At 40.0% G+C, this 144,179-nt stretch overlaps 3 protein-coding genes across 5 annotated transcripts; all 3 read left to right on the forward strand.

Moving 5' to 3' along the window:
* Positions 1 to 13,136: 13,136 nt before the first annotated feature.
* On the forward strand, positions 13,137 to 62,180 carry LOC139462309 (serine-rich adhesin for platelets-like). Its single transcript, XM_071243939.1, has 11 exons — positions 13,137 to 13,444; positions 41,791 to 46,275; positions 46,457 to 46,548; positions 47,305 to 47,451; positions 47,720 to 52,034; positions 53,061 to 53,161; positions 54,852 to 55,004; positions 56,514 to 56,708; positions 57,255 to 58,120; positions 59,185 to 59,323; positions 60,344 to 62,180. Exons 1-11 carry the CDS (start codon positions 13,354 to 13,356, stop codon positions 61,298 to 61,300), a joined length of 11,541 nt encoding a protein of 3,846 aa, XP_071100040.1. The 5' UTR covers positions 13,137 to 13,353; the 3' UTR covers positions 61,301 to 62,180.
* Positions 62,181 to 67,199: 5,019 nt separating this feature from the next.
* On the forward strand, positions 67,200 to 85,156 carry LOC139462310 (uncharacterized). 2 transcript variants are annotated; one of them, XM_071243940.1, is made up of 6 exons: positions 67,200 to 67,287; positions 78,206 to 78,266; positions 80,383 to 80,511; positions 81,010 to 81,099; positions 81,494 to 81,532; positions 82,992 to 85,156. In XM_071243940.1, exons 2-6 carry the CDS (start codon positions 78,252 to 78,254, stop codon positions 83,307 to 83,309), a joined length of 591 nt encoding a protein of 196 aa, XP_071100041.1. In that variant the 5' UTR covers positions 67,200 to 67,287; positions 78,206 to 78,251; the 3' UTR covers positions 83,310 to 85,156. The 2 variants fall into 2 exon arrangements, with proteins under 2 accessions (XP_071100041.1, XP_071100042.1); XM_071243941.1 differs by lacking the exon at positions 81,494 to 81,532.
* Positions 85,157 to 95,747: 10,591 nt separating this feature from the next.
* On the forward strand, positions 95,748 to 131,659 carry LOC139461852 (uncharacterized). Of its 2 annotated transcripts, none has more exons than XM_071243331.1 (6): positions 95,748 to 95,840; positions 122,389 to 122,483; positions 122,699 to 122,842; positions 125,415 to 125,495; positions 126,490 to 126,555; positions 127,622 to 131,659. In XM_071243331.1, the coding sequence occupies exons 2-6, from the start codon at positions 122,469 to 122,471 to the stop codon at positions 127,736 to 127,738; spliced, it is 423 nt and encodes a 140-aa protein (XP_071099432.1). In that variant the 5' UTR covers positions 95,748 to 95,840; positions 122,389 to 122,468; the 3' UTR covers positions 127,739 to 131,659. The 2 variants fall into 2 exon arrangements, with proteins under 2 accessions (XP_071099432.1, XP_071099431.1); XM_071243330.1 differs by lacking the exon at positions 95,748 to 95,840 and adding an exon at positions 102,866 to 102,919.
* The last annotated feature ends 12,520 nt before the right edge of the window (positions 131,660 to 144,179 follow it).

The raw sequence follows: 144,179 nt of genomic DNA on the forward strand, positions 1-144,179 counted from the left end.
GGACTTGAACCCGGGTCTCTGGCGTGACGAGCGAACACTGTAACCACTAGGCTTCCCCGCCGCTAACATTTCGAAGGAGGAATAGATGGATCAAATTAATTTGCTTGAGGAATATGGTGATGCTTTTTCAAGGTTTTGTCAATTTGTCTCTTATAAACGCTGATGAAACACCGACAAAAGCTGCGTTTTATAGTAATAATAGTGACCTACAGCTCTAAGATAATATCGGTGTTAACATGATCTGCATTAAAACTTACTACTATAAGTCGTCGCCTAGAAACGAGGAGAATGTTCTTTAAAGTCGTAGTCAGCACTATTCCTGTTATGTCACGGCTGCTATTGAGTTGGCTGCTATTCATTTTTCCGATGTCCACACACTTGCGCCAACGATGTTGCGGTGCCTGGATCCCACGGGTGCAGAATGATTACGTCACTTCTGCTGTGATGTCAAGGACTATATATACCGCTAGAAATTGGTGTGTAAAGTCCTTCACATCACATTTGCATAATGCTTGCCGGACAGTTCATTCTTCAAGTTTGGGAAGAGGTGGAAAGGTGACGGTGCCAAATCTGGTGAATACGTGGGATGTAAAGTGAGTTCAAAGCCACAGTCACGCATTGCAGTCATGGTGACCACAGACTTGTGCAGAGGTACATTGTCCTAGTGAAGTAAGATTACGTAAAGTGGCTTTTCCACTTGATATTCACCGACAGTTTCCAAAACAGATTACCAAAATATTGGTCATTAATGTGTGACCGTTCGGGATGTAGTGGTGAAAGTGAGTGAGTGAGTGAGTTGGGTTTTAACGCCGCTTTTAACAGTATTCCAGTTATATCACGGCGTGTCAGCTTAATGTGGGAGGAAAGCCCGAAGTGATGCAGGTCTAAGACGTTTACCACTTCGGTGAAACCCACGAGCACGGGTATGGTTCTGACAAACCTAGAAACATAATCGGGGCGAACCGGGATTCGAAACCACAATCATAGGTTTCTGGCGTGCCGAAGGGACGCAACTCTGCACAGCGAATTGCGGCGCCTTAGACTACTGGGCCCCCCGTGGCCCCCTGTATGACATGTGGTGAGTCGCCGATCATCCATAATCATGTCATGTAATTATCATCATTATCCTCAGTGAAGGCAGTTGAATTGGATATTGGATCATCTTCGGGGCTATCTCTTCTCCCTTGATCTCCCCTGCCCACCTCATAACAGTGGCAATAGAAGGAGCATCCTCCTCTAAAGTTGACACCAGTACCGCATGGATGTCTGCCTTTCAGTTGGAGATACTTGATGACAGTGATAACGAGGATTGTCTTAAAGAATACCTAGTCGCTTTGCTGCCTACGAAAAGATGCTGCCTGGTTGTCTAGCCCAAATGGAGCCTGTCAGGAGGAAAGTATTGTACATATATTTAATACATGAAAACTGTCAAGCATGCTCCATGCATCCTTCGCTGTTAGGCTAAAGACTTTCAGCCAAGCCTCGCACAGCGACAATTCTATAGTTCACTTATCCAAGTCCTAAATGAGGGTTGCTGTTTTCAAAGCCAAGATGGGTGAGTGAATGTTGTTTAACGACGCAGTCAGTATATTCCGACTTCGTCACGGTGACCTGTCAAGTATTATCATTTCAAAACCAATTTACTTTTAGAAATTATGACAGTGGACTCGTGGTGAAAGACATTCCTGAGAGGTAGCATTGTATGCGATGGTGTACGGGTGTTTTGGCCCTTGCGTTTGCTGTGTGGCGGCGACTGTTTTCAGCTTATTAATGTTTTGGTCAAATCCAGTTTTAAAGTGTATACTTTATATGGGTTCGAATCCCTGTGCACCTCGACTATTTCCAGGTTTGTCAGGACAATATTACCCATGCTTGTGGGTTTCACCAAAGTGATGTACGTCTGAGATCTACATCACTTCAGGCTTTTAAGCTGATACTCCCCGATGTAACTGGAATAATATTCAAAGCTGCGTTTCCTGACTGAATCACTTAATCACTCCTTTTTTTGTGATTAAACTGCTTAATATTGACGTTAACTTGTGCATTAACGAGTGACTGAGCATGGCTTTTACCCTGCATTTTACATTTTACTGTTACTATCACACCATAGGACACCAGCAATGGACCCCACACATTGTAACCATGTGGGGAATCGAACCTGGGACTTCGGCGAGACGAGAGAAGACTTTACCACAAGTCCGCATGTGAATGGGTGCGTGAATAATTCTTTTACGGCAGAGTCAACAATATTCCAACTACATGTATATTACTGCGGCATGTAAATAATCGTGTCGAGATTAAGCAAACTATTGGTTGCCTGGCTACGGTGACACACATTGTGGTCACCTAATCATCATCAGGCGATTCTTGCAATATGGATGAAGCGCGGGGACCTTCCCCGGAAATCTCCCGTGTGCCAGCATAGAAAGAAGGTCACTGACACAGTCCATGGGCATGTCACCAAAAGCACACGAATGTATCTTTACTATGTAGAGAGTGAACCCATGCTTGCCTTACTCCAACTTCTAAATGCCTTTCAAAGAAGATACAAGATAGCCATTCTCCTGGGCCCCATATATTAATCATGTTGATAGTTCAAGACCTGTCCTGTGTTGGTGGGTTTCATGAAAGGGATAAATGCTTATGACTAGCATTACTTTGGGACCCGTGAATTACGGGATAGATCTATGCTTCTAGTAAAAGGCGACTAACGGGATCGGATGGATAGGCTCGCTGACTAGGTTGAGGCATGTCATATCCAAATTGCATGGATCGAAGCTCACGATATCAACCACTGGATTGTCTGATCCAAACTCGAATATTTACAGACCCCCGTCATATAGCTGGAATATTGCTGAGTGCGGCGTTAAACAACAAACAAACAAAACAAAAGAGAGTGAGTTAGTGAGTTGGGATTTACGCCGCTTTTAGAAATGTGTCGGCAATAACACGGCGGGGGACCCCAGAAAATTGGCTTCACACACTGTACCATGGGGGGAATCCAACCCGGGATTAGGGACACCAGGAATGGGCTTCACATGTTGTACAAAGTTGGGATATTGAACCTGGGTTTTCGGCGTGATGAGCCAACGCTTAAACTTTTAGGTTATCCCACCATCCCGTATATGAATAACGGTACACATACATATATACGCTGTAGGTGTACGCCATCATGTTATCAAAGACAATTTGGGTTTTCGCTGGTCAATTTTCTGAAAATTAAGTAACTTTCAGTTCGCTCAATTTTCCATGTGGATGTTTGCCTTTTAGTCGTCCAGCCATTCCAGCTCGCTCCAACACACATATGACTTACTCATTCACGCGTTCACTGGTTCCTCTCTCACGCAGTCACTCACTCACCCAATTACCCACTCACTCACTCACTCTCGCACTCACCCGTAACCTTTATTCTAAGTAACACCATCTCATAGCATGTGTATAAACCTTAAGTACAAATCAACTCCACATGAACTGTTTTTTCCTGCAAACAGCGTTGGAGATATTTGATATCATAACTGGAAGACATGGCTTTCTTTGTGGACAGAGAAACATTTGGCTCATGTCCGAAGAATTCAATGGGACAACATAAAGATGGTGTAAAAAATGTGATTCGTGTGAAACAATTTTGAAATCAATAGAACTGAGCACCTCTTGACATTTTGAACATGTGAAGCCACTGTAAACGAATTAAAGACAGCTCTACGCCGCTTCTAGAATGGATTACATGTCAGTTCAAAAACGTTTTAAGTGCTGTTAATAATTGAACACAAAAAACTAGTGCAGATGACACAGCGTAATTTTCACCTTTTCTCAGTGTGCGAATGATTCGAAATTGTTTTCGTTGACGAGGCTTTCTTGAAACGTTTCCCGAAATGTAGGCTTGTTTTTGTCTTAGAATTGTTCTGAAAGAGCAACCTAGCCTTTACAAATAAACTGTTTGTGTAACGCTAAAGAACGTTTAGTGTAAAGTTTAATGTAATTTGGCAACACTTCGTCCAGAGTGAGCTGAGCAACCCGAGAATAGGAGGTAATCATGTGTACTCGGACACACTGTAATAAAAACACGCACGTACATTTTAATTGTAACCGCTCAATTTCTACTTACACAACTTTCCTGTTATTACTCCAAAATCATCATGCGAAATAGGTCATCAAAAGCGTAAAAATAAACCTCTCAGGAATGTATTTTCAGCATCACCTAATGCAATCACTACAGTAAACAAGAATGTTTCGCCACTTAATATGACCCATTGGCGAATGTACCAAGAGACTAAGTTGAAAGTTGCACCATGTAGAAATGGATTGATGCCCCAATGAACTTCAACCGCCCAGCGAATTCAGAAACCTATATACGACATCAAAGGAATTACAGTATGGAACAAGACACGGTTGAGGGATGACTCCTCATACTTGTATAAAAAACGGCGGAAGAGTGTGTGCACAGTCTAGTTTTTATGACATGGAGTCACATATTACCGTGCAGGTCGACGTTTAATAAGCCAATACGGCACTTGGAACTTCCTACTTGGTGTAGAATAATGACCTCACTGAGAGAGCTTAACTCAAGTACGAACCTACATGCTAGAAAGGATAGGCCTTCTCGGTTTCATTTTCATTGTCCGACATTACATATGCATTAAGTCAAGTATTTCGATAAGGCAGTGCAATGTTTTCTAATACTGGTTAAAGTGCATAGGAGTGTGTGTCTGTACTGTGTTTTCTTACTACACTCTTGCTTGTCAACGGTATAAGGATCTTTACCGAAACGACTCATCATGATGCACAAAGAAGCTGGCATTCATAATATATTTGTCATAATTGATTAATGTGATTAACAATTCGCAGAGATTCCTCACAGCCTTGCCTTGTGCTACGCAAGCTTATTCGAAGTCCCATTAATAAACCAGTGCTTAACGCCGCATCAGCAATCTTTCCGTTGTTCGCGGCAACAATAACCCAGTAGTTGGTTACAGTTGCCATGGTGATTCAGTTCAATATGCATGGATTGTTCTTCATACTATCGACCACTGGTTTATCTCGATTATTTACTGATTTGCGTGCCATATCTTACAAAACTTTGAAAAACGTCATAACAATCGTGCTTTAATATACCTTGTACTTTAGGCAACGTATGCAATATATTGTCAAGGTATGATTTGAGTGTGCGTGTTGACAAGGTCTAATTAGTGTGCGTGTTGACAAGGTCTAATTAGTGTGCGTGTTGACAAGGTCTAATTAGTGTGCGTGTTGACAAGGTCTAATTAGTGTGCGTGTTGACAAGGTCTAATTAGTATGCGTGTTGACAAGGTCTAACTAGTGTGCGTGTTGACAAGGTCTAATTAGTGTGCGTGATGACAAGGTCTAATCTGAGGATATGTGTGTCCCACATGACAAACTTAAGGAAACATTTCATTCCTTGCTCCATGGGTTTTTGTGAAAAAAAAGTGGTGACCACAAATACAGTTCCACTGATTTTCCAATCTGAATTAGAAATACAGGAGACCAGTGAGACCGCTTCGTCTATTTCATATTTAGATCTATGCATAAAGATTCAGAGTGACAAAACATATCCACAAGACTGTATGACAAGATGGATGATTTTAACTTTCCAATAGACAATTTCCCAAGTCGAGCACTATTCCATCAGCTCCAGCCGTTTTCATTTCAAAACGTTTAAGACACAATTGAGCATGCTCTTCCTACGAAGATTTCAAAGAGCCTCATACGACTCTTTCTTAGAAGTTGTTTTATCAAGATTACAACTTTTAAGGCATCATTAATGCTTTCAAAAAGTTTTATGGTAGGCATGTAGAGGACATTTGTAAATTTGACGCATCAGTGACAAAAATGATGTTCGATGCAATTCGCTATTTTGACTTGTATCATATATACCCGTGTATTTTTCAGTGGAACAATTGTCATACCTGTGCATGTGTTTGTGACAGGTACCGGTGGGGCAGGATACTCTGACCTTTGCGCGAACACCTCGTACCATTGCTATTTGATAGTGATTCATAAACACATGCTCGTGATATAGTCGATATCGTACAATCGATTTCTATTTGATATGGAATGGAGATTTCTTTTAGATATGGAAAACAATTTATGGTTTTGTCGCTTTTTTGGCAATGTCTGTTTTGATGATGTGTGTGTTGTCAAGGTCTGATTTTGGTGATGCGTGTGTTGTCAAGGTCTGATTTGATGATGTGTGTGTGGTGAAGGTCTGATTTCATGATGTGTGTGTTGTCAAGGTCTGATGTGATGATATGTGTGTTGTCAAGGTCTAATTTGATGATGTGTGTGTTGTCAAGGTCTGATTTGTTGATGTGTGTGTCGTCAAGGTCTGATTTGGTGATGTGTGTTGTCAAGGTCTGATTCGGTGATGCGTGTGTTGTCAAGGTCTGATTTGATGATGTGTGCGTTGCCGTGGTCTGATTCGATGATGTGTGTGTGTTGTCCAGGTCTGATTTGATGATGTGTGTGTCGTCAAGGTCTGATTTGATGATGTGTGTGTGTTGTCAAGATGTGATTTGATGATGTGTGTGTGTTCCCGTGGTCTGATTTGATGATGTGTGTATGTTGTCCAGGTCTGATTTGATGATGATGTGTGTTGTCAAGGTCTGATTTGATGATGTGTGTGTGGTCAAGGTCTGATTTGATGATGTGTGTGTTGTCAAGGTCTGATCTGATGATGTGTGTGTTGTTCAGGTCTGATTTGATGATGTGTGTGTTGTCAATGTCTGATTTGATGATGTGTGTGTTGTCAAGGTCTGATTTGATGATGTGTGTGTTGTCAAGGTCTGATGTGATGATATGTGTGTTGTCAAGGTCTAATTTGATGATGTGTGTGTTGTCAAGGTCTGATTTGATGATGTGTTTGTTGTCAAGGTCTGATTTGATGATGTGTGTCTTGTCCAGGTCTGATTTGATTATGTGTGTGTGGTCAAGGTCTGATTTGATGATGTGTGTGTTGTCAAGGTCTGATTTGATGATGTGTGTGTTGTCAATTTCTGATTTGATGATGTGTGTGTTGTCAAGGTCTGATTTGATGATGTGTGTGTTGTCAAGGTCTGATGTGATGATGTGTGTGTTGTCAAGGTCTAATTTGATGATGTGTTTGTTGTTCAGGTCTGATTTGATGATGTGTTGTCAAGGTCTGATCTGATGATGTGTGTGTTGTTCAGGTCTGATTTGATGATGTGTGTGTTGTCAAGGTTTGATGTGATGATATGTGTGTTGTCAAGGTCTAATTTGATGATGTGTGTGTTGTCAAGGTCTGATTTGATGATGTATTTGTTGTCCAGGTCTGATTTGATGATGTGTGTGTTGCCGGGGTCTGATTTGATGATGTGTGTGTTGTCAAGGTCTGATTTGATGATGTGTGTGTTGTCAAGGTCTGATTTGATGATATGTGTGTTGTCAATGTCAGATTTGATGATGATGTGTTGTCAAGGTCTGATTTGATGATGTGTGTTGTCAAGGTCTGATTTGATGATGTGTGTTGTCAAGGTCAGATTTGATGATGTGTGTGTTGTCATGGTCTGATTTGATGATGTGTGTGTTGTCAAGGTCTGATTTGATGATGTCTGTCTTGTCCAGGTCTGATTTGATGATGTGTGTGTTGCCGGGGTCTGATTTGATGATGTGTGTGTTGTCAAGGTCTGATTTGATGATGTGTGTGTTGTCAAGGTCTGATTTGATGATATGTGTGTTGTCAATGTCAGATTTGATGATGATGTGTTGTCAAGGTCTGATTTGATGATGTGTGTTGTCAAGGTCTGATTTGATGATGTGTGTTGTCAAGGTCAGATTTGATGATGTGTGTGTTGTCATGGTCTGATTTGATGATGTGTGTGTTGTCAAGGTTTGATTTGATGATGTGTGTGTTGTCAAGGTCTGATTTGATGATGTATTTGTTGTCAAGGTCTGATTTGATGATGTGTGTGTTGCCGTGGATTGATTTGATGATGTGTTTCTTGTCTGGTCTGACCAGATCCCTTTTTAGGACTGCGGACATGGCAACTGTCCTAATTTGGGGACTATGTTTTGCATGAGGAATTATGGGAAATTTATATGTGTGATGGTCTGGTGTGAAAATTCTTCCGGGACGAAATACTAGTATTTAGTGGGAGGATGAGGTTCAAGATAAAGGATGTCAGGGATGATGACGAACTCTGAAGTGAAGAGTTCTGAAATGAATGAAAAACATGTGATTGATTTTTGATACGCAAGTGGCATGTAAACAGAAAATACCTTTTACTCCTTAATTTTAACGCCTCGCTAAGCATTATTCCAGACATGCGTTTGGCAGGAAATAATCAAATCTAGTCCAGACACACCGGTTATCGAACCTGACGACCCTATACATTAAGTCCCCTCTTACGACGTGCATGCGTTACGAAGACCTATTCTAACCCGGAATATTCTAACCCGGGTGGGGGGCAAGGGTGGCCCAGTCGTCTAAGGCGCCGTGATTCGCTGTGCAGAGTTGCGTCCCTTTGGCACGCCGGAAACGTATGATTGTTGGTTCGAATGCCGGTTCGCCCCGATTATGTTTCTAGGTTTGTCAGCACCATACCCGTGCGCGTTGCATCACTTCGGGCTTTCCTCCCACATTAAGCTGATACGCCGCTATATACCTGGAATACTTTTTATACCCACTCAGTATATTATATACTTATCACCACCAAATGCACCAAAACACTATAAAGGCCACAATACAACCATTGTGTATATAATTAATTAACTGCCTATTTATATACAAAATGACGTACAGTTAAAAACCAAAGGAACTCGATGATAGTGTGTATAACATAATGTATTCGTATAGAAATAAATCACACACTTCTATATACATATAGTCTATATGTATAGTCTATATGTATATAGAGGGGTGTGATGTTTTCTATACGAAGATATCATGCTATACACGCTATCACCGAGTTCCTGTGTTAAAAACAGTTGTTTCAATAACGTCTCAAATAGGTCATTCCGACACTAAACAGGCAATCAATCAGAACAAATCGATAAACTCCGTGCAGGTCAACTGCTTTTTCATGTCATACAAACACATCTCGGTTGCATGCCTTTTAATAATACATGTTTCGTTATTACCTTGAGATTGTACGATGGGACTAGACATATGCCATTGTTGTTAACAGCTGAATGACTGAAATATTTATACAGATATCACACCCGCCCCAGTGCAGCCGACCGGGTCTTATCCAGTGAACAGTGACTGTTGGCGAAGCCAGTAGTAGACGCTGTCGTGGTTGCCGAAGTGTAAGACAGAGCCGTAACTGCTGCAATAGCAGCAGATGGTATTTTGTATATAAGAATTACTTTCAGACAATAAAAAAATTAGATTCACATTCAATGATCTAATTTTTCACTATTATCCAGGTTAAAGTTAAAAACAAACTTTTAGTAGGTTGAACGCCGTTTTGAACAGTATTACAGTTATAAGACGGCGCGTCAGATTGGGTAGAAAGTGACACATACTTTTGGCAGAGATTTCTTGTTGCTATAGAAAGGACGTTGTAGCTATATGTAGACGTTTACCACTTGTGAAACCACGGTATGGTTTTGACAAACATAGAAACAAACTTCGGGATTCGAACACATGATCATAGATTCCTGGCACGACTAAGGTGGGGGGGTGGGGTGGGGGGGGGGGCAACTCTGCCAAGCAAATTGCCGCGGCTTAGAAGGGTGAGCCCCAACATGACATTGTTTTATTACAGTTCTGTTAAGGGAGACGCCTATATACTTGTGCGATAGAGCAATGTTTCTAATACGTGAGGGATTATTTCCGTGAAGATACATGATGATAATATTTTAGTACAATGTAGATTGTTGAAATTTTGCCTCGTAATAATTATTTCCCATAAAATCTCGAATATCCAGGTTGATATTGATATGCATGTGAAATGAAGGAAAATTGATAAAGCGCATTAAAAGGAGAGGCCGTAGCGTCAACATATTGCAGCCATTAATCACGTGATGATACATCGATATCCTGGCGAGATGTGATAGCTGAACGAGATCCCGTGCGTAAGCAACATCGATGCATCGAACAAATCGCTTTTGGTCGATGTATATAACTCAATCAAAGTCGATTGAAGCATGTGGAATGTCGAATTTGATTCTTAAATACGAAAAAATAAACCTTGTTATACAAGGGTCTCTTTGAAGGTTTTCAAGGATGTAAAACCCGAAATTATTTTGTTTTTGCTGTCACCTCTGTAAGAGATTAGAGAGTATTTCGTCCCCCTAACATACGTACAATTTGCATCATTCATAGGTCTGTGAAACATACACATTGCGTGTGGGAGTTATAACCTAGGTTCATATAAGCAGGTAATGAAGATGTTTCTTACAATATTTAAAACTCGTGCCCAATATAAAATGTGGGAATATATTATGAAATTATTTATTTAATTTCTTTCATTGGGTCAAATTTGATTTTCATCACTGTAATCACATTACTATCACAAATTAAAAGTAGCCATGTTTCTGCAGTGAGCCCGTTTGGTGACTTTTAATGATGTTAAATATAGTTTTCTGTGCATTCTGAGTGGTATATTATGGGTACTCTACTGTATAACATAGTATTATTTTAATGAATTTAGTGTCTCATAGGCCTGAAGGCCGGATATTGCATGTATTTTTTTACATCAAGCTTTTTTCTACTCTATACAGCCCTTGGTAAAACTTAAATAAACTAATCATCAACATCATCATCATCTTCTACTTCTATGGTAGAAAAAAGCTCACTTGTAGAGCTCCGGATTTGCAATAAAACACGGGACTTAATAACCTATTACCCTTAACAGTAGACTTGCACAAGTCTCCAAACAATTATTGTTAGTTTAAATCATAATTCCTAGATTATTTAAATAAGAATGAACCTTCTCAAGGGAATTTAGCGTTTAAAAAAAAATTACCCAATTTAAAGCGAAATTCGTTATTGTCTCCCCTCAGTATGAAACACTTTAGAATCGATGGCCTAAAGAACCACAAGGACTTCGTCACAACCAGATCAAAATACATTCAATTTGCCAAAGTTTGAAAAACTGCTGACAGTGGTTTGAAATGCCCCAACTGCATGCACAAAAGAGCCTAGCTGATTATCTCATCGCCATTGTTCTCGCACCTTGTTCTCCGAAAAACAAATAAACAACAAATCAGACCAATTGCAAATTATTTTCCCAAAAGTAAAAAACCTTTAAGACATTTCACCAGCTCTGTTAACACTTTCAAGCAAAACACCTGAACAGGGACGAATGATCTTCTGAAATGTCACTTTCAGTTGTCTCGCTGAGTAAGACGTGGACAATGTGTTTATATTGATGCAACGTGTTTGTCACCTATCCGCTTGTCAACAGGGTTCCACAGGTCCAAGCCGATGTATAGATTATTACCCAGTCATCTCACATACCCTGGTCGTTTACGCAGCTGTATGCAAAATGTAAATGGACGAAAAATATTCTACGAGTATGGAGATTTAATTTCTGTCAGAACGCTACGTCCGCGATTCATTTACGTCATAGCAAAGGATGTTACACATTTTACTTGAGATCAATCTCTTTGAGGGATATTTTGGCTTCGTATTCCCGTATTCTGTATCTGGTTCCGTACCGTTTGTGATCGAAATGTCAGATATATTTGCTCGTCATTATATAACAAAATACATTGGTCGTGTTTCTGAGTACTTAATAGACCCGTGAAGATCCGGATTAGAATAGGTCTTCAGCAACCCACGCTTGCCGTAAAAGGCGACTAACGGGATCGAGTAGTCAGGCTCGCTGACTTGGTTGATGCATGTCATTGTGTCCAAATTGCGAGGATCGATGCTCATGATATCAATCACTGGATTGTCTGGTCCAGACTCTATTATTGTTGAGTCCGGCGTGAAACAACAATTAAAACAAACAAACAGACGAATACTTAATACTTACATACATTATTTAATAATCATTCACTGTTGTTTGATAACGAATTCATCTCAATGTTTTCTTTATAAAATATCTTATAAGGGCATTATAATAATATAATTCGCAAACAAGACTACTCCAAGTAGATGCTCTTTTGAATTTTTTTATGTAGAACGTCAGTGGAGCCTAACAAACTTGAAACAATGACTGTTACCTTTCCTTTCAATTATATGTGCGGTTGCAGGATAATTTTGCATTCAGGTTACTAATATTTTATTTTAGTAACGTGTGCATTATGAACAGAGCTGAAAATATATATTGCCACAATATAGCGGAAATACTTCAATAAATACAACTTTCATATGATAATACTGTACTTGCAGGACTTTCACTTGTGTTTAGAAGGAAAAACAACGATGTTGACATGAAATTCCATATTTTCCATGACAATATTGATTACCATTGTAACACTTGAATATCAAATATGTCGCATACCTGTAAATCTTCTGAAGCGTTAAACACGTCAGCAGGTGAAGGCATCCATTGTGTGAGACTTCCTTGTATCAAGTAAACTTATTACCTTGAACTTAATTGAGCTCAGACAATAACAATTTGATTAATCCGCAAAGTAATCAGTTAATTGCTAATGACAACGTTGACATGTTTATCGAGAAGAACGACTAACTATCCAGTTAAGCCAAAAGTAATCATGCTCACTGACTACCTCTATGTTCATTTTATAGCGGCCTTCAAGAGCGAGGCACAAATAAAAACTGCAAATATCAAAATGTAATTATCACACCAAAGCAAATGGCAAACTTGTTGCATCTGTCACATCAGTAAACATAAAGCATCGACCATGTAAGGCTCCTCTTCAAGTTGTGTTTGAAATATCGTCAATATTGACTGGGCGGTAAAGAGCAGACGACAACTGTTGCTTGTGCTTGTGACGTCAGCATCGTCTGTTCGCTTCAGCAGACGACACTGGATGGCCTGAGTGCAGAGGAAACTGATTTCACATACAGTTTCAGGGCTCCGTTCGATAACGACATGCCCAAAACCTGAATAAATTATATACGCTGACGAGCGGTAGACACGCTACGCTTACAGCAGCCGGCGCCGTTCTGATTGGTTGGCCGAGGACCTCAAACAAAAAGGAACATCCTCGGCGTATAGATATGTCGACCCTCTGGCATGGTGTTGACTTCTGCTGCATGTGTGTACAACGATCTGGGCGCTATGAACGAATAACCACCTGACCGAGCGTGCTTTAATGGAGCGGTGTCGACATTTAAATCACGTTTACCTCTTTCTAAGTTCATTGTCAGTTAAACAATGAAAAAGATGGTACCTGGAAGTTGGAAAGTGGTGTGTGCTGCCTCTTGTGCATAGCTGCAGTTTACGGGACATTGTGATCATGGATTTTATTCTCCTTTCCGTGTATATCCTCACCAACATCTGCATCTCCCTGGGAGGGATGACACCCAAGACTATCATTATTGCATCAGGTAAGGCCAGCCGTTTCTCTATCACACCCTACAGTTCATGTAACATTAATTGATGGGGAACTGTTATGCACGTAGGATTAAAATGAATAGTGATCGTTCAACTTATAACAAATCTGCAACGCCCATGGAACTCGAGGTTGCATGTCCACTATTTCCAAAATGCTGTATTGTTTATTTTTATATTCAGAACTTGCCCCAACGCGAAGCTATATTCTGTTCTAAATCAAGTTTCTGTTAATTAAATGTTAATGGAACGGTATGATTTTGAATTTGAAATCATTGATGGCATTTTTGGAGCACCCGTTGCTTTCTAATCATGTAAGTTATTTTCACTGTTCAGGAATATTCGAATCGTCCAGTATGTTCAGAATACCCTAGAAGAGTTCAAAAATGACAACTTCATTTTTTTATTAATGACTGGTAAGGTATGCCTATATCGTATATATATACTAATTACCAAAGGTACAATAACATGTATACGCTGCCATATACTGTAGATGCATTTTATAGCAGTATATTACAACAGGTCATGACCTGGTTCGTTGAGTGCCGGTAGTTTGGAATTACTGCGTACGTAGTTACCAGCATTCATTCGATCTTCAAATACAGGTTCCGTTTTGTTAAAAAAACATACGACACGCTGTATAATTGACACTGTTGTGTTGAACCATGCAGCGAAACACAAACTATTTAAAACTCTATGAAAAAAACAAGCTTCAAACACTATTATATTGAAATCTTCTCTTTTGCTCGATTATTCGATACTGTTTGTATGAATATGACATGTGGTTCTTCAGCACGTTGGATATCAGTAAACATTCTACACAGGAATTTGGGGGATAGTTTGCTAAACAGACATCTCCGCTCACGTTAATAAAAACCCTCATTGATTGCTTCTATACTGTAGTGTCAAGGGCCTGTTAGTGATATTTCGCACTGGTTCATTGACAGTCTTCTCAAGGTAAACCAGTGGTCGTTACATGCTCAAGACCTTGTAAACACTTAACACTTATAAATACTTGTGCTCCTGATCATAGCAGCAACACATTGTGACATTGACACCAGATAATGACTTGATACAATGTCTATGTACTGGGCTCGACAGCCTGGTGCCCATGACTAAGGTTAGACACGGTCATCATACATGTGTAGGTAGTGTTCCTGTGTATTTAAAGTAATCCGTAATTGTAAAATGGAACTGGGTTTACTTACAAGCAGCAAGATCTGAAAGTACCAGTGTATGTACCGACACAATGTACTAAAAGAATTAAAAAGTGGAAATCCATGTAAACCGTGTATCTATTGATACAAAAGCTTCGAAATTCGTACCAATTTGAGATGTAGTAAAGTGTTGCTTTAAGACCAGATGAAATGCCTGAATATGCACTGCCTTTTTATAGTAAGGTAATACTTGCCTGATCATATATCACCTCTTTAATACGCACCTGAGCATATACCACCTCTTTAAGGTAACCATTAAGCACTGATAACTGGATGGGCTCCAAATAAAGGAAATGATAATTGCTGTCAAAGTAAAATCCGAATACTGGAAAGTCATATCTGAGTGACTGTTTGTCATAACCGACTTCGTTAAAACCAGAGTTTACAATTTGACCCAGTTGTCAGTTAATGGTTTGCTTAAAGACATATGCATACTTATTTACCGTTAATTACGATTATGTCATTCGAGAAGTTAACCACCACACCCACCACAAACCCGGACAAACCCCGACCCCCCCCCCCCCCCACCCCCATCCACATCCCACACCAACAGTCATAATGTTGATGTTAATAATTTTTCAATGAGTAATAACAATAAGCTGCTCGCATGAACTTTCCTCATTGTTAAACCTTTATCATATTAATTCTTCCCTTTTGAAGATTTCAATTTGAAAAATTCATTTTATGAAAATCCCACAAATCTTTGTTTGGTGGGCCTGGCAGATAACGTCATACAGTGCAAAGGAGGAAGCCAAAAGTTCCACGCAAAGCTCTTTAAACATTTGTGAAACTATCACGCTCGTGTGTTCTGAAAGTTAAATAGCGTGAAGCGTCATTGATTATTTAAAAATCTGAAACCTTTAAAACAGACTGGACATCATCGTAATATGAATTCTCTAAAATTGAAATTATTTTGTTCTTTTGAAATGAAAAGTATCTAAAAACAAAACAGGATATGTAAATATGTTTCAAATCTGTACAATAGGAATGGGACACGTTTTCAAGAAAAGCTGTCAATGCATCCGGTTTCAACATTTAAAGTTAATTTTCAGAACAACAGAGGAAGGGGTTATTTATGAACATGATATTAGCAATATAATCTTCAACACCACGCCCCTCAACGGTCACATTAACACGAAACAAGGATATACATTGTTCGGTTACCCGCACGGGTTCCTTCCGTTTGTCAGATTCAGGAAAATATCAGTTCAGACAAGTACGATACTGTTATTGAACACTTTCATATCCCTGACGTTTCTGCTTTCTATTTTATGTATAAGTCTATTCAGCGTATACATATGTATGTAAATGAACTGTTTAATTACATTGAAGTATGACGCGACATAATGAGAAATGTCATTTTAGTTTATATATAAATTAATTGAAATATTAATACTTTCGACAGGGCTGGCATAGTGCTGAATTAAAAGGGGAAATTAAAATATTGAAATTATGTATGCATTTAGACAATCTCATCCGAGTGACTTTTGATATTAAATGTATCAACACCAGTCGATAAAAGTTTAAAACGCCGAGGAATGCTTGATATCAAAAGCCACGCGGATGGAATTCGATTTATCATCAAAATTCATTCTCCCACTTTTTCAGTTTGTGTAAACAGTAATAACCAGTGTCTTGGGTGTATACAGCTAACCGGCTTCTGTGCTGAGATTAGTGGTGTCATTTTATCAGGTTTTTGTGGAATTGTGAATGTCAATACAAGAACTGAATTGATTGTTTTAGAGGCGTTCGAGTACTTCCTTTGCACTGCAAGCGAATTGGTTAATGCTGGAAAATCGAAGTATTCGTGTGGCATGTAACATTTATTCTATACCAGTTTTAAAAATGCACAAAACATGTAAGTAGGTAGATATGAATAAATGAACGCGACGTCAAGCCCGATTTCCTCTCACGCCACCTCACCGACTGTCATATCTTGTTAAATCACTATCAAATAATGATGACGCCAGGTGTTTGCGAAAAGATAAGCGTATCCTGCTCCACCTTTGGCACCAGTCACAAACACACGCGAAGGCAAGTCAAATGGTCAAATTCTATATATCCGGCAGCCACATAATGAACAGTTGTCCTACTTTTCTCATGTCTGTAACCGCGATGCTGAACACCAATGAGTGTCACGAATGACAGAGTCGTCTACAACGCCACAATTTGCTGTGCAGAGTTTCGTCCCTTAGGTGTGTCATGATCCTATGATCGTGGGTTCGAGTCCAAATTTAGCCCTAATTATGATCATCAGCATCAGGCCATTACCGCCATATCCGAACGCGTGAATTTCAGTAAGTGCACCACTTCTGACTTTCCTCTCACACCAAACTGACACGCCCGCCGTGATATATCCGCAGTACTCTACTCAGGGCATAACTCCCTCACTCACGCACTCACACTTGACATCGCAACTCCACCATTGCAGCGTAGCGCATCTGTGATGGTGCACTTGTTATAGAATGGTTAAACAACATATCAGTTTGAGTTCAGCTTATTAAATGTTAACTGCAACACTGTAAAACGATTACAACAGAGATTAAAAAGTGTTAATTGAAATATGTGAACTTTCTTATTAAAAATAGACCGTATACAGAAACTTTACATGTTATGTAAGGTAAATTCCTTATGTGTTCTCCGAAATTTCCTGCCCTCACAGGAGCGGTGGAGTAGCCTAGTGGTTAAAGCGTTCGCACGTCTCCCCGAAGACCCGGGTTCGATTCCCAATATGGGTATGATGTATGAACCTATTTCTAGTGTCCCCCACTGTGGTATTACTGGAATATTGCTAAAAGCGACGAAGACTCCTGCTAACTCACTTCTTCATTCGGGGCGGTCCCGACATGGGTACAATGTGTGAAGCCCATTTGTGATGTCCCCCGCCGTGAAAAGCGGCGTAAAACCATACTCACTCACTCACTCACTCACTCACTTCTTCATTCGCAAACGAACTGATCCCATTGTTCCCCTGTGGGTAATCAGGGTCAGGATATGTAACATATGCTTGTCCATAGAGACGATTAAATGGACATGGTGATCGTGCTGGGCGGCCTGGAACGTTGATCACAAAAATCAATCTCTGGATGTCTGGTTCAAACTTTATTATTGACAGGTCGACGTGATATCGATGGAATGTTGCTCATTTCGGCGTTAAACGTCAATTCAATAAAATAAACAATAGTATGAACTTTCATGGTACTGTCAGTAACTGTATTCGTAGCTAAGTAAAACTCGTCGAGTGAGTGAGTGAGTGAGTGAGTGAGTGAGTGAGTGAGTGAGTGAGTCGGAACCGAACCTTCATGCGACGAAGGGAAAGCTTTATCATCCAGACCATTCAGCGGGCCCGAAATGTTATTAACCTCGTGAGATCCAGCGGGAATGCTTTAGATAGCATCAGTTGCAAATTGCACCAAGAGCAAAAGTTAATACAATCATATATAATGCGGAAGTATCACAAATGCACACGGCTTGAAGTGGGGTCGAAATACCAGTCATATGTGAACAGGGTGTACAGATCGGAAATAACAAGAGGTTTCAGATTATATTACTTTCCGCCATTGACATCTAGGTTTTTTATCCCTACAGTTTCGTAAACTATGTAGAAACAGAGGTGAAGCTTGTTGACTGGGTTCTGTGTCAGAAATTGGAAATGATGGTACGAAGGCAGGATATGCCATGTTCACTGATACATCAAGTAGAAAATGTTTTCAAAACCCTTTCCATAATCATAATATATCTCTGCTGAAAAAATCTATTGTACGATCCCTACTAAAAAGGATGTGTTTATGAAGTACTGTGTGTATTGTTGCCACATGACGGTTATTCAATGTTTTATTCTATCCAAAATGAGATTTTTAATTATTCACGTAGTCACCTCATCTCACCTCTCAACACGTACAAATATTACTTTTTCTAATGCCAAAGCAAGAATTATGTGGATCTTAGCTCACATTGCTATGAGGTATCCCCATGTTTCTTGACATGGTAATGTTGAACTGGCTTGACGAATGCACTTTAAGGTATACGAATCATGTCAAATTATGTTTGCTCAAACACAGCTCCGCTCCGCTCAGTGCTCCCTTAACCCCGATTCCCGCTCAAGGAAAAATACGTCATGTTTCCCATGCATATTATGAACGTGACTGCATCCGGTTAACCCTTGAAAGCTATGATACTTTATTGATGAGTTCACATTCAAGCCAAAATCCCATATGTCTACAAATGATGTCATAATCCTTTGACTCTCTAATCGCAAAATGCTCACCAAAGAACGTCTTGAAATATTTCCATTCCAATCGACATTACTCTATGTTTTACAAAGTGCTCTACATGTTTCACCTATGTGTGCTTCCCTCTTCCTCTCTGCTGACACAGTTTCCGAAAACATCATATTGATCAGAGTAAGATGATGTTGTCTACTATCTATGGTTGTTGAAGCAACAAATATTTAGATACACTTCCCTTTTTTAGTATTACGGGAAAAATAAACACTATTTGCCAATCTCTTTGTGTCAGTTTCAGACACGATATCTGCAACGTGTAATGTTTTCATATCAAAACAGAAAACAATGTATGTAATTCAATTTCCGTTTCCTGTAATAGAAACAGCTTAAGCTTAAATCTCATGCTATTTGTATTTAGTATTGTCACAGGAAATTTCTAACTTCCTATTTGAATCCTTAAAGATAAACAATGCTTTTTTCACCCCCGTGACAATAACGTCTGGGACTTCTTCATTCTTACCCCCATCCCCACCCCACAGATTTCCCCAACAGTGACCCCGGGGCTGTGTGAACAATGATGGGGGAGGGGTCGATGGCAGGAAGGTGGCTGGGGGAAACAGTCCTGATATTGGGATGTACAACAAGGATTTCTTCACACCCACATGCCAAGGTCTGCGTGGAATTTGAGTTCCCGTTGATAGGCGTGAAAGCTAATTTAGATGAGACCGTTAAGCAAAACAATGTTGTAACTACCGTTTCGACTGTTTAAGTATTTTCTGGAATGGCTGAGTTTATTTGATCAATTTCGTTACGGGTTGTTTAATTGGTCCGTGTCAACTGGTTGGGATAATGACTAGCACCGGTACGAAAATAGTGGAAATGGGAAACGAAACGAGCAACGTTGACCGATTTTTAAACGTTTTGTCATGTATATATCAACGATCCTTCATCAGTTCATATCGAACACAAGTCAGTTGCGTATAACACCTTCCTGCCTCAACTATCTTTCAATGAAGTCCAAATAGAACACTAATTAATTGCGTATAAACACTTCCATAGACTTGTCTTTAACATCTTTTACGACACAATATACGACAAAATGGCTCTTAATGGTGATTCTATACTACTCAAAAGAAGTTAAAGAACACCCAATTCTTTCATATTACTATAGTTAATCTGTCTTGGCATGTGAGATTAACTATAGTAATATGAAAGAATTTGGGTGTTCTTTGACTTCTTTTGAGTAGTGTATATACAGCTAGCCCGTTTTTATCATTTAAATGGTTTGTTATCACTTTAAGTGCAGATATCCCAGCCTCTCTGTGTTTGACTAATCACTTCGACTCCTGTGTGTTTCTGTGGATCTTGCGTGTGAATTGCAGTGTTAGGAAAGTTAGGATTTCAGTCATGTTCAGAATTGGGGGTACGGTGTGAATCTGGAAAGAGAACCACATTGGCTTCATCACACACATAACTGAGAGCGCCCAGGTCCTTTCAAATACACCTGATGCTGGCATGCCAAGATTTTACCTCTTTGACATCGACGATAATCTTCTCTTTGCACCTTGGATCATTTTGTATAGTTTCCTCGTGATGTTTTTCTTAACCGTACATGCACGGTTTGTAGATGAAACAATACAATTTGTAACATGTATATATTAATTATACTCAAAGTAAAATGTTACTGTGATCATTTTCTGATTGATCATATATATATATATTTATTTTTTTCAAATAGTATAAGTGTACTATGTTTAATTTGGATTGTTGGTGGACAATAAGTCTTTTAACGCTTTAAGCGCTTTTACTTTTACAAAACTCAAACAAATTCCAAATGCTACTTTCAGACGGTGTCTTGCATCTAATGTCGGTGCTGTAAGCATGAAACTATAATCATTGACTTTCTAAGGCAAATGAGTTTTTGAAAGATCCTTTCAAAGTCGAGTTGAGCAATATGATTGGATTAACTAATCCTAAGATTACCATAACTATTTCTGGCCATTCCAGTAACTCTATAATCCTAACATCTGCTAACATCACCTTAGCCTTAACCTTGACTCTTAAGCTATTGTTTGAGATTTTATGGTAATTTCCCTTATGTGTTTTTTGGATTTGGTCAAACAATGACACTTTTTCCCCGACCTTCCCAGCTTCACTAAGAATGTAATTAGTGAGTTTGTCAAAAGCGCTCAGCTGTTTATAACTGGTATGCAACTAGTAAGTCTGCTTCGGAATATCACACACGGGCAAACAGTTTGTTTGGCTCAACTGCCGTCGAGTGCCCAGGGGCCCATTAACCATTTGTTCAAATATCAACAAATGCTTTGTTTAAGACGGTGTTTTGTTATTGTCCAATTTACAGAGGGGTTTAGATGTTGGGATCCTTGAAAGTTTCGTCCTGGTTCCTCATTGTTCGCAGTTGTTCGTATATATTGTGTTTGCATGTTTGGGGCTAAGGTGAGGAAAAGGAAATGCATATTGCACCAAGAGTCGCATAGAAAATGTATTCAAGCCTGCCGACTTTTATCTAATCCTTGTATGGGAATTACACGTAATTTTTTAATTAATCCTACTTTTATTGTTATTATATCATTAAATTATTATTGCAGTGATCTTTTCATTTTAATACGGTGTGGTAATATCGCAGAGATTAAACCCACACTGTTCTTTTTTAAAAAAAAACCCAGATCGTTCTATATATTCCTCTCTCAGTCCTGTGATGATTTCACATAAAATATTAGCACGGCCACAAAGGGTCGCCCTGATCTGTCTGTAAACATATCGCATTATGGCAAAGAAGCTCACTGCATCTAAAATAATCCAAGTCGATACGACTTAAGAGCTTCACCATGGCCTTTACAGAGACGCGTTACCTAACATAATGCACAGCCGAAATCCTCTTAGTGTTTGGACAGATGCGTGTACTTTGTCGGAAATAAAAACATATCATCAATTTAGGGCTATTTTGACACAGCAAATAAGCTGATGACAATGGTTGTATTATTCAACTGACAACTTTAACTGATTTGCAAACAACTAAATCGGAACGTAATAATATTTCATCCGGGTGATTAGCCAGATCAAATTGTCATGAAAGTCGCGTTATCTGGACATCATATGTTTCAGGACAATATAGGATGACATGCTTTGATAATTTCTTAGCAAACCTCTATCTAACTTACACCACGTCATGAATCTTGATCTCCTTTCAGTACATGGCAAATATGGGGAGGAGAGGATATTTAACATGATTTCAATAATTCAGACGAATATGACGATGTATACTAGACTAATATGATACTTACATGCATTGTTTTAAGTAAAGCCATGTAGCTCGTTAAAGCTTGGTATTTGTACATTCATGTCGATATAGAGGTCATGTAGCTCTTTAAAGCTTGATATTTGTACATTCATGTCGTTATAGATGTCATGTAGCTCTTTAAAGCTTGATATTTGTACATGCATGTCGATATAGAGGTCATGTAGCTCTTTAAAGCTTGATATTCGTACATTCATGTCGTTATAGAGGTCATGTAGCTCTTTAAAGCTTGATATTTGTACATGCATGTTGTTATAAAGGTCATGTAGGTCTTTAAAGCTTGATATTTGTACATTCATGTCGTTATAGAGGTCATGTAGGTCTTAAAAGCTTGATATTTGTACATGCATGTTGTAATAGAGGTCATGTAGGTCTTTAAAGCTTGATATTTGTACATGCATGTTGTTATAGAGGTCATGTAGGTCTTTAAAGCTTGATATTTGTACATTCATGTCGTTATAAAGGTCATGTAGCTCTTTAAAGCTTGATATTTGTACATTTATGTCGTTATAGAGGTCATGTAGCTTTTTAAAGCTTGATATTCGTACAGTCATGTCGATATAGAGGTCATGTAGCTCTTTAAAGCTTGATATTTGTACAGTCATGTCGTTATAGAGGTCATGTAGCTCTTTAAAGCTTGATATTCGTACAGTCATGTCGATATAGAGGTCATGTAGCTCTTTAAAGTTTGATATTTGTACATTCATATCATTATAGAGGTCATGCAGCTCTTTAAAGCTTGATATTCGTACATTCATGTTGTTATAGAGGTCATGTAGGTCTTTAAAGATTGATATTCGTACAGTCATGTCGATATAGAGGTCATGTAGCTCTTTAAAGCTTGATATTCGTACAGTCATGTCGATATAGAGGTCATGTAGCTCTTTAAAGCTTGATATTCGTACAGTCATGTCGATATAGAGGTCATGTAGCTCTTTAAAGCTTGATATTCGTACAGTCATGTCGATATAGAGGTCATGTAGCTCTTTAAAGCTTGATATTCGTACAGTCATGTCGATATAGAGGTCATGTAGCTCTTTAAAGCTTGATATTCGTACAGTCATGTCGATATGGAGGTCATGTAGCTCTTTAAAGCTTGATATTCGTACAGTCATGTCGATATAGAGGTCATGTAGCTCTTTAAAGCTTGATATTTGTACATTCATATCGTTATAGAGGTCATGTAGCTCTTTAAAGCTTGATATTCGTACATGCATGTTGTTATAGAGGTCATGAAGCTCTTTAAAGTTTGATATTTGTACATTCATGTTGTTATAGAGGTCACGTAGCTCTTTAAAGCTCGATATTCGTAGATTCATGTCGTTTTAGAGGTCACGTAGCTCTTTCAAGCTTGATATTCGTACATTCATGTCGTTATAGAGGTCATGTAGCTCTTTAAGTAGTAGAGGTCTAGTAGTAGAGCGTCTGCGTGTGGAAGGTCCGGTGTTCGATCCCGGCCGGCCGCCGCGTCATACCAAAAGACGTAAAAAGAAGTAACTTGTTGTTACCCTGTCTGGCGCTCGGTATACTGTGTCTGAGTGGGGTATCCATGTTAAACTGCAGCACGGTATCTCAGTGAGTGCAATAATTGGACGTTAAAACCCATTTTTCCTCACCTTGTCGTACGTTGTCTTTTTCTGAAACAAACGTTTTCCTGAACTAATAGCTGTGCCATTTTGGGCAATAATAGTTCCTAAACATGGCGAGAATGTGGTACTTGCTCTACTTTTTAATTAACAAGTACTTGACAAGCAGGACCTCCAATTGTTGAATGTTAAAACTCTCTATATCGGGTCTACGGCAAGGAGATCGTTTTGTCCGGTCATTTCACTTGACAACGAGAAATTACTCAAGCACGTTTCAGTGAGGCAAAGGAGTTTAGGAATGCCTACTCACAGCCTTTCAATGTAATCGAAACTGCAAAATAAGAAGAGCAAGTAACATGAGGCAGTATCATTAAGCCCATTCTGCACGATGCTTATATTTGATCTTTCGTGTGTTTATAGGTTTCCATAATATTATTATTTTATTATTAATTACAAATTCCGTACATACGGAGTAGTGTGTGAAGCCCATTTCTTGTGCAACCCCCCCCCCCCCCCCACACACACACACACACACACCCACACCCAAACTGATATCACTGGAATAATTGGAACAGCGGCATAAACCATACTCATTCACTCAAGTGAATGATACGTAGAATTATCATTATTCTTGCAAAAATGATTAAAGATAAAGCGACAAAACAGTTTTCATATCCAAAAGACATTCATAAGACAGAGTCTATTGTACGATTCCGACTATATAATGAGCATGTGTTAATGAATCACTATCAAATAGTGATGTTACCAGGTGTTCGCAAAATAATAAGCATATCCTACCCCACTGGTGACACCCGTCACAAACACATGCAAAGGTAAGTCAATTGTTCACTTTGAAAAAAAAGGGAACATATATATCGTACAAGTCAAAATAGGAAATTGCAAAGGACAACCCTTTTTTTTTGTCTCTGATGGGTCAAATATGGAAATGTCCTCGACATGTCCACCACAAAAACCCTTTGGAAAGCTTTACTTAGGCCTTGAATGTTTTAACCTTGATCAAACAACTTCTTAGCAAGAGTCGTATGCCGCTCTTTGAAAGACACATGTGTTATATGTAAGACATGAAATGTGTGTAAGGAACGGTGGTTCTGGAGGTTACATGAAAACAAAATGCACACTGATGCAATGTCAGTTATAGCAATACTTATCATCCACAAAATGGCACAATTTATTGCGTTACGTAATGAACTTCCCCTTTCCAGGAATTTCGTTTCATCCGAAGACTCTTATAAGATTAAAATAATCTTATCAATTTCCTCATTTACATTCAAGTACAAACACTTGGTTCACGATGGAGAGCCCATAGCAGAAATATATTGGGCAGGGCGGTATGTCTGAAACTACTTGAGAGAGAGAGGTGTATTTGTCAGGAGCATGTAACGGCACATATGCACAATAAGACTCCTGTGTGAATTACCCGCTGTGCAAATACAAGATGGACGTCTTTGAAATGTTTGAAATAGTTTGCTGCAAAGGGACGAGGCTTTCCTTGAGAGATGATGATGAAAATACAGGAAACGATGACAGCCATTGTTTTTAAGAACCTGCCTGGTGTTTGTTAATCCACATATATGATGGAGACATTGCACGGACGGAACTCAAAGATAATCGTGTATGAATGCCAATTGTTAAGTTTTTGTACTCCACATTTGCCGTGCCATAACGAGATAATACCCTCTCCAAGACATCTACAATTCCACTGCTGTGCTTCGAGAGTAAGCCGTTCATTTTTTTTTAAAGTTTAGGGCAAACACAGCGCGAGGAGGAAATAGAAGATAAATTTTGTTTCTCACAAAGCATAGTGCTTATATTTGTTTCGACACCTTATGCTTGTTTTGCTCTGAAGGAAGTGGTTTTTGCTCTTCAATAAGTCCAATTTGTTACGCTTCCATCTCCTTCCACGTCTCGTCTAGCCACGCGAGCGGTGCCGATACTTCACGGTGCTTCCTCAATAGTGCAGCTAGTGTTTCCTTTATTTCTTCAATAAAAGCCCTCTTGTAATGCCGTGAGAACTACAATAGATGTGTATCGCTGTTTCCGTGGGAGAAATAGAGCTAGGTTAATTAGTGGCTCAGAGGAAATTACCAGGTTCTCCACCACGTGCATAAGTATCGGGGAATACAGTCAGCATAATATCTAAACTTTGCTGCCGATAATAAGTTAATTTGAAGAAATCTTTACGCAATGCTGTATAAGGGTCGTAGTTGGTGAGCGCGTTGTGTTAACGTCACTTTGAACAATACATTTCTTTTCTGTCATACCATAAGGGACGGTCGGGTAGCCCAGTGGTTAAAGCGTTAGCTCGTCACGCCGAAGACCCGGGTTCGATTCCCGACATGGGTACAATGTGTGAAGCCCATTTCTGGTGTCCCCCGCCGTGATATTGCTGGAATATTGCTAAGAGCGGTGTAAAACCATACTCACTCACTCACTCACTCACTGGAGGAAACATCAGTTCGTACACATTTAACATTTTTTGAAATCAGTTGGTGTGGTGCTGACTTATCAAGGTTATAAAAAGGGGCACATATGACATTCGAACCATCGGAAACTGACAGGAGTAACTCCGGGCAGGGAGTTACGCCAATAGAAGTGAATGAGTTACAATTTAACATAGCATCGGCCTTATTTGAGCCATCTTGCGACACGTCCATATCATAGAGGTAATCTTTCATTTGTCATTACATGAAATGCACGTGTACAATCAGGCACATGCTGATGAATTATTACTGTTTTGGCATTATGTTGCTTGACACAAAAGTCTGCACACTATTCCCTTAATATTAATCCCACGCCGTCGGTGTAAGTTGACACGCAAGTCACTCTGCTCTGATCCTGTGCTCTAACGTCACGCATTAGTTACTGGGGGCCTATTTAAACGCCGGAATCTCCGCGGGGTGAGGGGGTGGGAGGGGGATGGTATTGACGGATTTGGGAATTGAATCTGATGATCTGATGATCTGATGATCCTCTTAATTGAAAGGGGGATGGCGGTGATATTGACGAATTTGTTATTCGAATCTGATGATCTGATGTTCTGTTAGCTGAGAGAGGGTGTGTGTGTGTGTGTCTGGGGGGGGGGGGGGGGGGGGACTCTGCACGCAGACCAACGGGTCCGGGTGTCCTTGGGTAGTAGCATCCTGAGATAACAAAACTTCCATATTCTTGAAGTGTGATCAGTCAGTTTAATGATATTGTACCCAACTTTATTAATAAAGAACCTGCGATCGCCTCCGTGGTGTAATAGATAGAATGCCTTCGCTGAGAGCGGAAGGTCGGTGGTTCGATCACTAGCCGTGTCATGGCAAACGACGTCAGAAGATGGTACTTGTTACCCTGTCTGGTGCTCGGCATTAAGGGGCTAAAACTAAGGACTTGTCGGCTAGGAGTCAGTATTCTGCGTCTGAGTGGGTTATCCATGTTAGCCTTCGGCGTGGTATCTGAGTGCGGTAGCTCTATAAAACCGATATAAGTCGATACAAGTACAAGAAGCCGCACAAACACGTGAATGCCCGTCGATATATCGGCGAAATGCTATTTGCTATACGTTGAACGTCATTTCACCTGACCACATCTTTAAGGAACCTGCAGTTCTTTTCTTCTATGGAGAACTCCCCGAGTCACTGCCGAGTGGGCGTGTATGGTATTGATGTGCGTGGTACTGGGAATGTTGATATGAGAATGAAATTGATTTTTTCAAAAGGCGATCAATTACTTCCTTTGCATTGCTAACGAATTGGTTAATGCTCGAAAATCCATATGCCCATGTGTCATGTAACATTTGTTCGATTCTTGTCCTCGGTTTTAGCACAAAACATAAATACATATATAAAAATGCAAAATAAACAAGTATTAAGTACACATATATCGACTTCTTCTGAATTACGCAAATAACATACACAATGTCCTTCAAAAATTAAAATTCGCCGATTTATGTCTGACTAAAGTTTGGAGATTTAACATGGATAATGGATAACAAGTGTTTAATAACATGAGCTGTAGTCGAACTATAGACCCACGAGTAAACAATTAGCCAGGTCCAAACCATGTTAACTACCCCATCACGGAGACACTAGGGACAGAAACGGTTGAGATACTCAACGTCAATTACTCACCGATGTAACAAATCTACATCTTTCTGTGACAATTTGTTTTGGTGATTTGACACATTTCAGAGCTTTATTTTCTTTCTGCCACTGTGACCACACCCACAGACAATTACAAAATGTCCACACAGTAGGGCGTAAAACCCCTCCAACCGGCCGACTGGAATTGTTAGATATAGTTCAACACTTCTCGTCATCATATTGTGCACAAACTAAATCAATATTCATCACAAAATACACGTGTACATAAAAAAACCGTTGCGTTTATATACTGTTTCAGTATATATGCAATTTAAGAGTTAAAAACCTAGGGTTAAATTGGGGTGGTCGTTTAACAATTCTCGTTATCAGATTGTGCATAAACTAAATCAATATTCTTTAAATAATGCACATGCATATAACGAATCAAAACCGTTGCGTTTATAAACTGTCTCAGTATGTACACAATTTAAGAGTTACAAACCCCGGGTTAAATTGGCTGGTCGGAGCATGTTTGCTAAGTTGCTCAAACATGTTTTGTTTGTCTCCAACACAAATTGTATGATGAATATTCCACCAACAGATACAGTTTACACTAATTACACAGACAATGTCTCACATCAACACGCATGGCATAGCCGAGTGACGTCGGCTAAAATGTAGGAAACGCCGACAGTCATTTTCGGGTCTTGCTGTGTTGACAGTTGTATGTACCTGCATGTGAACATCTGTTCCCATGAATTCCCTTCTCCCGCATTCTATAGTGTGGTGTACGTTTAGGGAAAGTGGAAATCAATGGCAGCATATATTTCATGTTGTAGGCGGCATGTGGTAGAGATTATTGATGTCTGAGAGATCGATGTCACAGCTTTAATGACAGCATGTTTACGCCTTTGATAAAGAAATCACAGCTCCACCCAACGACTCGATAAATGTGAATAGTGTCTATATGCATTCTGGGTGTGAATTTAATATAATTTTTTTTATGTAGATTTGAAATTAAGCAACCCCCTATTAAAGTGCACTTGCAAAAAAGAACCCTGTTAATTTTAAGGTTTTCATAACATTGTCTGAAGAAAGTTTTTTTTTATAGAACATTCACCACCAAGATTTCATAATTGTCATAACTCCAAACATTACATTTGTGACTGTTGTTAGACTTTTGCGTTAGTATGTAACCGATAATGTTTAAGTTTATGGTTCATTTTTCGATAATCATTGAGCTGAGATGAAATGTTCCTGTGCCCAACATTGAAATAGATATCCAGCTTTTGCTTGAACTTCATCCTTTAAAGGTAAAGTCCAACTATATGTGCATGCTTTGAGGATTTCCGTCTGAGGTCGACGGCTCCCCACATCCTATAAAACCCCAAGCCAAATCCCTAATGTGAAAAAGCTTTGAGATTTGTACTAAGCTATCCCCAGGAAGGATTTCTCATAATCTTTATTTTCTGATTTAATAAAGACTATTTGATTTACTATGTGACAAAAGAACACACGCAGCACGTTTTTGCAAGGAGAAGAGAAAGACAATCACTCCTGACACATACTTAATTGAAAATTTGAACTTGATGTACAGTGTACAACTAAAGTCTTTTTAAAATGTAGACGATCACCTTTGAGACATTCCCCTGCCAGTCTTTAGTCCCCAGACATCCGCACAAAAGGATTATCCTAACAACAAGTTACTTTTTAGCGCCTTGGCCCTAATTCCACTATTTGACATTGGCTTATTAAGGGTTTTCGGTGCTGTGCGGCTCGCGGTGACAATGCACTGTCAACAAGGGGAGATAACTCTCAATTTGGCTTGGGTCATTTCCGTATGGTTGACCTTTCCCTGCGCACGTCAAAGAGCTTCAGCGTTATGGAAGTTGTAGGAACAAGTGGCGACTTCCCCATGTTAATTGATTGTTGGAGAATTTGTGGTGTTAAATCGAGGGACAATCGGAACAAGTGTTAAATGGCCGGACGATGGCCTGTGACAAATATAGAAGCGTTTTGTTCCCTTTTTGACAACAAACACTTTACGAAGGCGCCTAGCCGTCTCGTGTCGACGTGGGTGCGTAAATGTAAGCCTGGACAAACAGCTGTAGGCAGATTCGTGAAATATATCACACTGATCGTCAGGCTTCAGTACGTGACGGTCAATGTTTCATGGGAAAACACATAACACATGCTTGAGCCATGGCATGATGCATCAGCAGTGTCTGAAACCAGGCTATATGATACCATGCAACAGCTCTTATGCAGGCATGCGAATCCTTCTCCTTTTAATCTTATCAAAACCCGTTGACACCGTGACCTTTCAGGGGATTTAGAGACGGACCATTTGAGAGAGGGGTTGTTGGGAGTAGGGGCTGGGATATTTTCGAATAAAACTAATTTGTTTCAGAAAATGCTCGAAAAAACCTTAATCTAAAGATTGTTGACACTAATGAAATTGTCATTGACTCAAGGTATGTGTTTTTTGGAAATATTTCGGCTCACTGTTTTAATTAAACAAAGATATGGGTTTGCAGCTGTACCTGAAAAGCCCATTTTTTCTTTAAAAAAGATCCCAGCTCCGCCGTTTCGGCGACCGGTGTGAGCCAAGTAGTGAGTGAGTATGTTTTTTCGCCGCTTTTAGCAATATTCCAGCAATATCACAGCGGGGGACACCAGAAATGGGCTTCACACATTGTAGCCATGTGGGGAATCGAACCCGGGTCTTCGGCGTGACGAGCGAACGCTTAAACCACTAGGCTACTCGACCGCACCTGAGCCAAGTAACGTTTTGAGAACATTGGTAAGTTTTTGGTGAAATCAAATTTTCAAGTCTTTTTTTCCTTTTACTTTCCGGGTTGACCAATTCTCCCGTGTAGCCAGATCGTGAACGTTATTCTTCATAAGGCAAACCATACTCACTCACTCTATGATAAGGCAAAAGCAAACGTTACTGGCAGCCCTGCTAATCACATAAGGACGTTGTTTCCGATGGGCTCGAACTATGTTTAATCTTGTCGTGTGGGTTTCGGTGACTTAATTACCAGTTGTAGTCATCTTGATGGTTATTGGGGAGGGAATTTCATTCCGGTTATTTTCGCTCGTTCTATCAGGGGACGCTGGGGCTTGTGGTTAAAACGTCGTTTCGTCACGACGAAGACCAAGGTTTGACTCTCCACTTGGGTGCAATGTGTCGAGCCCATTTTATTCTTTTCCAAGCCTTTATTTTGCTGGAAAATATTGCTAAAAGCAACGTTCAATCATACTCACTGGTTCTATTAGACTGATGTTTAGTCTCTGTAACTAAATAATATTGATAGAAACAAATAAAATTTAAATTGAAAAGTAGCCCCAGTGAGATTCAGAGGGAAATCTAGACTTGCTTCTTTTAGAGCTTTTGCATTACAGCAAGTGCTGGGCGGAAGGGACAATAATATGGTTCAGGGACTGTGAGAAAGACTATCGTTCTATCAGTGTTCCTCCCATATCAGTCTGGCTTGTTGTGCAAAAACTGAAATCTGCTAAATGAGGCGTTCAACTGAAACGCCCAAGCAAGCATGGAGGTGTTGATATGAACACACTGTTGTATAAACCCATTTCTGGATCAAAATATCAAAGACGCTGGTAATCTGTTTCATGTCATTCGGACATAAAGTTCTTATAATACAGAGCACTATGTATACAAAGTTTCAGCAGTTCTACCGCCTCCATGGTGTAGGGGATAGTGCGTCCCCCCTGTGAGCAGAAGGTCGGGGGTTCGATTTCCTGTCCGAGGCATACCAACAGATCTTACAGTATGGTACTTGTTGTTACATGCCTTGGTCTTGGCATTAATGGGTTAAGCCAAGCACTGGTCAGCTCGGAGTAAGTATACTGTGGTTGCGTAAAACCGGCGTTAGTCGGCGTACATGCAACCACACACACGCGTAACACGTCGACATGTCAGTGAAATAGTGTACTGAACGCCACGGTGAATCCCATTTAACCTCTCCTTTAGAGTTTCAGAACAAGAGATTAACCGTCATCCTCAATAACCACGGAACAACGGTTTATAGGAACAGATAATCACAAGTGGTGTTTGGTGGACTTGACTCAAATTTGCTGGGACTGACATTTGGCTCGAACGTGGATGATCTCCTTGAAGTGTGCTGACTGATGGCTAACTTCATGGTGTTATGTTTTTCAATCGCTTCCTCCACCAATATTTTTGGACAGTATGTGAAATCTACAGGTTCGTCTGATTTGTCGTCAAACAGTATCACCAGTACAATCCTCGGTCACAAAGAAGCCTGTTGCAGCAGCAATGTGTTGACACTCTATAGCCCCCGGTGTTAGGTGCGTTTGGTTAGGCTGAGAGTGTGTGTCGGTGTATATTCCACTTCCTGTAAGAATACACTATCTGTGTAGAGAGGAAGGGTAGTGACTGCACCGTGTCGTGTTTTCACTGACCACAGAACTTATCCCGACCTGGACATGTTGATATTTGGCCGGATTGGGTGGGACTGACCATCGTTAAGTAAGTTGTGTACTCCACGCTCCCCCTCCCATGATGGACAGGTGTAGATAATGTAGTTTTGACCGATCTTTTCGCAGTTTCGTCAGGATGTATAAAATGATAGAACGAATGGGTGATATGACGACGGTCTGTAAAGACGAGTCTGGAAGAGACAATCCAGTGATTGGCATCATGAGCATCAATCTACGCAACTGGGGTACGATGACATGCATCAACAAAATCAACGATCCTGACCCCACGATCCCGTTAGTCGCCTCATACGACAAACATGGGTTTTTGAAGACCATTTCTAAACCTGATTTTCTGACCACTGTCTATAAAGACAAAAAAATGGTATAAAATATTTAGGAGAGTAACATATACATGCTGTTAAAGCACTTTATTTCTGACCCAGATCTTCACGAGGAAATGAGTGTGCAAGTGAATTAGTGTTGTTTAACGATACTTTGATCAGTTGCAGATATATCGCGGCGTGACAGCTAATTGTGGGAAGAAACGAGATGCAGATCTTTATAGACGTGTAGCACTTATACACGCTAAACCCATGAGCACAGGTATGGTGTCGACAAACCAAGAACCATAATCAACGGGAATCCAGGATTAGAACCCATGATAATGGGATTTGGCATGCCTAAGGGACTATACTATGTACTCATGTCTCTTTACCAGGTGCTACATGGATTGTTTGCGCACAAGATCAGCTTAGATCGGGTGGTCGGTGTCGATGGCTAAGTTGATTGCATGTCATCGTAATAATAAAAATAATAATGACGATGATGATGATGATGATGATGATGATGATGATGATGATGATGATAAGCACCAAGTTGTCAGACTCCCCATTGTCCTCGGTGCCTTAGGTTTGGTACCTCCAAATCTGTTGGCTGACATTGGTAGAGTAGCCAGGTTTGCTGCCAGGAATACAGCCCTTCTGACAATATCGGTAATGCAGAAGGTTGCAGTGTTGGGGAGTCTCCACTTTCTCCGAAAACTTCTGGGTGGGCGCTTCCTTGGAGAAATCCCATGCGCTGTCTGGGGTGCGCATAGAGGGGGCAAGGGCCCTGAGCAAATGATGAACCTTACCATCCTGACTGTGCCAGGATAACCCAAAACCCCTTTGCTGCATTTATGTATTTTAATATCTCTCTCTCTCTCTCTCTCTCTCTCTCTCTCTCTCTCTCTCTCTCTCTCTCTCTCTCTCTCTCTCTCTCCCTCTGTATATATATATATATATATATATATGAAACAAGCATTTGGGAGACCGTATGTAAAATCCAGCTTTAGGGAGACCAGGTTTATATTTTGTTGCACATATACTTCTAATAAGTTTAATGATGTATTTTAACTCTAAATCGTCCTGACAATCGATAGCTAAAAGAGAAAAAAATATATTAAAAAATACAAAATATACATGATTTTGGGACTCCTTAATTTTCATACATACAGATTCAGCCTCCAAGGGATGTCAGTATAAAATGTTCATTCATTCATTTTCGGTAAGGATTCAAAATACGATCAGTTTTGCAACTGTACCAGTAACGGCGACAGCTTACTGGCTGTCTGTTACATTTGCTCCCAAATTAATCCAACTAGTAAACAGCTGTAAACAAACGTTTTCACGCTGGTCACATCAATGAAATGTCCCTTTAATCTTTTCCGTGCTTGGTATCGTTATTGTTTCGATTGTACTTGCTTTATAAAGCACTTTCCAAACTTAGTTCATCTGCTTTGATAAATTAGGTTCTGTGATTAAATCAGGATTAACAACGATCAATCGTAAACTAGTTTAATTCATCCAATGTCTAAGATACGGGAAATCCCCATAAGTCGCGACAACTCCGAGCTTGGAACGAGTTACTCTCCCTACAGGATATGGCCATTTCGTTGTATTTACAGTCTACAAAATTCCTCTTTTTTTAAAGGAGGCTGTGTTATTTTAACGACGATTTATTTTTTACTCGTAATTATATCCGTGCATGCTTTCCTTTATATCGCGCACATATAAACGCCCTTCTTTAAGGAAAGATAAGACTTTTATTAAAATTCCTTTGAGCATAATGACATATGATGTACTATCTTAAAGAACATCAGTATATGTGTATGATAGCCTAGGAAATCAACTTACACTCTCTTCAGACGATCTTGTGTTCCCTGTGTTATGTTTAATGACTGGTTCGTGCTTCCATGAGAAAGTAGAGCCGGCTGTCTGTGTATACGCTAAGATTAATGCTCAGCTTTTTCTCGTGTAGAATTTCAGCGCAAAAAGATGTTGTGTGCTTTTGGAGATTGTGTGGGAAAGGTAGAGATAATGACTGCACAATGTTAATACGCCTAACTGCCTTGTGTTTCGTTAGTTTACGAAGCACAGCGATAAACCTAGCTGACATAACACATTGCTGCCGTTGGAATATTTTCTGGGATTGTAGTTTCTAGAAGGTCATTTTTTATAATGCCTAGGAAGAAGCATATTCCTGAGAAACAAGTAGGTTTTATCCTCGTACATGGGAATTAGCATTGGAGTCGGACAGACCAAGTTTTTAAAGGGTTGGTACAGTTGGACTTTCGCCATTGTCATTATCAATACGTTAACTGTAGAACTTGTTTTTATTTGGCTTCTAAAAATAATTTATGTTACAAGAAATGAAAACTTCAACAGAAAAGATAGAATTATATTTAGGCAGAGAGTTACTCTGAAGAAACACACACGTGATATTTTAACCTCTTTTCATCCCATACCACGTTGTATCATTATCTTCCACCACATTCCCCTCCCGTAATAACACCCTTACGTCGTGTCATTATCTACCACCTCATAACCCTCCTGTAATAACACCCTTACGTTGTATCATTATCTACCACCTCATACCCCTCCCGTAATAACACCCTTACATTGTGTCATTATCTACCACCTCATACCCCTCCTTTTATAACACCCTTACGTTGTGTCATTATCTACCACCTCATACCCCTCCTTTTATAACGCCCTTACGTTGTGTCATTATCTACCACGTTATGCCAGTCCGGTAATAACATCTTCACGTTGTATTATTATCTACCACCTCATACCCCTCCCGTAATAACATCCTTACGTTGTGTCATTATCTACCACGTTATGCCAGTACGGGAATAACATATCCACTTTGCATCATCATCTACCACGTTTTACCAGTCAGGATATAACATGTCCACGTTGTATCCCCGTCCCATAATAAGAGCACCACGTTGTATCATCATCTATCACGTGTTAAATGTCCACTCATAGCATCATCATGTAATTATCAAACATGTGTAACTGGTCCTGCCAACACGTCCACCTCCTGACACCTCCTCTGGCCATACAAACTGACATATTATGCCATATACATATAGATGCCATATGCCCAGTGGCACGCAGAGATCAGATCATCCATCATATTTGAGAAGAAACAACGTTAACTTCATCCAGTGCATTACAGCTCTGCAAAATGACCTCTTGGCGTTACCAAGTAGAAACCGTTCAATGATGAGATGCATCAGCTGAAACATCACGTCTTGTTGCAAAATAAAGCGAGGAACATGCATATTGTCCTTCCCGATTATTTAAAAAATACACATAGAAAGTGATATTTATACACATCACCGTTTGTCACGTTTCCGTAACCCAGAAGCACGTGTTGACATTGATTTAATTTATATCCTCTCGGTGTTCATCTTCGTGACTCAGGGCTGGTAAACTGAGTGTTTGGCGAGAGGCACATGAAATTGATAGGAACAATATCAGGCGTCTACGATGGCTATTTAACTAACAATTCAAACTGAAGATACACACAATACCGTACGCAGGTATTCTGGGTCCTACAAATGACCTCGTGACTACCGATATCACCCCTGAGTTGATCAATTGATGAGTTGATCAGTTAAACAGCTACTCTGAACCCCGTCAGCAACGAAACCACACATTCCGGAAGTATGCTGTATTTAATCCCCTACACGTGTCTTGTTAATCCAGAAATGTGTTAATACGGATGATTTAACGGGGAACTGACAGTTCGGATGAAAGAGGTTACATTTCATAACCATAGTTCCCTTCATGTCTGTGATTTTTTTATCATATTCCAATTTACACTAGCTTATAGTCTAGTTACGCAAACACATTCTAATTATTAAATATGCTAAGACTACATAAAATTTAGATCAAACTCCATTTGTCAAAAATTGACATATATTATCAGTTTAATTATAACCGACTTTGGGTGATCATATTAACGATAGCAATTTTGTGACGAGAAGTGTGTGAAAGGCTAGTTGGTTCGAAGAAAATCAACACCAGCCATCAGCATGCTAAGTGAAAGCTTGTGTAAATTCCACTATTTATTTTCCGTTTAGTGTCAAAATACTCAAGTAAGGGGGAACCTTTCATATCCGGTCAGTTTTGGGCGTATTTCAACTCTAATGAGTTGTTCTAGCACAGGAGGGGTGACACTTCAGAATGCGCTCAAACACACATGCGAACTAGTACCCAACCCTTCAAGATATGGTTAAATATCCATTACTCAACGTTATCTGTACAACGGTGCCTGCTGCACGTAGTTAGGTAGAAGACGGGTTGGAATATCTCTTGCTCCATATAGGTTGGTGTTATCTGACATGCAGTTTATACATATTTATCAGATGCACGCGATATTTGTAAACATTGTAACCCCTTGTTGTTTTATGGCAGGGTACGATGGATATGTTTTAAAAATATGAACGAGTGCATTGTATTTATGCAAAAGTTCCCAATAGATGTCTTCTTCCGCGAACAGCTGGTTTCATCGCTATTTGATAGCGATTCATAAACACGTGTTTAGTCGGAATCGCTCAGTGACGTTTAGCAGAGATTTCTTATGATTATGGAAATGTTTTTGTCGCTTATATTTGTTTTTGACTGATTCCCGTCAATGGTATACCCTTTACACGTGTGTTGAATATGTCTGTGAAGCAAGCAGGAACGCCATCTCAGAGGAGAGAGTTCAATTTTGATACTAACATTTTATAAATTACCATCCCTCTATCACTGATATGCCCAATGAATTGGAACATCAGCCAAAAGAATATAATCCAGGTTCTCCCGGAGGAAGGTGTGACACTCTGAAACCGTATTATACGATTCGTAAGTGAGCAGGGAGTTATTCCCGTTTTGGTAATATTCTAGCAATATCATGCCAAGGAATATCAGGAATATGCACCAATGGCGGGACTCGAACCCAGTCTACGGAGTGACGAGCGAACGCTTTAACCACTAGGCTACCCACAGCCTCCAGATAATTCATGGTTCTTTATGGCTCTGTAGTACAATATATATAACTTCCAATGCACGTGTAAAATGTAAAATAAAAATAGGAGAAAGTAAGGGGATATTCCGAACAACTGATAAAACTTGATATATGTTTTGCACGAATTGTAGTTAACAATTTGACAAGTGCCTTATTGGACTCATTTTGTTATGATTAAGTTTTTCACACAAATTTCAAATTAAGTATATAATTCAAATGCCCAAACACAAATACACTTTGCGACATTAAAGGTAAGAGTATCATGTTTCTATTCTTGCACAACGCCATACATATACGTCACCACGATAACAGGGCTGCTGTAGTCGGCAGGACAAGCCCAGGGGTCGCCAGATGATCCCACGCCAGGAAACTTAGCACTTCAATGTTGATCGCTCATGTATCTAACTACTCCCTTTACAGAGTAGTACTAATTTACCTGGACAGTGAATAAAGTTTTTAATTCAGTAACAAGCTATGTCTGAAGAAAGAACCATGGTATCTAAATAGCATGGTGGTGAGATATTGGGGAGAGAGAAACAGACACTAGTGTTTACTGGCAACAAATCCGGATACTGTTTCCACAAGAAGCAAATGAGGGATGTCGTCAGGATAATCCTAGGCTATTTGTTTTATCCCCGAAGCATTTGATATGGGAAGCTGTTTGTTGACTTTCGAGCAACTGGGATCTGTTAATTGTTAAATATTGTCTGATGCCTGTTTGCCTGTTTACAATCGTGTCTAGATCGTGTTCTGTCAGGGAATATCAATGTTTGTGCAATGCTGACAGAAAAAAGTGCTTTGACAGCTTGTATATGTTAAATTCAAATTTCTGAATATTTTATACATATTGTTATGTCATAAGACACCTGTGAAGATCCGGGTTAGAACTGGTCTTCAGCAATCCATGCTTGTAAGACTCGACTATAGGGATTGGGCAATCAGGTTGGCTGACTTGGTTGATGCATGTCATCTTATCCCAATTGCGTAGATCGATGTCCATGATGTCATTCACTGGATTGTCTTGTCTAGACCCGATTATTAACAGACCGCCGTCATATATCTGGAATATTGCTCAGTGCGACCTAAACAGGAAACAAACAAACAAATCTGGAGAAAGAGATATTGGCGCCTTGGAATTATATCTATTATGTGTGTAGCTCTTACATGTGTCTCACATATGTATCGCTGATATACATGTGACTCATATCTGTGTCGCTTACATGTGTGTTTTATTCATTGTGATACACTGATACCTTTTGATCATATCTGTGATGATTATACCTTTTTGTGTTTTTTCGACACCGTTTACTGTCGCGATGAAACGAATGGTTCTGAACGTTGTCATTGTTTTGTTCAAAGGATGCAGTTGATCAACATCATCACAAACATTCTCAACAGAAGAACGTTCATCTTCTTTTATCACCTCAGTTGAAATATATATTACTCAAAAGAAGATATTTTTAATGTACGACGTTCCCATTGGATGAGAGGTCGGTCACATGACCGGGAAATTGACTATCATATGTGTATGACGGACACATTTTGACGTTCATACGTTTTCAGGAGACTGTACATGTATTCTTGAAATGACGCAATAACTGACGGACTACTTGCACATTCCTGTGAAATCCCCTGGAACTTCCCCAGCACAAAGCAAAATACAGAAGCAGTGTTTTTGATGATTTAGACACTTTAATCTTAAACTTACCGTTTTAGCATACAATGGGATAAGTCAGAGAGTTTCATTGCATGCCCGTTCAAGGACATCCCCGCTACGACCAATCCTAGTGAACAAACCGAAGCTCCGGCAGTTTGGCCCTCACTCTATGAGTGTCCATATTTCATGAACTCACACAAAGTGAAAGTCAATTCTTAAATAAAGAACACCCGATTTGTCATACGATTATACTTAATCTGTCATGTCAGATTAACTATAGTCATATAAAAAGATTGGGTGTTCCTCAGGGGTTTCTTTCCCCAGTACATATTGCTTCTTTATACAATTAGTATTCTTGGATAGTGTGGATGGTGTAGTAATTTATGTTTTAATGTCACTTTATTAAATCTTCTTATGGTTGGATACAGCAAGGGATTAGGTGTGAGTGTCAATGAGTGTCTATGCTAATATCCAATTACTAAAACACATCCGAATCAATAAAACTCATACATGTTATTGTAATGTTACTGATAGTATCAACATGCATAACAAAAGCTTCAAGAACTTTAAAAACCTTCTTTGTGTTTTCTAAATTTGCCTTTCCTTACTTGGGCGGGCACTATCCTGGGTGTCAGTTCTTATCTGTAACTTTGGCTCAGACATTAAATATCAATTACAGTAGAAAACGGATATAACGAACTACTCTTTTCTCAGTTCGCTATACACGTCACTAATAAGTGATAGATGGGCTTGTCGGTGATCAGATATCAGTTCGCTGTATCCGTTAGTTCGCTGTCGAGAGTTCGTCATATCCGTAAATTTTATATGATATTAGATAGGAGATAAATCGGGGATTTTTTAACAGTTCGTTGTATCCGTTTGTTCTCTATATCCGTGTTCGTTATATCCATGTTCGCTATATCCCCGTTCGTTATATCCATGTTCTACTGTACAAAACAATAATCGGTGAAGCCTTATCATTCACTTACGTGATCACCTCCTCCACAATTGCATTATAGATCAGTCATAACTGCAAGTTGTTTGCTTAATGTTTGCACTTACACATTATCCTTTATTTCACATCGTCTACCCAAATCTGTGTAACTAAGCTATGAAACATCCATTCAAGTAACGACACATAATTCAACAGGGCAACTACAGAAGTGTAATAATAGATATTCCCTACTACATGTGCACTCGAAGAAAACACGTCTTGAAACGTCTATTCATGTACGCTTTCAACGAGAGTGTTGCCTTGTGAATACACCATTCATCCGTATGTGCTGTACAAACAACCTCAACACAAGATATCAAGGGCTTTCGTGATATTTACCCAGGTGTCAAACAATATACTACAGTTTGAGAGCCGTCTTACTGGATAGAAAGGCATTCCAGTTGAACTCTAATCTGCCCCTTTTTAATTCTAGTTTGGTCGTTGATTGTGATTTATTTAGCACAACTTGCTACCACCTAGTGAATGTCATTGATAGCAACCCTGGCTTGTCACGGCGATAAAAGATCGTTTTTCAGCATCGCCCAAATTTTCACAAGCTTGCTCCTTTTATAGTCTTCTACAGTGTCTGACACTTCTAGAGAGCTGAGACAAGCGGTGAATTGATAAAACGCAAGCAGTGCCCCTCCCGCTTATTACACAGTGCTAGGGTAATATTGTGAATCATGGGTATGAGATGTTGCCGAACGTGTGTTAAATTGGCATGACGGCCTTGGGCGGTTGTAACAGATTAAACAGAATAGGACCAAACAATATGTTTGTTTGAGTTATACACTGAGATATTCCAACACATATGGTTTCAGAGCAGTTAATGTTTCGTGTTGAATATTTGATGAGCAAAATGTAACATAGAGACGTTGGTGTGAAGAATAATCATCAAAGGTTTGGTGTTGGTGAATATGTCATTAGCACATTTAGCAATGCGTCTTGCTTCCTGCTTTATGATGTGAAGAGTAACCATTAAATGGTTGGTGCTAATGAATAATAAATATATAATTAGCAAATTTGGCAATGCTTCTTGGTTCCCATTTCGTAAAGATGGACGTGGCCTGATGTGATTACAATAACAAATCTTGTTCTGTTGAAACTATTTATCTTATCAAAATTTGCAAATGAAATTTCTGTTAGACAAGAAGTTATTTTTGATGCTTAAACCTTAGTTTTAATCTTCAGTATAGCAACTAATATGCGAAAGCAAAACTTAAGCTATATAATGTTTATATAGCGAACACAAAATGCATTTTTTAATATTGAAACAATTTAATACACTCAATGCTACATATTATTTTTTGTATATATAATACTATGATATGTTTTCTTTTATTATGCCACTAACACAGTCACAAACAATATGAATTAAATAACAGGTAATAATTATGTGTACTATTTGGTACTGTTTCGCTTCTATTATAACTGTTTACTTTCAGAAACAAGTCGATGGATTCACCAGTCAGGAACGCCTCCTTTGAAAGATTATCATGCATCACAATATACGTCATCACACAACCGAGCATCACCGTATATGACTATGACGTCAGTTCCGGTTCAGACGCCATTCACCTCATCCGTATCATCCTCAATATCTACCACGACTTCTACCTCGGCAAATCAACCAATCGTGCCATCTACAACATATCACCAAGCAAGTGCAACAAAGGTGATCTCTCCGAGGTATTCATATAAACATACAAATTTAAGGACAACAGATCCCATATTCAGTGATTCAGCATCAGATTCGTCCACACATACAGCACCTGGAATGCAATTTTCAGACGTCGCACAAACCGAGCTCCAGCTCCAAAGCTCTATGGTTGCAGAAGAATATGGTATGGATACACTTGGCTCAAATCAAGCTGACAGTAGTGGAACTGTGAATACCGAAACAATGAATAATCTTTTCGAGACGTTCTTGGAAACTGTAGCAGACAGTTCGAAAGTAAAGAACCATCAGTCTACATCTTCTGTATCAACGTTTGACATTTTAAGAGACTATAACTTCACAGCTTCACAGATAGCTGAATGGTTTGAGTCTGGCATCTCCAAGTCCAAGTCCAAATCAAACACTACATCAGCATCAGATAATTCTGCCCAAACTGACAAAGACATTATTGATCCCCAAAGTAATTCTGCACAAAGGTCGTTGCATACTTCTACATACTCCAAAGGTAGTGATGACATGCCTGGAACGCCTTTGTCATTACTCACAACCCCAACCAGCATTCGTAACACGATACAAAGTGCTGACAGTAGCAGATACTCGTCCAGCGACTTTATGTTCACAAATGTCGCGAGCATGGTCAAGAAAACCGATTCTATCAAATATTCATCAGCGTCAGATTTCTTAGTAACCTATTCTCTTATAAATGTATTCAAGGCGCATTCAGATGACAAGGGGGTCACACAAACGACCAAGGGAACCAATTTAGCAAATAATACGTCTCTGTTAGGTAATACATCACTTTCCCATACTACACAGAGAGAAAGTGTATCGCAAACTAGTGATTTGGACAAAAGTAAGGAGTCATATTTAGAAAGGGATCTTCAAAAGTCTTTACAGTCACCCCTATCGTCTTCAGCACCACCATCTACAGAAAATACAGAAGTTATAAAGACACTGTCTCTTCGATCACACTTTATGAGTGAAACAAGCAGCCATAAATTGAGTACGAAATCATATGAGGATCATGAGGAGACGCCTGGGGAACAGACACCTTCTGTATCAGAGTTAAGTGAGAATCATGTCAGTGTTTCCAAAGTGCAGTCAGAAAATGCCAGGTCAGCGTTTTCATCCGAAACAGGGAGATACATGCTATCAGTTACATCCTCGAGAACTCTATTTACTGATACAACGAGAACCCAGAGCTCAGATATTTCATCTATGTCTCAAACAAGTGGTGCTGGCTTTCCAAACATCGTTACAGATCTGCGCGCTTCCTTTCATCCAGATAAAGGTGATTTACAAACTGGATTACACAGTACAGACAGAACGACAAGGCTTTACAGGTCATCAGCTGTAGAAGAAACATCATGGACAAGCTTACCGCTTGAGTCTTCTGGCACTTTTATATATTCATCCATTAGGGCTCCTCAGAAAACTTCTCAAAATGTTTTGTCTACGAATCCAATATTACTTTCGTCAGAGTTAAATCCCTTTCTCGAAGTTCCATCACCATCTCAATCACCATTACTATCCACAAGCATCAATATAGACCTTCCAGTATATTTAGCTCCTCAGCGTGATAGCTCGCTTCCATCTCTGCTTAATAACCTGGACAGCCACCCCGTATCACAACAATTGCTATCAGAGACCAGTAACAAAATCAGTAGCTCTGTTGAAGTATCAGTCTCCCAAGAAGATGCTTCTGTAATTTCAAGCTCTGGGAGTGCTATTGTAACGGATTCATGGAATCAACCCGTTGTTAAAATCAGTGAAATTGCATCATATTCCAGTGTTGGGATCGTCAGTGACATCAAACCATCTGCCAGTAACAAGAGAACATTTGCTAGTACTCTGCTGATTGATTACAAATCTATTTCAGCGAGTGACATGACAAGACAATTAAGTAATCAGCCTATTGGTGACAATGTCATTTTGACAAGTCCTAGTGTTACATATTCCAGTGATCAGTCTGTTAAGATGTCAAGTAACATAGTTATATACCCCAGTCACCTGCCTGCCAGTGATATCAAAATGACTGCAAGTGATGTGGAATCATCTTCAAGTATAGTACCCAGTGATGTCAATAGAGTATCAACAGTTGATGTGACTACATCTTCCAGTGATCTGCCCATCGAAATCAGTACAGCGTCTGCAAGGATTTTCAGAGGTTATCCCAGTAATCCGCAAGTCAGTGACATCGCAGTGTCGTCATTGGTAGCACAATTACTTGCACCCACTTCAATGGAAATGCATTCATCTGAATTATATTATAAGTCAAATGCTGAACCATTCTTGCAAATGCCATCTATTTCCATAAACATCAAGACAAAACATTCCAAGAAGAAAGGTAGCAGTGGGGACATTCACAAAGATTCCCCTTCAGCTGTGTCTACAGCACACGGACACAGCACAACCTTTATAAGGAAAGAAGATACTCTTCAAACAAGTGTCAATCCATCAGTAGGTACCATGCATAACAGCATGTCTGCACCTGATTACACAGAGTCACGAATTGCTGCTGCTGAGTATATCAAGTCAAGCTCAAGTGCAACAACACCTAATGATTACAGTTCGATGGACATGGGAATAGATACAGTGGGTTCCAGTCTGGCTGACTCCAGACTTTCAGGGCACCAGTCAAATGGAATTGACCCCTTTCGCGCAACTACTACTTTCACTGACAATACTGACCCCAGTGCAACAACCCCTCCTGATGCTGACATCATAGTCCTATATGCTGTCACTACTAGAACTGACAATACTGGCCACAGTGCAACAGCCCCTCGTGATGCTGACATCATCGTCCCATATGCTGCGACAATGAGGTACGCGCCAATCAGTAGAAATGAGTATATCCTTGGTGCAGAGAGTTCGTCTTTTTATACCTCATCATCTGTGGAAGATTACCAATCACCAAAGGCTCAGATTACCAAATCAAGCCGAACCATTGAGGATGCTGATGTTACGTTATATTCAATTGTTGATTCATCACACAACTTAAAACCCCAACCAACCGTGACAGGATCTGAAGCCAGTATGTGGCCTGCAATATCTGACAGTGCAATTCCTAAACAACCAGCTACTCAGTGGCTATCTAATGTCAATTCTGTTGGATCTGGCGGAGGGGGTTACCCGACCGTACATGAAATATACAGACTGACATCTGATATCGGTGTTGATGTCTTGTCTTCCATCTATAAACATACAGATCAACCTGAATCAACCCAATTCTACCCAGAGGGAATGGCAGGTGAATCCATTAACTCAGCATTGCCTAATATAGGAATGCAATCTCATAGTGGTTCCATACCATTATCGACATCACTCAACCCAGGCTCATACAAAACTACTGCATCTGTGAAATCCAATGCTGACCTTCCTATGTCTACAGATATGATTGTTAGTAATTCTGACATGGACCAAATCTTGGAACAATCGCTGATTCTAACAGTTAAACACGTTGCAGACAAGAAGGAACCTTTGAGTTCAGATGCTATTTCCGCAACAGTAACAATAGATTCAGAAGTATCTCAATTCCAAAGCAGATCTGACATGGCTTCACTGTTGCCAGAAGGCTTACCTTATGAAAGCGATTCACCGGGTACTACTGGATATCATAACCAAGACTTTGGTTCGCGTCTCTCTACTGTTAAGCCGAGTTACCGAATTATGTCATCTTCTGCTTTGGTGTTAGGTCAACCTCAGCACAGCACATCTCCAGGCCATATCACAAGTACGACTCCTCTTCTCTACACAAGCACAATTCTTGAGCCAATTGCTACTTCATCGCAAAATATCAATTCAATTTCAGACACCTTCTTGAAGGAACATCTTTCTTCACAGACTAGTTATGATGCCATTGATACACCGGAATCCTTAGGATCTAATGTTGAAAGCAGTGATGTGCAAATTTTCACAACTGTAACGGAAGGAGAGATTCTCTCCTCAAAGGATTCGTCTATATACACACCCCATGCTACCTCATTACCAATAAGGCCCACACAAAGCATCAGAGGGACTCCACTTTTGTCAGAAATGAGCAGCAACAAATTAGCCTCAACAATTATGAGGTCACTATTTCCAACAACATCAGCATTAATGACATCATCAGCTAACCCACAACCAACTGTTGGTGATCCCACACAAGACCCTGAAACAGAGACACGAGAGAGTGACTTTATCCTAAAGTGGGTGTTCGATCCCAAGGGAGAAGATGTAACCTCTGCAGAATTCCTGGCTAAAGTAGTAAAAGGTAAATACTTGATGCTTTTTTCCCATAGAAGAGGCAAAGTACTTTCTATTAGATCAAACCTATCATTGCAATCCAACTACAAGTGATAAAATAACGATGACATATTTTTTCAATTGGCACTGGAAGTTTCACATACCTTAATGTTGATTTCTTTCTCAAGTTAACATATTCATAATTTCAGGTCTTGAGCTGTCATACGAAAAGGGGTTAAAGCGTCAAGTGAATGTTAGGTTGCGAAGAGACACAGTAAGCACAAGTAACGTCAATGTACAGGTGAGTACATATTGCTATTGGAACATAATAATGCGTGCCTTAAACGTTATGTAATGTCAAGTCTTATAGTTTCGTAATGAAAATGAGACACAAAGAGAGATTATGAACAACAAGTTTGGACAGACCTGCCGTAAGATGATTTTTGTCACTGAAATAAAAGCTGAAGGACTGTGTCTAGGCCATACAAACTGTAACTTATTAAGATCCAGGTTAGACTTAGTCTTCAGAAAACCATGCTTGTCATAAGAGGTGACATTTCTTGTAAGAGGCGACTGACGGGATCGGATGGTCAGGCTTGTTGACCTGGTTGATATATGTCATCATATCCCAATTGCTTAGATCGGTGCTCATGATATCAATCACTTGATTGTCTGGTCCAAACTTGGCCATTTACAGACCGCTGTTATAAAACTGAAACATTGCTGCATTTTGCGGCATTAAAGAGAAACAAACAAACAAAATGTGGTTGATGTATAGAGAAAAGTCCAACGCCTCCAAAGTGTGATGACATAAAGTCAAACATGTGACCGAGCCTCACCACCTGATCCAATATAATTGCCTCTTACCACAAGCAATAGCGTTCTGTGGACCTATTCTATCCTGGGTTGCCTGAGTGTTCAGATAGCAACAATGTTTTTATCCATAAATTCCTATGTATTTATTCCTATCACAAACATATAAGTGTACTATATTTGTAACCGATGTGGTCATGTGGTGATGTATGATTTATATTTAAAATCAACTGTTTCTTTATAGATAAAGCGTACCAAACCTCGGTCGGACGGTAGTATGGAGATGGAGTTCACAGTCACCAGAAATGGACAAAAGGTTCTTGCCAAGGATGCAGAAGTTACCTTCAACAAAATATCCTCAGAAGAACTCAATCATTATACTGGAGTGAAGGTAGAATTTGTTTAGGCTACTGTTACATTCAATTACCACACAGTTACCTAGAGTTTCATATCTCTCACACATAGCTTTTCAAGTCTCATAATGTCTTCAAATATATTCTATTCACAAGTGTGAGAGAAATCTGTGGGCAGCTACCAGTAAGAGAAATTTGACAGCAATGTCACATTACAAATCTATAACATGATCCACTAGATAATCGAGGATGTGTATTTATATGTGCTGAGATTCAGCATTTATCTCCAAATCTTTGCCTTTTCAGAGTCTTGGTATGATGGGATTAACATCACTGCAACAAGAACAAGTCTTAGTTAATGATCTCTCTGCCTCTGGCAAAGAGGCCCAGCGAAAAAGTAACATTAACTCAAACACTAACGATGTTCCACAGCCTGGCCTGGAAACAAAGGATGTATCAATCCAGTCTAAGACCACTGAAATACCGGAGAGAAGTCCTAGTGCAAAGCTTATAAGCTCTGATGCTGGAGCACATACTACAACTGACACACAAGTCAGTGGTCATGTCATGACATCTATAGATAAATATCAAAGATCTGTGTCCAGTGCCTTGTCAAATGATGTCATAATAGAAATGGTAATCATATCCAATCAAAGGCAGCCTGAGTTCTCAAAAGAAATGCAGTTTGTATCATCAACTGATATTTATAATGGATTCCAACAGAAGAGCATGGAGTCTAGTTTATCCACTACCAGGCATATTCACCCAAGTGTAGCTCTGAGTGAAAGTTCATTTATGTCTGAGGATACAACATATCATTCCGTTTTAGAGCAAGTCACAACACCTCTTGGATCAGAATTGCGACCATCGTCTGGAGAACCTTCCCAATCTTCAGATCATGATCACCAGGCCACAGTGTTTACACCTCTAGAAACCGAGAGACACACAAGCTTCCCTAATGCTGTTGCTGCTTGGGATGACAATCTGGTCACAACGTTTGATAATGAAAGATTACCGTCCACTCCCCTCTACAATGAATCACCCTTGTCAGGGATAGATGAATCAATGACCCCAGATGCGACAGTAAACGAACTGATCCCTAAAAGCATCTCAGTAAGCAGTACTGAGCTATTCCTTACATTGGCCACAAATGATCCTCAACTGTCTTCTGATACAGCTAGTGTCAGATCATCTTATGAGCCATCGTTTTCATCATCACTTAATCACAAGTCTGCCACAGCATTTATCCAAGCAACACCAAAGATGACGTCATCCTATAGGGTGCCGTTGAAGCCAATAACATATCTATCATCCAGTGTTTTAGACTCCCAGATTTATATACTGAAATCTGCATCCTCGTTGGCAACCCAATACTCTGAAGAAACGTCTCCCTCAGACATGATTGATGCTTTCCCATCATTTTCAACTGGCATGGATGCTTTTGCGTCATCAACAGGTAAAGTGTCGCTGTCTATCAACGTCGGAATGAGCTCCAAGATCGAGTCTGACCACATTGTAACAGAGCATCAGGCAGAGACGTTATCCTCGTCCATGTCTTCTGATTATGGATTTGACACATTATTTGACGCCTCTGGGCATAAGTTGGAGACATTTGTATCTCATACATCCTCTTCCACATATAAGAATATAACACGTTTCTCTCCAGCAAACAGTAGCAATGCAACGAGAACGGATTCATCTTCACCAGGACAGAAATCACCTTTCGATACAAGGACGGACTCTGAAGACATGTCTTCATTTCCATCCGTGTTTGAAGATTTATTTAGTGCTGACTCGTCAAACGTTGCAATATCATCTTCCGTCACTGGTGTAACTCCTACATATGACATGGGTGAATCAGCATTAAACTCATTGAGTGAATCAGTAGCAAACGCATTAGAACCATACACGGTGCAGTTTTCATCAAATGATGTCCTTGCATCTTATTCTACAGGTCTAGCTATAAATCCAACATCAGGTGCATTTACGAATGAATGGAGTTCAAGAACAGGATCTATAGACTCAAATATACATGGAACAGAAACCATGCATTTTACTGGAACCATGTTGCCTTCAAGTCGACTGAAATTCTCTATGAAAGCTTCCATGTTGTCTCCAGTAGACTCTCAGAGCACACTTTCACAGATGTCATCGAGTATGTACACTGATGACGCTGCATCTGTCTCAGTCACAGTATCAATGTCACAAGGAACAGCTTCATTGCCAAAAGAAACATCTTCAACATCACGTATATACTTTGATGCCTTTAGCTTAATTACAGCACCAACTCCAGTTGAAACAGCTTTCTCTACACCAGTCAGTAGCACAAAGGGTGCTAAACCCAGTACTGTATCATCACCTCCTGATTTGAAGATCTCACTATCAAGCAAGCCAAGCATCCTATTACATTCCACTTCATCATCCGAAGAATCGTCTCCGATATTACCCCTTGAAACATATCGAGTATCAAGTGTGGATGTATCAGAACCACCGCCCATCCTGTTGTCTGGTGAAGAAGAGTCATCTGGGTATATCATATCCTCTAAATCTTTCACGCATGTACCAATGACAACCTCGCGTGCAACTCCCACAATATATGGAACGAATGTCAGATATTCCTCGTTTCAAAAGTTGTCATCAATAACGTCTGCAGTGTCTAGGTTACCAGCCATGGATTCCTTAACAGATATCTCATCTTTTGAATCCTCAATAATGTCGATCATGTCGTCTACCAAAACAATGACTTCTTCCTCAGTATGGACAGTGTTATCGGTATCTACTTCACCTTTAACAAACACTAAAATATTTCCCTCTTTGTCAACACTGGCCCTGTCCACTGAGGAGTCATCATCTATATCTACAATATCCTCGTCTACTGAAGGGTCATCGTCTATATCTACAACGTTCCCATCTACACAAGGATCTCCGTCTTTATCTGCAATGACCCCATCTACTGAGGCGTCATCGTCTTTGTCAAAAATATCCCTGTCTACTGAGGAGTCATCGTCTTTATCAACAATATCCCTGTCTACTGAGGCGTCATCGTCTTTGTCAACAATATCCCTGTCTATTGAGGCGTCATCGTCTTTGTCAACAATATCCCTGTCTGCTGAAAGGTCAACGTCTATATCTATAAAGTCCCAATCTACAGAAGGGTCTTTATCTACAGTGCCCCCGTCTACTGAGGAGTCATCGTCTTTATCTACACTATCCCTGTCTGCCGAAGAATCATCGTCTTTATTTACAATGTCCCCGTCCTCTGAGGAGTCATCGTCTCCTACATTTCTCCTGTCTCGTGAAGGATCTTTAGTTTCATCTCCAGGGCTACTCTCTACCGAAAGGTCATCATCCACAACAATCTTTCTACCTCCATCTCGAACACCTTTTCATGAACATTCTTCATCAATGTCAACAAACTCGGACATGAATTCCTCTCCTGTGTATCCAACAGTGACTTTATATTCACACGAGTTGACACAATCGTCATCTACAGCAACTCTTCGACCTACAAGGGCCTCACATGCCTTAGAAGCATCACTTTCGGAACATAACACGGGTTCACAGCCTTCATCTGATTCAGTTCTTCCTTCGATTCTGACTGCAATATCTTCATGGTCTTCCTATCCAGGAGGACCTTCAGCTTCAGCTACAACAGCTCTTCCCATCAACCCATCAACTCCAGAAAACATTTCAGCTCCAACCACAACAGCTCTTCCCATCAACCCGTCAACTCCAGGAAACATTTCAGCTCCAACCACAACAGCTCTTCCAATCAATCCATCAACTCCAGGAGAACCTTCAGTTTTACCCACAAGTCACCCCGTCAACCCATCAACTCCAGGACTTTCAGTTTTAGCCACAACAACTCTTCAACTAAACTCATCATCTACAGGAGAAACTTTGGTTTTAGCCACAACAGCTCTTCCCATCAACCCATCAACTACAGGGGGACGTTCAACTTTCGCCACAACAAATCTCCCTATCAACCCATCAACGCCAGGAGGACTTTCAGTTTTAGCCACAACAACTCTTCAACTAAACTCATCATCTACAGGAGAAACTTTGGTTTTAGCCACAACAGCTCTTCCCATCAACCCATCAACTACAGGGGGACGTTCAACTTTCGCCACAACAAATCTCCCTATCAACCCATCAACGCCAGGAGGACTTTCAGTTTTAGCCACAACAACTCTTCAACTAAACTCATCATCTACAGGAGAATATTTGGTTTTAGCCACAACAGCTCTTCCCATCAACCCATCAACTACAGGGGGACGTTCAACTTTCGCCACAACAACTCTTTTCATTAACCCACAATCTTCAGGAGAACCGTTCACTTCAACCACAATAACCCTTTCCACCAACCCATCTTCATCGCCACCAATAATTCCTACATCTAAGCCCACCATGTCTACAATGCCAAGTTCGGTTCAACAACCAGACCCTGAATCTTCAACCATCCCTGTTTTCTCTACCGCTCACCCTGACTCGTCTTCACCACCACCAAAAACTACTCCTCCTGCAGACGGCCCCCCTCTGGATACATTGATGCTGCTAATTATGAACATAGGCCAAGATGTCAATATTTCGAGCACACAGTTCAGCCGCCAGCTGGAGAAAGGTATGGTTCTTACCTAATGGAATCTATATATATAGAATATTACTCGAGTGTCCTTAATATCAAACATATCAACACGAGCCGATAGACGTTTCAAACTCCGATATTTATTTGATAGAAAAAGACATAAAGTGGGATTACATTATCATTCAAATTCATTTTTCCAACTTTCTCAGTTTGTAAACAGTAATAAACAGTGTTTTGAGTACATCTATACAGTTTCAGTGGCAGAGACATTAGTGACGTCATTTGATTGCGACATGTAAACAATCATTTGCAAAATCATTGGGATGCAATGTCATTGAAGTGATATCTCAAAGGAGACATTGCTTGATCTCACAAAACTTTGTCATTGTCTCCTGCGGAAGCCAGTTTTTTAATGATAAATATCCTTTAATGAATAAATGATAATTTATATGGAAAGAGAGATCATCTCATGTATGTGGACGGTGGGGTGGCCTAGTGGTTAAAGCGTTCGCTCGTCACGCCGAAGACCCGCATGGTTATGTGAAGCTCATTTTGGTGTCCCCCGACTTGTTATTGCTGGAATATTGCTAAAAGCGGCGTAAAACCATACTCATTCACTCTCTTGCATGTATGATCTCTCGTTTAGATTAAGTACCCAGTGCCCAAAGCTGGTTAGAATGGAGATCGGTCAGATAATGTGACCGTATCATCATATCCTTGCGGCATCGATCGTTCTTCATACTTTCGCTCACTTGTTTGCCTGGTGCAGACTCGATGTTCAACAAGCCACCGATATATCTGTAATATTGCTGACAGCGGCGTTTAACAACATTCTCTCACTAACTTACATTGGTGATAGCTTCAGAATATATGCCTTGATACATAATTGCGGATTTAAGTTTCTGCGCCTCAATGATCATGATTCGAGATTTATCAACACAATATCCGTGCCCCAGGGTTTCTCTGAAGTAAACACTTCTGGCTTTTCTCACACATTAAGTTCTCCAGTTAAAACTGATATACTGTAAAGCGACTTCAACACGACCCACTCACTCATTCCAGATCTGGCCGAGTTGTATGAAACCGCCCTCAAACAGCGGAGAAGACGAGATGTTACAGAGCGGCTGGACAGATACAGGCGTCAGAGTGGCGTTAATGCTCAGGTATACATCGTGTACATTCTGGAGACAAATGTTTATTATTTGGAGTTCTTTCAGACATTCGTCTTTAGTGTTTATTCAAAAGAGGCGTTTGATATAGGATTAACGGAGCTTACGTGTGAAACATCGCCGGTCCAATTCAACTTCAGCGCCGACATGTTTGTTTAGTCACATTCTTGCAAAGCGACCCTATTTGATTTAGAAGTGATGATGTAGAAATGTTCAAGTTTTTAATTCATGTCGACATGTCGAATGCCTAAAATAGCATGACACTTCAGATGCTTCTGTCCAAGACAATAATATTATGTGTGATTTGCAAAAAGCAGATGTTTGTATTCATTCGAGGAATATCAGATCCTGATTCAAGGAAGTAGTGTTTTTACTCTTCTCTTGATTGTTTCTTTCAATGAGCCCTTTGGGATACTTTTGACTTGTCAAACGTAGTGTCCTGTCGTTGTGTGAATATTCATACTCAGAACATGAAACCATTTCAAATCGTTTATCTTAGTTTGAGACAAATAAATGAAATTCAGTGATATGGTTTTAATGTATTGATTAGTCCAGTTGATCACGAATATACAATAAACTTGTTGATTTTACAGTCGTGAAGTACCCTGTGTATGTTAGACGGACACCTGAGAAAAGCAGATTTGGAAGTGATTTTTCGTTCATTTTTTACCTTTGTTCACTTAAGAATTGACGACAATATTTAAAAAAAAAACGGTGAGCACACTGTTAATACGCGTAGCGTAGCGGATATACGCAAAGTGTGCACAACGGTTTATACGATTATAACCCCATTATCGCAAAACATTGAAGTCAATTAAATTAACTATTACAAGAGTGTCAGGTCACCGCGAGCTCACCACCTCGGTAGCTGTACTTTCCTCGACATTGTGTCAGTAGTCCGACACGAGTTACCTCCCATGCTACCATGTCCCTGCAGGCAATTCAATATTAACATTGAGAAACATGTACTTGAGGTCTCTACCACCTACATAACATCATGAAGTAGTTAAATGTTACCCAGTATCACCCAGTTTAAATACATGCAAAATTATTGAATATGGATATCAAGTGTGAACATTTAAAATCACAACAAAGAGACAGTGTTTTTTTCAAACAAGTAATGTTTAATCAAAGCAGGAGAACGACAAATGGGAAATTAGATGCACAAGCCCGACGCCCTCATGTTTTGGCTAACGCTGGCACGTCATCTTTCACTGTGAAACAGAAAATGAGAACAAACAAGATTTTATTGTAAAATTGAATTTTGTCTGATGTATATGTATGATGTATATAATAATAATGCTGAACTCCTCGTTAAACCCAATTACACCTCACCAAATTCCCTTCAGCGCAAATCTACAAGTAACATAGCTCTGCGCAGCATGTTAATCACCTAATTAGTAAAATTACGTCACATTTAACCTCTGCTTTTTTTTATTTACCTCACATACCACTATTGAGTGTTGATGTATATCCATGTAATAACTACTTTTATTTCCCATAGGGTTATGAATTACCGAGTTCATAAAAATCGCTTGTACCCTGGTGCAAATGTCACTTAACGCACACCAGTGTATTGGTGTACGTCATCCGGACGGCATTGTTAGGTGAGGCGATGTCATGCCACGATTTACATAGTTTTCAGTAATTTCAGCAATTAATGAACACAACACCTCCGTTTCAGGTTGTTTCGAATGAAAGAGATCCGGCTGATGATTTCAAGGTGACGACGACGTTTGCCGTGAGTGATGGTGGCGACTTCGTGACGGCCGACGTCGCTGTCCCCGTCTACAACAGGATGTCCCAAGAACAGATCTCCACCGCTCTCGCCCATTCCGTACGTCAACGTTGTAACGGGTCATCAACATACAAAAATTAATATTTTAATTTTCATGTTACGAGCTGAAAGGGCTCTTAAAATCCCAACATCCAGTCAGTAGCAGATGTGGCAAATTTAGAGTTACGAGCATCATAAAGAGTGCACACAAGTTACAAGGAATTATTTCAGTGACATATTCTTAGGAGACGATCTTGTTACCGCCATTGGACTCGTATGTTCTTTTGTTTGCTTCTTTAACTCCGCACTCAGCAATACCCCAGGTACATGTATGTGAATCGTAGCTGTAAATCATCGAGTCTGAGTCAGACAAGCCAGTGATTGACATCATGAGCATCTATCTACGCAACTTGGGTATGGCATGCATCAAACAAAGTCACCAAGTCTTACACACCGATCCTGTTAGTCCCCTCTTTGGGGTTGCTGAAGACCCCTGTTAAAGACCAATTCCAGCCCGGATATCCACGGGTCATATATTTAGTGAAGATTACGGTATCAAAAGAACAATTCAAACCCGGATATGGTTATACGAAGTATTCACGTTGTCAGTGACGTGACAAGCAAATTCCGTCACATAAAACATTATAAGGTCATGATGTCTGTACAGGCGGGTAGCTGTCTTATGAGTTAGCTAGTTCAGTACGGTTTAGACAGAGGACCAGAGTAAATATATTGAGGCAAGCGTAACGTCTCTTGCTGTCAGGATAATAACGCTCAAGATCGAGGACACGTGTACATGTACATGTATATTGCCTGTATCCACCTACGATCCCAACGCTTCAAATAGGTATCCTCACAGACTTGGAAAAAACTCGTAATTCATTCGGATTGGTTATTGATGGCTGATGACTAGTTTAACCATTTTAATTGCATCTCCAGTGTTTATAATTCCCGCCAGGCCGACAGTCCGTGACTGTCTATTTTGCTAACGGACGGTCAGTTTTGAAACGTTGCATGCCCGATGGTCGGGCTATTATTGGATTCCCTAAATTATCTAAGCATTCTAGTTTTAATCTAATGTAAATGAACTGTGAATGTTCAACACATTTTTCAGTCACTTCCGCGTATGTTGATTTCTGTCCTAATACTATTTTTATCTTTACCCTTTTATGACTTGTGTTCGTTAGCGATTCGCTGTGCAGAGTTGCGTCCCTTTGGCACGCCAGAAACGTATGATTGTGGGTTCGAATCCCGGTGCGCCCCGATTATGTTTCTAGGTTTGTCAGCACCATACCCGTGCTCGTGGGTTTCACCGAAGTGGTAAACGTTTGAAACCTGCATAAATTCGGGCTTTCCTCCCACATTAAGCTGACACGCCGTGATATAACTGGAATACTGTTAAAAACGGCGTTATACCAACTCACTCACTCACTGCGTTCGTTAGTCTAGACAATTCTGGGCAGGCAACATTTTATCTGGTCTTGTAGCTTTGACTGAAATTTTGGTGAATTTTATACACTGATATCTCAAAAGACAAACCTCATTTACCAATGAATGTGTTACTTTCAGGTGCTTGAGCCAATCACGGCCGCCCAGACATCAAGTAGACCCCAACTTGAAGACAAGAATGACACCAGCTACATTTTGATCCTCTGCATCGTGATTCCTGTAACACTACTGATCCTCGCCATCTTGTTTCTTGTTACCCGGATGAGGCGAAGACGAAGGGCTAACGCAGTTGGGGACCTCCCGCCTCGATATCAGGTATGTTTGGCCTGACACAACAGACAGTTTACAAGCTCACAAAAGAAATCGTTGATATATCCTCGTTATAAGTTATGTGCACGTGTTGGGGGTTCTGGTGTGATATTTCAATCACGATATAATGAAGGCGTACAACAATCTGTCTCTGCTACTGTCATGTTGGTTCATCAAAAACTAGAAATTCCCAAGTAGAAGAATAAGAAACACGTAGTTGTAAAAAATATAACACGAAATGAGCACTTACCATAACGTCATCCGTCTTTTAGATTAAATGTTGTTACAAAACAACCTGTGAAATGAAACCACGGGACTCGGACACATCAGTCTGGTGACCGACAGTTTTAAAAATGATAACACTTTCTTACTAAAGTTATTTTAGCGGGGTCCCATTCGGGATTCGAAACCACACTCTCATCTGAACGTCAGCACAGAAACTCTGCGACGTTAAACCCCATTTCACCTCACCTATTCACAGTTTAAACATGCCTCTAAGATGATTACTATTACTATGCCTCTAAGATGAACTTCGTTCTAATGTTATTATAGAGAGGAGAAACCCTTGAGGATCACAATCTTACGGTTGACGTCGAAAAGGGGGAAATTGTGGACAAGACCCCAGCCAGCACTCCATCCCTTACCCCCCGGTCGAACTCCTCCACCGCGAAGAAGGTGCCCTTGCTGGGTGGTGTGTGTGTGCTGCCCGGTGTTGGCGATGGGGACGGACTGCGGAGGCAGGACTCGGACAAGTACCGGGAACTGACGGAGACGGACTACTCCGAGCAAGTGCTCCTGACCGACCAGGAGAAGGACTCACACAGAAGCCTCATCCTCAGAGAGAAGGAACTCCTGGAGAAGCTTGGGGTTCATGAAATTCAGAAGGAAGCAGATTCCTGTGATGAACAAACCTTGGAACTACCCCGGAGAACCAGATCCAAAAAGGGAAAAGGGAAGGCTGCGTCCTCCCAGTATAACACCGTGGGAAGTGAATGTCCTCTTCTCCCTTCTTCCGGTTCCATGACAACGGTCAGCTCTATTGACAGTGGTGACCACACAGATGCATCTGACGAATTCACTGTTATTATACCAAAGACAAAATCTCCTAAGATTGAAGCCAAAAACCAAAAGGAATCTACCTCTACTCAAGGTTCGGCATCAGATGATGCAGGTACTTCTGTGCCTAAAATTTCGGAATTTCTGTCAACGTCTCTGGTACAGACTTCAGAAGCTGAGCCGCTGAACGTCTGTCCTGAGACGCGTTCCGTGGACACACAGACATTAAAGGATGCCAGCCTCACGAGTGACACTGATAGTAGCCCGGATGAGAAAGGAGAGACGTCGAAGATGAGAGACAATCAAGGATGTCAACCTGGAACAGAGTCCAAGCAGGTCCAAACGCCATGGGTACACAAAATGTAAGATATTGCTCTTCCATATCACATTCTAGTCTAGTGGTATGTATGTATGTACATGTATGTATGTATGTATGTATGTATGTATGTATGTATGTATGTATGTATGTATGTATGTATGTATGTATGTATGAGTGTGTGTGTGTGTGTGCGTGCGTGCGTGCGTGCGTGCGTGCGTGCGTGCCGAACTCATATATAATGCATTGTTCGTTGATCCCAAATATAGATAAGTTAAGCAATGCAATTGTTCATTTGATTTCAGTAGATGTAACAGTCTGATGTTGAGGGTCCATTTGGGGTATATCTTGTGGGTTTACTGTATTGCTGACAAATATTTTACTTACCATTTAAATTCTGTATTAAAAATATCCACCGAAACAGATTCTATTCAAAAAGGCAAAATCATGGTGAAAGAAAAATCCGCGATGACACCAGGTGTTAGGGTTAAGCATTTCCCGCCAAACGGTGATAGAGATAGTGATTCATGAACGCATTCTTATGATGTATTCATACAATGAACTGTTTTTAGTATTTATCAGAATTATATTGCATTGTGTCCATGTTTACTGCTGATATAGCCACTCTTGTGAATAGCCATTAAATATTTAATGCCCTTCCTTCTAATGGAACCTTCCCACCTGTAAGTTAGTATCGATCGTAGCCTGCATCTCCACCAGCGCTATGGGTGTTGTTGGTTACTGGCCTGTCTGCTTTATTCCTTATCTTACGAATGGACTAAGGTGAGAGAACTGATGATGGTCAACTGACCGCCATTACACAACCTTGTTGATACTGTATTCTAGCATCTGGCTTTTGGGTATAAGGTTAGTTACTCGTGCATTCTTTCTCTCAAGCTAACCAACACTATCTTATGAATGTCTGTTTTAGATGCATAGCCGTTATGTATCTTCAAACGTGCTGACCTTTATAATATCAAGGCTACAGAAGCCAGAACGTCACACATCATGAATTATCAACAGGCCCAATTACAGGATGTTACGTGGTAAGGGGTTAGGCTGAATGTTGTTAGGCTCTTGTTTCTTTACTGTTCTTCTCTTCTCCACCAGACGTGAGACACATGACATCTTCATTGATGACGACGATCTCAGCTGTCCAAACTCCCCCGTCAACACTCGCCTCAGCATCAGTGCCGGGTCTGGAGAAACATCCAAGTTCATCTTTCCCGAGACGCTGACCATACATAAGGTAGGACGCGGTAGAGATCTGTTTACCAACAGCACATCAACGTGAGTGAGTGAATATGGTTTTACGCCGCTTTTAGCAATATTCCAGTAATATCACTGCGGGCGACACCAGAAATGGCTTCACACATTGTACCCATGTGGGGAATCGAACCTCTTCGGCGTGACGAGCCAACGTTTTACCGACTAGGCTGCCCCACCGCCGGCATTAATTTGATCTGGCCATCGTGGTGGGTGAGTGAGTGAATGAATGTACGTAAGCGTGTTTGTTTCTTTGTTTAACGCCGCACTCAGCAATATTCAGGCTATATGATGGTGGTATGTAACTAATCGTGTTTGGACCAGACAACCCAGTGATTGGCATCATAAGATACGATCTACGTAGGATGACATCCGTCAACCAAGTCAGCGAACCTGACCAACCGATCCCGTTAGTCGCCTCTTACAAGCTTGGGTTCCCAAATAACCCGGTTCTTCTCAGGTCCCAATGTACAATAACATAAAACAGTAAACATAAAATGGTTCTAGCTGTATAAGCACCATACCAGTGCTCAATACCCCTCATGGTATAATTATGTAACTTAGAAGTTGACAGATTACAAAGTAAAAACAATCGTATGAACTGTATAGGCGGCCGTTGTCAACGGTAAAGGGGTCTATACTAAGACAGTTAATAAGAATTTGTTGTCCATAAATTGTGTCTATTTTGCCTTTATAGTGAAAATAGTCATTAGATATGTATTCTGTCATCAGCTCCCTCAGAGAGCCTAAAGATAATGATTATTGTTATGTTCTTTTGAAGGAGCTTTAATTGTATTTAAGACTTTGAAAATCTTTTTCATAATCACCTTTCGTATATTTTTTCTTTCGTCGCCAAACACTATACAACATCACAGGTGTGCATTCCGTGAAGCGCCAGCATGTCATATGTATGGTTATTCCTTTTAAATTATCTTTTGATAGGACTCGTCTCATGTATTCTATTATTTCGTCTTAAACCTTTCTTCACCAATTCCTGTTTCAGCGTGAAGAGGAAGCCAGGCGTGCCCAGGCCCAGCAGCTGATGGTGGAGGCGGTGCAACAGAGGAGGAACCTGACAGAACACGCCGAGCAGGGCCTTAACTCTCCCTCCATCAGTTCGCTGGAGTCTGACAGTGACGTAACCATCAACTCAGATCAGCTTTCTATGGAAGACGATAGTCTAGAGGACGCCATTCTAGCCCTGGGTCCGTTACAAATAGCCCAACAAACGGAGATGACAACAACGTGGAGTAGGAAATCTAGTGGTGTTACATACGTTGGAAGTGAATCTGGTGAATCATCTAAAGAATATAGGCAGATTTATCCCGCACAAGGCTGTGTTATAGACCCCGATCATGTAGTGGAATCATCACAGCCTGAACCGAGGACTAGTGCACACAAGAACACTCACGATAGTGCATCGAAACACTCACACGCAGCACATATAGAACAGGAAGCAATATCTGAAGAGGAGGAAGCTGTGAGGACGACAGAGGAGACCACACAACGAGCTCAACAACTTCTGAATCAGACTCATGCACTTGGATTCGCTCTTGCTCCAATTGGGGAAGCGCAATCAGACTTTACTTCGGCTTTGATGGAACGTATTAGGGAAGAAGTAAAGAACTCTGGGACATCTGTTTCTGGTTCCAAGCCTTCTAGTTCAAAGAATCCTGAAATGCCTGTTCCGCGACCTCGTATGGGTCATTCAGGAGGTTCCTCTGGCAAACATAAGCATGATTACCCAAAGCCATCAGAGCCACCCGTACCACGTGGTCCAGGTTCCTCTCGGGCTGCGCCCAGATCTTCCAGAGCACGAACTAGTGACAGCACGGCAGCATTGTTGGAACGTGTGAGGGGAGAGCTTCAAAGATTGGACTCTTCACAGTCGGACAGTGACTCCGAAGCAGCTGACGATGTGCCTTCAAAGATGCGGAAGCATCAAACCCGTCGCTTATAGTGCCATCCTTACTCGCAAGATGATGTCCATTACGCAGTCTTTCAATTCATCTGTATATATTCATTTAAATGTGTGTCATGTTTTCCGAATCAGTGTATACAGAATACTCATATTCCGTAGCCATGACAATCAGACTTGATATAAAAGGAAAAAAATGGACCTTTGTGTGACTTATGTGTGTTTTTTAACATTTCCTTTGATGAATCATTTTCTGTCTTTCTGAAGTGGTCATTTTATGTATGGGCTACCAGGTCGGTTACATTCCCGATACAAACGTTGGACAATGGGGAATAGCACAGTGCGTGTTGGCCATTGTCACGTTAAAGAATGCATGTCTCGCGTAACAGTGACTGGTGATAAATGAACTCTGAATTAATGAACACGTTCCGACTTATGTTCGGTGATGATGTGTGTGAATAAGGTGTGATGGTGTTCTCGTTCAAGTGGCAAGGTCAAGTCAAGCAACTATACTGACTGAAAGCTGATGTGTGACGTTGCAGTGTATTACTACTAATATGTATATATACTTCATAAGGTACAAGGTCGACATTATGCGGTTATTACAACCAGACAAGGTCTCTTAAAGTGCCAACAAAATATCTATCTGTTTTCATATTGCATTGAGACAGTGTATCAAGTGTTACATCTTGGCTTCATGCAAAGAACGATACACTTCCAGTAACCTGTAGCCACTGCCATATGCCTATTGTTGCTGCTCTTATTACACATTTACACATGACCACAGCTTTTATATTATTTATCAACCAGCAGTAAGAGGGCTGTAGACCTGCAAAGCTGTAAACATGACGTGTTGTTTCCGGTTGGAAAGGACCACTTAGAAACTTGGCCAATGAAATACATTGTGTGATAAATAAATATATTATATTACGTTGTAAATAACATTTCTTGTGTGATAAACATGAATTATTTATTTTGTCACAAATGCATTTGATAAAGAACAATAAACTATTTTTCGAAATGACTTTGGTCTTGAGTTTATAATTCACTTCTTTGCTTCATTTATTTAGCTCCGAATCCGATATTGGCTCCGTGTATTAGCCTTTCATTAGCCTGTATATTTCACAGTACGGTAGCATGATCGATATTTCCAGTATCTGTACATGCGCATGTTAGCAGGTCGGAATTTTGACTGGTCAGTTAAAGCGATAGGATATTTCTTCATTGTTGAGAAACTGTACCATATAACGACACTGGTTGTTCTTGTAAAAAAATGATAACATTCTGCCATCTGAACAACAGGCTAACTTAGTCCGGGTGTGTAGGTTTGTTCTTACTTCAGATGAGTAATATACAGAATAACCTGCTCGATACTGGAGTGTCCGGTTTATCTGTCACGCGTGAATAAAAACCACAAAAAAACGTTTCTATAAGCAGAGTCCATTGTAAGATTCCGACTATACCATGAGCATGTGTTTATGAGTCACTTTGACATAGAACTGATACCAGGTGAGCGTATCCTGTCCCACCGGTGGCAACCGCCACAAACACATGCAAAGTCATTTCAATTGCGGTGCAGTGATGCGAGATCACTTTAATAAAGTGAGGGGCAAAAGAAAGTACACCGAATTTTGTGACTGACAATTGAAAGAACTGTTGTTAAATGTCATTATGTGTATTTAACCATCACGCATCCCTGTAACAGTTTGTAAAAAGTAATCTGTGGCTGGGAAATTGTGTGTAAACATGAATTGGTTCGATGAAGACTGGGGAAAGAAATGATCTTGCAACCACATGATCCCTACCAGGTTTGAAAAGTTGAAAATGTGTGCCGAAAAAAGTAACAGTGACTGATTTTCAAAGATAATAATATATATAAGATAACCTTCAGCAAATGTGTATTATGCGGAAAGAAAATTAAAAGATAAACTTCAAATAATATTCTAAAAATTAAAACAATGTAGAAGTATTTTTTAAGTGCTGACTGAGCGCCAGTGATCGTTTCATGTCTTGGATATAATATCCCTAACTTTAGATATTTTCAGGACCGCCTCCGTGGTCTAGTGGTAGAGCGTCCGCCCGGAGAGCGGATGGTCAGGGGTTTGATTCCCGGCCGCGTCATACCAAAAGACGTTAAAAGATGGTACTTGTTGTTACCCTGTCTGGCGCTCGGCATTAAGGGCCTTAAACAAGGACTGGTCTGCTCGGAGTCAGTATACTGTGTCTGAGTGGGGTATTCATGTTAAACTGCGGCATGGTATCTCAGTGAGCTAGCACTATAAATCGGCATCAGTCCGGACTAGTATAAGCAGCCACACACACACACACACACACACACACACGCGCGTACATGCACGTCGCTATATGAGTGCAATAATCTTGGACGCGACGTTAAACCCCATTTCACCTCACCTCACCTAAGATATTTTCAAGTGAAAATGATTTTCTTTTGCACCTAAGTTTATGAACTACATGCCTCATAAACTGCCGTGCAAAAGAAAGCATGTTTGGTAGTGACGTCAAGTGAAACAAACAAGCAATGGCTGTCCCATAGTGATGTATTTGATACGGGTTTCATAGGCGATATTGCATGTCTCATTTCAGTGAGTATCTCACAACAGGTGACGTGCACATGGACGTCTCAAGCAACATAGGGTCGCAATTTCACAGTACACAGTTATGAGCAGAATGAAGTGTGAATTTTCAAGTGTATTCATTGTGTTGCTAGCCAGGGTAGGTTTTTTTTAGGGAAAAGGGTTGCAACAGTTTGATCTGTCAAGAGCGAGGAGCTGATCATTCTTTAGTTAGAAATGGCAAAAATATCCATGTCAAAAATTAAAAAATATAAAAATGTTGAGTTTGATTGATACAATTCTTATTTCGAATTTTTTAAAAATGATTTTTTCAGAAAATCCGTAAAACAACAATATAACTTGATCTGGACTAAAGATTTAAAGAAGTTTAAACAGCAAACATTTCTCAAGTTTACGCGTCCTTCTTCTATATACTCAGTGTTTTACATCACATTGCCCACGATTTATCCCTAGGACCTAAGTGTGGTTCTCTGGCCTCTTAACTAATTCAACTAAATAACAGAAACAAGGAAGTGGTGACGACGAACAAATATTCAGTTTGTGGACTAAAGGAGAAGTGTACGCCAACATTGTGGTAACCATGGTTAGATGGGACTTGGATGACCACAACAGTAGTTTAAGGTTCTCCGTACAATATCTAAAGGCCAAATGGTCAAATGGTCAGTTTTGAGCAATCTTCATGAGACAAGGGAGTTAACTGACTATATAAGTCCAGTTACCACTGGGTGTTTACAGTCAGTTAACTCCCTTGCCTCGGGGAAGATGGCTGTGAGCTGGCTGGGTTGATGTTTCATCGTACATCGTTGACGTGGTTCAGTGTTCACACGATCACCCACTGGTTTAATGTGATCCGAGCATTTGTTACAGACATCAACTTGACATGGAGAAGAGAAAAAATAGTTCGTTCATGTCTCACACATTGTACATTTACATTTAAAAACATCTATATAATCATTGGTTATAATACAGGTGTTACAATTACAATGCCCAGCCATAATAAGGGTAGCTCAGTGGTTAAAGCGTTCGCTCGTCACGCCGAAGACCCGGGTTCGATTCCCCATATGGTCACATTATGCAAAAGCCCATTTTTCGGTATCCCAAGTCGGGTATTGCTGGAATATTAATAAAGGCGACGTAAAATCATACTCAAGCACTCAACATTAAAATATATTTTCCTAACTAACGCCCTTGTATTAAAATGCGTTACTTCATTCAGAGTTAGAATATTGACGGTAATTACTGAAGCGCCATTACAAAGACACCTTCAAAAAAAAAAAAGAAACACATGCGTCATATTTCTGTAACAGCAAAACTACACAAGCATTATGATATAAGGAAGGACTAGATTTGTTTATATAAATATTCAACGTCAACGCCAGAGAATAACCAGTCTCGATTAGTTGACGAAACGGATTCCACTGGGTATAAAAGACAAACCAGCGGTGAAAATTACATGAATGGAAGATTATATAACACAGGTATTGAAACTTTATACTATTTGTACTGTTTTAAACCCAATTTCACACCTCTCTTCGTTAGAATCGCATTAGACTAACGTTTAGACTATGAAAATATATCATTTTGAACGAAACAAATTACTCCATTTAAATTGAAAAGGAGCCCCAGTCAGATGGGATCCGGAGATTCAGAACCTGAGGAAAATCTAGACTTGCTTCATATAAGTCTTTTGCATAACATTGTTTGTTTGTTTGTTGTTTAACGCCGCACTCGGCAATATTCCGGCTATATGACAGCGGTCTGTAAATAATCGAGTCTGAACCAGACAATCCAGTGATTGGCATCATGAGCATCGATCAACGCATTTGGGATAGATGACTTGCATCAACCAAGTCAACTAGTCTGACCACCCGATCCCTTTAGTCACCTCTTAGGACAAGCTTAGTCACCTTTCACGGCAAGCCTGGGTTGCTAAAGACCTATTCTTCCAAAAACTTCACGGGTCTTTTGGCTTAACAAAAAGGGCTTGGCGGAAGGGCAAATAATATGGTTCAGGGACTGTGAGACTGACGACTGTCGAATGGATGTTTGATATTAGGGGCTGTCAATAGGGTATACGGAGTTATCTCCCTTCGACAGTCACATTCTGATCTGTGGTTAAGCTTCATGTAGGATTGTTTCGGGTGATTATTTTTCAGGTATTTATAACAAGATCTCCCAAAAGAAATCTCTCCTTATTCAGCCATTAATTCATTTTTTAATTTGGGTTTTACTAAGGTGTTATAGGTGTCAATGCAATATACAGCTGACTCTGGTAAAGGGTGTATACAAGGAACCGATCACCAATGTCCACCCATTGATCAGCTGTGTGCTTCGCGTGTTTTGAGCTGGAAAACAAAATATTGGATAATAGGGATTGGTTGATTTGTTATTTCCTACACGTAAAGTCGTTTTTGACAGCTTATTCGGTTGTATTTCGTGCACAGGGATACGAGCTTGATATCTGATTATTCTTTTCCCCTCTGTACCGACTCAAAGTAATACTTAAATCGGATAAGTAGTTGCTCACGGAATTGTGGACTAATATTTCAAAATATTGAGCTAAATTACATGTAATGTTGATTACATTGCAAAGTAGTATATCCAGAGTTTTGTTTTTGTTTTGTTATAGTTCCCAGAGTTGTAGATTAATACAGCATTCCGTCAAAGACATATTTTGGATTGCATAGAATCGCACAAAACACTCTTTGAAAAATTAAAGGGTTTGAAACAAAGACTGTCCTATGTCAAACCAAAACGGTTGCAACACACAATCAGATTCAAACATATCATGTATCAACAGAGAGATATGAATCAAATGCTGAGAATAAGATGACCATAAAGTTATTTTTGTCGTACTTTTTACAACAATAAATTTCTCGATTGAATATATGTTTTAAATAGTTTTAAAAGTATATCTAGTTATTTTGAAATTATATGTTACATAAAGTACAGTCGAAAAATATTGAACCTGCATATTCCTGCTGATTTCCTCGCATCAAACATAGAACATGTAGTACAGTCCTCTTTTTGAGGCCAGGGAATAAGGCGTGACAGTTTTCATTTTCGACTGTACTTATAATATTTAATTTCCAAACAAACACACACAAACACACTCACTCACGCACACATGCACGCACGCACGCACGCACGCGTGTCCCACTTATCGTTTTTACAATATTGTAGAATTCACTGAGTGAATCTCTTGAAAAGCACATGTTAGCGTTTCTTATTTTAACACGTTTGAAACTCATTCACGCTGTAACTATTGGAAGCGGCACTAAAATCCTGTTGAGTTGTGGACCTCGTTTTGACAGCGCGCACTCACCAGCTGCTCACTTCCGGCAAAATGGCGATTATTTACATGAGCGACAGCGTGACAACGAAATAATGTTGAATGAATGACATCTGCCAGAGAGACTGCTAAAGTATTTACAGGTAACAGAGGAGTCGCGGAACGTGCGGTTATGTAGGAATGAGAACATGTATTTTCAAACGACACATAGTGACTGCATTGATCAATATAATTATCTTGCGTCGCGGGGCAGTTTTTCTTCTTCACAGTACTCAAAAGCCATGACATGATTTGACATCAATGCGGCCTGTACTACTATCTGATTCTTGCTGTAGATTAACAGGTTAGCAAACATAATTCCGAATTTTCCATACATTTCTTCAACTCATGCGTGGTTGAGAGGATGACTTTAGATGTAGGCTTGACATGGGACGAGATGGACATTTAAAATACCAGTTTAATTAGCCGAGAGGGGCGATGGGGTCCGACAACCAAGACATGACTGTCAGACCCCATCGCGGCTCTCGGGTAGCGTTTAATTGGTGTTGCCGAGATCGACCGGGTCCGAAAGTCATGTCTTGACCGTCGGACTCCATTGGCATCCTCAATAAATCAGTTGTCTGACAAACAATTCATTTCGATATCAAAACGTTGTTATCGTAGTGCCTATCAAATTAGTTGTTATTGGCTGATATTGTACACTGTTTTTAGAACTGGGATTTCCAACAGAAAGTTATAGAAAATTAAGTCATGTAATGTTTACAGCTATTCACAGGATATGATATGCATTCTTCAATGGAAATTTCTGCTGAACATGGGGCCCGTGAACCCAAGCAGTCCTGGTGATATCTTACGGGTCAGTATCTGGTATACTCGGACCCCATGGTACCGCGGCATTCATCGTATCGCGGCATTTGTGATTTCCGATAGTTCACGCGGGACACGCCTCTTAGCGGCTGTCTTTTAATGCAAATCAGTAACCACGAAGTGCTCACTTGGTAAACAATTTCAATTTCCTCGGAATGTTCCGTCTGCTGTAAGTAAGGAGTTATTAATCAGTTGATACATATTTCTGGCATCTGTTGTAATATTGCCTTACCCCCATCTATCAATGGCCAACTATATAACCCGCAGTTCCCCAAGTAAACTTTCTCTATCGACCTGAACTAGACCATCTGCATATTCATGGCGTCTATTGAGGTAACGGAAGTTACGTAGTCCGCACATTTTTTCCCGCTCTGTGCCCAGAATCTATTGGGAGATCATAAGGGCCATAATGCCAAACTTAGAAATACGTTCTTCACTATTAACCAAAAGAAAAATACATACTTAGGGCATACTAGGAGTGCTTTTTATATATTTATTGTTGACTTTTAACATTTTTCCATTTTGTGACAAATTATTGTCATCCAATTTTTTTTAAACAATCTTAAAATATCATTTCTGATATTTTGATGTTGACTTATAAAAATATTTTTCTCTTATTTTTCGGTAAATATGCATTGAATACCTATTGCTGATAACACATTTAGAATTTTACTTGTGCTGTCTTTGCACTTATCTGGACAAATCACTGATGTCTGGCATGATCATATCAAGTGGTTGGTAGAATTATGTCCTCTTTTTGTCCAATTCGGACCTCCATACACAACTTTTCTCTGTACCGCGATACGATGGAGTTCTCTCCCTTGTCAAACAGAGCGCGAGGCCCGGCTTTTACTCGGAGCTACTGATGTAAATAATGAACTTTTATCAGTAAAATATGCATTGTTTGATAACATGAATGATTTCTGATACAGAGAACACGAATAAACATAAAGGTTAGTGAGTGCATTTTGTTCCGTTTAGCGTACATGACAAGTACCGCGATACCCCGAGGTTGCAGGCTATATACAGGAGAACAGAAAATCTGCCTTCCTTCAACATGTTCAAAGAAATGAATCTATATAGTAGTCACATGTGTATCGTCAAGTCATAGGTTTTCAACATCATGCATTTATTGACAGCAAATGCTTATTGTGATTACTCTCGCTATGACGGGGGGTGTAGTAGCATCACACAGACATTTTAAATACTCAGATGATGCCTGAGAAAAATGTCTTTATAAGTGAATGACATGATTTACAGTTGTTCAGATGATTAGAGGGAACGCTACCAATGTTTCTTAAGCGTCTGAAAACCCATAAAACAGGGATACTTCTCACAAACAGCAATTTCAATCAGTATCAATCCAGCATAACACAATGAAAAATTTACTTGGAAGCAAATTTTGTGATCACTTCAAACAACGTAGTACAGATGACTAGTTTTGTTGTCTCACAATAAGTTTTTGCATAGACTTCGTAGATGTCAAAATCCAGCCGTCATGACAAGTGTGATTACTTATTTATGCCTATCTTACTACTGTGTATGACCGTAGATATGCCGAATTGAGGACCAGAAAACAGATTCTGAGGAAAGGGGTCAGCCTATGTAAAGGTTACACTTTCATGAAAGAAAGTTTAGTAAAATAATACACAGATAAGAGAAAACAAACTTTGTCAATGAAAGTGTGATCACTGGACATGATGATTTGTCATTTCAGTTGTATTTCTTCTTATGCTTGGCATTGTTTTAATTGAAGGGATTAATGTTACCGGGTATTATAAACTGAGGCTAGATATAGCAGTCAGCTGTACACAAGTTTTCTCCAAATCTAACGGTGATTAAACAAACCCATAATATAATGAAAACAAGTTTTGGGCAATGATTTGAAAAAATAGTATCTGAAAAAGTTATTTTACCACAAATAATATTTTCTAATATAGGGTTATTTTATTTTTGCATGTTTTACTGTAGAGGGTTAGAACTTAACACTAGCCAGCTAGCCCAGGACTAGTACAAATTTCCTAATTTCCTCCTTGTTTTAGTATCACAAGGGTTTTATCTTTACCTGGACTACTAAAGCTTTGAGTTTAGTTCAAACCCTGTATACATTTAAAATAATAATAACTATAAACTGGGTTATTCGGTAAGTATATTGGCGGCTTCTTTTTGTGTGTAGACCGCCTCCGTTGTCTAGTGGTAGAGCGTCGGCCCGGAGAGCTGAAGGTCTGGGGTTCGATCCGTGGCCACGTCATACCAAAAGACGTTAAAAGATGGTACTTGTTGTTACCCTGTCTTGTGCTCAGTATTAAGGGGCTAAAACAAGGACTGGTCGGCTTGGAGTCAGTATACTGTGTCTGAGTGGGGTATTCATGTTAAACTGCGGCATGGTATCTCAGTGAGCTAACACTATAAATTGGCATCAGTCCGGACTAGTACAAGCAGCCACACACACATGTACATGCACGTCGCTATATAAGTGCAATAATCTTGGACGTGACGTTAAACCCCATTTCAGTTCACCTCAACTTTTTGTGTGTGGAACAGATTACTGAGATAAGTCTGGTTATACGATGAACAGTTTTTATTACCAGAAAATGTACCAACAAGATTGACTTGCAAACATAATTTATTACGGATCTCATATTTTATTTCCAATGACGATCATGACAAGAAGATGTAGGTTGGTTGGTGGTCCGACTTATGTACCGGACACACCGTTTTGATACAGATTTCAAGGGTCATCTTATCTTAACAATGAGATCAGCTTATCTACTGTCACATACAGTATATTTGGTGAAGTTTCAACACTTCCGGATAATCTTGCAGGCAGTGCCCTTCACTCCATTGTGTATAGCATGTGCTGACTTGAAGATATTATTCTTTTCTTACATTGAGTGGATTGTTCTTGCTTTTGCTTATCGGTGCGTGGTAGAATCTCTCTACAAGGGATGGAATGGTTACATCTACGTTGCTATGGAAACAGAAAGCTGCTCCTGATTATTGATAAGTGGAACTGGTTTGTCTGCTCCTGTGAGTGAGTGAGTGGGTGTTTGAGTGAGTAAGTGAGTGAGTAGGTGGTTTGGGTGGGTGTGTTGTTTGGGTGAGTGAGTGAGTGAAAGGGTGGGTTGGTGGATGAGTGAGTTGGTGGTGGGTGTGTGTGTGTTTTTGGTGAATGGCTTCGAGTGAGTTATGGGTGGGTTGGTGGTGGGTGTGTGTGTTTTTGATGAGTGTCTTTGAGTGAGTTGGTGGTGGGTGAGTGAGTGAGTGAGTTGGTGGTGGGTGTGTGTGTTTTTGGTGAGTGGCTTCGAGTGAGTTATGGGTGAGTGAGTGAGTGAGTTGGTGGTGGCTATTTGTGTTTTGGGTGAGTGGCTTCGAGTGAGTTATGGGTGAGTGAGTGAGAGAGAGGGTAGTGGGTATGTGTGTTTTGGGTGAGTGGCTTCGAGTGAGTTATGGGTGGGTTGGTGGTGGGTGTGTGTGTTTTTGATGAGTGTCTTTGAGTGAGTTATCGGTGGGTGAGTTGGTGGTGGGTGTGTGAGTGAGTGAGTTGGTGGTGGCTATGTGTGTTTTTGGTGAGTGGCTTCGAGTGAGTTATGGGTGAGTTGGTGGTGGCTATGTGTGTTTTTGGTGAGTGGCTTCGAGTGAGTTATGGGTGAGTGAGTGAGTGAGTTGGTGGTGGGTATGTGTGTTTTGGGTGAGTGGCTTCGAGTGAGTTAGGGGTGAGTGAGTGAGTTGGTGGTGGGTGTGTGTGTTTTTGGTGAGTGGCTTCGAGTGAGTTAGGGGGGAGTGAGTGAGTGAGTGAGTTGGTGGTGGGTATGTGTGTTTGGGGTGAGTGGCTTCGAGTGAGTTATGGGTGGGTTGGTGGTGGGTGTGTGTGTTTTGGGTGAGTGGCTTCGAGTGAGTTAGGGGTGAGTGAGTGAGTGAGTGAGTTGGTGGTGGGTATGTGTGTTTTAGATGAGTGGCTTCGAGTGAGTTATGGGTGAGTGAGTGAGTGAGTTGGTGGTGGCTATGTGTGTTTTGGGTGAGTGGCTTCGAGTGAGTTATGGGTGAGTGAGTGAGTGAGAGAGAGGGTAGTGGGTATTTGTGTTTTTGGTGAGTGGCCTCGAGAGAGTTATGGGTGGGTGAGTGAGTGAGTTGGTGGTGGCTATGTGTGTTTTGGGTGAGTGGCTTCGAGTGAGTTATGGGTGAGTGAGTGAGTGAGAGAGAGGGTAGTGGGTATGTGTGTTTTGGGTGAGTGGCTTCGAGTGAGTTATTGGTGGGTGAGTGAGTTGGTGGTGGGTGTGTGTGTTTTTGATGAGTGGCTTCGAGTGAGTTATGGGTGGGTGAGTGAGTGAGTGAGTTGGTGGTGGGTGTGTGTGTTTTTGGTGAGTGGCTTCAAGTGAGTTATGGGTGAGTGAGTTAGTTGGTGGTGGGTGTGTGAGTGAGTGAGTAGGTGGTGGGTGTGTGTGTTTTTGGTGAGTGGCTTCGAGTGAGTTATGGGTGAGTGAGTGAGTGAGTTGGTGGTGGGTATGTGTGTTTTGGGTGAGTGGCTTTGAGTGAGTTGGTGGTGGGTGAGTGAGTGAGTGAGTTGGTGGTGGGTGTGTGTGTTTTTGGTGAGTGGCTTCGAGTGAGTTATGGGTGAGTGAGTGAGTGAGTTGGTGGTGGGTATGTGTGTTTTGGGAGAGTGGCTTCGAGTGAGTTATGGGTGGGTTGGTGGTGGGTGTGTGTGTTTTGGGTGAGTGGCTTCGAGTGAGTTAGGGGTGAGTGAGTGAGTGAGTGAGTGAGTTGGTGGTGGGTATGTGTGTTTTAGATGAGTGGCTTCGAGTGAGTTATGGGTGAGTGAGTGAGTGAGTTGGTGGTGGCTATGTGTGTTTTGGGTGAGTGGCTTCGAGTGAGTTATGGGTGAGTGAGTGAGTGAGAGAGAGGGTAGTGGGTATTTGTGTTTTTGGTGAGTGGCCTCGAGAGAGTTATGGGTGGGTGAGTGAGTGAGTGAGTTGGTGGTGGGTGTGTGTGTTTTTGATGAGTGGCTTCGAGTGAGTTATGGGTGAGTGAGTGAGTGAGTTGGTGGTGGGTATGTGTGTTTTGGGTGAGTGGCTTCGAGTGAGTTATGGGTGGGTTGGTGGTGGGTGTGTGTGTTTTGGGTGAGTGGCTTCGAGTGAGTTAGGGGTGAGTGAGTGAGTGAGTGAGTTGGTGGTGGGTATGTGTGTTTTAGATGAGTGGCTTCGAGTGAGTTATGGGTGAGTGAGTGAGTGAGTTGGTGGTGGCTATGTGTGTTTTGGGTGAGTGGCTTCGAGTGAGTTATGGGTGAGTGAGTGAGTGAGAGAGAGGGTAGTGGGTATTTGTGTTTTTGGTGAGTGGCCTCGAGAGAGTTATGGGTGGGTGAGTGAGTGAGTTGGTGGTGGCTATGTGTGTTTTGGGTGAGTGGCTTCGAGTGAGTTATGGGTGAGTGAGTGAGTGAGAGAGAGGGTAGTGGGTATGTGTGTTTTGGGTGAGTGGCTTCGAGTGAGTTATTGGTGGGTGAGTGAGTTGGTGGTGGGTGTGTGTGTTTTTGATGAGTGGCTTCGAGTGAGTTATGGGTGGGTGAGTGAGTGAGTGAGTTGGTGGTGGGTGTGTGTGTTTTTGGTGAGTGGCTTCAAGTGAGTTATGGGTGAGTGAGTTAGTTGGTGGTGGGTGTGTGAGTGAGTGAGTAGGTGGTGGGTGTGTGTGTTTTTGGTGAGTGGCTTCGAGTGAGTTATGGGTGAGTGAGTGAGTGAGTTGGTGGTGGGTATGTGTGTTTTGGGTGAGTGGCTTTGAGTGAGTTGGTGGTGGGTGAGTGAGTGAGTGAGTTGGTGGTGGGTGTGTGTGTTTTTGGTGAGTGGCTTCGAGTGAGTTATGGGTGAGTGAGTGAGTGAGTTGGTGGTGGGTATGTGTGTTTTGGGAGAGTGGCTTCGAGTGAGTTATGGGTGGGTTGGTGGTGGGTGTGTGTGTTTTGGGTGAGTGGCTTCGAGTGAGTTAGGGGTGAGTGAGTGAGTGAGTGAGTTGGTGGTGGGTATGTGTGTTTTAGATGAGTGGCTTCGAGTGAGTTATGGGTGAGTGAGTGAGTGAGTTGGTGGTGGCTATGTGTGTTTTGGGTGAGTGGCTTCGAGTGAGTTATGGGTGAGTGAGTGAGTGAGAGAGAGGGTAGTGGGTATTTGTGTTTTTGGTGAGTGGCCTCGAGAGAGTTATGGGTGGGTGAGTGAGTGAGTGAGTTGGTGGTGGGTGTGGGTGTTTTTGATGAGTGGCTTCGAGTGAGTTATGGGTGAGTGAGTGAGTGAGTTGGTGAGGGGTGTGTGTGTTTTTGGTGAGTGGCTTTGAGTGGGTTATGGGTGAGTGAGTGAGTGAGTTGGTGATGGGTATGTGTGTTTTGGGTGAGTGGCTTCGAGTGAGTTGGTGGTGGGTGAGTGAGTGAGTGAGTTGGTGATGGGTATGTGTGTTTTGGGTGAGTGTCTTTGAGTGAGTTGGTGGTGGGTGAGTGAGTGAGTGAGTTGGTGATGGGTATGTGTGTTTTTGGTGAGTGGCTTCGAGTGAGTTATGGGTGAGTGAGTGAGTGAGTTGGTGGTAGGTATGTGTGTTTTGGGTGAGTGGCTTCGAGTGAGTTATTGGTGGGTGAGTGAGTTGGTGGTGGGTGTGTGTGTTTTTGATGAGTGGCTTCGAGTGAGTTATGGGTGAGTGAGTGAGTGAGTTGGTGGTGGGTATGTGTGTTTTGGGTGAGTGGCTTCGAGTGAGTTAGGGGTGAGTGAGTGAGTGAGTTGGTGGTGGGTATGTGTGTTTTAGATGAGTGGCTTCGAGTGAGTTATGGGTGAGTGAGTGAGTGAGTTGGTGGTGGGTATGTGTGTTTTGGGTGAGTGGCTTCGAGTGAGTTAGGGGTGAGTGAGTGAGTGAGTGAGTTGGTGGTGGGTATGTGTGTTTTAGATGAGTGGCTTCGAGTGAGTTATGGGTGAGTGAGTGAGTGAGTTGGTGGTGGGTATGTGTGTTTTGGGTGAGTGGCTTCGAGTGAGTTAGGGGTGAGTGAGTGAGTGAGTGAGTTGGTGGTGGGTATGTGTGTTTTAGATGAGTGGCTTCGAGTGAGTTATGGGTGAGTGAGTGAGTGAGTTGGTGGTGGGTATGTGTGTTTTGGGTGAGTGGCTTCGAGTGAGTTAGGGGTGAGTGAGTGAGTGAGAGAGAGGGTAGTGGGTATTTGTGTTTTTGGTGAGTGGCTTCGAGTGAGTTATGGGTGAGTGAGTGAGTGAGTTGGTGGTGGCTATGTGTGTTTTGGGTGAGTGGCTTCGAGTGAGTTATGGGTGAGTGAGTGAGTGAGAGAGAGGGTAGTGGGTATTTGTGTTTTTGGTGAGTGGCCTCGAGAGAGTTATGGGTGGGTGAGTGAGTGAGTGAGTTGGTGGTGGGTGGGTGTGTTTTTGATGAGTGGCTTCGAGTGAGTTATGGGTGAGTGAGTGAGTGAGTTGGTGAGGGGTGTGTGTGTTTTTGGTGAGTGGCTTTGAGTGAGTTAGGGGTGAGTGAGTGAGTGAGTTGGTGATGGGTATGTGTGTTTTGGGTGAGTGGCTTCGAGTGAGTTGGTGGTGGGTGAGTGAGTTGGTGGTGGGTGTGTGTGTTTTTGGTGAGTGGCTTCGAGTGAGTTATGGGTGAGTGAGTGAGTGAGTTGGTGGTGGGTATGTGTGTTTTGGGTGAGTGGCTTCGAGTGAGTTATTGGTGGGTGAGTGAGTTGGTGGTGGGTGTGTGTGTTTTTGATGAGTGGCTTCGAGTGAGTTATGGGTGGGTGAGTGAGTGAGTGAGTTGGTGGTGGGTGTGTGTGTTTTTGGTGAGTGGCTTCGAGTGAGTTATGGGTGTGTGAGTGAGTGAGTGAGTTGGTGGTGAGTGAGTGAGTGAGTTGGTTGTGTTACTGGTTTTGTTTTTCATGAATTGGGGGGTCATGTTTGGTCAGTCATACGTGGAAATAACATTTCTAGATTTGTGTTAGGACTTGCAATCTCTTTTAAAGTGTCCAGGTTGTCATGGATACAGCAATGTTGATATTATATCTTGACAATATCTAATGTTTGTGGTTGTCATTTTGTCACATAGAAACATTGTAAAAGTGCAGGTAGTGCACATGTACTCCGGAGCTGGGAGCTATAAATAGATTCAAGCCATTTCAGCCCTGTTTGGGTGTTTAAGGCAGATAGAATTGTTAGAATAGAACATTGGAATGGCAATAACTTAATTGTGTGTTGTCACATATGATCGATAATCACTGGGCGGTCCGGGGTGGTTAATTAGTAGGACTGTTCAAAAACAATCTGTTGAGCTTTCGAGCATGATGTCTATATCTTACCTAGTGCGGTTTGTGTTTGGAAAATGAAAAGGCGTACAATTTCATACTTCCTTATAACATGTAGAAGAAGTCTTTATTTGTACTAAGGCCACTGGCCCATATACAATACATACATTTGAAATAGTGTGGTACATGAAAAAAAGGTAATGTCAGGTACAAATTTACAGATTTACAGGCTTTTCATAGTTATGTCTTGTTTCATAGCTGTAATGCAGGTATTTACATAGTTTTCCAAGTAATTGTTTACATGAAGATGACAGCAGCGTTTTGAATTTATGCATATTTGGATTATGGCAAAAAGTTGTTAGTAAATACAGTTGTCTAATATCGTTGTAATATTCACATTCTAAAGTAAAATGATATTCATTCTCTATGCTTGTTTCACATATGGGGCTTAAAACGTAAATCAATATCAGCCAATCTACCTTCATTTACCTTAAGTCTTAGTAGCCCAGCTCTAATCCTTATCATAACATTTGGATACTTTATTTCAGTAATAATGGAAAGGTATTTTTCTGGTTCCAGGAGACTTTTAAACTTTTTATACAGGATGTACCGAGGACTAGCCTTGATAGTACTATTCCATGATTGGTAGAACATATTTATCAAAACGTTTTTAAAACTATTCATGAATGATGGTTTGTCGCCAACAGCTTGACTGAGCCAAACTACTCCAAATCCGTGAGAAAATAATATGGAACAAATAGAAGAAGCATAGTTATGATGACCACACTTGTCGTTATATACCAGCATATTATAAGATTTTCTTCGTCCGTTTCAATCACTTTTAGCCAATACTTTACAGAACACATAGCATTTACATATAGTGGGTACCGACCGCATTCCCCATACACAATAGCATTTGGAGTTTGCAAACCAATGTTAAGAAACTTCTTACAAGCCATAATATGCACTTGTTCTATTTTTTCAAATCTGTCTACACTCCATATTTCCGCACCATATAATAGAAGAGGTTGAATCTGAGTATCAGATATTTTAAAGAAAACTGAAGTGTCAACAAAACCAATCTTCCGTAGATTGCGAAATATTTCCCCTTGTTTACCCCTTGATGCTAGATCTGAAACACATTGGTTCATCTTTGATGTATATGAGAATACAAGCCAAGATATCTATCTATAGAAGTTGGCAGTTGAAACACGTTTGCCTTTATAGAACCATTTCTCATGAACAGATAACCGCCCTCCTCGTCTAAATACAACAACATTCGTTTTATCTAAATTTACCGTTAATCCATGTGAATCTGCAAACTTTTCAAGAATATTAAGTTGATTCTGTAAACCAGTTACTGTGTCAGAGACAAGAATAACATCATCGGCAAACAATAATAATAATATTTCAAACAAGTCTGGAAATAATTGTACGCCGTGTTTCCCATGTGATGAAACATCATTTTACAGTTCATCGATGAAAAAGGAAAATAATAGAGGGCTTAATATACAGCCTTGTTTAACTCTGTTAGGACAATCAAAATATTCTGTATAAATGTTGTCATTACATCTCACACACACTTTCACGGAGGCATAGATTCCCTTAGTGCTCTCATCATCTTTCCATCCAAGCCTACATTGTGCAGACACTCCCATAGCTTAAGGTGATTTACTGAATCAAACACTTTTTTAAAATCCACAAAAGCAACATATAATTTCCCTATTCTTTTCGTTAAACATTTGTTAACAATTGCATTCAACGTGAATATGTGATCAGCAGGAGAATATCCCTGTCTAAATCCTGCTTGTGTCTCGGGTAGTTTACTTCTTATATTAGCCCAGTTTGTAAGTATAGAGTTTAAGACACTTTTGTAAACCTTACTAATTGTACACAATAGATATAGAATAGATGTATAAAACTCAATGCTTATGAATGATTTTCAGGAAATCAAGTGATATCACAGAAGGAGTAGAAGATTGATCCATCAAGATGTCGTCTAAAACGGTATGGTTTAATGCTTCAGGGATTGGTCATTTATTACAAGAGGTGGGGTTTGGGTCAAAGGTTTTTATGCTCTAATGTACTGAAAATAATGACCCTCCTCTAATCTTTCTCATAATCTTGAATGACCCTCCGTCGCACATCATTTTCATGACCCTTCCCAAATATGTGTATTATTTTTTTAGGAACCTCCATTAGAGATTGATTCCCTCTTACTAATATATAACTAATGTTGTGGCTTTGCAGAAGTAACTTGTATTTCACTAATAGTAGGACCAATGAATCGGGACCGGGTTAGAATAAGTCTACAGGAACCCATGCTTATTGTAAGAGGTAACTATGTTTGTCGTAAGAGGCGACTGTCGGGTAGCCTAGTGGTTAAAGCGTTCGCTCGTCACGCCGAAGACCGGGGTTCGATTCCCGACATGGGTACAATGTGTGAAGCCCATTTCTGGTGTCCCCCGCCGTGATATTGCTGGAATATTGCTAAAAGCGGCGTAAAACCATACTCGGTCACACGCTCGTAAGAGGCGACTAACTGAATTGGGTGGTCAGGTTCGCTGACTTGGTTGATGCATGTCATCGTATTTCAGTTGTGTAGCTCGATGCTCATGATGTCAATCACTGGATTGTCTGGTCCAGACCGGATTATTTACAGACCGCCGTCATATAGATGGGATGTTGCTAAGTGTGGCAAACACACAAAACAAAACCAATAAATAAGTAAAAGTTTTAACGCTTTGTTTTATATTGTTGCTAAAATATCAGTATAAAATGTTAAAAAACACCTGAATTTTAGAAAATATGTAGTTTAAGATATCAAACTTTTGACATATTTTTTTCACAATTTACCTCCAAGGGACACTTAATTTAGAATCCTAGATAAGTCCCTGGTCATTGTTCATCAGTGTATTTCAGAAACTACATGGGATGCAGCCATTTTGTTCCCTGAGTTATTCCATTCTGTTATATACTCTCTCTATGTGTTGGTAGCATCCAGTACTCATACTACAGGGAGCAGTCATTGTGCAATATCGCAAAAGTCAAGTCACAGAGCATCCTTTTAAACTTCTCTGATGTAACCTGCATCATTGAATGGAAGCAGACTTGGCGTTTAGTATTCTCTCGCCAAGGAGAAGATATTTCTGCAATAATAATGAAAATCTCTCTCTGTACCAATAATGGTGCCAAGCCCCTTTTGGTACACCAGATGCCAAGCTCTGTTAATGGTATTCCCCAGCGCAAGAAGGCTGGACAGGGTTAGAAACTAACAGTTTTCGTCCACTAGTCCTTATGATGATAACATATGGCAAAACCCTTAAGAAGGGCACATTTCCAAATCAAAACAATATTTAGCCCTAAGCTTACGAACATGCGTTGCAATGCATTCTTTGTGAAAATCCCAGTCTAGTTTACTCATACAGTAACATATGTTTTTAACGAACATGCTTATAACGAACTGACTGATATTACGAACTGATTTCTTGGTCACGGCCATTTCCTGTATATATTCTATGCATGCTTTTCACGAACTACGGTTATCATGAGAGCCATGAAGATCCGGGGTAGAATAGGTCTTCAGCAACCCATGCTTGCCGTAAAAGGCGACTATGCTTGTTGTACAAGGCGAGTAACGGGATTGGGTGATCATGCTCGCTGACTTGGTTAATGCATGTCATCATATCCCAATTGCGTGGATCGATGCTCATGATGTCAATCACTGGATTGTCTGGTCCAGAATCGATTATTTACAGACCGCCATCATATAGCTGGAATATTGCTGAGTGCGCCGTTAAACAAGAAACATTCAAACTAAAATTAGTGGCCCCTTTGAGTTTGTTATAACCGTAGTATATTGTGTATTCCACTTGTGAACACTGACAGGGCTTAGGAGTTCCTAAAATGGATGCCAAGACAAATCAAGCGATATTCCAGAATCCTGGAGGTGGGTGTTGGCACTCTCAATAAATCAGTTGTCTGACAAACGATTCATTTTGACATTTGCCTTGTAACATTTTTGTTATGATTAATAAAGGATGTTAGTACTAATGTGATATACTAATAACTTTTGTTATCATGTAGGAACTAAGAAGGATGTAAGTACTACTTTTCTTTTCAGTATGATCCCCGTAAATTTGAGTTTGTGGCAAGGATGGGTCGAATTGTTGTGCCAAACCAGAATTCCAAGACGCAAGAGCCGATCCCTGTGACATTCCGCATCCCCGAGCCCCCACAACAGGAACTGGTGGTAAGTAACACTCTTAGAACTCTTTGTAGAATGATCTCATTGTCATCTCTTGTCATACCGGAGATCACGTCAAAGACACACTAATGTCATTAAACACCTGGATGGAACGATTCACCACTATTGATGCGTCCATCCCTCATCATCCAGTGTTTTAAATCTCCATTTGATAAGGATAAATACACCTGGATCCAATCACCAAGCTTTGTTTTTAGTTTGGTCTAAGCATCCAGTACTTGACTCACCTTGGTGTGTGATGTTTCAAACACAACTGGAACGTATGGCATTTTATGACATGTCTGCTGATCATTATTATTATTTGTTGTTTTTAATTTTTTGTGTGTATCTATTATGATTGTTGTTGTTGTTGTTGTCGTCGTCGTCATCATCATCATCATCATCATCATCATCATCATCATCATCATCATTATTATTATTATTATTTAGAAAGGGTCACTTCTGCAACAACCAAGTCATTCATTTCTTCCAATGTTTTTCCAGCAAGATGTTCTCCTTGGCCGGAACATGAGGGCAGCTCCCTTTGGGAAACCCATTGACGTGTCCATTAATCTGGATGACTTTATACAAGATGTGAGTAAACCTTAACTAAATGCAAACATTGTAGATATCATGGATTGGCATAGATCCATCGTTGGGATTCTGGGTTAGAAATGGTCCCCAGCAACCTTGGTAGTCTTAATAGGGTAACAACTGGATGGGGTGGTCAGGCTTGGTTACTTGGATGATGGCGTGTCATCGTACCGCGATGGCATGGATCATTGTTCACAATGTCAATCACTGGAATATTTCCAGCATTAAACAACGACATTGTCATGGTTATTCAGATAGTTGTAAGCGTGGATATTTTTGGAATTGAATTTTGTGGATTCTCACCTTAGATTATTATTGTTCTGAACATTAATTGAATGCATTGTAAGACAACAAACAAACAAGTATCATCATGATCATCATGATTTGATTTCAGCTTCCACGTCATAGATGCAGCCTTGAGGACAATGTACATGTAGGTTCTGTAGAATAAGGAGCTTGTGTACTCTTTGTCACATGGCATGCACATATATACAGCTTTGTGCAGAATTAACAAAAATACTGCTTTATACAAAATTTATAAATGTACCGCTTTATGCAAAATTAACAAATATGCTGCTTTGTGAAGAATTTACTTATATGTCGCTTTATACAGAATTAACAAATATGACATTTTATATGAAATTAATAAATATATTGCTTAATGAAGATTTATCAAATATACCGCTTTATGCAGAATTAACAAAATATATGTCGCTTTATACAGAATTAACAAATATGCCGCTTAATTAAAAATGAATAAATATACCGCTTTTTGCAAAATTACCCTATTTTCTTGAGTATAGTGAGCACTTTTTTTTCTAAAAGGACAGGTGTGTAGAAGGGGTGCACATTATACATGCCATAATGAGTTTTGATGGGTTTTTTCCCCCAATTAAAGAAATTACAGTAACTCTTGGAAATACCATGTCAAATTGATCTGTACTGAAGTACGCAAATTGATCATGTCATTACACTGTCTGGTTGTAAAAAGTATTCCTTGTATATCTGAACTTTGTAACCTATTGAATCAAATTTTATTTAAAATTTCATTGTTTGCATTAATTTCGGCGAAATCGTGTGTGAAGTGATCGGTAGATTGCACATCTCAGCGGTATTTACAGCAATCACAGTCAGATGACTGTTACTGATGCTTTAAAACGAACTTTAGTTGACACAGAATGGACACACATATCATAAATGCCATACTTGAACTTGGACTTATTTGTTGTAGTTTGACTAATATATGTCAACATAAAACATACGAGCCTCAATGATGATTCCATATGTAAACAATATCTAGCAATAGCAACCACTTATGGGTATTATCATTTTTAATATATAAAGTAAAGCTGCAAATAAAATAACACAAATTTTTAAACTTATCCTACCTCACACCATGCATTTCTTCCTCCTGCTTTCGATCCTTATGTGGAAACGTGCTTACCCATATATGAACTTGAACCCAGGCCTTCGGCATGTCAAACGAACACTTCAACCACTAGGCCACCCAGCTGCCCCTCAAAATGATAGAGTAATAATTGTGTTTTTCTTGCATCATGTAGAAGTTCCAGAACTGAAAACATTTATATACATTATAGTTATACCAAGGTTCCGTCCGTCCATCGGTCCATCCGAAAACCTTCTCGGATTTCTCTTAAACTATTCAGTGGATTCATCTCAAACTTAGTACATATAATCTGTGTCATATGGAGGGTGCAGTCAAAAGAAAAAAAAATGTTTTTATTAATTTTCCATTTTTTATGAATTATTCAAACCCTAACCCTATCCATTATTTAATTTGAAACTACTGACACACTAGGCGTGTCGGGGTATTAGTGAGCCACGCTCACTTTTGCCCTTGTTTACTTTAATCTGAAAACTTGTCTCTTCAGGATGATGGTTCGACAAGAAAAATGATGCTTAAGGAAATGATGGAGAGTCGAACAAGGATCCAAAGGAAACGAGAAGCACAAATGCATGCCCAACAGATGGTGAATGAATCTCTGCTACAGAGCGAGTTGAGGGCGTCAAGGAAACGAGAAGACATGTTGCAGAATATCATGACCAAACTTGACGAAGGGGAAAACAGATCCGGGCCGAACCTGAATAATGCCGAAATATTTGAGGAGGGTACACCACCGGAACTGAAGCAGTATATTCAGGAAGAACTTCAACGTCTTGTTCCTATTTTCAAAGAAGGTGAAACTTAGAATTTCTTGTTTATTAATGGATTTGGAATCCAGTAGCCATTAGGACCATGTTCCTGGTATGTAGTGTACTTGACGTTGCAGGTTAGAGAACTCTAGGGGAATGGGCAGCCAAAAATCAGATGGTGCAGTGACGATACAAGCTATAAATATATATTTATGAGGACCACGGGTTACATGGTATGAAAATATATTGTAAGATACTATCTGATGTCTGTGCAAATTTTCATGCCATTATGTGATATGCTCAACTTATAAGATGTGTCTAGTGTTTGGGCCTCTTTCCTATTGATAATGGAATATGGCTTCTGACATAGCTAGTGTCATGTATGGTATTGTGTATGATACCACAAATTAAGTGTTGAGGCACACATAACGCAACGAAATGTAGCAATACTCCCCTGCAGGCAACCAAAGAAGAAACATGTTTTCCCTTGTACAACATTCCGAAAATAATCCTTCCACTCAGGATTCATTATCAGCTTCAACTTCAGGGATTGGTTAAGGTGAAGAAAGAGCAGATAACATAGTTGATTTGATTTAGAAATTACTATATTTTAACCCCTACCCTAAATATGGGTAACATTTACATATTATACTGTAAACCCTTTGTAACCCCAAAGTGTCAGTTTTTGGTTAACAGTGAATTTGCTTTGTCCTGTAAAGTGACAAATCTACATATCTAAGTGTAGGTATGAATAATATTATTAAACATATTTTATTGTCCAAAAAGACAAAGGGATTGGGCACAAGTGCAGCACTTATTACCGCCTTCTCCCTGTATGAATAATAGAGAATTGATCAATGATGTTTCTGCATACTGGGTTATTCCAGAGTTCAACTGTTTGCCAGTTTGAGAGACTCCGTCTTACTCTTCATGGGTCCAAGAGGAAGTGTTTGTTTTGTCCCTATTGTATTTATCTGTAGCAATGGTACCTAGTGCAATAGGTACCAGTAGTATATGTTAGACCGCTCACCAGTATATGCCTATACTATATCGTGTATATCAAATACATTACTATGTGAATATTATTAATAAACATGCTGAACGAGTGGGGATATTCTTCGTTGATGTGATATTGAGAAATTATCAAAAACTTTTAACGAACAGTAATATTGATTTTTACACAGGGTTAGAACTAAACTAAACTGAAAAGCTTTGTTAGCCCGGGTAAAGATAAAATGCCCTTCTGTTAAAACAATTGGGAAATTTACAAATTTGTACTTTCCAACAGGAATTTGTACTAGCCCTCAGCTAGCGAGCAAGTGTTAATTTCTAAACCTGTTCCACAAAAATAAACAGATAGCAATTTATTAAATACGCGAAAAGCTGGGAATTGATAATAAAGCAGAAACAGTAAAAGAATAAACCATTTTCAAAATTAACATTTTTGTACTTTTGCCCCAGTAACCATGGTTACAGGTAAAATTCCTATTTATCAACAAATGAGTGATGGATGACAATCATAATGATGAATGATTTGCCAAACAACGTCCATTATTTGATGTTGGGAACATGGGTATGTCATTGTTATGTATTGTACCTGTATCACATGGAATGTCCAGCGTTCAGCAGTCACCACAATGAAATACTTGTCCTGCTGTCAACCCACATTTACCATGGATTAGTGAACTTGGATATCCACTTTTTGTACTTGTATAGGTAGTCTATGTGTTAGTAAGACATGTGAGTTTTGTCCAGCTTCCATTTACATATTTTGAGAAGATAAAACTTTGCCTTCATGAAGCTGACCTTACATGTTCCTTGGCTGTAATATAGTGATGTCATCTTTTATCCCAGTATTGAAGTATTGAGACACTTGTGCCCCAAATCGGTGTGACAATACTAGGGTGTCATGATGAGACACTTGTGCCCACAGTCAGTGTGACAATGCTAGGGTGTAACACTACAATATGTGATCATCATTGTGCCTGGAGATTCCTCAACAGACTTGGCACATTACCTTCCATGTCAACTGATCAGTTTGTGTCTGAGATGATTGTCAGTCTGTGTAATTATGTAATCCACACCAGGGATTGTTGTTCACCCAGTGAGTTGTTAGGTCTAGGTTTGATTACATACAGGATGCTTTTAATAACTTATTAGGATGTTCTGTCAGGCTGGCTCAGAATCTGCCTTTCTGTGGTTTCATAAATTATTCATTCAGGTCTCTGAAATCTCACGGAGTTCAGGATATTGTCTGTGGATTGTAACCATGGCTACCCTATATTTTAATTGCATGTCTTTCTTGGATGTACTTTTTATTACATCCTTTGTTTTGCTTTTACAAGTTATGTTCTGTTTTGTGATGAAGAATTGCAATTTTCAATTTGCTACCCTCCACTTACATCTTACATGTTTTCTGAGGTGAATAATTGTCTTGCCTTTGCTTGTGTTACATTCTGTTACAGTGTGTTACAATTCTGGGGTACAATAGGTCTTAGCAACCCATGCTTGCCGTAAAGGGCGACTATGCTTGTCGTAAAAGGCGACTAACGGGATCGGGTGGTCAGGATCGCTGACTTGGTTGATGCATGTCATTGATCCCAATTGTGTAGATCGATGCTCATGACATCAATCACTGGATTGTCTGGTCCAGACTCGATTATTTACAGACCGCCGTCATATAGCTGGAATATTGCTGAGTGTGGCATTAAACAACAAACCAACCAGCCAACCAACAGTGTGTTACATTCAACAGTTACATTGTTTATGTGATAACATTTAATTTCTGCTTTCATAGTTTTTAGTCATGAGGGTCTTTAATTACATACTTTAGTGTGAAAGACTGAGTTTTCCGAAGTTGAGAAAAGTGATATTTTCATTGCATTAGACATGACAATTGATATTTCACTGCTGTGAACATTACACTTTGATGGAACTATTGTCATACAATAGTCACTTCCCCTCAAATTGTCTCCCTTTATCGTAAGTGCCTGGCCTGTTCACAAACTGTTGACTTCCTTTTTATGTTAGTTCCACATTGATAAGGCAAAATATTGACAGATGGCCATTTCTGGAGTTGATATTGCTTCATGGCGTTTGTTATTCTTTTGAAAATGTTATAAACTGTAAATTTCTCACTTAACTCGTCAATAGAGACCATTTGTTTCACAAAGCGCCATTTTTGTTACTTGACCAGTGTGTATTATTTCGCTTCCAACATTGGTCTTGAAGTTTTCAAGAATATTTATTGTTCAAGTTGATTTTGTATATAATCATATCTAAATGTATGATCAAGAATTTTCCCGACCCTAAATATCTTTTTTTACTTTTGTTTTTTACGAAACTACTTTTTTAGTCGCAAATACAAGGGGTGCTGACCCGTCCTTGTGTGTTTGGTAGGGAGAATTTACATTTCAAGGTTTTTCATTTTTAATGAAATAATTCAATTTTTTGGTAGACCATGGTAGAGGAGATATTTGCAGTCATGGCTATGCCACTCGTGTAAGTATCTCCTTTCCCCCTATCACTCGATGAGGGAAACATGATATTTCACTCGACACTTGAAATATCCTCTATGTATTTGTCATTACTAGATGGATGATTCGGCAAATGACCTTGTTTTTATATTATTTAAATTTAAAATTTATTATGGCTATTGAACTCTTCTATTTTCTTTGGAAATATGAATTTTAGCTGATGAGAATATGGACATGTATGTCTCAAATGACAGGGAACGTTATCATTATGTGTATCTGTTGGTGTAAACACACAGACATACTGTTTGTAGTATGTTTGTTTGACATTGGGGACAAGAAAAATGGATTTTTTGATGTTTTATGCTGTTCATTGGCTGAATGTAAGAGAACTGTAGCATGTAGTGAACATGACCTAGTCTTTCACTCAACAACTCAGTTGTCGACACTTGTGCCTTGATGGATATTGATATTGGTGTATTGATATTTACATGAGCAGATTAGCTATATTCTATAAAGTTTACCTCCTCCAACTTCCTAAAGTGTCCTAGACGTCCTGTGAGTCCCTTCTGAGAAAGAGAGCCAATTATTTTTCAAATGTGTCATTAATATCCTATGTTTTGGAATTTGTTTTATTAATCCTTTGATGTGGGGATGTTTCTACTTAAACCCAAATCTCTGAAACCATTCAATGATGACTTCATGATAACTTGTAAAAGTTACTTTAGAGTACGTAGTGTTTGTTGCCACTGGATAAAGATGCTTCTTGTTCAAATTACATTACTTAAATCGGATGTGGATGGGACTCGGACAATAAAATGTCTTTTGTCTGTTTTTATCATGGACATAATTATGATGTTTTTGTTTGTAAAGTGGCAATGCATAGCAGTATACTGATGCACTAATGATAAAGAAACTAGAAACTGCTCGTTAATGTGTACTGGTACATGTGATGAAGAATCTCCACACACTGATATATCTATACCTATGAACACAGAGAAATCAATGCCATGTACTGCTGAAGAGTCCTTCATGCACAGGCTGGATATCTGGGGTCGTATTACAGATAGGCCAAACCTTTTTAATTTTGTGCTTCATGTACTTCTTCCAGCTTTTCCACAAAAGTTTGCTCAAAATAAAAATAAAAATAATGTCAATCATTTATTTATTTCTATGAAAGTCATTTTGCTGTGTAGTTAAAACTGCAGGTGGCCTCTTGTATCACTGATAGTGGTGTAGACATCGAATTTATATGGAACATTTTTTATTATATATGAGGGTCTATTATTACCAGTGGGACACATCATAAGAATATATATTTTTATGTTTAATTTATATCTCAGACTGGCTGTTTTTCAGTAGGTGCGGCATGCCTGTGAAACGAAAAATGTAAAATGTGTGGACTTATGACTATTCTGTTTTCAGCACATACATATGGTTATTGTTCTCTGCTAGTATTGCTTGGATAAAAAGGAAAAATTATTTATTACAAATTGCTGTCTGAATATGAGAATAGTATCAATAAGGTGTGAGAAAACATAAATTAATGTCTATTGAGTGTTGAGTGGAACACACAAACGAGTATTCTCTTATGTCCCAGTAGGATATTTCTATGTTAAATATTTGTAAATCCTACTGTACGAATATTACAAGAGAATGTTTACAGCTGGTTACTTTTGGCATTTTGGTTTTCTAATCCATCCAAAATGGAACATGAATTTGAATCCTTGCCCTTTTTGTATTGGTCTGTGGCCGATCATTAAACATAACTTGAAGACTTGTCTAATTTTAAGTGATGCCAAATTGTCTCTGTATTGTTATGTCAGGAGATGTTATTAATTCTTTTAATTAATAAGAAAAAGTTACAGTTTCATGGAAATTCATGACCCTTCCAGTTTTCCTATTTTGTGAAAAACAGAATGAAATATTGAAATAAGAAAACTGATGACTGATATTTAAAAAATGTCCACGACGTTCAAAATGTTCAGTCATGTTCTGAATGTTGTAATATTCTCTTATATTATTTATAACATAATACCACACACTTCATACGCTATTAGGGGGCGGTCGGGTAGCCTAGTGGTTAAAGCGTTTGCTAGTCACGCCGATGACCTGGGTTCGATTCCCGACATGGGTACAATGTATGAAGCCCATTTCTGGTGTCCCCTGCCGTTCTATTGCTGGAATATTGCTAAACATGCTAAAAGCGGCGTAAAACCATACTCACTCACTAACTCGGACATTCTTATTGTTGAGAAACAGCGAATTCATGTAGTTTTTTACTGAAGTGTTGTATAATCTGTGTGTTGAGGAGTTATTGCAAAAGATAAGCATTACTGTGATAAAAGTCTCACATAATATGTCATATATTTTCTTTTAATATATTCTATTTATGTTCTTGTATATATTCCATATCAATAAAAGCACTATTGTTATTTTTTAAGAAATCACAGTGCTATGATATGTATGTGTTGAGTAATGTAATTGTGTACCAGATGTTTTTAGATTTCAGAATAGAGGAATATTCATAAACTTATTTCAAATCACTAACATTTCTATGAACAAGAAGGTTATAAAACTTATACTTGCGTGAAACCTTTCACATGAATATATGTTTTGAAATACTTTTTCCCACTATGAAACTCAATCTCTGTTAATAAAATTTTGTGGACTCATTGTTTTGCCTATGTGTGTGTAAACATTCCTATGTGTACATGCATTAATTCAGGTTAAGCACTTTGTCATCCAAATGTACTGAAATGACCATCTTAACTTCTTACAACAAGCATGGGTTGCTGAAGACCGATTCTAACTGGATCTTCACAGGGGGGACTGGGGATTAAATAAAGCAGACACACTTGGTCCCCTTGGCTTATTCTGTTATGTATTCAGGTCCACTTGGCTTATGCTGTTAATCATTCAGGTCCACTTGGCTTATACTGTTAATCATTCAGGTCCACTTGGCTTATTTCGTTAATCATTCAGGTCCACTTGGCTTATTCCGTTGAACCTTCAGGTCCACTTGGCTAATTCTGTTAATCATTCAGGTCATCTTGGCTTATTCTGTTGATCATTCAGGTCCACTTGGCTAATTCCGTTAATCATTCAGGTCATCTTGGCTTATTCTGTTAATCATTCAGGTCCACTTGCCTTATTCCCTTAATCATTCAGGTCCACTTGGCTTATTCCGTTAATCATTCAGGTCATCTTGGCTTATTCTGTTAATCATTCAGGTCCACTTGCCTTATTCCCTTAATCATTCAGGTGCACTTGGCTTTTTCTGTTGATCATTCAGGTCCACATGGCTTATTCTGTTAATCATTCAGGTCTATTTTGCTTATTCTGTTAATCATTCAGGTCCACTTGGCTTATTCCGTTAATCATTCACGTCCACTTGGCTTATTCCGTTAATCATTCAGGTCCACTTGGCTAATTCCCTTAATCATTCAGGTCCACTTGGCTTATTCTGTTAATCATTCAGTTCCACTTGGCTTATTCCCTTAATCATTCAGGTCCACTTGGCTTATTCCGTTGATCATTCAGGTCCACTTGGCTTATTCCGTTAATCATTCAGATCCACTTTGCGTATTCCGTTAATCATTCAGGTCCACCTGGCTTTTTCTGTTAATCATTCAGTTCCGCTTGGCTTATTCTGTTAATCATTCAGGTCCACTTGGCTTATTCCGTTTATCATTCAGGTCCACTTGGCTTATTCTGTTAATCATTCAGGTCCACTTGGCTTAGTCCCTTAATCATTCAGGTCCACTTGGCTTATTCTGTTAATCATTCAGGTCCACTTGGCTTATTTTGTTAATCATTCAGGTCCACTTAGCTTAGTCCCTTAATCATTCAGGTTATTCCAAGTTTAGATCTACATATCTCCCTTTCTTGAATAATGACTATAAATCTGAAATGTTAATGATAAATGTTATCAACTCACAAAATAAACATGTTATTTTTTCAGTGATTACTAATATAAAGCATGTCTTTACTGTTAGATACAAGAAGATGTAATTTCTGCATATTCATGTGACATCATATTATGAGTTAGTATCAGTTGTACTTTAGGCCATTTGGCCATAATACTGAGGTGAGGTGGGGTGAAATTGGGTTTAACGTCGCGTCCAAGATTATTGCACTTATATAGCGACGTGCATGCACGTGTATGTGTGTGTGGCTGCTTGTACTAGTCCGGACTGATGCCGATTTATAGTGCTAGCTCACTGAGATACCATGCCGCAGTTTTAACATGAATACCCCACTCAGACACAGTATACTGACTCCGAGCCGACCAGTCCTTGTTTTAGCCCCTTAATGCCGAGCGCCAGACAGGGTAACAACAAGTACAATCTTTTAACGTCTTTTTGTATGACGCGGCCCGGGATCGAACCCTGGACCTTCCGCTCTCCGGGCGGACGCTCTACCACAAGACCACGGAGGCGGTCCTCCATAATACTGAATAAACCAGTCTGTCTGTCTGTCTGTCTGACTAAAACAACATGTATTTATTTGTAGGTGTACATGTACATGTATGTGAGGTTGGTGACCTAAATGGACAAAGTATGTAAAAATATTAAATAATAGTTTTAGTATTTTGAGTTGTTGTCATTGAGCCCTGTGGATCTTCCAAGAATAGTTTACCAGTTGCCATGTTGCTTGTGGTAAGTAAAGAATTGAATGGGGATTGTTTGGTTAATGCCACACTCAGACCTATTCCAGTCATTTGACAGTGTTTTTTAAATAATCAAGCCTAGACCAGACAATCCAGTGATTTACTTCATGAGCAATGGTCTTCACAATTGTGATATGATGACATGCATCGGCCAAGTCACCAGCTCTTCCCCAATCCTGAAGTTGCTTCTTACAACAAGCATGGGTTGCTGAAGACTAATTCTAACTGGATATTCACAGGGGTGACTGGGGATTAAAAAAGGTAGACACTCTTGGTCCACTTGGCTTATTCTGTTATTTATTCAGGTCCACTTGGCTTATTCTGTTAATCATTCAGGTCCACTTGGCTTATTCAGTTAATCATTCACGTCGACTTGGCTTATTCAATTTATAATTCACACCCACTTGGCTCATTCCATTAATCATTCAGGTCCACTTAGCTTCTGTTAATCATTCACGTCCACTTGGCTTCTTCTGTTAATCATTCACGTCCACTTGGCTTATTCTGTTAATCATTCAGGTCCACTTGGCTTATTCCGTTTATCATTCAGGTCCACGTAATACCCCAAACAGGAATGGAGTGGTGTAATTCAATAAATAATGAAGTCTGGACCAGACAATCCAATGAATGATCATGCTGATGTTATCAAACCTGCATGATTTGACTGCACACCAAATACCTACCCCTCTTTTAACCTGACTTTTAGGATTGGTCCCCACCAAACTATGCTGGTTGTAAGAGGCGACCTAAAGGATTGGATGGTCAGATTTGGTGACTCGTTCCGCTATAGTGTGTACAGACTGTATCGTGTATCAATCAGTTGATCGTCTGGTCCAGACTGGACTACAGTACAGGCCACCGTCATATAGCTGGAATATTGCACGCGCACACACACACACACACACACACACACACACACACACACACACACACACACACACACACTGGTTTGTCCAATGCATGTTTCTAAGAAGTCAATAGCACTGATGAATAAGTAATGTGATGGATCCAGTCTCAGAACATATATCCAATCCTTAAGTGATCGTAATAGGTTACATACACAGCATAAGGGGCGGACCCTTTGATATTTAGAAGAGGGGGAATGCGGTTTTTTTGGTTATGTCATGGTTTTATTTCTTCAGTTTTAGAGGCTGAGATTTTTCTTCTTCATAAAAAAGGGCTGACATTTTTTAGGTCACATTTCAAATAGAATGTTAAACTTTATCCAGATTAAACAGTACAGATGTAGGTGCTTTTAAAATAGAACAATGGAAATAGCAGCATAATACAGTATCTATATATAGTAACAGACCATTTTTTACAATACCATGTGTATGAAAAGCCTTGTGTGCAGTTTTCTTCAGATTGACAGAAAACTAGTCAACTTGACATGTTTGTATTAATAACTGCTGGAGGACTGTACTTCAGTTACCGAGATGGTGGATGATGGACTGAAATAGCATAACTTTTTATGTAAACTGAGGAACAAATTTTACCAATCTGAAAATTAAACACGTTTGGTCCAAACCCCGAATAGTGTTACAACATGGTTGAGAATCAACATCGCAAAACAATTTGCTGAGTAATGACAGTGCTACCCTGATAAGGGAGCTTGAGTTGGAAGTGAACCTTTGGCTGCACTTACAGCATGCCAACCTTCAAAGCTATGGGTACATAGTGAGTGAGTATGGTTCTACGCCGCTTTTAGCAATATTCCAGCAATATCACGGCGGGGGACACCAGAAATGGGCTTCATACATTGTACCCATGTCGGGAATCGAACCCGCGTCTTGGGCGTGACGAACGAACACTTTAACCGCTAGGCGACCCGACCGCCCACAAAACGTTGGAAGTAGCATGCTAAGAATAACGCTACTGTAACAAAAGAACAAGCTGTTGGTATGATACATCAAGGAGCATCGCACGACCACGTCGCAAGCTGTTTTAGCCGTAGACGAATGACAGTCACTAAGCGCATGGCCTGATTCAGACAGACTTGATTCAGAGTGGCAGACCTTCTGTCGCGACCACCTAGGAAACGGTACATGCGTATCCTTCATCTGAGGAATGATATCACCGTGACCCCTTCAGCTGAGACAGTCATCCTGACAGTGTCCAGAAGACGTCGGTACAATATCAGAGCTTGCAGACCACTACGAGACGTAACGCTGACACTGCAACGCTGGTAGAACAGAAGATAGCAGATTCGAGCTTTTTCCCTTAAGAATGTGTGTCAGCCTCCGACAAGTAGAACCTTGTTGCATTCAAGATGAACCGTTTGGAGGTGGCAGCATTTGTAGCCCTGTCAATGCGGCGTCATTAGTTCTGCAATGTGGCATATGTACCCCTGTCAATTCGGCAACATTAGTCCTGTCAATTCAGCAGCTGTAGCCAAGTCAAGACAGATCTGATGACTTTGGAAGGAAATATCACTGGACAGCGTTCAACTGACCAATCTCTCTACCCTGTTGTACTACCGTTCTTGCAACAGAACAGGACAGACCCTGTTTCAACAAGAAAAGAAGAGGCCCCATACAACATCTTACCTTGGCCAGCACAATCACCAGACTTATCACCTATACAGCACTTGTAGGATAACCTTGACCGACAAATTAGAGCACGACTAGGTCGCCCTTATAACAAAGATCAGTTAGCACAAGCCCTCTGAGAAGAATAGTGTTGAATCCCAATTCTCATCGTCGAGTCGGGATGCACATTGGTTCCCGTGCTGGCATACACAATACTGACTGACAATTGTGACATTCTGGAGCATTAAAGGGAGTTTGATGATTTCAGTCTTGATAGTTGATCGAATGCTGAAAAATTAACCGCTGTGGACTCAATACCTTCTTTTTTGTTCTCATTCATGGCATAACTTGTAATGATGTTGATATAAAATTCATTTCCTTTGACAGTACACGTATGTTTTTGTTGTTTTTTTCCAATCAAGGGTAAATGATGCTCAATGGTCATTTCACATCACAGTCAACAACTGTTTCAGTCCTATCACAGCGGGACCAGTGGAGTCAATAACCTTGTCCAAGGATACGGCATAGCCACTTGCATGATATTGCATCTTGAAATGGAAGATACTGATTATGAATTCAAACATTATGGCTTTGCTCACGAAATACTCTGTATTGATGAGGATGGCCATATTGCGGTTAATACTATTTTAAAGGATGAGGTATTTGTTTTAATTTTGCGTCTATCTAGACCAGTGAAGATCCTGGCTAGAATAGGTCTCCAGGCTTGCCGTAAAAGGCGACTATACTTGTCCAAAAAAACGACTATCGTGATCAGCTGGTCAGATTCCACCCGTGAAGATTCCGGGATAGAATAGGTCTTCAGCAACCCATGCTTGCCGTAAAAGGTGACTTTGCTTGTCGTAAAAGGCGACTAACGGGATCGGGTGGTTAGGCTCCCTGACTTGTTTGATACATGTCATCGATCCCAATTCCGTGGATCGATGCTCATGATATCAATCACTGGATCGTCTGGTCCAGACTCGATTATTTACATACCACCGTCATTTAGCTGGAATATTGCTGAGTACGGCGTTAAACAACCAACCAACCAACCAACTGTATTGATGAGGATGGCCATAATGCGTTTTATACTATTTTTAGCATGAGATATTTGTTTTAATTTTGCGTCTATCTAGACCCGTGAAGATCCTGGCTAGAATAGGTCTCCAGGCTTGCCGTAAAAGGCGACTATACTTGTCGTAAAAACCGACTAACGTGATCAGCTGGTCCGGTTCGCTGACTTGGTTGATGCATGTCATCGTATCCCAATTGCGTGGATCGATGCCCATGGTGTTAATTGCCTGATTGTCTTGTCCAAACTCGATTATTTACAGACCGCCGTCATATAAACAACATACAAACAAGCATAATCAATGCTCGTTTGCTTGTGATCATTCTCAGCTAGATGAATCGGGGCGTCACAGTGCTGTCATTTTGTATTCAGTTGACTGAGTATTGCCGGAGGAACGGCACTCTGGTATAAACTGATATTCGTACAAAACATGGGTATTGTATTTCCATAATTGTTTCCAAAAGTACTTATTAAGTTTCTTATCTGTTGAGTTGTGGCACTATTCAGCTGCAGGATTCGTTTGACAGGCTTTGTTGTTCTAATAATCGATGAATAGAACTAATCATTACTAATTAAATTACAGGGAACTTCGAGTTCCAAGAAAACTGCAGTTACGTAAACGAAATTGATTTCTTAACAGAGCGGACAGTTCGGAAGCTTTTACTGCCTGGCGCAGCAATCAGATCACCACTGAGCTGATGAAGCCAACCCGATTGGGTTGTAGCGCCATCTGCAACGAACGCATGTTCTGCATTTGAGGCTGGGGCACCGTTGATTACCTATCGCACCCTCTCAACACCTGATCAATGCATGAAGGATTGGCGCATCAAGTTTGCGGAAAGGTAATCACATTGTCATTTGTTCATTACATGTGATCTTCCCTTACTGTTTAAGGTTTGTCTATTCAGTCAGCTCTTACTACAATCATAGGTTGCTGGGGACCTATATTCTTTCCCAGAATGCCAATTATTCCCTTATTAATCATTATCCAAGAGAGGATTCCGGGTCAGGATTGGTCTCCAGCATCCCATGCCGACAGCCGCAAGGAGCGACTTAATGGATCGGGTTTCGGTGAATTGGTTGATTGCATGTCATCGTAACCCGGCGTCGTGGATGGTTGCACACAATATCGATCAGAAGGTTGTGTGGTTCAGACTGGAATATTTACAGGCAGCTGTCATGTGGATTGAATCTTAATTACCTATTGCGGCGTTAAACAACACAGCAGCCTCATTGATTAAAGTCCTATTTGCAGGTTTGATGTTTTTCGCGGCGAATCTAGATGGTTGTCGTTTGTGAAATTGCCTTTCAAAGCATTTTAAAATAGAACCTGATGAGCATTAAGTTAACATAAATGGGACGTAGATAGATTTTATTGTTAACACGTGTCAACTTGGATGGACATGAAATCATGCAAGTCATGCACTTGCGTGAAACCAATGAGCACGGGTAACCATGGCACCGACAGTCCATCGTTTATGATCAGAATTCTGGAACAAGAACCAGGGATTCGAAGAAGCTAAGGACAGGTCGAGCTCTTCAATGGTTCAAAGTTGCAGTACTGAATACCTTGCAATCTTTGGACCTTACCTGTCTTTCACTGGCAGACATGAAACGTTTACAGATGACAACTTCTAAATTGTAAATGGCTACGTTTCAGTACGCACCCCCACATCAGACCTCACCGGGTGAAGGGCAAAAGCCATGAAATGGCGTTACAAAAAAAAATGTTGTGCATAAACGTTTCATGTTCCGCCAACTTCTAAAGGCCAAACAAAGACTTCTCTCACTAATATAGACGTAAGGTGAGGTGAAATGGGGTTTTACGTCACGTTTAAGATTATTGCACGTGTATGGGGTCAGGGGTCTGCTTGTCTGCCGTGACGATCAGGGTTGGAGACGGCGTGATGGACCGTACGGTCAGGCTAGATGACTTGGCTGATACCGTGTAATCGGATACGTATCCTGACGGCGTGGATCGTTGCTTACAATATCAATTTCTAGTCCAGATTATATCCAGACAATCGTCATATAATTACAATATTACTAAATGCGGCGTCAAACAACAAACAAATGATTGATAAATGTAAACAATTTTTCATGGTTAAAAAATGAATTTACAAAATAAATGACTGAATCACCAAGCTCAACATACCTTAAAGTCCTTAGGACTATTATCAGTGAACCTACTCAATCACTAACAAACTTTCCGTGATGTTATCCGGTGCAGAATAGGTCTTCAGCAACCCAGGCTTGCAATGAAAGGCTACTATGCTTGTCGTAAGAGGCGACTAACGGGATCGGGGGGTCAGGCTCGCTGACTTGGTTGATACATGTCATCGATCCCAATAGCGTAGATCGGTGCTCATGATGTGAACCACTGGATCATTTGGTCCAGACTCGATTATTTACAGACCGCTGCCATATAGCTGGAATATTGCTGTGTGCGTTAAACAACAAACAAACGAACGAACGAACAAACACTAATATTCTATAGACGTCCGAAGAACTAAGTTCCAGCCATTGAGGATCGGTCGGTTAAGCTCTGTGAGTTGTCTGAATATGTGTGACCGTCCCCGACAGTGTGGGGCGTTGTTAGTGCCACCCTGTACCAATCACTGGTTCGTCTGGCCCAGACTGGCAACACGTCGCCGTGATACAGCTGGAATGTTGATAAAAACGACGTAACATTCCATCACTATCACAGAGATTACTGTATACCAATCCACAGAGGCATATATCGCTAGTGGCGTGGACAGAATGCAGACTGTTATTAAAACTAGCATCGACGCAAACATATAACAATTAGATATATCTGTATGGTAATTTCATGCTTTATTTGTTAATGAAGACCGCCTCCGTGGTCTTGTGGTAGAGCGTCCGCCCGGAGTGCGGAAGGTCCGGGGTTCGATCCCCGGCCGCGTCATACCAGGTAGACGTTAAAAGATGGTACTTGTTGTTACCCTGTGTGGCGCTCGGCATTAAGGGACTAAAACAAGGACTGGTTGGCTAGGAGTCAGTATACTGTGTCTGAATGAGGTATTCATGTTAAACTGCGGCATGGTATCTCAGTGAGCTAGCACTATAAATCGGCATCAGTCCGGACTAGTTCAAGCAGCCACACAAACACACACACACGTACATGCACGTCGCTATATAAGTGCAAAAATCCTGAACGCGATGTTAAACCCAATTTCACCTCACCTCACCTTGTTAATGAAGGTGTTGGGTGTAATAATATGCATAATAACAATGCGCCAAATCCACAAACTAATTAAAAAGCACGTTTACGCCTGTAAATGGATCAGTGAGCGATAGATTATAAAATTGCCTGTGAGGCGCTAAACAGTCACTCACCCTCCTGGGTACCCGCGTCGCTCTTATAAACATAAACTCGTTATTGACTTAGGGCCATATGTTGACAACCTTTTGATGACATACTTTGGTGTAATGCAACCTAAAAGCAATAAAATCTCGTACGTGACCGATCTACTACGTAACAAACGAATTATGCCATACTTCAATTTACACTGCCGGGCAAACGAAAGTATACACTTGAAAATTGAATCTTAACAAAAAATACTGCAAATGTTATCAAAACGTTACTAGTTGCAAACAGTCGCCGAAACATTGCAACGTAGGGTCCAAACCACAACCAAAATATCCGCATCAAATACATCACCATCGAATAACCATTTCTTGTTTGTTTCATTTTAGCCACCATCAAACGTGAGTGGATACTTTCCTTTGCCTGGCAGTGTATCCCCACCACACAAAGTCATCAATGGGTGACTGGTTCACAACTATCGGACCCGTGAAGGTCCGGGGTAGAATAGGTCTTCAGCAACCCATGCTTGCCATAAAAGGCGACTATGCTTGTCGTAAAAGGCGGCTAACGGGATCGGATGGTCAGGCTCGCTGACTTGCTGGATGCAGGTTATCGATCCCAATTTCGTGGATCGATGCTCATGATGTCAGTCACTGGATTGTCTGGTGCAGACTCGATTATTGTACAGACCGCCGTCATATAGCTGGAAAATTGCTGAGTGCGGCGTTAAACAACAAACAAACAACTAAACAACATTGTAGACGGTGATCTCTTTACATTGTGACGAAACTTATAAGCTGAACTATATTACACAGAGAAAAAAAGTTAAGCTCACCCCTATTTCTGAATCATGACAAATGGCAAAAATCATGGCATGGGACGATTGACCGTGGGAGATGGGCGATACCAATGTCATCGGATCGAACAAACATTTGCCAACAAATAAAGAAGATAATTGTGAGTTGTGATTGAAATTTACTGACAAAAACATCATGGTAACACAGGTACTGTTTTTGACCTCAGACAATACCTAAAAAAAGTATGGAGCTGCAGGATTAAGTAAACGAGTTACTTTTGATGTTTCATGTGTCTCACTTGACATGACACGTGAAACAGAACATTAGCGGGTATAACCGCCACGTGCCCGGATGACGCATTCCAACCTACGTCTCATGCCTCCAGTCAGACGATATTCGAGGGTAGCCATGCTGTGCCTGCATACGTTGGCGCGTGAGCTTTCGTCACGCATGACTGATTACATCATCTCAAAAAACATAATTATTCCCGTCATTACATCTTTCATGACTGTTACAAATATTGGGACCAAACAATAATGAAATGCATTAGGGTGTGCTTCACTGTTTTCTTTGTGTATATTTTAAACTCATTCATGGGTAATCCAATACTCACCAGAGACAAGTGACGCAGAAATCAGAGACTTTACTTTCATTAACATTAAGACATAATGTTTCATTATCACAACGAGCGTGATGAAAGGCCCTAAATGTGTTGCAAAAATGTGTACATGAAATTATCCTCAAACGTGACTTAGACAAATCGATAGTATTGTTCTCCGGGACGGAAACGACCTAATCTCATATTCGAGACCACAATTTTACTTTTTCGTATCACTTACTGTTAGCTACGATAGGTGTCACAAACCTTTTGTCCTTGTTCGGCTTTCGTCTGGCTTCGCGCGGACGTCTCAACTACCCAGCGGCTGGGTCGTTGCTGCTGTTGCTCGGTGAAGGACTCGTATCTTAAATAAGCTAGCCAAGACGGAAACATTTACAGCTGGCCAGTTTCACATCCTACAGTTTGAACGGTATTTTAGTAACGCCGCTGCGTGAGGCTTAATGTGAATGAGTGAGTGAGTATGGTTTTACGACGCTTTTAGCAATATTCCAGTAATATCAAGGAGGGGATACGTCCGTCCGTCACGTTTCGTTTCCGGAGCATCACTCAAAAGCCATTCAATATTTTTTCATGAAACGTTGCAGGTATGTCAGGTAAATGCTGAACTGGTGCCTTTTGCTATTTAGAAATTTTAGAAATTTTTATTTTTTACGTTTCCATGGCAACAAGATGGACTTCGGTTCCAAACTCTTCTTTTTTTACAATTTCCATGACAAGTTCCACCTCGGTTAAAAAAGGTTAGGGTTTGTTTAGATTTAATTATGTCATAAATTCTGCAACAGGGGCGGGGGATATAGCCACGTTAGTGGCAAACTCTTGTTACTTTTACCATGTTCCCGTGTTCTCATCGCGATATGGCTGCAATATTGCCGATGCGATGACAAATTTAACTCACTCACTCACCATGTTCCCGCGTTTTTTCAGGTGAACACGTGACTTGCCTTTGCACGTGTTTGTAAGAGCTGGCCCGGTTGGGTAGGATACGCTCATCTTTCGCGAATACCCGGTATCTTCGTCGGGCAGTTAATGGAAGACCTCGGGCTTCTGCAAATGATAATGCCCCGAACAATAGCGTTACCATTATATCATCACTATTTGGCAGTGATTCATGAACACATAATCATGATAATATTATTGTCGGAATCGAAAGTGGACTTGTAACAGATATATCGTTGATAAGGTTGAAATCTATATTTTAAATCCGATCTACGAAATGTACATTGTATGTCGATCCTATAAGTCAACGTGTACGGGGCCGATTGTTTGATATTCACACTAAAATACTTTAACATGTGGTACTTGTTATTACCCTTCCTTGCGTTCGCTAATAAGGGGATGAAAAATGAGTACTGGTCAGATCGAAGTCAGTATGCCGTGGACCCGTGACGATTCGGGTTAGAATAGGTCTTTAGCAACCCATGCTTGCCGTAAAAGGTGACTATGCGTGTCGTAAGAGGTGACAAACGGGATCACGTGGTCAGCCTCGCTGACTTGGTTGATCATCGTATTGTTGCAGCCATGATATAGTGGTGTTAGGGTGTTATTACATAAACCACAGGCTACGGGTTGTGAGGTACAATCTGTTTATTCCAGCGTAGTGGAAGAAGGCACTCTGTAATAATAATAAAAATAAACAATATACGTGAATTAAAATCACACGTGGTGAACCTATCATCATTATGAACTAAGTACATAAATGCGCATATATATCATCATATACAGGTTTAACACAATAATAAATTACACAAGTGACTTTATATGATTACATGTTTACATGTGATGAACAAAGTATCTGTTGACATGAAGACTATAAGACATAAAATGGCCTAATAATGAAACAGACCATAGAGTCTGTACAAAGAAACCTACCCTGTGGGTGACACGGGAGTGTGTCCACGCACCAAGTAGCCCAACAGCTAACTCGTATAGTAAACCTATATAAGGGATACTACATTGATCAAGGGCTACCATTATACTTAGTGAAACATATATACATAATAGTGACCACCGCAATGAAATTCTACAATTTTATCAACAATACAGGATTGATGATATATCAATATTACATCATACAGCAAACAGTTACAAAACAATAATTTCTAGCCAGCATAGTGACCAGATTAAACATAGAAAACAAACCATACGCACATTCATACAGGTTAAATGGTAGATTGTGTATATACTTACACTAGGTTGATCATGAACATATTTACACCTATTTTATGCAATGATTTATATTAGACTTTAATTAACAATTTATATAACAACTAAAATGAACACTAACTAACCTTTGAGTTGTGCAATAATCAAGCAGGTGTGCAATCCTCATTCAGTGATAGTGTGACTGGTTAGTAACATGGCGGATGACATGTATATTTGAAAACAGGACCAATCAAGTGAGAAGCTTGGCCTGGGCTATTGTTAAAACACCAAAGACAATGACATGAAAATAGACCAACCCAAATACCCTTATACCCAAAATGTGACCAGCCCTGTGACACAGAACTGTGCAGTAAACATAAAAGCAAGAGACAGACGGACTGACAACTAATTTCAACTTGTATATATATAAACCAATCGTCGTCTGCCGGATAACTAAAACCTGAAATAAGATTAAAACGATTAATTATACATGTATATACACGGCATAATTTAACTAAATTAATCCCTGTTACAGTATCCCAGTTGCGTAGATCGATCTTCGTGATGTCAATCACGGGATTGTCTGGTCGAGACTCGATTACGTTCAGACCGCCGTCATATAGCTGGAATATTGCCGAGTACTGGCGTTAAACAAACAAACAAACAGTATACTGAGTCCATTGCATCTCAGTAGGCTAGCAATAAAAAATCCGTCAAAAGTCTGGACTTGTTAAGCAGTCACACATTCAGGCACACACGTGCAGGCACGTCGCTATATATAATCTTGAACGAGACGCTATGCCTGAACTCATATGAAAAGGGTTAAACCTGATAAAGCTCTGTGTGCATTCAGTATTCGACAATCGCCGTCCTCAACATACGTATTCTCGAGGAATTGCTATTTCACCGCAAGCGTCTAGGTCCAGAGTAAACATGCTCCGTCAAGCTCCGTGTTGAAACTTTTTTTTAACAAAACATTCGTGTCGACAGAATTTATGAGTCAGAACGTTTGAAGAAGGCCACCTTGCAAACGTAGTGAGTACAGAAAATATGTTTTTATCTTTCTTTATCTATCATATCTGCAGGTGATCACAAATTAATTACAGCACCGGAAAGAAATTTCACAGGACTTTTAGTCTTAGAAGTAGTAGTACTATAGTAGTAGTAGTAGTAGTAGTAGTAGTAGAAGTAGTAGTAGTAGTAGTTCTGGTAGTAGTCGGTTTGTTTGTTTGTTTGTCTGTTGTTTAACGCTACACTCAGGAATATTCCACCTATATGACGGCGGTCTGTTAATAATCGAGGCTGCACAAGCCAACCCAGTGATTGACATGAGCATCGATCAACGCATTTGGGATACAACACTACTCAAACAAGTCAGCAAGCCATCCCACACGATCGCCTCTTGCGATGAGCATGGGGTGCTGAAAACCAATTATATACTGAACAACAAAAGTTCCTGTGACACTGGATAAGATTTAATGCAAAGTTATGTTTTTTACCAAATCTGAAACAATTTCGGTTTGCAACAGATAAAAGACTCCTGTAAGTGTTCAAATGGATACTTCTTGCACTCACTGTTGCTGGCTGGAATCGATTTCGTAGGTGTGTTGTTCGAATCCACTTTTCTTCTCGATTATTGGTTACGCGTGGCTTCAAGCATACCAATGGCTCGCAGACGCTCATTTTCGGACAGGCGTGGCATTTCGTAATGTTGAACAATTGCGTAATTTTGTTGTTTTGCTGAGTGGTTGTTGTCAGCACGATACTAAGCAATGCGTATGGAGTCCCGTTAACGCAAATGCGTATGGAGTCCCGTTAACGCACATGTTTTTATACCCATTTTTGGGTAGTGAAATGCATGTGGCTTGCATGAAAGTCACATTTTGCATGGAATGCATGCATTTCTGTAGCAGTTGCGTTTTTGTGACTTGATTCCATACACGTACTACAATATTGAAAACCCAATTATACTTCTTTGAAAAATACACTAAAGTATTGGTGTCACAGGACCCGGGTCTTCATAGAGGTAAGACAAGCCTGGGTTCCTAAAGATCTCCTGGATCTTCACGGGTCAGTAGTAGTAGCAGTAGTAGTTATTAATTATCAGTAACACAATAAGTGATAGCCGCGGTGATTAATTGCGTCAACTGCGAAGTTATGAATAGTGAGTGAGTGAGTATGGTTTTACGCCGCTTTTAGCAATATTCCAGCAATATCACGGCGGGGGACACCAGAAATGGGCTTCACACATTGTACCCATGTCGGGAATCGAACCCGGGTCTTCGGCGTGACGAGCGAACGCCTTAACCACTAGGCTACCCGACCGCCCCGAAGTTATGAATATAATACAGAAGCTAGTTTGGTAATAACTTTCTAATAATGGCAGCTCTGTTGTGTATTGATCAGGACCTTGTCTTACAATGTACAACAGCATCCCAGTCTTCTCCAGCGTCGGCATGACCCATCTGTCGATAGGCATTCAGTGATTAGCACAGACTTGTGACTACTAATTCGATGTGCTACTTCACCTCACAACCCAAAACATATTAAACATGTGCTAGCGAACCATGGAATCAGATTATTTGATTAAACCTTATGAATCTATACTCTGCAAAAAAAACTAAAAAGGCAAAAGTAGTAAAATCGTGAATATCCGAGTGTTGCCGACATATACAAAATTAATACCAAAAATCAATTGGTCATTTCTGCATTGGTTGAGATTGATTTGTGTGGAAAGAATGAAATACCAAGCATAACAAAGATAAATACCAAACAAACACAAAGCGTAGCCAATATAAAAACCGTGCATAGTCAATGACATCAGGCATAGTAATAAACACCAAGCATTACAACATAAACACCACCACTAAGCGTAGTCAACAATGACGAAACAATGTATGGCTAACATCAACCAAAACAAAGCGTAGTCAACATACACAACAACACAATGAATAGGTAACACCAACATCAAGGGAGTCAAAACACCAAACATAACAAAAATAAACACCAACACCATGCATAGTCAACAATAATACAATGGCTATCCAACACCAACACCAAGCATACTCAACAACAATACAATGGCTATCCAAGACCAACACCAAGCATACTCAACAACAATACAATGGCTATCCAAGACCAAGCGTAGACAACAACAATACAATGGATATCCAACATCAAGACCATGCATAGTCAACAAAAATACCATGGATGTTCAACACCAACACCAAGCATAGTCAACAACAATACAATGGATATCCAACACAAGCATAGTCAACAACAATACCATGGATATCCAACACAAGCACCAAGCATAGTCAACAACAATACAATGGATATCCAACACAAGCACCAAGCATAGTCAACAACAATACAATGGATATCCAACACAAGCATAGTCAACAACAATACAATGGATATCCAACACAAGCATAGTCAACAACAATACAATGGATATCCAACACCAGCACCAAGCATAGTCAACGACAATACCATGGATATCCAACACCAGCACCAAGCATAGTCAACGACAATACCATGGATATCCAACACCAAGCATAGTCAACAATAATACCATGGATATCCAACACCAACACCAACACCAGGCATAGTCCAACCAACTGAAGTCAGTATCCGTCATTTCAACATCAACCGTTTGTTCTCTCACTTCCTCCCGAACCATTTCAAACTCCCTTATCATGACAGTAGCTTCAACTTGTGCACGCGTTCATTTTCTGTTCAATCTACAATATCTGTTTTGTTCACGTGTACACACACTCGACATCATTGCATTGAGAACGTGTGCACACTCAGCGGCTTCAGTGCAATGGATTGATCCAACAACGTCGCACAATTAAGGTGCTTCGCGCATCATGGTAAATTTGCTCACGTGAGGCACTGTCTTCATCAGTTGATGAACGTCAACAAATACAATTTCAATCCTTATATTGACGGATACATAAATCATAACAAAATAATCCATTAAACATCAAACTTTAATTATTGAAAGCGAACTATATCAACGCGGAGAGTTGTGACGTCGTGATGTTATCCGTCCCAATCATTCCATTTGGAGTAACATCCTTTGGTTTTACAAACGGCAGAAAATGGCGGCTACCGCAATGTCATTCGCTTGAAATACAAGTTGCACCCAGTAAAGTAGCGTTGGAATTGGAAAGAAATCCAGACCCGGCTCATACTGAAAACGGATACATATTAACGTTCTGTTAACTTTTGCTGTTTGTTTGAGTCATACTACGGCTGCTGATGACGGGGATTACGGTTTCCCGTTAAGATTCCGGGGTAGAATAGGTCTTCAGCAACCCATGCTTGCCATAAAAGGTGACTATGCTTGTCGTAAAAGGCGATTAACGGGATCGGGTGGTCAGGCTCGCTGACTTGGTTGATTCATGTCATCGATCCCAATTGCGTGGATCGATGCTCATGATATTAATCACTGGATTGTCTGGTCCATACTCGCGTTAAACAACAAACCAACCAAACAATTTGCCTCCAACCGTTTGAGGCGGCGCGTTTGGATTTACTGAGGCACGATAGTGTAGAGCTAGGTGATTTCTTTTGGTAATTTGAACATTTTCTGTTGTGGCTTCGAATGGACGCTTCATTTCGGTGTCCGGACATTATACAGATCTGACTTCAAAGCCTGCATCATTCATAGCCTAAATCGATGTCCCTCTAAGTTTCCCCAATTATTTTTAATGTTAGTTTTAGACATTGAGGAATTCCCCTAAAGTAGTTCTGTATGTCACCGCGAGATTGACAACGTAATCACGTGACATACTGACGTTCATAGGTAAATGAACGACAGTCAGCTTGGTAGTCTTCACACCTAGGCGAGAGGTTCCCCGCTACTGTCAATATTTATCAATAACTGTATCTCGGTCGAATTCAGCTGATCATGTCTGAGCAAATAAGTAAACGATGTTGTTATTCATATTACAGCTGGTTTAATTTTGATACTTAATATGATACTCTTATGGAACCAAAATACTGTCAAAACCAAATACCAGCTATTTGTTTGTTCTTGCCTTTGACCTTTATCATAACATGGGCACAATTAATAATATTTCAAAATGTTTAAAAATCTCTTTAACTTATATGAATACTATTTGAATTAAACAGTTGTCTTGGTTCAAAGCATCAATTTAGATCTATCTTTCTAAATAGATGCATTTCTCCTTAACTATCTTTGGTTATTTTGATGGTAATTATTTTTCACCTTGACCTTGGACTAGAGAAACTCCAAATTCTGCCTTTAAATGAATGACAGTCAGCTTGGTAGTGTCAATATTTCGCAGTGCATGTGAAGATTAAACAGATTGTAATCTTTACAATCTCTGCAATGCGGACCATAAGTCCTTGTCACTGTATGAGTTATTATATCCACGGTGTAGTTTTGCATGTCTAATCTCGTACAGGAATTACAAAGGTAGAACATAGTCTTGGGCGCACAAATGTATCGATTACACATATCTACTGGTTATATTATGGTGACCCGTGGTTTCATTGTTAAAAAGTGAATTTACAAAATAAATCACTGAATCACCAAGCTCAACAGACCTTGAAGTCCTTAGGACTATTATCAGTGAACCTTCTCAATCACTAACAAACTTTCCGTGATGATATCCGGGGTAGAATAGGTCTTCAGCAGGAGGATATTCATGCTTAACCTTATAACAGAATGTGTTAGTTACCCATGTTATGCAACCATTCCATTTTTTTTGTTTTTTTGTTTAACGCCACACTCAGCAATATTCCAGCTATATGACGGTGGTCTGTAAATAATCGAGACTGGACCAGACAATCCAGTGATTGATATCATGAGCATCGATCCACGCAATTGGGATCGATGACCGTGCATCAACCAAGTCAGCGAGCCTGACCACCCGTTCCGCCTTGTCGACAAGCATAGTTCACAAATTCACAGCATACCATTCGTCCAACTGGGCACAGTAAAATCGAGATGCTCAGAACAAATTGAAGGAAGAAAGAACATAATATTTGGTTTGGTTATATCCTAAGATTATTAGCATGATAAATGTACATAGTATGGTTTTTAGTCTTTACATCAGGTATCAGAAGATATTAACGAATGAAACAGTTTTGGATGAATAACGAATTTGTTCGGGACATTTCCTTCTCGTAACATGTTATGCAAATACATTAATATATAGGAACATTGTGTAAAATGTTTTATTTTATCCTGCTATATTGTACTTGCATTGTCAGCATATATAATATTACATACCCTTTACAAACAGGGGGACGAGTAGACAAGTCCGGGGGACTAGTCGTAATTCCTCAGGGGTAACATAGTATGTCTCCCAGACCCAAGAGAATATATTAATAAGTAACCCAACTCAAGTCTAGAATGTTTTGGAAAGTCTAGATTGCCTCATCATTTGTATTATATTTTGTAGATATACATTTTTAAATACCATAACTTTATTTCTGGAACTTAGTGTTAGTCTAGGGTAACGCCTTTAAAAATTTGACAGTGTATAAACAGTTGTGCCCGCGCGTGGAGAAGTATTAGTAAGTTTGGGACAGGCACAGTGCACATGACGGACAAATGATCCACTGTTGGCAGACTGGGTAAGCCTACATGAATGTCCTTGAATGTGGGAATACAAATCCGTGTTCATGTCGACAATGCAATTTCGTTTTTTCGCCAAGGAGCACATTTAACATACTGACAAAGGCGTCTTTCAGACACCACTGTACCATGTTAGTGAGTGTGTATGTTCAGCTCGAGATGGAGAGATCAAGTCGACCACCAGTAGAACAGAGTAGAACAGAGAGTAGAAAGTAGGAACAAGCATAATGACCTTGTCGAGTAAACCTTCACTCACAAGCATTTCATACGTGACATGCAGCCATATCACCCGTGAAGATACGGGTTAGAACAGGTCTTCAGCAACCCATGCTTGTCGTAACAGGCGGCAATGTTTGTCGTAACAGGCGACTTACGTGATCGGATGGTCAGGCTTGTTGACATGGGTGATGTATGTCATCGTATCCCAATTGCTTAGATCGGTGCTCATGATATAAATCACTGGATTGTCTGGTCATGATTTACAGGGCGCCGTCATACAGCTGAAATAGTGTTGTGTGCGGCGTTAAACAAGAAACAATCAAACATATAGCCATCTGAATTAAAAATGTAAACATGCACTCACAAGCAAATAATACGTTACATAAAGCCTTCTGAATTATAAATGTAAAACGTCAATGCCAGAGAATAACCACGAAACAGATTACAATGGGCGTAAAAGGGCAAACTAGCGGTAAAAAATATATCAATGGATCACGGGCTTCGCCAAAGGGTTAAGCGTGTCGTACATGTTCTTTTTGCTTCAGTCTTATGTCCATAAGGAATCGAACCCATGTAAAACACTAATAGATTATGATTATCTCAGCGGCCAATGTGTAATATCCCGTTTGGTGTAAATGAATTCTTAGGAAAACATATATGATCAAGATTTAGAACTAATATACGAAAATTGATATTAATTAGGTATCTGCCACATGCCCCACATGTCACCGTGGCACGATCTCGTGTGACCTTGTAAATAGAGAACGCCATCACTAGAGACTAACCAGTCTCGATGATTTGCCGCCAAAGATTTTATGGGGCAAAACAGACAAAATAAACATAGAGGTAGAAAGTGTCCGTTTGTCCTGTTCAGTAAACATCCGAAATATACTTCTGAAGCAGTGTCAATATTCTGGATATTGATATATGTGTAGACCTATGGTCTGGTCGAATTAGAGAGCAAGTTCAACCAAAACGTAAACGAAATCCTCGAAATTAAGAGGAAAGCACATGTAGATATAAAAAAAGTCTCATCACCTTAAAGTCCTGTTGTAATTGAAAATTCGTATGTATTTGTACGACGTATGAAATGACAAAATATACGTACGAATAGACGGAATCACAGCAAATGTTACCAAATTTTCTCATTGCAAGTGAAATCCAGGCGTTCAGATAGACGAAGGGAAGCTTAAACAGGCTGTTGGTTGGAGTCAAGCTTTTTGTGGTACAAAGTCACTTTAACTCTCTCATCGCTAAGAGAATCACCGAAGGTAGTAGTCAGGAGGTTTCCAAATGTGGTAGTAATTTATGTCTACTTTTACGACAAGGTTGCACCAACCCTGAACTTCACGAGAGGCCCGTCTGTGTGATTGCAATTGTCACAGGTGTTCATGCCATGCCACGGGTGGCCCAGTCGTCTAAGGCGCCGCGATTCGCTGTGCAGAGTTGCGTCTCCTGGTCACGCCAGAAACCTATGATTGTGGGTTCGAATCCCGGTTCGCCCCAATTATGTTTCTAGGTTTGTCAGCACCATACTCATGCTCGTCGGTTTCACCGAAGTGGTAAACGTCTGAGACCTGCATCACTTCGGGCTTTCCTCCCACATTAAGCTGACACGCCGTGATATAACTGGAATAATGTTGAAAGCGGCGTTAAACCCAACTCACTCACTCACTCATGTACTTCCTCTGACATCAACACAGCTCCCGGCAATATATGTATCATGGAAGCGAATCCTATATCGCAATGCCAAAAATCAGAGTAGCAAACAGTTGCTTCCATTCAAAGTTTCAACAGTTCACTTTAAGAACGCATACTGTCATTTGTATATACGATCGTGTTTTTCAAAACACGTTTTAATTGTGAAACTTGAAACTTTTTCAAGAAGCGGCATATAACTACAGATGGACGGCGGATAATTCATGATTAAGAAACTTAATTTTGTTCTTTTAGGGGGGGGGGGGGGGGTATTAACAAGCAGCGGGGGATAGGAAACACAAAAATAGGTGGGGACGCCATCATACAACAGAATCCATTAGGTCCTATCTGTGGAAACCTCCCCTTTATGTGGACATAAAATACAGACAAAAAGTTGTATGTCCAGTCTGCATAAACTTACTATTCATGTCGAGAATTTATATAATTGCACATTGTCTTAGTGAACTGTATTTACTTCCTGTGAACATCCCATGCAATGAGTTGTTCGTTTGCCAAAATTAAATATTTGTATATTTGGGTTATAAGACAAAATTCTTGCACCTTTAAAAGAGGGCTTGCAACCGACAAACTCCTTTCCCTCGATAGGGATTATAGTTAAGTTTGACTTGTCCCACATTATCTGCGGCGTTGTATCGTCGAGTTATATCTTCCATAATTGTGTCATGACTTGTTGTACAAACACATGGACTCAAAGTAAACACCTCGGTTGTTTGTGTGGATTACCGCAAGGGTGATATGGCCATCCAAGTTCTCTCCCAACTTTAAACATCACATGACAGGATTGACTGTCCAAACTATGTAAAACTACATCACCAATGCATGCAAAGTCAGAAACACTTTTTACTGTTCATTACCAACATCTACTTCATGAAACAGTGTAACGGTCCTCATTAATGTTCCTGTTATTTTGATTAATTATTCATATTGTATAATTATATTATTATAGGTACCATCGTTAACGTTGATGGCTCTTTTGGATAATATAAGATAGATAAATCAAAGGTGAATGGAGAACGAAGCGTGGTTTCACGATGAAACATTCTTCTGTCCTGACGTCATCCCTGGAAATTCGAACATGCGCTCGCATCTTGTTGACGTCGTAAATTGGTCGATAATATGTATATACAGTGTTCATATTAGATTAACCTTTGACGAGAATAAAATCATATACATCCTTGTTCAGGACTCTGTGTTTCCTATAATCCCCGTCAGCATGTATTTGCAACGTGCAAAAGAATGATGAAATTAGGACCCGTGTACCATGCATTGCAAAGATCAGTGAGTGAGTGAGTTGGGTATAACGCCACATTTAACAGTATTCCAGTTATATCGCGGCGTGTCAACTTAATGTGGGTGAAAAGCCCAACGTGATGCAGGTCTCAGACGTTTACCACTTCGGTGAAACCCACGAGCAGGGGAATAGTGCTGACAACCAAGAAACATAATCGGGGCGAACCGGGATTCGAACCCACAATCATAGGTTTCTGGCGCAACTCTGCACAGCGAATCGCGGCGCCTTAGACGACTGGGCCACCCGTGTCCCCTGTAACAATCAGCTGGGGGCGGAACTTGGTTGATGCGCAGAGGCAGAGAACGTACTCCTCGTGCATCACGCAAGGGCGACTCGCATAGGGTAAATAAGTCTACAGTTATTTTTCAAAATATCTTTCACTAGAGAATAATTTGTCAAAGTGTAAAAGTAGGGATGTGATTTAAGTAGGGGAATATCATCGTAACTCCTCATTCCTTAAAAATAACTGACCTCTTTGTTTTGAAGAAACACTGGGTTTTAAAAAGAAACATCGGGCTAATAAGGTAAAATAGCGGTTGAAATAACATGAATGGGCCACTGATAATGAGTGGTGACGCAAGGTGTTCGCGAAAAGGCTGAGCAGGTCCTGCCCTACCTGTAGCACCCGCCACTCACACAATTTGTATAAAAAAAACCCGTTTGCAAAGCAGTCCTCCAGCCATAAGACGGCGGCCTGTAAACAACGCTGTTTTGTTTATTTATATGTTGTTTAACGCCACACTCAGCAAAATTCCAGCTATACGACGGCGGTCTGTAAATAGTGGAGGCTGGACAAGACAATCCGCTGCTTGACATCATGAGCATCGATCTACGCAATTGAGAGACAATGACATACGAGTACATCAACCAAGTCAGCGAGCCTGACCACCCGATCCCGTGTGTCGCCTCTTACGACAAGCATGGGTTGCTGAAGATATATTTAACCCGGACCTTCACGGGTGAAACAACGCTGTTAGATAGATGGCAATACTGCATGTGAACTAGCGCCTGAAACGACTTAGAAAGACGCCCCCCCCCCTCCACAAACACACACCTCCCCCCCCCCCCCCCCCCTCCTGGCTAACAGATATTAAACCATGGCTCATTTATCCTTGACCGTGCACGAACTTACTAATTGTTAGTTAAACACCACTTGGCATAGACATAGACATCCATATATCTTAATGATAGAACAATGTCACGAAAACGTTTTTCGTCAGTGGGATTCGAACCCAAGAATTCAGTAACACGGGAAAATAGTATTTATGTGATCGATACATTTGCTCGAGCTGGTCCTATATGAATTGTATACTTGCCCCGGGACATGCATTTCATAACATCAAAGAGTGAGATGCACGTGACACAGGGAACATATTACACGTGCATCGCACAGGGGCGACTCACACAGTGTTCTCACAGTTACGCATATAGTTCTTGAAAGTTAGGTTTTTTAAAATACGGTGATCAAAACGATGTAGTTTAAACACTTAAGGTCCTTCTTCACATGATGACCATGAATCGGTTAGAGCATTATAACGTGGTCTGATCGGTAAAGTGGTGAGTTGGAGTCCACGGCACTCCGCGAACCATTTCAACGTTTAGAAACCAGGTCATCCTGCTCTATCCTATAAATAATTATGATCAAAATTCAATGCAAACACGAAAACGTCGTTTTTTCCGAATATGGTCATTGGACGGAAAGACAACTAAAATTCATCAAAATTGATTAATTGGTGAGCGTCTAGAAAGTGTTCGGAAAAGTGTCGAGTTTTTCAAGCGTAAAATGGACGGAAAAACGATGCTTTTTGCTCCGCCTTGTACAACTGTTAACGGTCAATCAGATGGCGCTGGACCCCCGACGCACGTGATGCCCAAGACTTCCTTTCGGAAACATTAGGTTTCGTATTTCTTGCATGCCTTGCTCAAGTATCTGTCGCGCGCAGTGCAACGAGATTTGCTGATAAGTCAGTTTTAGGATATGTAACCTATTATAGGTTCAGACACGCGCCAAGAAGTCAAACCGAACCATGTTATCAAGTTTAATGAGATATCATTTCCCTCTGCTATGCACAGTAACCTCTATCGGATAATGGGTTGTTTTATTTGGTTATAACAGTAACTATTTTTTTAATGTGAAGTTTACACGATATACGGCTTTTCCATTGGACGAGAGGTCGGTCACATGACGTTTTTCACTTGACTGTATTCTTGAAATGACGTAAACACTGACTACTTCCACATTCCTGGGGAAAACCCTGTGAATTCCCTTGCACGAATTCATACAGAAGCGTTGTTTCTCATCAATTAGACCCTTTAAGTTTGAACTTAGCGTCTTAGCATACACTTGGATAAGTCAGAGAGTTGGATTGCATGCCCGTTCAAGGATACCCTCGCTACAACCCATCCTGGAGAAAAAAACCCGGAGCAAAGCACTTCCAAACTATCGTAGTGACAGTCTATAGCAATCTATGAATTTACCTTAGTGTCTATTTGACACATCTTAACAATCACCTGATGATCGGCCAATTGATCAGTGATGACAAAGGCTTGCATTTTGACGTCTTGTACTTGATGTAAATGTATTACGACTCTCTGTCACTGTGATTGACTTACTGAGATAGTTCTTAACGGACCTTCTCATCTAATGAGGATATTTTTTGGAATACATTTCTTGTAAACAACCTGATGTTCCTGAAAAAGCAATTTGAGCACACGCACGCTCATGTGACCTCTCTTTTAGGTGAACTATTTTATTCCGGGATGGAGTATTAAAGCTAGTGGTAAGTCAAGTGTTATCATATATGTTTAACAAATACGTTAATAAAATACACTGACGCAAGTATATTCTGATCAAATCAACTGGATCAATGAAGATGCTTTCTTTTACATATTACATAACATCACTACACATAATTTGGACAGTTAAAGTAACAATACGGTGAGCGCATTAAACACCACTTTGAACAGTATTTCAGTTATATCACGGCGTATCAGACTGATGTGGGATAAAAGTGGTTCAGGACATCCAACGGGTGTTCGCGAAAAGGTGAACGTATTCCGCCACACAGGTGGCACCCATCACAAACACATGCAAGGACACGTCAATTGTTCACCTGATCAAAGCACGGAAACACACAATGACGCCCATCCTCGCTATTACTCATTTTTAATAATCCTTCTTGAAGAGCTATGACATCAGAGCATGGAATAGCGCATTTATACACTTTATTTTTCAATTTGCGTGTAAGACATCTATTTGAACGGATCACTATGGAATCTTGGATGTCGCGTTGTCGTATTGTCGCATTGATGCCCTGACAACAAAAAAACCGTGTCAAAATTAACCAAAGCGCGACAATTCGACAACGTGACTTTTTGGCCATTTGTTGCATTGTCGCGTTGTCGCATTGTCGCGCTTTGAATAATCTTTTGTTTCATTTTACCAAAGGGCGACGAAGCCATAACGCGATATTTTCAAAGTCAAAATATGTCTCGTTGTGGCATTGTCACCCCATCACAAATGTGTATAAAAGGCATAAAGTTCAGTTGATGTTACAGTAAGGAAGCGGTAACTAAGTTATATCTGAAGTTCAACCTGATACATGTCCGTCTTGTATTGAAAACACAAGTCTGCGAGTCCATAACGTTATATTTCGAGCTCTTCTCTATAGGTGCTTAGGGTTCAACTCCAAGTTCCAAACACGTAGTACCTCATCCACAATCCACATGCCTCTAGTGCAGTGGTCGTCCGGAAGATCTTACTCTTGAACTGAAGCATGCATGCCTGAGCTGTGACCTCGTTATGCCCCCCATGAGGTGTTTGCCGAAGGGTGAGGGGTAGGAAATGTGTGCTCCTGACCAGCACAAAGCTCGCGACACACTGTATACTGCATGATGTATAGTTTAAAAAAAATAGTTTTTAAGTAAGAGCAACATGTATATCGAGAGTATAGGTTTGTTATGTGATTTATCACTCATTACTTTCAGAAAGTTTGCATATTCTGTTGATCGACACAAAATGACATAAGGCGATTCATACGGGTAAATACAATTTATTTCACAACTAGTATAGATTACTTAAGGTTTGGGAAAAAATGTATGTAATTATCAGAACTTTGGATTTCGGCAAGCGTCGTGCTCAGGGATTGTTTGGTCAGGTTTAAGGGATTCGGATCCTGGCTTGGGCTTTCGTTGGGCGTGTAGACGGCATTTCCAGGTTTGACGTGTCAATGACCAAACAATGATGTCTGATGTAATTCTCTATTTTGACTTGTGCCGTGTGTTCCCATGCCTTTTCGGGTGAACAATTGGCTTGCCTTTGCATATGTTTGTGGCGGGTGCCAGCATTGGATTGGGATGAGCTCGCCTTTTTGCGAGCACCCAGTGTCATCATATTTTATCGTGAATGATAATGATATTGTACGATAAACAACGACCTCGACTCGTTTATTTCTTTTAGGAGATATCAACATTACGTACAGCGTCTTTAAGGGTGTTAAATTAGTAAAAAGTACACGCTTAAAAAATATTTACCCGTACTTAAATAATAATGACTCCCTGAATAGAATCCGACCGCGACAATGCCAGATAAATCCAAATTATGAACGGGAGGGTTTGAATTTGGTCTTTCTCGCATATTCTTACAATCTTCTCGTCGATTATCTTTTCCTTTTCTCCCAATACCGATTGTCATTTCATCTATTGGGAACAAAATTAAGACGTCTTCAGGCTGCGAGTGCATGTTCGAATCTCCAGAAATGACGTCATGATAGAACAATGATTTATCGTGAAATAAATAGCACTTCCTTCTTCTTTGTTCTTTGCGATCTTTCGCGTAGCTATCTTATATAATCAAATGTCAATTTCTCATTGCTTTATCATGGTGTATCCGTGTCATAACCAATCATGTAGCAATAGCATACACAAATATCGTTGACGTAGAATAGAATCATGATATATGACTATCCTTTGGTGTGCAATATTTCTGGTTGATAAATCTGACATATGCTTACTTTTAATAATAGCGACTATACTGTTTTCTATCACTTTATCAGGTCTTTGTAACATATGCAAAATAATGCAAATTTGATAATACAACTGATCCTAAATATGTGTATATTGTAATATCCTTAAGTTGCTGAGTGCGGCATTAAACAACAAACAAACACAACATAATATCTTTAAGAATTATGTTAACAATGCCGATGCAAAAAAATAATCTCCACAATCTCCATACCTCTTTCTCTGTGTTTTTTGGTAATAATCTGAAGGAATAATAATGTCAACGAGCATGTTGACGGGTAATTAGCTCTTGGGGGAATAAAGAACAAAATCGACATCACTGTCCCGAAACGCTTTATGCACAACATGTAAACAATAAACAACAATTGCACAATGAGCGGAATGCCCGCTCTGACAACACAAACACAGCGATGAGCGGAGCTCCAGCTCACCTCATGAAGTTTCTTACGAGCAGAACATCCTGCTCGAGGTCGTCCCTACACCAGCACTCGGAATACCAAGCTTGACTAACACCATGTAATAGTAACACATATATAGTAATGAACAACAATGGACAGACAAAGAGACAATGACTTTGCTTTGGACATTGGACATATGGGCGTAATTAACCGACACAGTTCAGGGGATGACCAATTAAGGTAATAAATGCCATACTATAAAAAGCAGTAGTTAAAGGGAAGGGATATGGTAGTCCAGGCTGACTGACAGTCAAAATACAATGAAATGTTGGTGAGGATTAACAACGGGGATTAGTGTCTTATAAATAATGACAATTAAGTTATGGAGACAAATACACGTCATGGCTACAGGGTACTGGAGTCAAATGTACTTCAGACAATGGTAGTCGCAAATCAGTCGCTATGACAATAATGACAAATGCCCATAATAATATCTGCTCATCAGCAACCTTATTCCTCCTTGTGATGGAAAACTGCAGTGGGTGAGGGAAGTTAAGTTGATGGTATTGACAGATAACAGAGATCATTTTATAAATGTGAAACCTCATTCCACAAAGGAAGAAGCGAACGCTGAAACTTTGTGAGATTTACAGAACACATGCAGTTATTTCAGGTTTCTTACTGACCTTGGAGGATACATTTCATGAAACAGTCAGCGTGTGCGTGTGCGTGTGCGTGTGCGTGCGCGCGTGTGTTGTACAGCATGAAAATTGCAACGTAGTTCGGGTAGATATGTAGAATTACCGGTCAGTATGACCTAAATTTTCAGTCATTTAAATGCGTAAAACATTTCTTGAGTAAAAGAAAACACTGTAAGTCAGTGAAATAAAAGACATCAGTACCGGCACACCAAGTCCCCCAACCCCAAGTCTGCATGTATCAATATTCATACCTGCCACTTCCACTTAACTTACTTACATCATCATCTCACTACATCTGCGCCAACCATCGTATCCCCACGCACGCACGCACACACATATCGCATTTATCTTCCCCACCACAACCATCTCACTATGTCTATGTTAGCCATGCTTACATACATACTCCACTATTCCCCAACATCCATCGAACTATAACTATATCCGCCATCATGTATCGGTATTCGTGCTTACATACATAAACCCTCCTACCATTCCCCTACATCCATCGCACTATAACTATAACTATAACAGCCTTCATGCATCCGCACTCATACTCACATTGCATTGCATGCATCCAATAACACAAGTCATTTAAAATATCGTAAATATTTTCAAATCGTTCAAATCTCGGACGGGATTCAACCCAAAACAGTACGAGAATCTATACTTTACTAAGAAGGTGTTACAGGAAATATAACATTTGTTGTCAAGAAAGCACAATAAATGTATATTCGGCTTTGGCTGGGTAATAATATCACATACATTATTGATGACAACTTGGAGGAGCTTCGTAACGCACCTCTTCTCAATTCAGGGATTGGTAACTAAAAATGTATCCGAGTTGGATAAGCATGTGAACTATGATCTTCTTAAGGTAGAGAATGCCGCGCATGAATGTACTTATGCGATTCCCAGGTACATGTGGCCATTTCGTCACCAGGAATATCCACAGAGGAGACTAAAATGGGGATCGGGTGAACACAATGTACTACCTGGTAGATTGTGTGTCATCAAACCGGACAACGTTGGTCTTGATTGTGGCGTAATGCACACTCATTCATTTACTTGTATTGGATATCTTATTTGTTATTGATGAACACGTAATATATTTTTAAAGACATAAAACATAAGACATAATAACAACAGCTTTATGTGAGCACGGGTAGCTCTATTTGAATGATATGAAAAAGTGTAATAAAGTTGTAGGTTTCTTCACAACAGTGTAACTATTAAATGACATTATTGGGTAATCAAAATCCAGATTATTTAGGTACGTAGTGTGTGTGTAGATGGGGTGGGGGGGGGGGGGTGGTGTGGTAGTGGGGGGGGGGGGGGAGGTTTGGTGTTTAATTTAACTTGAACAGGACGGTATTGGTAGATGGAATATCATATGAACTATGATTCTCCTTAGGTAGGAAATGCCCCGCATAAATATATTGACAACATTCCCAGGTACATGGGGGCCTTTTCGTCACCAGGAATATCCACAGAGCGGATAAAATGAATATCCTCGATTTTCTACCTGGTAGAAGTGTGTAATCAAACCGCACAGCATTTGCCTTTGACTGGCTGTGGCGCCAAACAAACATATTTGTGTACTTGAACTGAATGTTCATCTTAAATTGCTATGGACAGTCACAGAACAGGATGTCATTTCACAAGAATAAAGTGATAAAAGGATTACCAGAAAAACGGGGTATAACACCCAAGCCAAGAAGCTTCGCTCAATAACACCAGAGTGTCAGTACAAGATTGAAAACTGCCCCATAATTAGGTATGACAGGCTAGTCGGGTAGTGCTGCATGTATCTGTGAAAACAAAGTTATGAAAATGAAGAGCAAAACTGTTGAAAGTTACCAATAAACGTGCATAAGTGTTATCTCGTCATTGCAAAAATAATGAGTGTTTGTCTTTAGTATTAACATTCAAATACGTGATGTCTCTATTAGCGATATTGTCTACGTTCCACCGGTGAGTAAGCGTTAGCCTTACTATCTCGTAGTATAAATATTTGCAAGAAATTGTATTTATGAAGAAATCACAATACAGTTTTTATGATGCATCACGTTTGCACTAGCACTTGATAACGGTCTTGTGTTTGAGTGTTTCAGGAGTTTAAATTGCTGCTCTTGATATTGTTGACTAAACTTTGATACTTTGAACAATATAAGGTTATATGAGAGGATGACTTTAGAACGGTAACATGCGTTAATGTATATCTGATATATACACTCTTCACAAAAAGAAACGCACAGGTAGTATGTTGTCCATTGAACCTGACCACACAAAAAATCCGGTATATAAATTGGATATATGTTGTTGGAAAATGTTGATATTCGATACTCGACAAACGGTGCGTCAAAACGCAGCCAGTGTCGATTTGCAATATCTTAAACGGCATTGTTTTCACACTTGTTCAAAAATGTCATGGAGAAAAACAGTAAAGCAAAATGCACGTGCAAGGTATGGCATTCGTAACTCGTGGTAGTGGCTATGAAAAGGCAAGCATAAGCCAATAATTTGTCATTTAATTGTCAACATTTTTTAAGTTCGAAAATGCCGAGACTCAGCGCTGCCGATCAGAACATCCCAAAGAGGGGAATCGTAGTCTTCTGTTGCACGCTACTTCAACGTCCACCACAATACCTTTTGCCGTCTTTGTGACTGATAACTAGCCGACCAAGAGTTACCACCCCTGAACAGGATCGCTACATTCGACTGTTCCACCTACGTCATCGCAATGCCACAGCTACGGAGACTGCAGGATGCACCCCTTGTTTGAGGAGGATATCGGACCAGACTGTCAGGAACCATCTTCGCGAGGCTGGAATCCGACTCAGAAGACCAGTTATCGTCCCTGTTGTGCAACAGATCCATCGACAGCGACGCTTGGGTTGGTGCAATACCTTACAGCCTTCACAATGCCAACATCAACGTCTAGCACTGGCCGTCGAGATCTCCAGATCTCAATCCAATCGAACACCTCTGGGATGAGCTCGATCGGCGTGTACGTCAACGTCAGACACTCCCACAACTCGCCAACGCGTTACAAGCAGAATGGCGCAGGACAGAGTTCGTACACTTATCAAGGCAGTGCCGAGGAGATGCAGAGCCGTGATTGCTGTCCGGGGCGGTCACACGAGATACTGAGTTCAGCGCCCCCTTATGGCCTCATGTGACATGACAATAAACAGTTTTCAATGCCTTTGTACAACGACAACATGTGACTATCGAGCTCCAAAATTTCATATCACATTTGTATCTATGATATTAAATTAAATATATTGACTTTATTAGGTACAATAAATTTCCTCAAAATCTACCTGTGCGTTTCCTTTTTTGGAGAATGTATATAAGATGACATAAATAGAACAATGAGTAGTACGTCCAGAGTAGTGTTTAGGCAACATTTAATAATTAAATTCAACAAATACCCTTTTAAATAATTTTTCCTGACTTAAAAGAACACAATCGTGCGGAATGGATTGTATAATTCTGGTCCACTTCCATATGACTATAGAGCTTACAAAAAGCTTTCCGGTCCCGTTTGGATCAGTTTGGGTGGCAGTCAAGATATCCATAGAATAGGTTCATCTCGGAATCTCCCATATCACTGGAGCTCCTCTTCAATTCTAATGGAGTTACTTGATTCTATCACAGTTATACAGTTTTATATATTAGGGACTACGCATTTGAAACTAATCTGTTTACAGTAACAGGACAATGCTTAAATGTCATGTACAGATGAGAAAGTGGATTCGCGTCAATTAGGCGGACGAACTTTAAAACTATTAATAAACATTAAAATCAGCAATATCGGAAAAATATATATGCATCTAATATCTGGCAATGTACACCAAAATCACATTCTACAAAAATAAGTTTAAAAAACTGGTTGATATTCGTTTGCGTATTTGACGATTATATAACTTGCGTAAGTAAGTAAGTAAGTAAGTAAGTAATCCTTTTCCAATTCTCCTGAGCCTTGCGCTTTCCTAATTATTTTAAACTAAAATTATTACCGTTATCATTGTATTAGTTAATCGGAAATGCGAGCCGATCAAGTACGTGCTATCAATTTAAGCGTCATTGTACGATTCCGAACTTATCACGGGAATGTGTTTATGAATCATTGTCAAATAGTGGTGACATTAAATCTAGGAAACAATACGCGAAATCGCGCATGCACAGAACGGAAAATGTGGACAAGGCATTAAATAATCCGCATGCGCAGAACGATTGATTTCAGTATTTGTTAAGCTCTTCGAGTACAGAGTCAAACTCGGGCCTGTAATCTAACACCCGAGAACTGACCAATGAAATCTGAGAAGTAGAAATAACGGTAGACGCTGTTGCTTGATTGGCAATGTCGATCAAGAAAGGGGGGAGCTTGATGATATCGTTCTCTCCCAGTAAATTATGATGTCAAATAACGACGTTATTTGGACGGAATAACGATGGTTTGAAAACGTCCAAATAACATCGTTTTTCCGTCCAATGACCATATTCGGGAAAAAACGACGTTTTCGTGTTTGCAGTGATAACAGTTGCAGATACGGTAACTCAAGCAGTCAAGGCTCAAGATAAAGACAGAACGAAAACAAGGAAGATCATCACCATGTGTGCGGCGGGGGTAGGTCACATCAATACACGTCTCTCGATGTCTGTTCTCATCAATTCATAACGCACTAAAATAGTCATAGTGCCCATAACTGTCATGATATGCCAAAACATGAACATTCTTAACGCGGAGGTTTATCTTTATTTAGAGATGATACATTGTATCGAATGTTCTATAAAGTGTCTGGAAGAGAATATACCAATATATATAATTTGGTTTCTATTAAGCATAAGCCCGATACATTCGAGTTCGTGGCCAGGATGGGGCGGTTCTCTTTCGGGACTGATGGTGATGAGAAGGAGGAGGATTCCAAGGACAAGGTGCCCCTGTCCTTCATCATTCCAGCTCTGCCGAATAGGGCCAAAGGAAGGGTACGTGGCTGTCGTCCATTGACGTAATTAGCAATGATGAATATCATTGTTTGAAATCTGTTTGGGGTACAATGTGTGAAGCCGTGATATTGATGGAATAGTGCCGAAAAGCAGTGTAAAACCATACTAACGCACTAAATCTCTGGTTGATTTGGCATTGCGAAGTCCCTAGGCTTATGAAGGATTGGGTGGTATATATTATATTCGCATCAAGCTTGGGTACATCAGTGTTGGAAGGCATGAACTAATGCTGCCCTAACAGCAATATACAGGCTATATTACAACGGACAGTTAGTAATCGGTCTGCGAGATAATCCAGTGGTTCATATTATGAGTATCGTTTAGTAACGGTGACAAACTGTGACCACACTGTTCCTAGCATGAGTCGACCCTGTTCATGAGCACTGGGTGGTATTGACCTTTACCTATTTCGAGTCCCCACTGGGTATTATTAACTTGTAGAGATTCATGTTATAACATGGGCCGACAGGAACCATATGCTTGTCGGGTGGTTAGGCTTCGTGACTTGGCTGATTGCATGTCATCGTATCAAAATTGATGCTCATGATGTCAATCACTGAACTGACGTGTCAAGACTCCATTATCTTCAGACTGCTGTCATATAGCTTTAATATTGCTGAGTGCGAGGTTTATTATACACAAAGACTGGTTGTTGTATTCCTAATATCAGCACATGAGAAAAACGTCATGAACAAATTATTCACGATTTTGTATACAACTTCTGTCATCTGTGTTTATATTTTGATAATTTCTAATATGAACATGTTACAAAGTCAACGCAAACAAACTGTACCAATATTCCTACTTATCAGAGGTATTACCTGTCTATTTCACTATTTTAGTAGTTACATACATTATTTTATTTCGTTGGAAAACAATCGACGAAATCGACACCCCACTACGATTTTTCTTTATATCTTTTTATTCGTTTATGTTAATTATATCATCATATTGCAAACTCTGATACAACGCTATATCAGCAAGAAAGGGAGGAAGTTTCGCGCAATATGTGTTGTCCTCTCCAAAGCATTTGATTCTGTACACAGGTAGATATTATTTATTGTACCTGGACGTACTTTCCAAATGTTGAAATTATTATGTAGTATAAATGAAAGTGTTTAAACCTGTGTACGGGAAAAGGGAGAAATGTCTGATGTATTTAAATGAAAATTCGGCGTGCGCCAAGGATGTATATTGAGTCCGTTTATATTTTCCTTTTTCATAAATGAATTTGTATCAGAAATCCATAACAGTTGTACAAACGGTATTTAATTACATTCAGATGTTGTTCAACTCATTCTTTTATTATTTGCAGATGATATTATTACATTCTCAAGCACTGCTGGTGACATGCATACGTATGCAAATTGATATCTTTGAAAAATACTGTGATACAAGGAAACTCACTGTTAATTGAGTCAAAATTAAAATCATTGTGTTCAAAAATAGTTGTAAACTTGCAAAAGATGCAAAACGGTCATTTAAAGGTGAAATTTGAATGTATCTACACACTATAAATATTTGGGTGTTTATTTCAGTGACAATCTAAACTCGCCTATACATGCAAGAGAAACATCAGTCCAGGAAAAATCCTTTTATTTCGTATATTGACGAATATACAAATCCTTGGTGATATAAGTTACAAGACATTCTTCACCATTTTTTTATGTTTAAATTAACTTCCAATTTTACTTCTACCGTACTTAAATATGGAGATTAATACAATTCAATGGTATCGAAAGATTCACTTGTATGAAATTCAATGCAAAAGATGCCTTGTCAAAATCAACACATCCTCGCAATGGTTTATGGCGAATGTGGTAGATTTCCTCTATAAATATATAATCACAGGTAAACATTCGAAAGTACTGTATGAAACTCCTTAAACTGATTTCATCGATATGGCCCTTAGAAATGATACAACAAGATGATGTTTTATGACACAAATGGAACGAATAACTGGGTAACTTATGTGATGTTTTCAATTCAATGGTGTTTGTGTGGAAATGTTTGGCATGAACAATCTGTATACCCTGAAATTGTTTGATCAATTCTTTTCTGCATAGGCTTAAAGATATTTAAAAAAAAAAAAAATCTGCAATCCTTTCATTTTCGTTAACATTATCCAACAAGTTTTTGTATTATAGAATGTTGAAACCTCATGTTTGCACAGAGAAGCATCTGTTTGATGTAAATATAAAATATAATACCGTAATTCATTGGCAAGATTTCGATGTTCATCCAATGATCTATGCATCGAGAGTGGGCGATATACAAAATCTCCAAGGTCCAAGGTTAATGATTATGTAAAGGGTGTAATATCCACACGAATACCAATTTTTACCTGTATGTCCATTGTACTCCACTGTGTATTACCTTAATGATCCAAATATTGTGAAATTCTGGCAATTGTTAAACAGTCTATATAAACAGATACACTATGTGCTTGTAGCCGATTGATTGATTGGTTGATTGATTGGTTGGTTGATTGATTGATTATTTGATGCTTATGTTTTTTACTATTATTGATTTACATGATTTTATTTCGTAGGAAAGACTTGGGAGAAATCAGCGTGCCGCTAAGAGCGTGGACATAGATACTGACTTTGATGACGGACATATACGCCAGGGGGTATGTCTTTATGTCTTTATATGAATGTTTATTATGCCTCAAAGTGAGATTGACCAATCAGAGAGCAGAAGTACTGACCCCACACGAGCCCGTATGCCGTCAGTAAAAATCCAAGATGGTTGATACTGACCTAATATGAGACCGTATACCGTTAGTAACAGCCATCGTTGATTTTCTAACACCCACCTCACATATTTCATGGAAATTCTGGTACCGAAATTCGGTAATCTGTTTTGTGTTTTTTAATATCATTAATTTTGATGTGCAAGGACGTTAATGTTTGTTTTTATCACGTTCGTGACTTTAATAAAGATTATATAAAGTTAAAAGTGCTCGTAGGTATCACCGAAGTGGTAAACGTCTGAGACCTGCATCACGTCGGGCTCTTCTCCCACATGAAGCTGACACAATGTGATATGACTGGAATACTGTTAAAAACGGCGTTAAACCCAACTCACTCACTCAATTCTTACCATCTCAGACCTACCCACCTACCTTCTCACGTGTACCTACCTTCTTACCTTCTCGGATCTACCTACCTACCTACATACCTACTTGTCTTAGATATACCTACTTATCCAAATACTCATCCTAAAGGACGGCTGGCTAAAAAGTTTTATGTCTGACTAAATTTCAACAATGGGCCATAACAAAGTGACCTAGTCAATGTAGTAGATTGTTTGAGTAGTTCATTGCAAGTGTATTTTAGTCGGGGGCGGTAGGGTAGGCTTGTGGTTAAAGCATTCGTTGGTCATGCCCAAGACCCGGGTTGTAAAGCTTATAAAACATTGAGACGACCCTGCTCTCTGTAACTATTGAGAAAACACCACACGCCATGACAAGTCAGTGAGTGAGTCATTTCGTCCATGGGAATATTATTTTCACAGTAAATATAAATTAACTACTGGAGGAAACACAGTCTGGACCGCTTATGTCTATAAAACATAATTTCAACAGAATTATCAATTATATGTTTATGTTTTAAATTGACCAGAAACTTAGCAGCCAGAGCGATGATTTTGACAACAGAAGGGGAAAGAAAGGAAAAAGTGATCAAGGGGTATGTAATTATTTTGTGTGTATGTGTGAGTGTGAGTGAGTGAGTGACTGGATGTTCGTGTGTGTGTTTATGTTTATTTGTTTGTTCAATTACCCAGCGATTTGATAACACGGAGAATGATTCTTTATGTCAGCACCTATTCATCAACAGTGTTTCAAAATAGTTATAAACATGTACCAGGTGAATCACATTGAGCATTCCTCCCACATTAAGGACATACACCGTGATAAATATGAGATAACACTGTCTACTATAACACAGCTCGCTCATTCATCAATGCCAGAGCATACAAATATAGGAGAACCTTCGCACTACCACGGAACTTACTCAGTAAGGTTCTGATAGACATGTATTACAGTTGTCAAGGGCAGCTTGTACTCAGCTTTGTTATGAATGCTCCAACGCTCCCTTCAGTTGGCTGAACAGTTAATCTTTGATCATTCTAACTGCAACCAAACGCCAATTATTTCTTGGTCATGAAAGTACCTGCGCTATACAAGGCATGCACCAGAACACATTGCGTAAATAGGTAATACTGACTGTCCTAAGTATTTCCGAGGCTTGGTAATTTAGGGTGAAAAAAGGACTGGTTACATTGTGGTTACGTTTATGATCAACCAATATGATAATCAAATAAGATTTGGTCTCACGACCGGGTGTATATGCTGTTGAGGTCATCTGTCACGAATAACGTATAATAATTCACTTTAGTGCATGGAAATATATTTTAATGGTCGAAGAGTTAAAAACTACATTATCTTAAAAATTGTAGTTTTACCTGGCTAGTTTTACATTATCTTAATTGTCGATTCATAAAATTATGAGTTGGTGTGTCCTTCCTTAGACGATTGACTTGCCTTTGCATGTGTTTATTACGGGTGTCACCAGTGGGTCAAGAAACGCTCACATTTACGCTCACAACACCTGGTATCATCACTAGTTGATAGTGATTCATAAACACATGCTCAGGAAATAGTCGGAATCGTACAATCGACTCTGCTTTTATCAGAGATGTCTTATGAATATGGAAAGAGTTTTTGCTTTTATTTATATGTTTGTGTTACAGCTTTCTCGACGAAGTAGTGACGATATTCTGTCTAGAATAAGTGAAAGGCGGAAGAGGCATGAGCAGGAAGTGGCCAGAAAACACACCGAGCAGCATGCAGATAATGAAACCGTATGAGGACCACACTATCGCCGTATTCCCCCAGACACCAACCATGTGTCTTAAGGCGATGAAGAGTTGAAATTTATTAAATAAATGTATGTTTCTCATCATCGTTTCTATAAATGTGTACCGCATAAAAAAAAAAATTCATGATCCCTAATTGTTTTAATCAGCATATTAGCTCTGCTTATAATTATGTCAGATCATGTGTGCAATTTGATTACAAGGTGTCTGTTTGCTTCGAGTGTCCACTGTTTACAAAACTTGGCCTACGACATCGTCTTGACGCGTTAAAGATGTTTTATTTAAGGCATATTATCTGACTGTCAATTTAGACAGTAATGTATATTTAAAGAATGGTGGCATGTTGTCGAAATATCAACAATGGATTGATCATGGTATATAATTAGAAAGTGTTTCGTCATATGAGTATTTTCATGTAGGTATCATGTTTTAAAAAAATTTGGTATGTAGTAAACATGTAGGTAATAGTTTTATGCATGCCAATCAAGATATTTTCGGTTTAATTAACTCTTTGCTAATTTAATGAGTTTGTAGACAGATTGAAATAATCATCTGAGCAATATTTGCTTTCGTCCCTCTTAAATGGCTCGATTCCGCCTCCGTGGTCTAGTGGTAGAGCGTCCGCCCGGAGAACGGAAGGTCCGGGGTTTGAACCCCGGCCGCGTCATACAAAAAGATGTAAAAAGATGGTACTTGTTGTTACCCTGTCTAGAGGTCGGTATTAGGGGGTTAAAACAAGGCTCGGAGTCAGTATACAGTGTCTGAGTGGTGTATTCATGTAAAACTGCGACACGGTATCTCAGTGAGCTAACACTATAAATCGACATCAGTCCGGAGTAGTACAAGTAGCCACACACACACACGTGCACACACACACGTGCACACAAACACACACACACACACACACACGTGCATGCACCTCGTTATATAAGTGCAATAATCTTAGACGCGACGTTGAACCCAATTTCACGACCACCTCTTAAATGGCAAAAAAACATTTCGCGACACAATGTTCAAACATTATTGTGAGAGTAATATACATTCAGGTTATCAGAAAATCATAAACATGTTGGTTCTGTTTAGATCGCAGGAACTCAGGATTGAGACCGCCAGATATATTGGGGAAATGATAGACTGTGTATCATATGTGAGAAAGCATATGTTACATATAAATATCATTTTTTAATTTCTTGTGATATCTGTACTTCGAGCAGGCATAAATTCAACAATCTCATATCTCATCATATGTATATGAAACACTGTTATCAAGGCAATCTCTATTTCAATACTACATTATCTAACCCAAGATGATGGTTTTGTAACCTGGGCCTACGGCCTGTGTTACGCGACGAATAAACACAATTGGTCCTAGGTCAAGGCTGTCAATAATGTATTGTCCGGTGGAAATCCGACATATTCCTGCCACCCACTTTTTGTAAGTCGTCCAAACCAAGACAAAATATCGTAATGTAAATGGTTATGTTGAAATGAAGGTATCGACAAGTATGGTGTACAGATTTACGAACGCACGCACGCAACCGAACACACACACACACACACACACACGCACGCACGCACGCACGCACGCACGCACGCACGCACGCACGCACGCACGCACGCACGCACGCACGCACGCACGCACGCACGCACGCACGCACGCACGCACGCACACACACACGCACATTAAATTGGAACTCTACAACTGGTCGCTTGATAACGCAGCGCCGCCACCGAATGTCAAATGTAACCCTACCACCTGGTTAGTAGAATGCATTATGCAAATACTAGATGAAATCGACTATGCTTATATTTTGGCTACCCGTTCTTCATATCAACACATCTGACCACATTTATTTTGAAGCGACGAGTTTTTAAACGAGCAAACGTTTGTATTGTGTTGTTTGTTTGTTTTGTTTTGAGTGTTTTATTTCTAATATTCCGACCAGCATTGTCCTTAAATCCTCAGTAGAGATGAATGTTTCATGTCTACCATTCCGTCCAGAATAGTATAGTTCTTGTTAACACTTTGGTAAAGGTGTTTTATATCTGTCCAGGACAGCCATTTTAACAATATGGTAGAGATGCCCGTTTCGTATCCAACTTGCCAAGAACAGTTCTTGTAATGCCGTGGTAGAGACGCATGTCTTTTGTATCTAACATTCTGCCCAAAAGAGCCCTTGCTTACGCCCTTTGGATGGATGAGTGTTTTATATCTGACAATCCGTACAGAACAATCGTTTTAACAATGTGGTAGGGACGCCCGATTCGTATCAAATTTGCCAAGAACAGTCCTTGTAGCACCGTAGGAAAGATGTATGCTTTGTATCTAGCATTCCTCTAAGAACAGTCCTTGTAACACGCTGGTAGCGATGCTTATGTTGTATCTAACATTACGCTAAGAACAGTCCTTGTGACACTGTGGTGGCGATGCATGTTTTGGGTCTAACATTCCGCAAAGTGCAGTCACTGTGACACTAGTAGAGATTAATGTTTTATATCGTAAATGCTGTGGTGGCGATGCATGTTTTGTATCTAACATTGCGCAAAGAGCAGTCACTATGACACTTGTAGAGATTATTGTTTTGCATCTAACATTCCACTGAGATCAGTCACTGTGACACTAGTAGAGATTAACGTTTTGTATCTAACATTCCACGAAGAACAGTCCTTGTAACATTGTGGTAGAGATGCATGTTTTGTATCTAACATTCCGCATAGAGCAGTCACTGTGACACTTGTAGAGATTAATGTTTTGCATCTAACATTCCACTGAGAGCAGTCACTGTGACACTAGTAGAGACTAATGTTTTGTATCTAACATTCCACTAAGAACAGTCCTTGTAAGATTGTGGTAGAGATGCATGTTTTGTATCTAACATTAAATTTTATATAACAACATTTTTTGTATCAAAAAGCCCTTGTCAACGCCCTTTGCAAACATGAGTATCTTATGTCTAGAATTCTGCCAAGAACACCTTGATAGAGATTTATGTTTCGTGTCTACCATTCCGTCCAGAACAGATCTTGTTAACACCTTGGTCCAGATGCATGTTGTGCATCTATCATTCCGTCCCGGACAGTTCTTGTTAACACCTTGGTCCAGACGCATGTTGTGCATCTATCATTCCGTCCCGGACAGTTCTTGTTAACACCTTGGTCCAGATGCATGTTGTGCATCTATCATTCTGTCCAAGACAGTTCTTGTTAACACCCTGGCCCAGATGCATGTTGTGCATCTATCATTCCGTCCCGGACAGTTTTTGTTAACACCTTGGCCCAGATGCATGTTGTGCATCTATCATTCCGTCCCGGACAGTTTTTGTTAACACCTTGGTCTAGATGGAGGTTGTGCATCTAACGTTCCGTCCAGAACTGTCACTATCAATGTCCGACAGGAGATGAATGTTTTGTGTCATTCTGTTTTTTTATAAATGTATTCCATTCAAAGTTGTGACACATGCATAAAGTGGACAAGTACATTTACCTTCAATGCATCTTGTTGTATACCATATTTGAACAAGGCAGCTGATATTAATATTAGACTTATTTTGAGAGAAAGTATTTTATGGACGCTTCACTTGATATCATGTTTATGAGAAGAGGTAGTTGTCATTTGCTTCACTTTTTTATACCCATGGGTTCTCATGTTTTTGTTTGTATAATATATTTCTATTTGACAAATATCTCTCAATATCTTAATGAATACAGAAAGGATACCGTGCATTGCTTAATACTTGATCCATGACTGAATCGTTTTGGTGAGAGGAGAATATGGTTTAATGTTTAATAATATTTGATCTAAATCCAGTTCTATATTGTTTAAATTAAATTCAAAAGCTTTTTGAAAACCACTTAATAAAAGCAAGCCTGGATCGTCTTGTTGAAAAGATTGTTAATCTATTTGCTATACTAATACTTATTATTTTAAATAGGAAATTTAACGCCACGTTAATAAAACAAATGTCTTTTTATGGTTTTGGAAGAGAAGTGATAGTTTAATTCTGTTCATTGTTATAGACAATCTTTTTTAAAGGTTTCTTTTATAAATTGATAAATTCATGGACCAAAACCCCACACCAATAATATAGAAAGTGAATTTGATATAAGTCAATATCTGGGCTCTTATTGTGCTGCATGGATAGAACTGCTTTTGAAATTTTCTCAGTGCTATGTTGAATTCAATATTATCTACATCGCTCTAACTTTGTTTTTGTGTATTGATATTGTTGAATTTAATACCACTGGCTAGCTCTTTTGTGGTTTTGTTCCGTTTATTGTAAACATACATTTAACTCATCTGCAGTAGTTTTGCCATCTGTTCCTATGTCTCTGTTATCATTTTAAGATTAAGAAACTGTGTCTGTGCGTAAAGCTGGGCATCAACTGACAATGTGTTTGACAGTCTAATTAAATTCATTACATAATCTACGTTTCATATTCACATTTTGATGCAAAATCACACATTGGCTGTTTCGAATTGGAATTCGAAGTGACTGGTCCTGAGCAGCAAACAGAAAGCTTCTCAACACACTGCACATAAACTCGATGCAATGGTCGTTCAGAAAGCCTCTCCTTCAAAAACTGAGTCTGGGCCGACTTGATATGGCACTTCGCTTGGTTGACACTCTTTTCTGTACCGTGCAGCAGCACAGAACCATCAACAAAATCAACAAAATCCCTTTTAGATTCGAACCTCTTGAGCAAATGCAGATGTCATAAATTGGTGGGAACAAGCATGTCAAATTTCACCTTCTCAAGTGACTTCTGAGAAGATGATGTTTATAACGCGATGGAATGCATTTTGGGAGAAGAAAAGAGTATGACCTAAGTGCAAAGGCCAAATAAAAACCCAAACGTAAAGAAATATACATATATGTTGGGGCCAATTACTAGCTACGCAATGTAATGGTAACAAATTGGTGTTTCAGTACGACTGCTGGGGCGGTCGGGTAGCCTAGTGGTTAAAGCGTTAGCTCGTCACGCTGAAGACCCGGGTTCGATTCCCGACATGGGTACAATGTGTGAAGCCCATTTCTGGTGTTCCCCGCCGTGATATTGCTGGAATATTGCTAAAAGCGGCGTAAAACCATACTCACTCACTCATTCAGTACGACTGCTGTAGGAACCACTTAAGAAAATTGTACGTGTCATCATTTTTGGGAGCAAGCATGTGAAGTTTCAGGTTCATTGGTCCAGTTGGTTGGTTGGTTGATTTGTTGTTTGACGCCTAACCCAGCAAAATTCAAGCTATATGACGGCGGTCTGTAAATAATCGAGCCTGGACCAGACAGTACTGTGATTTACATTTGGGATCGATGACATGTGTAGCAGGGCAGTGAATGAGTGAAAGCCAAACACACGCTACGGGTGAGAGACGTTTATTCCGCCAATGGATTGGTTACATATTTATCTATCTAATATCTACACCCCGAAACATATTAAAGGCATGATAAGTAATATTAACAGTATACATAATGCAGTCATCGACATTACAGTATCACAAACTGTTTTACATTACAAACATATCTTATTCATGTATTAGTTGTCATACTGTACAATAATCTGCTAATTGGTGTGAGAACCAAATAAAATACTCATCCATATATTATATTATCTAAGTGTAAAGAGATTATAAATCTCTTCCAAAATATATACATATATATGAATTTACGGGTGTGACACACTAATGTGTTACACAAATATAGAAATTAACTATACAAGTTGTTATGTGCCTACCCTGTGGGTGAGACTTCCCGACTAGCGCCTTAAAATATTACTCCGGATCCCGTATTGTACAGACTGTATATTTTATAGAACTGATCACAAAAGCGTTTCAAACATAGATAATAAAAATCGATCGAAATGAAATGCATTTATTAAACCCGTTCTAAATATCTTAAAACATACAATGTCAAAGGTACGCTGCCACGATGAACACTATCATTGAATACATGTATATTGCTGTTCATGTATAGTGTTGTTGTATATTACGTTCAATTCTGATGTGCTTTTAGGTTATTGCAGAACTGGGTTTGTTATATTTGGGGAAAAAAACGTGTTCACTGTAGCGGAACAGCAACGTGTCAGCGAAGCTCATCATACCACTGTTGGACGCGAGTCGAGCGAGACGCTCGTGCGGTTATCACCGAGCAAGATATGAGAGTTTCTGTTCAATGTTGGAGGTCTCGTATTGGAGGTTTCTGTCAACCTGTGTCCAAGAGATGCCGGGCAGATACATGTTTAACTATTAAAGGACATCTTTTGTCAAGGCAGTAGAAAAATATTGATGATGTTGAATCTGTTTATATTTGCAGTTGTGACCGGCCATGTGGTATCAGGGTGCAGTAATGTCCGAATGGACAAATTGATTTCGTGTCCACGGAGGTTTCTATATATGATTGAGTTATCACATTGTGATGGTCGTTTCTCAAACCCATACGTAGCCAGGTTACTCGAATGCTGTGTGGATGTGGAATCCAACACAGCCCCGAGGGAGACACGCCAGGGAAGGGTGAACACCAAGAAGACCAAACTACCATTTACGGACCACACGGACGCTATTGACTCGAAAAGGGGGTGCTCGGACAGGGACGTTGCCGGTGTGTTCAGAATTATAAGGAACGAAATGAAATTTTTAAACCAAAAATGTGCTAATTTCACTCAAGAAACGAAGAATGAACAGAAGCTGATTCAAGAAGAAAATAAGAAACTTAAAGATATAGCCGACTGTCTAAAACTAAAATTGGACAATGTAGAAACTGAGCAGGAGAAATAATCTACTATTCCATGGTCTGGACGCGGCAACGGGAGAAACGTGGGAGGACTCTGAGAACTGTGTGAGGGACTTTATGCGAGATAGACCAGGATTGCATAACTGTGACAAGTATCCCATAGAAAGAGCACACCGTTTGAGAAGTAAAGCTGCATCAAAACCTCTGATAGTAAAGTTCACTTCTTTTAAGGACAAGTCATGTGTTCTAGATGCTGCAAAATCCAAGTTGGTGGGAAAAAAGGCTGTTCATGTGACGAATGACTTTACAATGAGAGTGAGGGATATCAGGAAAGGACCTGTCCCGTTTCTCGTAGATGCAAGATCAGAAGGAAAGAAGGCGTATTTGTCATACGATAAACTTGTTATTTCCAACAAAGCTTGTTTTAGTGGAGGATGGAGTGAATTTGGAGCAGGTAGGGAACAGGCGTAGTGTTCTGGGATATCCTCCCACAGGCGAGAGGGATCACACGGCGGACCGGGCCTACCTGCCAACGTCACCACGTGACGGGCACTATGACAGCTAGGGACTCGGCAGTGACCAACATGACTATATCCTTAAAGGAAAGTAAGGTTAAGCTTATCTTCCCCCACTCTCAGTTGTTTAACATCTGTCAGTTGTTTAACATATGTACCTGGTACATTAACGGGCTGCTCGCAAAAAGTAAATTAGCGTCATTTTCACTCTTTTTACAACAGTTTGATATTTTCTTTCTTGCTGAAACAATGCAACAAGATTGCAGTAAAGGTGATGGGGAACGTTTGTCCCTACATGCATGGTATACATATTTTAATGATCTCTTAAATCCAAAAACGTCGGCGCAAACGGATTTTGACAGCGCGGTATCCAAGTTTGTTTTATGCTGCATTTATTGACTTCCGGAAAGCGTTTGATTCCGTTGATAGAACTAAGTTATTATTTCTGCTTTTAAAGAAATTAATTTCTCAGACGGGAGCCGTTACTGTATCTCAACAGCAGATGGCAGCGAGAGAGAGAGAGAGAGAGAGAGAGAGAGAGAGAGAGAGAGAGAGAGAGAGTCTAGCGACGCCGTGGGGAATGTTATTCGGATGCTTGTGTTGTTGGGATGCTTGTGTTGTTGAGAGAGACTCGTTGGGTGGTCCGAGCATCATGGTGTGGGGTCGAATTGGTCTTGCACAGAGGGTCGGCCCTGTGGTCTTCCAGAACATCGGTCAAGGGAGCGGCAGTGGTGTCACAGCAGCTCGGTACATTGATCAAGTCTTGAGACCACACGCCTTACCTCATTTGGCACGTCGCCGCAACCGCGTGTTTCAGCATGATAACGCCCGTGCCCACACTGCGAGAGCAACAAGAGACTTCCTCCAGTAGAATGGCATCAGAACCATGCAGTGGCCTTCCCTCAGTCCCATATGAGCACCTGTGGGACAAGATTGAAAGACGGCTGAATGACGTCCGACCAAGGCCGACAACTGCAGCTGAACTGCGTTGACCAGGCGTTCCTCAGAGTGTGGGCTGAAGTGCCTATGGCCTTCATCATCTGCCTCATCCATTCCATGTATCGACGTTTCACGGCAGTCATCAATGCACATGGCGGACACACGAGATACTGACTTGCGATGCCAATGTCTCAGAGACTAGTGTTGTGTTTCACTTCAAGAACATTTGACAGTATAATTGCAACATTGATGATCAGTTTTGCCAAGTTTCATCTTTTCAATATGTCTCAAAGTATGTTTACAGTGTTTGGACAAATAAGGTTTCTCATATATCTATCCATGGTGACGTTTCTTTGGTGGTTCAGTATAATCCTGAATCTCTACATGGAAAACAAAGAAGGCTGTCATATTCTCGTTTACAATTCTGTCAGTGAATATTTACTTGAAGACAAACAGACTGGACGACATCAGACAATGAAAACAATCGCACAATTGGCGTGAACTTGTCACTTAGCAATAATGCAAAAAAATAGTTGACTCAAAACGTCAACGCCCGACGTCTCCTTCACCTGCCGAAAACGACTGCGTGGATGGAAAGGGCAAAAGAATGATACAAGTTTTGGATAACTAAAACTCAATAATAACTCTATAACGCAATAAAGGGAAATCATGTCCCGCCTCACAACCAACACCCATCACTTATGTGGTCACACAATTTGCACAAAAAAGAAAGTGTTCGCCAGTAGCAACAACACTTCCACACGGCGGCGTCCCGCGAACGATCGAGCCATGATCACACAATCCAGTGATAGCTAGCCTGGAATAGACAATCCAGTGACACAATAGCTCATTTACTGATTTTGTTGAAACTAACGAATCTTGTTTAACGCCGCACTCAGCAATATTCGAACTATATGGGGGCGGTTGTAAATAATCGAGTGTGGACCAAACATTCCAGTGATTGACATCACGAGCATCGATCTATTCAATTGGGATACGTCATGCATCAACCAACCAAGCATGTCAACCCGATCCCGTTAGTCGGCTTTTACGGCAAGCATGGGTTGCTTAAAACCTATTCTATCTCGAAAACTAACTAGACAGTTCTATCTACAGGTCACTGTGACAACAGCTGAATTATTACAAACTGTCCCGTATGCAACATTCAGTCACTCAGCTGTCTACATACCTGAATACGGATCCCTGTCAGTCCAGTAGGTGGAGGTGCCTCGCTAACTGTACACTGGAGTGACACGTTACACGTGGCGTCTGAGCACCAGCTTCTTCTCTCGCACCAGCGCTTGCACATTATCACACTCCTCATGACACTACCACCTACCATCAATATTTACACTGTTTAGGATATACATACACTGTGAGAGCAATAGTGGAGTGTACTGAAACATTGTTCGAGATGTGGCACGTCTGGTATCCAGCTAAAGACACTGTTTACCTTAGTCATGAGATCTTGAGATGTTTCACAGAAACAGCAATATTTAGGCACAGGGAAACTCGTTGTCTGCTGTCTTCAAAACTTTAAGATGTAAAAAGGGTACCAAACCAAATATAATATATATCTGTGAGTTTACTTCAGACGAAATCTCTTCCATAACGTGTTTTCACTTTCTTCGAATTTATTATTTATAATGCAGCTAGCAGGTTAACCATTAAAAATAGCATTTGTGCAGATTTTCAGATTATAATACTGTTTAAGTTGGCTAATGCTTTTGTGTCTTTTGTTTGTCTGTTGCTGAGCGCCGCACTAGCACAATATTCCATCTATATTACGAGTCTGCTAACAAAGCAGTTGTTCTTTACTTATCATCAAATCGGTCTTCAATATTCCAGTAACTGTTTTCCTATACAGGTTTACAGTTAGAAACTCCTATTTTGACAGATGTCAATACTGATACAATTTATGTCCATTTCAATAATTCCCTTTTATACTTTTTTGTATGGTAGATTAATCATGTTTCATTTGATGGAATGCACAAATGATTTTCATTATTCATTTTTAATATATATTCATTAAAATCAGACAGGTACTTAGTTGTCCATATTGTTACTACATTTGTCTACTGATACGAGACAACAATTCTACAAATAGTGAGTGGGTGAGTGAATGAGTTTGGTTTAACGCCGATTTTAACAGTATTTCAGTTATATCGCGGCGTGTCAGCTTAATGTGGGAGGAAAACCCGAAGTGATGCAGGTATCAGACGTTTACCACTTCGGTGAAACCCACGAGCACGGGTATGGTTCTGACAAACCTACAAACATAAGCGGGGCGAACCGGGATTCGAACCCACAGTCATAGGTTTCTGGGTTGCCCAAGGGACGAAAAACTGCACAGCGAATCGCGTCGCCTTAGACGAGTGGGCCACCCGTGCCCCCTACAAATAACATAATAGGCAAATTTGTATGTTCTAGTAACTTTTGCACTTATTGTTCAAGAAAGCTTATAGCAAGATGCACTGTTCAAGTGTAGTTTCTTAGCACTGAACTAGTGTATTGTCTTTTGCCGTTTTTCGACTGAACACATATTTATATTTTTCAATAAGTAATTATCTCAAACATTCAAAGATAGAAATTTCAAAAATAGATTTCTTAATAGCTGTTTGCAACAACAAAACACTTTTTTTCAAAGTGGTCTTAAAGAATCAGACGATGTAATTTCGTTTACAGTATGGACATTTTCGAGCTAATTTGTTGTTCACCCACACATGACTGCATTTTTGTTGATTTATCAAATACAGTTTACATGTCACCTTTATCAATAAAGGCATCATCATTACCCAACTATTTTCAGTTTGTTTTTCTTTGAAAATTACCTTCTTCCTAGAATTAACTCGTAAACGACTAAGACCTGTTCATCACTGTGGACCTTAATCCCATAACAACCCGTGATAAAACCCACCTCGTTCACTCATTTTATTGTCAAACAAGGTATACATGACATTTTGCCCAAAGCTGACTTACCTAAAATCTCATCAACTTCGACTTTTCTCAACAGCTCTTTAGATCGACGAAAGATAACCATTTTCACTGTGTGTATCATTATCTTTTCCTGGGAATTTCAATTTGTTATCAGCTGCAGTCAGTGGTGCGTTAAGCCTTGATATACAAAGATAATATCAATTTCTACGAACAAGTGAGTGATTGTATATACTTTTGTAAGGGTGAGTTAGTGAGGACTCTGCAAACAAGAAACGTGAAAAGGATGTTTCCCCATCAAGAGAGTTTGTTTGCTTTGTTTGTTGTTTAACGCCGCAATCAGCAATATTCCAGCTATATGGCGTCGGTCTGTAATTTTTCATTCATTAAAAAAATAGCGAGACATCATTCACTTTTGCAACTGCGTGGCACAACGGAATGAATCTCATGAAAGCGAGAGACATTTACAAACATTTTATGAAACCAAACAAGATAGTCAGACGCATCGAATTCGCGTTGATTTTCACGTCTTCAGCATAGGGTCGTAGAGTTAACATAAACGTCTTTGGCGATCACTGTGATTTCCCTTTAGTCCCTTTCAGTCCTTCCAAACTGATACGGACAGGACATAGATTCAGCTGATAGATCAAGGAAACCGAACCATTTTATTGTACAGCCGGGACCCCTTCGGTGCGAGTGACCGAGTGTTCGACCGAGATTCAAAGCACGGCGCCAGTAGACTTCTGAAGTTTTCTAACAATCGTCAGAACAACAATGCGATTGAATTTCTATACGTTGAAGACATTCTTTGAAACAAAATCTTGATGCTGTTGGTGCTGTCATGTTTGCACACACAACAGCAGGAACACGTTGTTAATGCGTATACATAGAAACGTCAACAGCGCATATATTTGGGCATATATCAATATTCATGCGCAACCAGATTTGCAACCGGTTTCAGTTTGGTCTGTTAACGAAGGAAAGGTGTTATGTAATAACACTTAAATACATATTTAACGTGGGTAATAAATTAAATACCACACTCATTTCTAGTGAGATACCATTTTTACGAAACTCGTGAACATTCTCATAGACCACAGAAAGACAACTTGTTCCATAAAAAGTGTTATCTAACGCGAATTAATGTAGTATTCTCATTATATGCACTAATAGAGAAGGTGAACCTGTTAAATGACTTTCAGAGTGATTTAATATTAAACGTCAGTTTCGAGTGAATAGTCCGTGTCGGTTATCTGGGCTAACATTATTAGGCCGATTGGTAGTGCTATTAGACTACATTATTGTACGTGAAAGAGTCACAGGTGTTCGAGGAAAGGGTAAGCACTCGAGAGTGACACAATTTACATTAAAAGTGTGTGTATGTTGCCTAACGCCAAACAGCAAAACTTCTACCATATAAACAATTGAGTCGTGACAGACATGTCAATGATTTAGAATCTGGACGAAACAGTCGAGTGACACGGAAAAGGGTAAGCATGTCATTCGGTACAAATAACACGCGACGCTCTGTCCAAAGCAGCTGTCATATATAGCCTGGCTGCCCTACATTAAAAGATTGCAGGAGGTCTCATTGACAAGGCCTCAAATAACTACCAACCGTTATAATATATATATATATATATATATATATATATATATATATATATATATATATATACATAAGCATGACTTCATTAATTGTTTCATCAAAGACCTTGGTAGGAGTAATATAATAATGTCACATACAAGGCCAATATGTCACCTGATGAAGAACAAAAACAACAGATCAGTTCTTTTTTACTAGATTCCAAAGGTCCATAAATGGAACAAATCCAGCACCAAATCCCTATTTAATTAACCAACAATGATCCTAAATGTAAATCAAAGAAGGACTTTCTTTATATTCATAGAAGGTATTTGAGACTACTGGAAATTCACTCCAGCATGCGTGATATATTATGCTATATTACCGGTGGCATGTTATTGTAAAAAAGTGTGTGTCTGGGTGTCCCGTTAGTCGCCTCTTACGACAAGCATGGCTTGCTGTAGACCTATTCTAACCCGGATCTTCACGGGTCGGCACCAATTGTATTCCACTTCTTGCTGATATGTTTCTGCTCGGATTGACAACATTTAACTTTGGGACTTTGGCCATGAAGTTGCTCAAAAGTTCCTTAAAAAAGGTTACATTATTCAAGGTCTCAGCGAAGCTTTGAAACAGGTTTTTGGTGGACATGTGGAGGTCGTGTTATTTTCAGGCGGACAATTGACTTGTCCATTCATGTGTTTTTGGCTGTGGGATGTGTGGGACAGGACACGCTCATCTTTTCGCAAACATCTGTTATCATCACTACGTGCTATATGATTCATAAACACATGCTTATGACATAGTCGGACCATATAACAGACTTTAAGTACGGATTTCTTTGATTATGAAAAGGGTTTTGTCGCTTTTATTTTGTTCCTGGCGGGTGCATACGATGGGACAGGATACGCTTACATTTTTGCAAAAAAACTTTGAGAAGGGAGCTAATTTTCTGTCCCAATTTTTGAAGATGGCTACTACCAGCCTATGTTACTGGGGACCTATTCTCTTAACACTGGGGACTTTTTTTCAACTGTAATCCCCCAGGGGTCTTAAGACAAACACTTGGTACTGGGGACCTATTGTTATTCAGAATCAAACGAAGGATATTTTGCAGCTGTTCCTAACATGTTTATATGCTATCTACCTGTAAATACCACTGAATGTGCTTTATAGAATATTTTCATGGAGTTTTAAAAGGTTTCGTGGTTGAAATACAACAAAATAATTGAGAAGCAGGTGTTTGCACCAGCCAACTCTAGCTTCGGTCAGCTGAACTATTATATGTATACAATCTGAAACAAAGATGGACTATTCTTAGTGCTGTCGAACGTATTATACTATGTAAATAATAAACATGGAAAGCGTATGGAGACAAGATAAGAAAGATTTATTCTAAAGTTAACTTTCTGATAAGAACTTTTTTTTGTTTAATATCGCCTTTAATAGAAGATAGCAGACTCGAACGATATGAACTATTACTCAGATACTACTGTTTCTGAGAATAATATTATAGGTGCAAGGGTTAGATAAGATAAAGGGTGGGTTTCATTAAACACCAATCACGTTATAGCTTACAGTTTGAGAGTCTTAACTATTGCTGCCTCAGTGAAGCCTCATAAACTCGTATAAGGTAGACTGCGTTAGCTGAAAACCAGACCTAAGAGTCCTCTCGAACAATGCTTCAGTTCTCTCCTCTATTGCTCTTACAATGTATGTTTCTTCTCAGTAGTGTAACTGTTGATGGTAGTAGCGTCATGATAGGTGTGATAATGTGCAAGCGTTGGTGCGAGAGAAGAAGCTGGTGCTCAGAAGCCACGTATGACTCGCACTCACTCCAGTGTTCGACCGAGAAGAAAACGCCTCGACTTCCTGGACTGACTGTGATTCGTGTTCAGGTATGTGAACACAAAACTTGTTGTATTATTGACAATCTACTTCATGATCATATGCACAACATGACACTACTGCGTACGGATGATAATACACAAGGAGTGAGTGAGTGAATGAGGTTTAGCGCCGGTTTTAGCAATATTACAGTAATATCACGGCGGGGGACACTAGAAATGGGCTTCACGCATTGTACCCATGTCGGGAATCGAACCCGGTTCTTCGGCGTGACGAGCGAACGCTTGAACCACAAGGCTACCCGACCGCCCCTAAGGAAGTTTGACGAGCGAATCGGCAAAATGATTATAGTGTCTTATCAGAGTGAGTTAATAAGCGTTGGTCTGACGCTGATTTGAACAATTATTCTACGGTGTGTCAGCCCGCAGTGGCGGAAAGCCCTCCAGTGCAGTCGCAGGATTCAGACGTTTACAAATTTGTTGAAACCAGTGGGTACGTGTATTGTACAGAGAAATCAATAATCCCAAACCACGATCATAGGATTCTGGAACGCCCATAATATGGGATGCAACTCTGCGATTACGGCGCTTTATGGCAATGACTGATATTTTGTTTCTATTATTCAGTACTATAAGCACTAACCGTTATTCGTATTGAGGCTTGTTGCCAGAAGCATGTTTTCACATGTATTGCCTGTGCGCTTCGCGCCCCGCATACTTTTAGAACGCACGCGGTTAGCGGAATTGTTCGTGTGCTGTGGCCTCTATTCATATGATTATCACCACTATTTCGCTGATAAGCCCAACGGAATCTGTATTTGGGGAGAATCGAGACTGGCTGTTCTCTGGTGTTAACGTTTTCATTTTTTTAAATAAAACATTTTGTTCTGTTATCTGCTGCAATACTGAATTTTAAGGGTCGTTTCTATAAGATGTTACCACTGAAAAGAATGTGTTATGGCATAAAGCAGATTTTAAAGATACTTAGCTCTAAAGGTGCTTTGGATGTAAGTCCATTTAAGGAACACAATCTTTGTGTGTTTCAACGCAACGCGTTAATGACATGTCACACATGTCAGCGTCTCAATATCCCAAAATATCAATTATATCTTTTGGACATAAGATGTTTATGGAAAGTGTTGAATCTAGCCAGCTATTTGTGTCATCCATTCGTTGCCCCATCCCGCTCGCGAGTCAACATAAGGTCGGTTTACATATATCTTCTGTTGTAACATTCGTTACATCAAGAGTCTAGAAGAGTCAGAAGAGAAATGTCAACCGTTGACCGCCACCAAAAGAAATCAACCAACCAGCATTTTCTAAAGCATAAATGAAATAAAAAGCTTGTGAAGTAAAATGTAGTTGTGCTTTGTTCTAAAATGGGGAGGAGGTACTCCTTATATTCACCTCCTTTCAAGAGTTGGCCGCTACTCTAATGTTTTAGCCCGAAAACCCGACGAGGTAACAGCCATAAGCAACCAAACAATAAATATGACACGCTGCTTGTCAACATGATGCTATACAATACAATACTATGAGCGTTAGAGGGAGTTTTTACTCCTTTGATGAAATGGATGAGTTAGTCATGCCTGGTGACTTGGTTCATGAGGTGGATCTTACGTCATGTCAGTCATCACTGGATTGCTTTTTCCAGACTCGATTGTTTACAGGCCGTCGTCGTATTGCTAGGTACGGCGTTAAGGTAAATTGTGTGAGCGGCGGGTGCTATTGTAAAGTAGAGCATGCAAAACTCTTTTCACAAACTCTTGTCATCACTGATTTTCAAATAATTCAAATTACCATTTTGCTTTTTGCGCCCTGTTTCGTCAGATTCATCATTCTCTGGTTTTGACATTTTAAATTTCTGACTGTAACAAAAGT

Source organism: Haliotis cracherodii, unplaced genomic scaffold, assembly GCF_022045235.1.
Source record: "Haliotis cracherodii isolate W230 unplaced genomic scaffold, xgHalCrac1.p SCAF_15, whole genome shotgun sequence".
Lineage (NCBI taxonomy): Eukaryota > Metazoa > Mollusca > Gastropoda > Lepetellida > Haliotidae > Haliotis > Haliotis cracherodii.

Bases quoted from the DNA above. Each gene is read 5' to 3' on its own strand.
- LOC139462309 (XM_071243939.1), top strand. From the start codon at position 13,354: ATGGATTTTATTCTCCTTTCCGTGTATATCCTCACCAACATCTGCATC. The intron at 46,276-46,456 runs GTAAATACTTGA...TCATAATTTCAG, and splicing joins CCTGGCTAAAGTAGTAAAAG to GTCTTGAGCTGTCATACGAA. The intron at 46,549-47,304 runs GTGAGTACATAT...GTTTCTTTATAG, and splicing joins CAAGTAACGTCAATGTACAG to ATAAAGCGTACCAAACCTCG.
- LOC139462310 (XM_071243940.1), top strand. The intron at 81,100-81,493 runs GTGAGTAAACCT...ATTTGATTTCAG, and splicing joins TGGATGACTTTATACAAGAT to CTTCCACGTCATAGATGCAG. The intron at 81,533-82,991 runs GTAGGTTCTGTA...TTGTCTCTTCAG, and splicing joins GCCTTGAGGACAATGTACAT to GATGATGGTTCGACAAGAAA.
- LOC139461852 (XM_071243330.1), top strand. The intron at 122,484-122,698 runs GTAGGTCACATC...GTTTCTATTAAG, and splicing joins TCACCATGTGTGCGGCGGGG to CATAAGCCCGATACATTCGA. The intron at 126,556-127,621 runs GTATGTAATTAT...TTTGTGTTACAG, and splicing joins AAGGAAAAAGTGATCAAGGG to CTTTCTCGACGAAGTAGTGA.